Raw genomic sequence first — 144,179 nt, forward strand, 5'->3', positions numbered from 1 at the left:
AAGCCTCTTCTGACCTAAGACCTGGTAGTATATCTGAGCCTTCCTTGCTTACTACAACCATGTCTTTTGAGCCAACTCCTTGGGAATGCCTCCCTTGTTCTCCTCTGACCTTATCAACAATTTAAAATATTTTATGTATTTGACATATTTTTACAAATCTGTCTAGCAGGGAGCCCAGACCTTGTATTCACTTGAGAATATCAATATTACTTTTGATATTATCTTCAAATGACGATATGCTGTTGTTTATCCAAATAGCGTCACGAGGATACATAGAACAGACTAAAAAAAAAAAAAAAAATTATACAAATTGAATTCAGATTCCTGTTACTGGGCCACACTGCCTTTAGGGTATCACATATTAATATATATCTTGATAATAAACCTATAATTATCTTCTGATTCAATTATATTGCATTTTTTCTTAAAAGTGTTAATTTGTTAAATGTAAACATTTTAAAAACCTGTTACAATTCTTTGTAACCTTGTTTTGACATATCTTCATTATATATGAAAGCTCAAAGGAATAAAAAGTGGAAGAAAAGAGTGGGCCTGTCTTCTTTCACCCTGAGAGATACTCCCTGTAGTTAAAGCACTGGGCCCCTTAGGCTGTGACAGGGACTTTGTGAAGGAGACAGTGCACCAGCTTGTGCTGCTCAGAGGTCCTTCTGCTGAAACTAAGAGCCCTCCTGGGTGGCACGAGACCTGGTCCTATTTTTCCTTTCTACTCTGTCCTCTTGGGATTTGTGGAAAGCACAATGGTAAACATTTTCAGTAAGTAACTTAAAGAATTATGTGATATTGAGCCATTTAGCTTTTTTCTTTTTAATAGATAATCCTGTGGATTCTAAAAGCAGATGGTAGACTATTATATAGGGAATTGGCACTAAATTTCTATTAATTCATAAAAACTAAAATAGAATCCATTAAGAGTGGTAGGGCATTGGTGCAAAAGGAGATGTAAATTATCCACGCTCATGCTTGAAAAGCAGAACCTGATCATGTTTGGCATCTGGCCAGCTCCCATTAAAGTAATTATTTTTAATCATCAGCACTTGGTGACATGAATACTCATATTTGTTGATTTACTGAGAAAAGCACTTTATATAGTAAATAAAAAGGGCAGAAAAATATACATTTGAATTTCAGAACAAATAACAGTGATTATTCTTGCTCTCTGAGAGTGTTTCCTTTGACAAAGTCATTTTTTAAAAAATCAAGTCTGTTTCCATGTGGCTCAGACATGGCCCTTGAATAATTGTCAGTGGGGACGGGAGTGAACTTATTTTTATGTTCCATTTTCTAATGGGATAATCAATGCTATTCTTAGATAAAGATCGGAGAATAGAGAATTTCTGGTGATTTCTTTCATGATAACCAAAGGAGACATAGAAATTGGCTATTAAAATGTGCCCTAAGAACTGCCAAGAGCAACCTCGGAATTCTTGAGATAAATGATTATTTTTCTTCTACCTCAGTTTGCTGGTGTCTGCTGGGATTCGGGAGGTGAATCACATTCACCAGGGAGACAGAGGCTGGGGGGACATTCCAGACAAAGCAAAGACCCAAGCAAAGGAATTTAGGAAACAGCCTGTGTCAGAAGAGAGTGATGTGCCCATGGGGAAAAAGCAGTCAGTGGTTTTCAAACATAAATGCATATAGAAAAAAGTCACTCACACTTGGTTAAATATGCTAATTTCTAGGTCTTACCTCCTGCCCTGATCCCAAAGATTCAGATTCTGTTGTTTCAGGACAGGACCCAGGAATCTGCACAACCTTGCCTTACCTCCCTGACCCCTGTGCTGATGTGACAAGATGCTTCTCTCTTTGGGTGGTCCTGTTACCAGCAGCAGGGAGTGCAAAAGGTTTTGAGCAGAGCAGCAATCCCTCAGTTGGCAGTCTGGAAAATGAACTGAACTGTAAGAGGCAAGACTGAAGGGCCAGGATGAAAATTCAAAAATGACACTAGTACATGTATCTGACCCAGGCCACTGGCAGGTGAGAGGATGGTGCCTAAACCATGGCAGGAGGGAGAGAGGAGGGCTTTCTTTTGTCTTCTGAGGGAGAAGGGATTGGGAAAGGGTTTGGGGGTGGGGATGGGTGCACTTGGACAAATTATTACTTGATTCATTTGTGAGACATGTTGGTGGGAGGCAAGAGGTAGGTCTGAAGTTCAGAGAGATGGTATGACCTTGGGGAACAAAGCTGAGAAGTCATTGCTTTATAATCAACGGGTAAGAAAGAGATCACCTGGAGAAATTTATAGGGAAGGCCAGAGGGGCCTTGGTTTTCATATAATGAGAAAAGATGGCAAAAACCCACCATTCCCTCTTGCCTCGGGAAAACTACCATGCTTCAGTTTTTCTTTTCCTGTCAACTTCCCATTTGTGAGTCTCTAAACCATTCCTAAAATTAGTGATTTGAGGTGGAAGGAAAAGAAAAACAGTTTATGTTTATAGGAACGTAATCTAATAAAGAACAGTGCCATTAATTTTGCAACCCCTAAAAGTACCTGGAAACCCCCTCACAATCTCCATGTAATCCTATCTGAATTTTTTTCTTCCCATTGACATTCTTTTCCTCAGTTACTCATATTTAAGATAAATGATTCTTCAGGGTTTTGTTTGGTATGATGTGTATTTTTTCAGTAAACTTTCTTGGCTTTGTTTCTTCTCTTACATTGTTATTTTATCTCAATAATTTTTTTTAATCTCAGTAATTTCTAAAACTTTTAGCTTTATTTTTCTCTGAGCATGACAGTGATGTTACTATTTCAGATTTTTTTTTTCCAGGTAATTAGGTATGGGTTAACTTGGAAATGTATTGCCTGCAGTAAATTCTACGGAAAACCATGTTCCAAAAAATGTGTTTTCAGAATACATATAAATTGTGGCTGCCGGTATTGGGGTGTATCACCATAGACTATTTTAAAATAACATAATGTTATTGTCTGCAAATTAATAGGGTTTACTACAAGTGATTCTTTTTTAAAAAACAAAGTATTGGTTTTGAGGAAAAGCAGCTTGATTTCATAGGAATATAATGGCTCATTAGGAAAACATGTTTGGACAGAGTAACTGAGAAATACAAGCATATGATTTAACCAGAGGATGTTAAGGTTGGAAAGAAAGCTGTACCTGCATTTTACCATATGTGAAAACAGCCTGGCCAAAGTCTGGGGAACAGACCTCAGACACCAATAGGGACCCCTGTTCTCTGGCTCCCAGTAAATCCTCACAATGTTGCCCTCAAATCATTCTATTAAAAATACTGGATTCTTACTCATTAGTCCTCAGGGGAACCTCTGGGCCTGTGTTAAAGAAGAAAGGAGACTTATGCCTAGCAAAGAACATTAAGCTTACCTTTTATCCTTTCATTTTCAAGTTCTTGGGCAAGAAGCCAAAGCACTAATGTGAGTGTTCAAAAGAGAGGTTCAGGGCAGTGGGATGGGAGATGGGATTGGGGGGTGGACCTTACACAGTAAAGACTTGCCTTTGTAGAAGTCACCTCTTCCTATAATTTAGCCAACCTCCTTTGGTGAGCTAAATTTCCTTCACTTGCCTTCATACCAATATTTTCCGTGCTGTCTTTAGACCCACATGATACTGCCTGGTTCAAATGTTTTATAAGCATGGCTCTCCTTTCTGATTGGATAATAAATCTAAGGCAATATGTAGATTTTACATGCGACCTTTATACTAATTTTATTCACATTTAGAAATGTGAAAAACACAAGCCACTCCCTCTTTCCTGCTGACTGTGTCTCTAAAGAGGGTGGTGCTGGACACAGGGTAAGCCCCTGCTACCTCCAGACTTTCAGGTCTGAGGAACGGGATGGAGGAGTTCTCAATATGCCTGTTTTATTCTAAGGCAGCTGTACAGACTAGCACTAGACTTCTGGCTCAGAAAAGTTCACAGTAGAGCTCTGTCATTAACAGGTAGAGTCATCAATGTTTGTTATCTACAATGACAAACCCTTACTGTAAATGTATTTTACTTATTCTTATTTTAGAAACTTTCACAAATTTTATGGGTGGATCTTCTATTCCTCTATGACGTTGTTGGCATGGATCTGGCAGTTTCAGGCAATTAAGTACTATATTTTCTATTATGGTCAAGAAGTAATTACATTGCTTTACTAAAGAATTTTAACCAAAATCACTCTTTCTTTGGTCATATCAGTCACTTTTCTTCTTCTCTTCTCTTGCAATTTTTTTCTGTTTTCTCTCTTTCCATGCATGTGTGTATAGAAAAACAATCTGCCATAGCCTTAAGCAGTCAAGTTTATTGAGGTATGATTTATATTACAATAAAATTCATCCTTTCTAGATTATTCAGATTGTTTCATTTTGAGAAACATAAGCAGACATGTAATAATCAAGATATAGAATGCTTAACTCATGCCCCCAAATCTTCCTCATGTCCCCTGGTTGTCAATCCCCTCTCTTCAACCCAACACAAGCACCAATGATCTGATTTGCTTTTTTCCACAATGTCACATAAATGGACTCATATAGTATATGATCCCTTGAATATGACTTCTTTCACTCAACATTATGCATAAACTCACCTGTATTGTTTCACGTATCAGTTCCTTTATATTGATGAGTAAAGTTTCATTGTGTGGATATACCATCATTTGCTTATTCGTTGATGGACATTTGGGCTATTTCCAGTTTTGGGGATGTATGGATGAAGCTGCTATAAATATTTGCATTCAAATTTTTGCATGCAGGGTTTTTAAAAATATTTAATGCATTAGCCTGTGGGGACAGAGAAAAGCAAAGTGATATGGAAGGATAAAACTCTATGTTTTTTTGGAAACAAGCTGAGATTGGGATAGAAAAAAAGAATGGGGGAGAGTTTGTGCATGAGGATGTGAAAGAAGATGAATATTGTAAAGTTTGTCTATTTTAGAGCCTTTATTGCTAGGGGGAAGGTGGAAACGGAGGCAGACTGGCTGTAGTTGGTGGGACCAGTTGTCATGCTTGTCTTCTAGGGATACATAAATATTGTCGGATAAACAAAAATATAGGAGAATGAAATCCATGATCATTGATGTGGAGTTGGTTTTATTCCAAAAGACTGAATGGCAGTTTGTGATTTTCTAGGTATTCTGATTAAAGAATTTCAGACACACAGTTTCCTAGTTTTCAAAGGATCCAATAAAATAAATTGAGCATTTCTTATATGTTTTGTTAGCCATCCATCTGTTTTCTTTAAGGAAGGTTCTATTCATCTCTCTTGCCCATATATGGAATTGTTGGGTCTTTTTGTTGTTGTTGATGATGAATTTGACTTTTCTATAGATCCTGGTTATCAAGTTTTTGTCCAATTCATAACATGCAAATATCTTTTCCCATTCTGAAAGTTGTCTATTTGCTTGGATTGTTTCCTTCCCTGTACAGAAGCTTTTCAGTTTAATAAAGTCCCATTTGTTTATTTTTGTTGTTGCATCAGAGAAATGCAAATGCATTTCTACCCTGAGATATCACTTAACCCCAGTGAGAATGGCCCACTGAAATCCATCTCAAAGCTGCAGATGCTGGCATGGAAGTGGAGACAAGGGAACACTTTTAAACTGCTGGTGGGACTGCAAACTAATACAACTTTTTGGGAAGGAAGTATGGAGAATCCTCAGAGAACTCAAACCTCACCCATTTGATCCTACAATCCTATTACTAGGCAGCTACCCAGAAGAAAAAAATTCCATTCCTTTTATCATAAGGACATTTGCACTAGACTTTTTATTGCAGCTCAATTTACAATCACCAAAATAGGGAAACAGCCTAAGTCCCCACCAACCCAGGAATGGATTAACAAGCTGTGGTATATGTATACCATGGAATACTATTCAGCCACTGAAAAGGATGGAGAGTTTACATCTTTTGTATTAATCTGGATGTAGGTGGAACACATTCTTCTTAGTAAAGCATCACAAGAATGGAGAAACAATGTACTCTATTCTAATATGAAGGCAGTAGATGAGCTAATACAAGGGCAGGGCAGGGGAATGAGCAAGTGGGGAGAAGGGAGGAGAGAGGAGGATAGGGGTCACTATGTATGGCACACCTCCTAGGGGTGGGACACAATTATAAGAGTGACTTTATCTAACAAATGCACCCAATGTAATCTAATTTTTGTACCCTCAATGAATCCTAAACAATACAAAATATAAATTTTTAAAAATAAATAAAATAAATTGACCACACACATTATGTTGGAATGATTAAAATCTCCCTTTGTTGATTCTAAATTATGTGCATTAATACTCAAGGAGCCAGGGATGTAAGTGCCATCAGTGAAATGCTGTCCAGTCTTGGGGATCTCAGGATCTCTCTGCTGGTCTCTAGGCTTCCTGGGAATTTCTCCTCCTCCCTGGTGGTGCTAATTCTTTTCTCTCCCGCAGACCCAAACCCATGCCCACCCTAGGCGCTCTGCTAACCTAACTTCCTACCTCACTGTGGGACTGAGGGCACTCTGTCTCATGAGTTTTCTGACTACTCTCCTGAACCTCTCTCCACTTCATTAACTTCCTTTCTCCTTTTATTTCTGGTACTGCCGAAACACTGTGGAGTGAGAACATCATTTCTCATTCGAACCAGGGTGCTTCTGAGGGGGAAAGGAGACACAGGTATCACTGACACAAGGACACAATACACATACACCAGGAGGTCCTGAACAAGCAGGAACTGCAGTTGCCCCGGGAAGTGGAGCCTTTCTTTGCCAGGATGCTGATGTAACTGCTTTGGTTAGACTTCACATCTTTTCCAGGACTTGGCTCTGTCAGTTCATTTCCTCTTTTTTTTTTTTTTTTCAGTTTGTTCTTTCATTAGTTTATTCCCTCAATGTCCGAAGGATGCCTGCTATGACAGTGTTGCCTCTGACAGCTCATTTTTAGTGGCAGCTTAGGAGCTCTCATTTTATTCAGTATATCCTCTCTCACAGAACGTGGAGGTTTCCAAAATTCCTACCATTGCAAACTATCTCAGTCACATTCTCATCATCTCCACCATCATACATACATATCCAATCCACCCTCATTTCTTTCTTTGATTCCCTAATAGCTTTCTAACCAATTTTCCTGCTTTCTCCTCCCACCTTAAATCTACTCTCTAAATAGCAACCAAAGTAATTCTTCTAAAGTACAAATTAGATCATGTCTCTCCCTCCTTAGAAACTTTTGATGGCTTCCCATTGTAGACAGAACACAATCCAACCTCCCTGCCATGCCTGACAAAGTCCTGAGGGGCCAATGACTACTACAGTGCCCTCAACCCACCACTACCATCCCCTCCCTGCAACGTCCCATGCCTCCTGTCCCAGGGGTCACTCTTCTTTAGTTTCCTGGACTTAGGTCAGGTCTTCAAATGTGCCAAGTTCTTTTCCCACCAAAGGCATTTACCTTTGCTCTTTCCTATTTCTGGCTCTTCACAGCACCTGTTTCCTTTGCAGCCTTCATATCTTAGTTTAAATATCATCTCTTAAGAAATGTCTTCTCTGACTCATCTGACTATTGTAGCCTTCCTGTTTATTTCTTCAGATCAAGTTCAACCATTCCTACTTATTGTATTGATTTGGTTACCTATTTACTATCTGTCTTTCCTATGAAAATGGAAACTTTATGAGGACTGAGATTATAGCCTATCTTTCTATGTCTCAACTTATCTTTATAGTATGTGGCATGTGGGTACACAACAAATATCTAATAAAGAAGAATTATAAATTACTTAATTGTTAAAATTTTAGGGTGTAATTTTGATTTGTAGGAAAAAATGTTCTGAAAGTGGCATTTTGATTCAAAAGGATGATATAATTTTTTGGAGACTTTTGACAAGTACCATCCTCTAGAGAAGTTTTGGCAATTTATATCACCACCCACAATATGCAGATATTAATTTATCATTTAATGTTTATTTTGTCAGGTAAGTGAAAACTATAGCTTGCTACTGATATCATTTGCATTTCTTTGATGACTGTGAGATCAAACATAATGTGAGATATCTGTATTTTTTTCATATTTGTGTGTCAATTGCCTATCCTTACTATTCATTTTTGGGGAGAGTTTGCCATTTAAAAAATTGAATTTTTGAAACTCTCTTATTAAGGACATTAAAATTTGTGTATTATGAATGTTGCAAATATTCTTTCTAGATTATCATTTAATTTTGTCACAAAATTTTAAATGTTCATGTAGTTGAATAAATGTCTTTTCCTTTAGTGTTATTATAAGAGCACTTTCCCACCCAAAGACCATATGAATATTTCCTGTTAACATTTTGATAGTTCTATTTATACATCTCATATATTTGTCATATATATATTTAAATGCTTAAAAAATATTTTTGGCATAAGATAGATTTAAATATTTCAAATTATGAGTATCGAATAAAAATATTTCAAATCTGAAGTATAGATTAGAGTGAGGAGTAATAGGTTGGGGGAAACATTAGTAAGCTCTTTCAAGAGCTTTCACAACAATATCACTCAGCAAGACACCACCATACATTGACCTGAACACAGCTGTGAGACACTGACATACCAAGATTATGAAACCTTACCAAGTTGTTTATACAGTGCTGCCAACATAAGCACGTGCTGGCAAGTTCACAAACTTAATTGTCAGACTCTCCTTTGGCTAATCTTATAGTTTACCATATTAAACTATTTTAATTTAGGTCACATACCAAATTAAAACTTTACCATAGTTTTAATTATTATATGCTTAAAATTTTTAATGCATGGAAAGATGGTTTCCTCCTTTTTCTTTTCAATAGTTCTTTTTTGTCATTTTCAAACATTTGTTTGTCTAGGTGATCTTTAAAATCATGTTTGCCAAATTTCATAAGAATCCACTGAGCACTTTGAAAAGAATTTTGTTACATTTATAGATTAATATAAGTACAATCCACCTTTACTACGAATGAGGCTTCTCATTAAAGAATATGGTAATTCAAAAACTCATTGACATCTTCTTTATAATCTTGCTACGATTTTTTAAGGTCGTCTACATTTTTCTTATTTAGCTTACTTATAATTTTTTAATTTTCATTTGCTATTTTGAATGGAGTACTGTTTCTTTGCATTTTTTAAACTCATTATTAGTGTGTAATTTTAGTACACATATTTTTGAAACTGGCTAACTTATTTAATTTATTACTCATTAGAGACTTTTCTTTCATGTTGTTTTTCTATTTTTCCAATAGAAAAGAATAGAATCTAGAAACAGTGATAATTTTGCCTCCTCCACCTTTACTTCATCATAGTTATTCTGAAATACTTTTGCCTCAGATAGGGGAAGAACTTACCAATGTTTCTCCCAACCTGTTACTCCTCACTCTAATCTATACTTCGTGTTGCTGACGGATCTAAGCAGGATCCAAAAATATCCAGAATGTTCTCCTTTTCATTTATTCTATGATTTATCAAATCCTTATTGAGTACCCATAATGTGCTAAGCAATGCCAGTCATCAGTAAAACCCATATGGCCTCTGCCCTGTGAGCCTTCCATCTAGATGGAAGAGTGACAGATGTTAAACACACCAGAAAAGACCAGGCACTGTGAACAGAGACATCTCTAAGAGGACACAACCTTTGTACTATGACAGGCAGGATGAATAGGATTTACCCAGGGGAAAAGTAGAGGAATATTTCTAAAAGATGGAAAGTATGGGCAAAGTACCCCAGGCCAAAAAGAGTGGGGTGCTTCTTTAGAAACTGGAAAGAGGTTCCTGGAGCAGGCAGAGTCAGGAAGTGCCATGGAAGGCTGGACTGCCTAATGGAGTGTGAAGTTGGATGTATCTATCTACTGAGTGAGTGCAATGGAAAATCATCCAAGGGTTTAGGGTAGGAAGTGACCTAATAAGATTTGTTTTTATAAAAGTGTACACCTAGTGTTCATGTAGAGATACCAGATCCTATCAAGAGGAATGAAACATGGGGAGCCAGAGATGTGGTGGGGAAATGTACAGATGGGATGAGGCATGAGCCATGTTGGATCTCAGGACAGGTCTTAGGTGAGAGAGAACCAGAGGAACTCTAAAGTGAAGGAGGGAGATATAGACTGAGATACATGGTATGGTTGGTTTGGGGGTGATGGGGTTACTGGGAGTGAGGTGGGAGTGGGCTCTGGGAGAGGAGTGAGGAGGGTGAGTTCATCTGGGAACATGTTTCTTTAAGGCAAAATTGTGTAAACTTTTTCTGAAAAAAAGGACAAATAGTGGGCTGGGAGTGGTGGCTCATATTGGTAATCTTAGCACTCTAGAAGATGGAGGCAGGAGGATCCAAGAGCAAGACCAGTGTCTACTAAAAATAAAAAAGAAATTAGCCTGGCATCATGGTGGGCACCTGTACTTGGGAGGCTGAGGCAGGAGGATGGCTTGAGCCCAAGAGTTTGAAGTTGCTGTGAGCTAGGGTGATGCTACTGCACTCTAGCCTGAAGCAACAGAGGGGGACTCTGGCTCAAAAACAAGCAAACAAAAAAGCCAGATAGTAAACATTTTAGGCTTTATAGGCCACCTGTTCTCTGCCATAATTACTCAACTCTTAATGTGAGGGTAAGTGAATGGGAGAAGGGGCCAGACTGAGTCCACAAGCTTCAAGTTTGACATGCTCTCCTTTAAGATATCTGGGGGATTTCCAGATGCAGGTAACTATTAGACATTTCTAAGAAGTCTATCTGAAACTCAGGAGGGGAGCTCAGGTTTAGAGAAAAATATTCAGAAGAAGTTATTATACACAGAAGGTGCCAAAAACATGTATACAAATATATACTTTAAGAAAGGAAAAATGTATTAAAACTGTAATACTCAATACATAGCAATACAAAAGATGAATACAAGTCATGCTGAGCACCTCTTGTAATTTTAGAAGTCAAATATGACTTGAGTATTACAAATTTAGTTGTTCTTTTTCCTTTCTTAAAATATGTATACATTTTTGGCAATTTTTGTATATCATAAGGTCACCCCTGACAATTCCAAATTCTAGCTAGTAGAGGTGGAGATAAATCTAATAAATCTAAAATCACCTCTATTTGGTTCATTTGATTTATTGGTCCAGAAAAATATGTACATATATTTAAAATTAAACTTGAACGCTTTTTTAGGCAAGCAAGACAGTCCATTACCACAAGCCCCAATACTCCTCATAATACCTATCCACTGACTCAGATTTTTATGTTCCCTTTTCATTCCCTGCTTTCATTGAGTTTATGACCTGTCATATAGATAATATTTAGCTTTGTGAATAGAAACGGAGGAAGATCAAGTTCAAAACTTGAAGAATACCTGCACTTAAAAGGGAAGAAACAGAAGAACCTACAAGGAAAGAGCAAGAGTAGCAATCTTGGTTCAAAACAGAAATGAGTTAAAGTGGAAAAATCTTCCCCCTCAAATTGGTGAGCAATAACACTCTTTAAGACCCAGGTCTCACGCCCCTTTCCTGTGAAGACTTTGACAATGATCTTGAAGTTTCTATGAATGAGAACCCCAGTTTTCATTGACCACTCGTCTCTATAAAACTTAGAATTTGCCCTGGATCGTACTGCCTTCTTAGAGCCTCTCATTGTAGCTAATCCTGGGCTCCCCAGTGAGTTTATAAATCCCATGAGGTCTGGGACTTCTTGTGTCTCACACTTTAGCGTTTCCCATAAATTCTAACACAGTCATAAATACACTGCAGGCACTTACAAAGAATTGTTGATTGGATATGCCTTCTTTTCAAGATAAATAGATGACTAGCTGGTGCTTTAAGGAAATAATGATTTTTGGTTTTGTATTTAGGTTTCTGGAGCTTCAATTGTCTGGCCAGGTTCTCATCAGTAACCTGCCCACCCTCCTTCCTTCACTGTCCACCCCACAAATCTATTTTCCATTCAGCCCCTGTAACTCTAGACCTAGTCCATCCCACCACGCGCAGAGTCCTGTCAAATGTCCTACCTTCCCTTCCATGACATCTCTCATTTCCTACTTATTTATCCTAATGCATTGTCCTTTTCACCCAAAGGCTATTTAATGGTTTTTACAAAAGATGTGCATAGAAGCAACCTTGCTCCATGTAATCAAAAAAGTATTCAGAATATATATATATTTTCTAATATATATATATCTTCAAACTGCTTTGCAGGCAAGAGCTAGTTCACTGCTTTTTAAAGAATCCCTGCTAAAGAGTTAAGCGCTGACTCTGTACTAGGAAGCTGGGGAGACTGAATCCATAGGTTGAAGGGCTGGCCAGCATCCTTGTGGAAGTCATTGCTGCAGACTCTGCAGAGCTCACGCCTCGGCACCTGACTCCACGCAGACACAGACGTGCTGTCCGAACAGTCGGTGCCAAGAGGCTCTGTTAGCAAACTTTCACTGGAGCTTAATTCTCCCCATTTTCAATGGTGACTTTAACCTTTCTGGAGTATTAAGGAGGCCTAATTTGTCCTTTTAGAAGTTGTCCTATGTCTAGGGACATGAAAACTAATGAACATATCAGGGAGTTTACTTACCCTCATATAAGTTGCTGATCTTCCAATGTTCAAACTGGAGAACAGAAAGCACTAGCTGCTGCTTGACACACTCATAAAATGCCACCCCGAGTTCTGTGCCATTCAGGAGCAGAAGCATCTACTTGCACAATACAGTTTCTCACCCGTGAAACACAAAGTCATATTTTTGGAACCTAGCAATGCATAAAGTTTAGCAGAAAAAAAAAAAAACAGCTTTCCTTCTGAATAACTTGTAAATCTACAATATAATAGAAAATCCATGTATTAATAACCCTAAGACTAACCTTTCAAATGAATTGCATTTCACTGTATGCTAACAGCAGCTGGTAACCTTCTGACACTCTTATCTTCTAACTTTTTGTTTTCTATCCATCTGTTAAGTATTAGACGATGTCAATTCTGGCCTCACCACTCTAACTCTACCCCCATCGAACTAGACTAAATAGAACTAAATTCAATTACTACATTAAGATATATTCTGCCTTACTGAAAAACAAAATATCTCCTTTTTACTTTGAATCAAAAGGCATGCTTGAGCTGTGTCCTTTCTGATAACTGCAGCTCCTGAGAGGGCAGAGGGAAAGCTGGAGGTACAGCTTTTCTTCTTATGCCCTTTCTATGAAACTTGCTCTCAGGAATGTAAATCCCTCCATCCGAGATATTATCAAAGACAGCATAGAAACTCATCTCTTTTGGCCACACTTGCACCATATAAAACCTAAGACAGCAAACATGGGGTGTGCTAAGATACATTTTGAAGATCCCTAGGAGTTGGGAGATTGTTCTGTCACAAAGTTCCCATTCTATTCTACATGGCTTGCCGTGAAAACATCTAAATCCTTCCTCCCAGACAAGGCATTACTACGTCTACAGGATAGAAATCCTTAACAGGAATAAGCCACAGTTACTCGTTAGCAAACGTGATCTGCCACATCCCATTCATGCTGTCCAGTGGCCAGCCAGCTGCCCCACCCAAGCCAGACAGAAGCTGCACAGTGTAGGACTCATAGGGAAATGGGAGGTATTGATCTGGGGGCTGACGACTGCTGGGGCTGCCTGCCAGTTATGGTGGGAAGTTATAACATTTTAAGACTGTCATTCCAGAAAGATGAGAAACACTTGATTTCCATTCATGATGTGAGATAGTTTCCTTTTAAATGATTTTTTTTAAATAAAAAAGAGGATTGAGCATGGCAAAAATCATATAAATAGTACATACATGCAGAAGTTTGAGAGACCCTGGACTGTAAAGAAAAGGAAGTGCTGCACGAGGGCTGAGACTGACCTTGGATTTCCTATCAAATGACCCACTATACCTTTCCGCAGGGCCGACCCCACCCCGGGACCCACACCTGCCTGTGTCGGCAGAAGAAACCAATTTCTGTTGACCACAGGATTCTGCTGCTGCTCCCCAGATGAAGCCCAGATAAGATAGGAATCATCTGAAATGTAAACACCCGTGAGTGAGAATCCCCAGCAAGGACTCCCTTCTATGAGGGGGCTGTGAGTTTACCAGGCCCACTGGGGTGGCCCTCGGTTTGGAACCATGGACAGGGTGTGCGTGAACCCAGGCAGGCCGGGAAGGCGCCTCACCTTGCTCACAAGGCAGGCACTCTCTGGGTTTCTGAACCACCAGCCTCCTGATGGTGATCAGAGCACCAAGAAGGGACTAATTTAAAAACCAAACAATGTGGTAATTGCCCCTGGTCACCAGGCTGCCTTGCTTTTGGAGGGCTGCTGTTTTCGATTAGTGGGGCCTGGATCCGATGAGAACTAACAAAGTATAACGAATGATCAAAGCCACAGTTACAACAGCGTGAGTGCCCAGCGATTGATCTGGATGACATAATAATGATAACCAATGAGGTGAGGCAGGCGGTGGTCCCCTCAGGTAAGGATGGGGGTGGGCCCGGACAGGTCAAGACTTTCCTCTGTTTGGGGAAAAGAAGGTCAAAGGGTGGAAACACAGGTACACGGAGAGGGAAGAATAAAGCACTCTCACACACCCTGAGCCTTCTGATGGGAAGAGAATGGCTTAGCATGGCTGAGAATGAGATCTGTGTTCAGAGACGGAAGTAAAGGTTACCAGTCCTAGAATATCACTAGCCCAACTTTTGAGGTACTGTACAAGAGCATTTATCGCCAAGAAATCTCAGATGTTTGCAAATAGTTTACGTTAAAAGAGGGCTCACTTTAAAGTTATTTTTGATAGTCAATGTTTTCTGAGGACCAGAGGGACGACCTCTTTAAATACCAATAAAAATAGATTCTCAAGGAGATATTTGCACACTCAACACTCACAGCAGCACAATTCACAACAGCAGAGAGGCAAAAACATGCAAACGTCCATCCACACATGAATGGATAAACAGAATATGGTACATACAAACAATGAAATATCATTCAGCCTTAAAAATGACAAATTCCATCACACCCTGTAACACGGATAAACCTTGAGGACATTATGCTAAGTGAAATAAGCTGATCATAAGAAGACAGATACTGTATGCTTCCACTCAAACGAGGTAATAACGTAGCCAAATTCACAGAGACAGAAAGGAGACAACCTTCTTTCAAGACAAGCAAACTAATGAGCCTGGTTACCAGGATGTAAGAAGTAGGAGGAAAACGGGAGTTGTAGTATAATGGGTATAAGGTTGCAGTTTTGCAAGGTGAAAAGTTCTGGAGATTAGTGGCACAACAATGTAAATATACTTAACACTACAAGACTGCACTTATAAATGATTATGGCTAACATAAATTCCACATTATGTGTTTTTTGACACAATAAAAAACCAATAAGGATTTATTTTAATAGGTTTATTTTAATCATTGGGATAAAAATCATTTTTCCGTGACACTATGTATTTCCTGTTTTTTCAAGTAGTACACTCTTTATCTAATTTGACTTCTCTGTTGGGAGTTCATATGTTACACAGGATAGTAGACTAATGTTGACCTTAAAGCCTATGTAGGCAGAAGATGATATTTGCCCCTAGACAAAATGGTCCAGAATGACGAACTTTGTGGGTCCTAAGTCTGTGTCCTGTGGGCTTTATGCTGCTTTTGTTTCCAGACTCTTAACTCTCACTTCTGTGGATTGGTCTCTTACCTCCTCTAAATTTATGGAGGAACTGTTAGATACTTTAATTCAAATTCTGCATCAAATGAGGATAAAGATATGCAGAATCAGGGCAGAAAGCTCCAGTTAATCCCCTGAACTTCAGAGTCTGGTTCTGGGAGCTCCTGCCTCTGTGGAAGAGAGGCTGTTGTGCCAAGTGTTGCGACATCTCCTGCAGCTCCGCGTGGGCAGCATGGCCGACCCCAGGGCTGTGGATGGTGGAGAAGAAGTTTAGTATCAACTTCACTCTGGAGTCAATAGGGACAAATATTATCGATTTTCAGGGTCATCCCTGATCAAAATTAAGAGACTCTGATTAAAAATTTATTTCCTAAGGAAACGCTGATCAGCTTTCTCCAGCATAGACTCAGTGTTATGAACATTTCTTGTCTTTAATACTACTTTGTTTATTACTGAATAAGGAAAAATTGTATTCTGTCTATGAAACAAAGCTAGTATTTTTAAAGGGCACATTTTCAAGAACTGGTCTTAAGTGATAGTCATGGGAGAAAAATAAGACATCTTCTTTTTCCTGACCCAATCCACTGATGCATCTACAGGCAGAGATTTTCTGTTGAATCTGATATTTTAGAGAGTTCATTCTAAAGCCCAAATGTAGCAGCCACACATGGGGAGGCAGCATGGTGTAGGGACAGATGCCTGAGGGTGGTACCAGGGCCAGGTGTGAGTTCTCTCCCCAGCACTCAAAGCTCTGCCATGTTATGCAAGATTCTGAACCTCCTCTTCTCCATCTTTGACATGGCAATGTAATTCTGCTTCCCCTGAAAAATTGCCATAAAGATCCACTAAACCATAGCTGTGAAAACACTCTGCAAATTGTTAGGTCCCTACACAAATGTGAGGTGTTTTTGCTGATTACCATTTGGCAGATGCAAAGCCTTGTGCTGTTGACACAATTGCACTTGGCAATTTGGACATCGCTGACAAACAGGGTAAGGGTGGGAACATTTGCCTCTAACTTCAGTTTTAAAGTAAAGTTTAAAAGGCTTTTTATAAAACTTGCAAATGAGGTGGGCCCAGGTCTTGCATACTTCTGTATCCACACTGACCCTCTCCCTCAAGTGCCTTCTCAGGCTTCCCTGACTCTTGTGACCTCTTTTCCACTCCAGCCTTCTTTCAAAACAAACAAACCAATGAGTACACCCATATAATTTGTCTTTTTAATAATCCAAATGGAGTTTCCAGGAGACTGGTGTATCTTGACAAAAATGTCTTTGTGCAGGTGCGGTGTGCTCCTGGGGAATCCCCAGGCCCTGCCTGGTCAGAGGCCATAGCACTAATGCCACCCCTTAAACTAGGAGATACCAGGCTCAGCTGCATTCACATAGGTCCACAGGCTGCCTCGGATGTTGGTTCAGGCATGGCCCGAACAGGTTTTCATTGTCACACTATTTTTTGGAAGGGTCTTGGAAAATCATTAGCCATGACAAAATACTTTCCAGAGCTCCAAGATTTTTCTTCCTGGTGACTTTTTAAACCTCTCTGAGACTCCCTCTTCTGTCAGTGACTACCCCTTGGGGCTCCAAGCATATTCAACTTAATTAGTTTTAATACCTTAACCATTTAAATAGTTAACAGTGGAACTTAGACCTTGTTCTCCCCACCATACCAATTGCCTATGTGTCTAAGGTTGTCAGCCCAAGATGGAAAAATACCTCTAATTGTTTCCAGACAATACACAAAGCTCGCACTCTGGGTGAGAGTCAGTATAACTTATATGTTCACAAAGGACCTCGGGAGGCCCAGGGGAGACCCCTGCAAACCACGCTGCTCTATACATTCCAATCTGATGGAAAATAAAACCCAGTTTCAAAACTGCATCAGGAGTTTTCACTTCTTTGGACCATTTCTGGATGAGTAGTGATAGCCTATTTTATTTTTTTTTCCCAATAAACTCAATTTCTTTTCAGATCTTAATAGATTTTTATCTTGGCCTCCTATGCCAGAAAGCAAATACCTTGGCCCAGAGGAAATAACACAGTTTCATTTGAATAGAGCACTCATACTGAATTATTTTGCCGCTCATTTGGGTACAAATAACAAATAATCCCTGTGACCTTCTTTCTCTAGCAATATCTTTCTTCTCAAGAATGTTCTCTTTAGGCCTGAAATTCTCTCCTTAAGATATTCCTTTATCTGTGTGTAAAAGATTAGCTGGTTTTCATAACTTGCACAATTAGAATACAAAACCATTGTTGACAGTTAACACCTTAGCAAGGCTTTAAATTTCCAAACTGTTGGAATAAGGCTCTGGATTAGGACCTGGGGTAGGGAATGCTCAGAGGAGGGGAGGTAGGTGAAGAAGGACATGGGAAAAGGGAGCAAACCTTACCTTTACTCGCATTCACATCCCGTTACGGGCGAGACACAGCCCACTCTCCACAGCAGGCCAGTGAAGTAGATATCGCCAAGCACATTCTACACACACAGAGACTGGACTTCAGAAAGGCCGAAGAAATTGCTCAGGATCACACAGAGAGCACTTATTTCAGCAGTTCCCAAACTTTTTATACTAGAACAGTTTCACAGAAGGCTATTTTTCCCGGCCAGGGGTTGGGGGTAGGGGCTCGGGGCAGGAGGCAGACCTCAGGCAGTGGTACTGTGCTTAACAGGCCAGGATGGGTACTGGTTTACGTCAGTATAGGCGGATCTGATTCCAGCTATTTTCCAGTCAACCCATGCTTCTTGCAGTAGGTGTTAGGCATCTTTTGTTTTTCTCTGTAAAAAATACTAATAAGCTAATATACATATAATTATTAAATTGAAGAGTATTTACCTAAGTGCCACCTTATGAATTCATCTGCCACCTTATGAATTCATATTTCCTGGAAACAACCACCACAATTTAGGACACGGCTCCACAACAAACATTAACAGTGTTAGAGAATAAAAAGGGCCCAGGGCTGTGGCTGTGAGCAAGCCCCCTTGGGCAGCATGCGCTGATGGGCCCATAGCTCACCTTGCTACCTTTGGTGTCTCCTGCTGGAGCTGGGGGTGGGGGGTAGAACCTAGCTCAGGGACAAGGAGAGGCTGAGCAGGGCTGGAAGCTGTCGCTCTCCGTCTTCCCTGGTTTTCTTCTGCAGCGTTCCATGATGAAATAAGCACACATTTGTTTCTGAAGGTAGACTCAAGCCGGTGATTCTCCAAAGCACACTCATTCAGCCCTGAGGAAATAATCACTGATCTGCACTGAAAATTTCACAGGGCTTCCATCTATCTCTTTTTGGAGAAGACTGGGGTTTTGTTTGCTTGCTTTTTTTCTTTTTTCTGTAACTATGTTCCTCTTAAAGCATGTAATTGTCCTTTTATATTTTTATTTTAGAAAATAGTGGAGAATGGCTCAGTGCCTGTAGCTCAGCAGCTAGAGCACCAGCCACATCCACCGGAGCTGGCAGATTTAAACCCAGCCCGGGCCTGCCAAACAACAGTGACAACTCCAACCAAAAATAGCCAAGCTTTGGTTGTGACGGGTGCCTGTAGTTCCAGCTACTTGGGAGGCTGAGGCAAGAGAATCACTGAAGCCCAAGAGCTTGAGGTTGCTGTGAGCTGTGACACCACAGTACTCTACCTAGGGTGACACAGTGAGACTCTGTCTCAAAAAAAAAAAAGAAAAAAAAGAAAGAAAAGAAACAAGAAAATAGTGGAGAAAGTCAATGGAAATTTACTCTTTATTAAAACGCTAAGCTGGAAAAAAGGAGCAAATTATATTCATGTCCCTGTGCATATGTGAGCATACTTCTTTGGGATACCCGCACATGGGCAAAAGGAGCACGTCCACTGCAGTACGACATGTCACATAAAGCACATGACAGAATTGCACTGAGGAAGGTGTGACAGTTACAGAAGAGCGAGATAGAGCTGTGCTGACAGAGAAATATCAGCAAGGTAAAGTGGAAAGAAAAGCACCCGAGACAGAACACACATGCTGTGTGATGCCATCTACATAGACAAACCATCCGAGGTGCGCACTTTTGTATGGACCTACGTATGCGCGTGAGTGTGCACAGAAAGATCTGGAAGGAGGCACTCAAACTGGTAACAGCAGCTCCAGCTTTGGAAAACAGTGAGATTAGATGATGTCCTCACGGACTTTGCTTTACCTGTATGGCTCGACATTTCTTAATAAGGAGAAACGTATAGTTGCCAATTGGAAAATAAAAGTTTTAAAGTTCTGACTTCATGTCCGGCTCCTCTTATAATATGTATCATACTTGCTGTTCTCCACATTTAATTGTGCAAATCTATGAAAACCAAAATCTGCATGTCACTGGGCTAGAAGGGAGGCAAGGCAAAGATTCAGTGAGTGGGATAAAGTGCACAGCGGTCATCTTTAATAATGATCACCACAGTAATCATGCGTTTTAAAGGGCAATGTAAAAACTAATCCAGTATTTAGAATGCAGTAACATGACTTTTATTCATGTCATATCGACAAGTTACAATTTAATTCTTTAAAACTCAGCAGTGCAGTATTTCACATACAGTAACAGTTTGTAAATCTCATCTGTCTGTTGCTATTATTCCCCTCTTGGGCTCCCCAAAGCACCTAAGACGATTATCCTGCATTTTGCATTTGAGGAACAGAGGCGCTGCTCTTTGAAGAGGAAGGATTGCCTGTGCTGCTCCACGGCAGCCGCGTGTGCCGCTGACTTTGCAGGAACAAACTGAAGAGCAGGCTGAGCTGGGCTTTCCCCTTACCCTCCAGTCAGCCACCCAGGCCCCTACAGTGATGTCTGGCCATCAGTTCTGCCACAGGCTGAAAGGGCCCAAGTCCAATTTTTCAAGCATTTGTATCTTACATCATCGTCAGCTCCATACTCTGGACTTGGAATCAACATCAAGGTAAGCCTTGGGGAGAGATCAGATTTGTGGAACTGGAAACTTCAAGCCAATGCCACGGTGGTTCCTTGGACATTCAATCCAAAGCTTCAGGTTGGGCTGGGAGGTGGGGTGGGGAGCGAGCTGGCAGATCCATACCAGAGACCAGCCTGCCTCTGGGGCTCTTCCAGGCCCTGGTGCAGCCGACAGCCAGCGACTTGGTGCAGGACTAACACGTTCCCACTGCTGTTACCCGGAACTGAACCAGGGGCCTGAATTCTTAATGCAGGGAGGCAATCATCTCCTCCTCCTGTATCTTTTAGAGGGTGCATAATTTGGGGAATCATTTTGTTTCCTTGGACCTCAAATTCAGAGCTCCCAGAACTCTGTTAATATTGCCTCCTAGAAATAATCCAAATGCTATTCTTTTCTTGCTGTTTACTAACAAGAATAAAACTGATGTTATCTGGGTCTCCTGGTCCCATAAGGTCTGGGGAAGACCAGCTCAGATATGCATGCCAAATCTGTCCAAGTCCAAACCCGTCAGTAAGAGTTCTGTAAATTACATGTTAACAGGGATCAGGTAATAGATTCAACCCGACCTCATTGTCCACATTCAAAACCCAATCCCACCATCTCACAGCCTGGTAAGGGCTATGTTGGACACAGTTATTGGACATTTCTGTGCGATTCTTTCTTCTAGGTAATAGGCGTAGTAACAGCATCTCTTAGGGTTTCTTTAAAGATTAAAGAAGAAAATGCCTGTGGGGGACTTAGCATCCATCCAAACATCATAACCAAGATTAGCAATTTTATTGGTGTTACATGAGGTCCTTGGTGATGAAATAACTGTGACAAAGCAGTGGCATCAAAATATCCTTCTTGGTTCTCAAACTTCTGAGCAGAAAAGATAAGTGGAATGAACAGATATCAAAGCACTAAAGTTAATGGGTTAGGATTTCCTTTTGGAACTTCTAGGACAAATCAGATATCGGAGAACATGGTGGATAATTCCTGATATCACTTCTAATTTCATCCCAGCCTTTTCTCCCTCCCTTGGCCTAGCCTACCATAGTTGGTGAGCGAAACTGCAAGTCTTTCATTCAAAAGTCACTGGCTGGATATTCAGTATCTGCTGCATAGAATTTCCTCTTGTCCTGGGCAACTATATCTCCTTGATATTCACCCTTAGATCCAACGATGTTCTGTGCTTGCCCGCTCAGAATTATGGTTATGAACTTGTCACAGGGCTCCTGCAGGAGTCTTGGTTTGTGCTGGTCCAAGTTAGGCCTCATATTTATAGTAAGCATTCAAATACCATGTGAGTAGGCAAGCAACCTAAGGTAAAACGTCTAAAAGCAGCAACTCAGAACAGTCTTTCATTTTCTAAATTAGAACCACCAGTTAAACACCAATCTTCCAATTCTTACTAGCGGTGGTGGCATTTTCCTCTGCAGTCATCACAGACTCCATCCAGTCTGATCGATACTTCCCTACGTCAATGTCATTCTGTACCTTTTGGATCTTAAAACATTATACTGTAGAGTGGAAGCCATTTAAATATTCAACAAGGGAATAAACAGTCTCCAGGTAAATTTAAAATTTCATCTCTAAAATTTTGTGTGTATTCTCAGAGCATTTTATTCATGAAATACATGTATAGTAACTGATAGCAATAACACCATTAACCATGTGTCAGTGAATAGTAGTTTGCACTGAGACTATAGTAAGTTGCAATTACCATTTCTTGACTGTAGTTTGTTTAAGATAAAAGCTAAAACTAGGAAAAGAAGGGAAGATTCAGAGGATGTAAACTTGTTTTTGGAATTCTAGATGTATAAAAAAATAAAATCACAAAGACAGAAGTCAGTCTTCAGCCATGAAATATCTTTGGTAAATGGTCATCTACGCTAAGAACATCCTATAGGATAATGATCTCAAGATATTGACGTCTTATAACTCAGGCCAATGCCTCTCATTCACATGTTGACCATTACAAATTTTAACTCAATGTTAAAGAAAAGAATTCATGATGTGCATTATAAACAGATCCACCCTGATCTCTCTGTTCTAGGCCTTGGCAGGGTAGCCAGGAAGCAGCTGCTTGGAGGGGAGGTAAACAGGCTTGAACCACGGACTGTGACGCCCACACATGTGCACCCAGGTCCTTTCTGGTCGAAGGGAGGTAAGGTGGAAAGGGAGGGGAACAGGTGTGGGGAGAGGGTTATCCTCCAGCATGGGACTTCGTGAAGTTGAAAATTCCTAAGTTTAAATTGGGCCTTTCAGTTCTTCACAGAGATATATTTTTCAAGATAGAAAGACTGAGGTTTTTCCTTAGCAGTTTTTATAACTTTTAGAAATTCAGATATGTATATGGACCTCCATTTCTAATCTTGCCTCAAAATTCACACAGTTCAGGGCAGGCCTGACCATGACCTCTTGAGAGAGCATTTACAATTTATAAAACCTTTTTAAACATGGACATCAGATCTTCCTAGCCACCCCATTTATAGAAAAAAAACAAAAACAAAAACATAATTGAATCCTAAGGGGTTCAAGGTCATATTCAAAATCATATAGGCAGGAAGAATCTTGCATATGGGGTTAGAAGCAAATCAAGATCACAATGGCACCATTGTCACAGAGGGTGGAGTTTTGGCCTTTTAGAAAATTGTTACAGTACAAAGGCCTGAGAGGAGTCTCCTGCTTGCAAGATGTCCTGGTTATGGGCAGAGAAGAATAAGGGATGTGTGTAGATGTTATAGAGGCCCAGCCCCAGAAACCCTGGAGGAAACTAAACTCAGAACATCAAATCTGTGGCTTAACATCATGGTCCTGGACTTCCTGACCTTCTGTCACTTCAATACGTGGCCTAACAATGACTCAGTGGTTTGCATTCAATATATACATATTAGGTTCAACATCATTCCAGGCAGCAGCTAGATACTGGACTGATTCTCCTTATAGCCTCTTACCTTCTTTCTTGCCAGGAAAAGAACAAAAGGTACAGGTTACTCTACAGGCCACAAGCAAGTGCCCAGTCACACCTGAGAGCTGTGCCACCCTACTCATTCTCAGGACCATCGGAGCACCTGGTGGATGAGGGCCCATCAAAAGAAATTATAGGGATCGATGCTCTTTCTTATGGGCCCAGTGAGTTTGAAGAACGTAGAGAATTATTTTAAAATAAATAATTGGTTTGTAGGTATAAAGAGAAATAATGTTTCTATTTGAAATAAATCAATCGGCCCTTTAGAGATAAGAGCTTTTCTTTAGAAACTTTGCAACTTGATGTTGCTGAGCCAAGAAATGTCCTGGATTTTTAAAGATGCCCCAAGATCAGTGATATATTTTTAAATCATTTCCTTAAGCAAACCAGTCTTGTAATATGGCAGAAGGAAACCTGTGGACGTCATTCCCAAAAGTGCCATTGCAGGTCAAGGCTGATATCGTAGTGGAGAATCAAGCAAACTCTCAATTTCACCAAATTGAAATTGAGTGTCTGGAGGGTTAGGTTCTGCACTGAAGGCAGTGATGTCATTTCTGGGGTGGTTTCACTCCCACATTTACTGACTTCCAGGCTCTTGTTTAGTGTTAAAATTCATTTCTGAGCATCAAAAACCAAAGACCACTTGAGACAAGATGCTCGCAGGATGCTCACTGTGTTTTGCACAGATTGAAGTTGCTTAAATAGAAAGACCTGAGTGGGTTTCCTTGCACAATCTTGTATTTACCTTTCTTCACCATCTCAAACGCCAGGTGAGATGGTGTTTGGTTCTGTCCTCTGGCCCCTCTGCTTTCCATTTTATCCTTCTCCACTTCGGTTGACTTTGTTTTTCCAGGAACTCTCTGCCGTTTTTCTGACTGACATTTCTAGCTCTCCGTGGAATTACTGAGTGCTTCCTACCCCTGGCCTCTGTTCTTCCCTGTCTGGGGTCAGTGCAGAAAGCTTCTCTGCAGCCTATGTTTGAAGATTTTGGAATGACCATTTCTGGATACCTCCATGTTAGAGAATCCCAACCAAGAGCAATTCCTCTGAGGCTATAGCTGAGGTAGCTCAAGCCTTAGCTTGTTATAAATTGGTGTCCACCTTCCAGAATCAAAAGCTGCTCCTCTGAACTCTAAGAGCATTTATAATATTATTTGCATCATTCTTGTGACAAAATGGCTTCCCCTGTTGGCTTTAATAAGGGTCTCAAGGGCACCTGAACTTGACATACATTTTCAGACCTCTGAAATGTTCAAGAAGCTTCTAGTCGCTCCTTAGTGATGGGAAGGACCACACGCTATTTGGAAGAAAAAATTCTGAGTACTCTGAGCTTGACAGTATGGTTTCTAGGTGCTAGGATAATAATCTCAAACTAACAACAAATTCTAGAACTATGGCAAAGCTTTGGGAAGAAAAGAAGAGAAAATCAGCTCTCCTAAATGCAGGGCTGAGTTGAAACTCTTATGTCCCATCTTGAGGTACAGAGAGAAAGTTAGGGAGGAAGGTCAGGTGAAGAAGACCAGTGGCTTTGTCTCTGGCAATAAATATAGCACACATTTAAAATGCCCAAACTGCAATGGTTAGTTAATAGTAGCAAACATTTCCTGATTACCTAAATACAAATCATTTCAGACCTCAAAATGAGGTGGGTACTAATTTTTAGCCCCAGTTTTCCAGATTTAGCAACTTCAACCTCATTATTAATTTGCACAAAGTCACAGTTAGGAGGTAGTAGGAGTAAGATTTGAACCCATGAGTTCTGGCTCCAACGTCTTAGCTGTCCTCATTAACATCACTGGCTAAGGATGGCTAGAGCAGGTGCTGATCACAGCATCCTCTATTTGGGGTAAAGGGATTGACAGCAATGACAGCCCTCAGGAGACTAGCTAGAGCCCAGGAACGGTGGCTTCCTCAGCCTCAGCCACCACAGAGACTGGCTGTAGCACAACAGGAGCAGCTGGCTCCAGGGCAGAACTGGCAGTGGGGGAGGTGTGGGGTGTCTGAGGGAAGAGCCATCATGGCAGCGTTACCACCAGCGGCCGAGTCATCCAGGAAAAGACAGAAGCCACGCATGGCCCCACACAAGAGGCCAGCAGAAACTAGCTGCCTTCAGGTGGCTCATGGCATATTCAGAAGCCTTAATAACTAAACCAGACAGAGACAGGACTCTACTGTCTTTATTCTTCATCTCTGATATGGACACTGCCCATCTCTTGTCTTCTCAGCTTCACTCATAGTCAGGAGCAAGATTTTTGCTTCTGTAGCTCCCCCAAATGAAGACAACACCGATTTGTTTATTTAGAGATTCAGAATTAGCCCATATTTTGTTTTTGGTTTTTTGAAACAGAGTCTCACTCTGTCACCCGGGGTAGAGTGCTGTGGTGTCATAGCTCACAGCAACCTCAAACTCTTGGGCTCAAGTGATCCCCTTGCCTCAGCTTCCTGAGTAGCTGGGAATATAGGAACCCTCCACAGTGCCAGATTATTTATTTAGAGATGAGGTCTTGCTCTGGCTCAGGCTGGTCTCAAACTTGTGAGCTCAAGCAATCCACCGGCCTGGGCCTCCCAGAGTGCTGAGATTACAGGCCTGAGCCGCTGCACCCAGCAAGCCCATATTTTGGAAAGAACTCAGCTATCCCCTCTCATTATCTCTATCTGTTAGCAACTGGTGCTTACAAACAAACGTAATAAGTATTGTGCAAACTCCCTTGCAGTATTGTTCCAAGTGTGTGCATGTGTATATGAGGAAGGAGAAAGTTGTAGAGTTTACTGCAAGTCATACACCAGGCCAGACACACTGGACGCATTTTCTCATTTACTCTTCGAATGGCTGAACAAAATGTGGAACGTTCATAATATGCATCTTGTACAGATGCAAAAACTTAGAAGCCCAAATTTATAGTTTATGTGAGCACCTGTCATTCTGATTCTCAAACCTATCTTTCCCCCCATTTCATGGAGAGCTGTGCCTAGTAGAGAGCAGATCTTTGTGGAAGAGAAATCTTCTCGTCCCTTCAGAGCCTCTGGCCACTGGCTTTGTATCTCCAGGGTTAACTTTCCTACACTGATGCCGCAGCTGCTGTCAGTGGGACAAGGAGCAAAACAAATCCCCAGCCACCTGAGACTGACACTCTCTCTCTCTCTCTCTCACACACACACACACACACACAGAGTGAATGAAATAAGCACCCGTGGTTCAGCCCCCTAGTCATATCTGAATAGTTAACTCTCTCAGGACGTTTTAGTATACACTTTCCTGCCCAGCAATTCAGTAGATTTTAATTAAGATGCTTCAACAATTTTTTCTCCTTCATGTAAAATATGTTTGCTGACTATCCACACAGCTCCTCCCATCCTGTGTAACTTAGAGACAGCTCTGAGCACTCTCCTGAGCCTGGCCCTGCGTCACACGCCAGGATATCTTCAACATTCACAGAGAAGGAGAAAGAAACTTTCTGTCCATAAAATTACATCATGGCAATGGAGCTTTCTCTGGGGCCCTTCAGCTTTGACCCCAAGTGCTACAGTAAAAAGAGAAGAAAATTTGTGCAATAAATAAACTAAGGGAAAAAAGAACTCTCTTCCCTGCTTTCAGGAAACATTAAACCAAGTTCACTGGGCCTCTGCTTCTAATGTCTTCACCAAAGAACTCTAGTCAGTACGCCTAATGGAACTTGGATTTTATGGCCAGCTGTGTTTGAAGACAGTGATACTCTACTTAGAAAGCCCAAGGTGAGATGTTGCCAAATAGACTTTCTGTATGTGAAAAGCCAGGGGCAGAGGACTCCCCAGCAGACAGAACCTCAAGAGGTCACCCAGGCCAGCTCTGTGCTTCTAGGACCCGGCACCCATACACACCTATACACAGCCCAACTACGGCAAAGGCAGAACACTCTGCCTTTGATGTCAGCCCTGCCTTCTGAGGGCTTCTGGACAGAGATTCCGGTAAAAAAAAAAAGGAGCAGGAGATAAGGACCATGCCAGAGTGTGGAACCGAGGCTGGAGGGCCTTGGGGAGCCTTTTGGGGGCCATATCCATTTGGGGAAGAAAGGCCTTGGCTTCCCAGCCCACACCATGTTGGGGAAGTGCAAGCGGAGGGCTGGATTTATTTTGAAATCACTTCTGATTGCATGGATTGTGTTCTTTCAGCCGTAACACTTCTCCCAGACCAAACCTCATGGGGCGTGACTTCATAAGTATTACGCTGATGCTTCCAAAACCAGGTCTTGTGAGGTTATGGGCAGCACAGCAGGGCAGGGCCTGCAGAGAGCCAGAGAGCCCGAGAGCCAGAAGTGCTCCATCCCAAGGGAGTAGGTCCCCACTGCCACAGCCAGCTGAAAACACCAGGGAGCTGTTTAGCTTTCCAGTGATTTCAAGGCAACCCAATGCGTTTGCGTTTCCTTTACTTTGAGGAGTGATAAAGAGGTCGTGGGAATCTTTGAGGAGAGGCGTGAAGAAAAGAATTCCGAGAGAATGTAAAGGTGTGATTAATTAAAGCTTTTCTAACAGAACCTCTGTTTCTTTTTATTGAGACTCTCAGGTTCTAGAATTGAGACTTTAGAAATCAGTTCATCTAGGAGGCCCTTGACCCTGTAATCACCACGTACAGATAGACCAGGGGCAGGTCCCACAGCTGCCAAATGTATTTGAAAACCAGGCCCAGGGTCTGTGTATCCAGATCATAGAGAGCGCTCGGGGGTTCTATAGCCAGGCAGAAGAACACTCATCTAATATGGAAGCACATCCCAAGAGCCTTCTCAGGGAACAGTTGGTAAGCGCTAACCCTCCTACAAAGCCCCCAGAGGCTTCCATGCAGGGAGGCAGAGAAACAGGGTGCAGGAGCGGGAGGAATCCTGCTGATATGCTGCAGACTCTGCTCTGTCACCTGCTCAGACCACCTCCCTGAGTGACCTCCAGGAAGTGACACTCCCCCCACCCCAGGCCACAACTGTCCCCTCTGTAAAATGAGGGGTTAGAATGGAAGACCTTTACTGTTCTTTCCCCCTGCACATTTTACAACTCTAAGTAATGTTTCTTTTTTTCCCCTTTAATCTCATTTCCCCCCTTTCCTCAGTTCCATTTTCTACACCTCACTGAATAGGGCCCTGCATATAATATTAAAAGCCAATACCTTCCAGCTTGGCCAGTCTGGGGGCTCCAGCAAAGTTACATTAGTAGTGAATCTACCTCTCACTAGCAAAAGTCCAGTCTCTGCAGCAACCCTACCCAATTTCATTTCTGGTCTTACGGCTTCCCAAGATGCATCTCTGAAGTGCTCCTGAGCCAGTTTGCTGGTCCCACTGCCCTGTGCGTTTCTTACTGCAAGAGCTTCCTTCTTTCTGGAACTCCATTCTCACAGCGACCAAGGAAGCTTCACAGTTTGCCATGTGGCCAGCGTTAACCATGAAAGCAGCCACGTCCAGGCTGGATGCTGTTTGCTGTACAGCTCAGACTGTCCTCTGGGGGCAAGTGTGTGCAAACATGGAGCCAGGTTCCAGGAGAAGCGGCCAAAACATCTCTGGCCTCTTCTGGGTTCTCCCCTGGTCTGGTCTCTCAGACAGTATTCCTTATATCCACAGATCACCAGGCCCACCCTGGAGATAGCGCCTTCATCTTCTAACCTCCTCTTCCCCACTGAAGGTCAAAGCTAATCAGAAACGAGTGTGGGGGTGATGGCAGAGAAGCAGAGTTTCCCTCCCCTCTCTCTTTCCATATGCACCCACAGGCTGGGTTAGGGACAAGATACATCTCTGAGAATGTCTTTAGGTCATACTTGCATGTAACTCAGATCCCTGATGAGCAACGCATATACAGTAATAATAATAATAACAATACTATAATGGCTCCCATGTGGCACTAGGAATACAGGCAGCACAGTAATGATAGTAACCATACCCCGGTCTGTATAATAAGATGCAGAAACTTTTGTGGGGCTTCTTTTAATTCAACCAAACAAAACATAAAAACAAACTGATGCAAAAAGTTGAGGTAGGAGACAGAGAAATTCCAAACCAGAATGTTAAAGGTCGACACTCACCTAACATCGCATCAGTGTCTTGCTTATGGAGGGAGCATTTTCAAGACAAGAAGGTGATGATGGGGACAGTGCTGGAGAATCAGGGTTCAACTCTGTTGCCAGCAGAGGGGAGCTGACCCCTGAAGTTGGTTTCTTGAAAAAGGTGTCTAGGCACAGCCTTTTTCCTATTCTTTCTTTCTTTTTTTCTTTTTTTGTCATAAATGGTCTGCAGCCACTGATGTTCTCCCTAACTGCACAGTAAACCTTTATAAACTGCTCGATGTCAGGACCTTGCTCCCCTGGCTTAGCAGATCTGGCTTCAGTCAGACCAAAGGCTTCAGCTCATCCTTTTGTTGTAAACTTTCCGGGTTCTGGATCTTCTGGTTCTTTGTGTTCTTATGGGTCTAGCAGCAGCGTCTCTCTCCATGGGACTCTTTGCCAACATGAAGATGCTGTGCCAATGAACGTCACGTGCCACGTGGGTTTGTTTACATGCACAGAAGCAACTCGTTCCCAAATGATTCATTTAATCATTTGATTATAAATTATCCTTATGGGGAGCCTTGGGACCCTGTTGATCAGTATGAAACTCCATGCTGTCCGTAGCCCAGGGACTGCCTGTACACTGTATCTATTTGTGGGTCACTATGAAAGTTTTAAGACAGACTGAGGTATAGTCCATTATTTCACCTCCAAGAAGCACAGTCAGTTGACAGTGCCCTTTTTGATTTGCCCCTGCAGGTTTCAACTAGGTCAGCTTGCCGGTGTCACTTGGAGGGCTCCATTTGTCTTCATCTGTGAGGGTTTTTTAATTTGTGTATATCTCAAAACTTTCATGATGCCATGTGCATACACGCACAAGTGCACTAAGATTTGTACATAGTATGTAGATAGATAGATGGTGTGAAGATAAGGATAATATATAAAAACAATACATATATTTATTCATTTATAATGGAGACAGGGAGCTCCATCTCACCAGTTCCAGAAAAAGCCACTTCAACTCCCAGCCTGCTGTGGTCAGCATTCCCTGTGTCTTCCTCCATCCTTTCTAAGGAAAACAAATCTCTCATAATTTGGAAGCATAACTGTTATTTATCAAGTGTTCCTAAAAAGAATTTTTTTTTAATCTGGTAATTTTGTCTGAGGAAAATATAAATGCAGACAAAGATGGTCATCATGATGTTTTAAAAAAGAGGAGAAACTTTAATTCCAATAAGAATATCCACAAAATGGAATGTTATAAACCCCTTTATAACATTCTAGTCATTTTTAAAATAATATTTAATGAAGTAGGAAAATCTTCATAAAGTAACATGGTAAAATGCTTAAAGTATGTAATAGCATTCCAATTTAATAATTCAAAAGAAAATCATACCAAAAAGAAGACTGGAAGTAACTGTGTCAGCCTACAAATAGTGTTGGTTGTTTGTAGGTGGAAAATTAAAAGTTTTTTTTTTTTTTTTTTTTTTGGCTGGGGCTGGGTTTGAACCTGCCACTTCTGGAATATGGGGCCAGTGCCCTACTCCTTTGAGCCACAGGCACCGCCCTAAAAGTTATTCTTATTTGTGTTCTTTCTCCACTCTTACTTCTCTAAAATAAATATCTAATCATTTTATAATTAGCAAATAAAGATCACTTTTTTTCCTTTTTTAATATGTTCATCTCAGAGCTGCTAACATGTATCCCTAAAAAGAACAAAGGCATGCTGAGTAAACCAAGAGCTTTTCTTCCAGGCTCCTGGTGAAGACCACACCATGGCTCTCCCCAACCCCCTAGCAGCCATTTGTGGATAACATACAGATCAACACAATTCAGGATGACAACCCAGGTCTTACTTATATTCCTTACCTTCACCTATTTACTCTTCTCATCATGTCTGGAAGAAAAGTACCATCATTAGGATTCATCAACAGACACTGTTGGAGAGAACGTCATCATGGTTATAAGCTACAGAGCTGGGGACGGAATTTCCATATTTTTATCCCATCACTAGGCTGTTGGCCTCTTCAGAGTTCCCCCCAAGAGAAAGCAGTTTAAATTATAATCAAGAGGTGCCTCAAAGGTTAATTCCATCATCAAAGAGTAGGCAGTAGGCAGAAAAAGAACAGTGACAAGAGAAAACCCAAGTCACAAGAGAAGAAGGATGGGGCCAATTCCCTCCATGTCTCCTTCTGGATCCCACAAGGTTCATGTCATCAGGGGCAGACTCTATGTGCTGCCCTTGAGCGATGCTCTGCCTCCTTCTCTCATGACTCAAAGAAACTGGGAGAGCTGGACAATCGCGTCCAGTCCCAAATAAGCAGCAAGAACTAAAATTGGGAGTTCCTCTCCTAGAATCCTAAATTCAAAACCCCAAGCCAAATCACCCAGAGTAGAATAAGAACAAAAGGAGCCCCATTGCCATTGCCAGCTGGAGGAGGCCCCCGAGTCCAAGGAGCTCCATTTCTCTAGCTAAATTCTTCTCCAATCAAGACATCCCAGGGTTCCCTGTAGCTCACATTGACAGAAGCACAATTCTCTCCTTTCCAGACAGCCAGGGTTAATTTATTTCTCTTTCTTTCTCCCTCCGCACCCCCAAGTTTTGAAGTCTTTCCAGACTGATGGACTAAAGTGGAAATTACAATTCAATCGGCAATGTCCAAAACAGATGCCACATAATCACTATCATATTAATAAAGCTGGCAATGGTGAGTATAAAGAACTTAAGGGGGAGGGGAAACTAACCACTTCCAGAACGTGCCTAACGGATGGAGTGCTCCTGCTCAGAAACAGGTTTCCCCGAGAAATCTGAAGTTGGCTTTCCCTATCTAAACTCCAAAGAAATCCTTTTCTTTTTTTAATCTAATTTTTTTATTTTTTATTTTTTACGATTTCAATGAAGGGAGAGAAGTGGAGGAACATTTGCTCGAATGTTTTCAGTCTCCACAACACTTGAGGTCTTGTGCATGTGTGGGTTCCCAGCTGTGCATGACATAAGCCATTGAAAACTGGCACATCTTTCCATTAGCAAGTACAGCACAGCCACAAGTTTGGCAGGCAGTTCATGTTGCCAGATGCTTCACTGTTTCTTAAACTATGCATTCAAGGCACTCCACTTTTTTTTTTTTTTTTCACTTGCTGGAAATACTTTCAAAGAAGAACACAATGTTTTGGGTTGCCTGGCCAAAGTTTAGCTGTACTTTTGCATCTTTGCCAAACTTCCTGTTTTTAGCAAAACAATTTATTATCTTGCTGATTCTTTAGACCCAAAAGGATTTGCAGGCACAAATAACTACTTGGTTTCCACGTCTTTTCAGAGAAGAAACTTATTCCCTTTCTCATAATTATCCTGGAAATGCTAGAATAGAAACATATTTAACCTTTGGGAGTGCTACCAAGGTGTAGAAAAGGTTTTAATTATTCAAAACCTCTACAGTCTGAACTTTAAAGAACTGACAATTATTTCTTGTGCACAAGAAAAATAATTCTTTTCAGGTGGTTTGGCAAGATCACAGACCTGCCGCATGGGGCAGCGTAGAACGAGTTTGGAGTGAGGTTGGAGTCCAAGGTTAGACTAAAGAAATTTGGTTAATCAGCAGCAATCAAAGAAAGCATTCAACCAGACACTTCACGCATAGTTCATCTCTGATTACTAAGCCACACAGTCATCCTTTGAGTTCACCAGAAAACAAAACAAACACAAAACACCAAGAGCCTTTCCCATCTCCACCAATAAGTCACTAGCCTGTCTACCAAGCAGTAAAGAGATTAAGAAGAGATTTTAATTCTCAACTGCATTGGGTTGAGCTAGCCACACATAGTCCCAGTTTCCTTCCACCAAAATGCCCTCGCTGTAGATGGAACAGATGCTGTCTATAGCAGCTCCCTCGCGGAGACACACAGAGTCATGGAGATAAGCTTTTCTAGCAATGATCTGCTGCCAGCAGAGCAACATCGGTGATGCACATTCAGTCTTCAGCAGAATACATTTCTAGGGGGGAAAGTTCTTCCATGTAGATAGATGGACCCAACCACAATTTTTCCAGGCTTTTCAAAAATTAACTTCACACCACCTGCAAAGGCTAAGGAGCTGATCGTTTTGATTTCCTGTGTGTTCCTGCTCCAAAGATCTTAGAATTCCTTGACGGTGACTTAGAAACCACTGTAAAAATAATGACTCCTCAAAACAGAATAAGTCAAAGGGTAAGATGCTTTAGAGGAAATGGTTAATATTAATGAGAGAGTGCAGTGCAGTCTGACAATAGATCAGCATCAGCACTTTGGGAAAAATGCATCTGACTTAAGCAAGAGACGGCCGATTTCTGTCTTTCTATTAGTAAACTATTCTCTCACATGAAAGCAAAGAAAGACAGTTATCTATTACATGCCTTGGAAAGACAGTGTCCAACCAACACAGATTGTGTGATCAGTTGATAGATTATAGATAGATAGAAAGATAGGGGTGTGTGTGGACGTGTGCTGTTAGCATGTCCTAATTTCTTTGCCCCTTTTTCTTCTTCTTTTTTTAAAGATTGCTTCTCTGATGATTCTCTTGAGTAAAAACTGGCCAAGAAAAGAAGCAATTCGACAGGCCAGACAGCATGTGTAGAGGAGAGAATTAAAAGAGAAAGCTTTCATAAAGAGTTACCCCACTCAATTCATGCTTTCTTGGGCAGTGCAGCTAAGTATATGGCTGCAGAAGGTGGCCCGAGATTCCTTGTAAACTCTTCAAATAGGTGAGACCGTGCCTTTATAATTAACTTTAGGGCGTGTTGCTTTAAAAAGTTATTTTTAACATTTAAACATAAACAATGTCAGATCTAAATATAGGATCAAAGAAACAGTGTTTCCATGTGGAGTTGCCAAAGCACAGAAGCATGACTGGAAAGTGCAAGTTCCCTTTGAAGGGGATGCGGCTATCAATATTGCTAGCCTACTCTGCAGTCTGTTAATATCAAAATAAAGTGCATGTACACACATATATTCATTGTATCCTGCCTGGTGTGAAAAGGTTTCACTCTTCCAGTTTTTAAAAACAAAACCCCAAATCCCAAAATAAGGCCCTAAGGGTTCCTTCACTAGGTTTTTTCAAAATGAGCACATTTAAAGTAATGCTTGAAGCCTGTGCTATCAGAATTTATTTCTACAAAGTTAACTCTATTTAATATCCTTGGCTCTAAGCTTAATTTGCTAAATCGTGCTGTTTTTGAAATTTATGGCAAAATTATTGTTCTCTGGGGAAATAATTACCATTCCTCTTACTTCCATGGCGTTGCTTTCCTCTGTGTGTGGATTGAAGTAAAGAGATTTAAAAAGCAGGTCTGTGTTTTGAGTAGGTATCAATCAAGACAGGGTGATTCTGATATTATATTTGAATTTAAGAGAATATATTCTGTTCAGTCGAATATCCAATTTTTCTGAATGAGAACAATAGGACATGAAATTAGAAAGAATCCTAAGAAAGCATTAAATGCATCTATTTACTTACTCCCTTGTTGGAAAAAAAAAAAAAGGATTCTAGGCAGCTTAGGAAGATATATAAAATGTGGCTACACGGGGGGCAGCACCTGTGGCTCAGTGGGTAGGGCGCCGCCCCATATACCAAGGGTGGTGGGTTCAAACCTGGCCCCGGCCAAACTGCAACAAAAAAAATAGCCGGGAGTTGTGGCGGGCGCCTGTAGTCCCAGTTACTCAGGAGGCTGAGGCAAAAGAATCACCCAAGCTCAAGAGCTGGAGGTTGCTGTGAGCTGTGATGCCATGGCACTCTACCGAGGGCAAAAAAGTGAGACTCTGTCTCTAAAAAATAAAAAAAATAAAAAATGTGGCTACACTACATAAATTAAGAGTGGACATACAGCAAAAAAGAAAACACTGGAGTAAGAAACATAAAACGGAACCAGGAATGACATTAATGTAGGCTTGTACGCAGACATCTATAAATGAAGCACACATTTGACTCTCAGACTTCCTAGTTTCAAGGTAAAAACAAAAAATTTCTCAAGACTATATGACTCATAAATAATAGAGGTGCTCAGAAGTTTACAACAGAAGTTCAGAACATTTTACAAATGATTTGCTGTGAAGTAGATAATGATTTCTGGTTTTCTCCGCTGAATGTTATTGTCATGGGGAGGCAGAGGTTGGCCACGCTGCATCTATCTTCCAGTAGGGAAGGCATCCTGGCTTCCTTTGGGGGAGCTGCCTTTCCCCTGTTTTATGTGAAGGTGCTCTGTCCCTATATACTCCATACTCCCAACTGGCCCAATCTGTCTTTGTTCCTCTAGGATACAGATCCTGCAGTAATAGGGTAAATGTGCAGTAACAGGATGAGTGCCTGTGGCTGATTCCTTCCCAGTGGCTATAGCTACCAAGAAAGTGACTGGTTTGTGCTAACTCTTTGGTTTCAGTCCTTCTCACAGCATAGTTCTCTTATCTTTTCATAAGATTTTTTTTTTAAGCCATCTAGTAGGTTTCTTTTTTGCTTAAGTTAGGTTCTGTTGCTGACAACCACACAGTCCTAAATGAAACATATGTGGTCCAGGCTACTTACATGCAGATGGATTAAATGATGTGTCTGGAGACTTCAGGGAATTTTAGGTAAAGGAAAGGATGGAACCCTGAGATTTTAATCCCCAGTTTTCAGCCATTTTAGTTGTATTCATTGCAAAATTGATATAATGTAGACATAGTTATTGGTGAAGAGCATTTTTGTCCACAGCAATAATCTCTGCCAAATGATACGCATCTTCTGTCTTTATTAAAATTTTTAGTATCTGCTTCTCTTTTCTGTGTAGGACATGGATGCAATTTAGGAAAATGTTTTGGGAAGTTACCAGCATACACCCACTATTGGTGTTAGACATAAACATGGCTATTAAATATTGCAAAATCTTCTATTTGCCCTAATATATAATGCCTAACATTGCTAATACCCAACATAAGAATAATATTTTATATGTTATAGTTTTGTGGTGCTGATGGGAATTGTTTCTCCCTTTTAAAGTTCTGGACTGAGAAGAGAGTAGAACAAGAACTACCAGTCTCCAGGGCAGTCCAGAAGGTCCATGAGGCCATGGGGGACGTGCCCAGTGGCATCTTAGTAAATACTTCAGAAGTGATTCTCCAAAGGAGAGAATTGTTTGCTCTAATTGTTGGTGTTTGCCAATTTCTGTGATATGCATATTCCTGTCAGTGCCAATGTCAAGGTACTAACACGGTGTCTCTGAACACAGAATTGAAAAGCAGTGGACAGAAAGGGCTCTCACAAGCTGGTTTGCACTAACTCCAGCCCCTCCCTGGAAGTGTCCCTCCTGACCTTCCTCCTCTAGCTGAACCCAAGGTAAAAGCAATATGGTCCTCTGGTGGCTTATGTTCTTAGTTTAGAAGGAGCATTTGAAACCTCCAAGGGGAGGTTGGTCCCTGCAAATCCATCAGCTAACATGGATAATAGAAGTGTCACTTTCCTCCCATCGCAGAATCTTCCTCTGGAACATCAGAGGTAAAGAAACGATTCACCAGGGATAGACTTGCTATAGGAAAAGCATCCTTTAGTTTCCAGTCAAGATACAGCATCTGCATTTAAAGACAAAATGACCTGCTTTATCTTTAAAAAAACAAATGAATTGGATCACAAAGTATGCTAAAGTATAGACACTGAGCTGTCAGGGGAGATACCGGGATCACAAAGCACACTAAAGTATAGGAGGACGCAGGGAACATGATGGTGCAGTCATGGCCCTAACTCCAGCAATCTGGATTTGACGCTGATTCGGCTTCTTACCAGGCGCATCTGCCCTCAGGCAAGTAACTTGAGGTTACCTTTTTGCTTCTCTAAACAATGAAAATGGCAAAGAGGGTTCTGTGAGAACTTAGATAACATGCTGTGAGTACAGGACTTGGAGCAGAGTCTGCATGTGGTGAGCTGCCCCTGCCATTGCCCTTTGATTGTCCAGTCTGCCCTTGAGAGGATGCGGTGTGTTTGGGTTTCCTTTTCTAAGATGCAGCGGCTGCCAGTACAGTGCATTCACCCCAGAATAAGGGGCTGGGAAACGGATTCTTCGCATAAAGGCAGGCCTTGCAGGGTGCTTCTGAAGGGTAAGGGGACACAATGACAGGTGCCGACGAGGCATTCCTCCACACCTCGTGGGAAAGGCCACAAGCCCAGAACAGGTGCAGTCACGGGAGCCCCAGTTGGGGACAGCCAAGAGGATGAAACTTCCATTATCAGTGTTTGGCCGAAAACCATCCAATGCAACTTGTAACTGCTTACTCATTGCAAATAACTTAAAGCTTGTCATCACCATTCCCGGCCACAGGAATGAATCCTGCCACAGAGAGCAGATCTGTTTTCTTCCTTAAAGCCCTCAGAGTGTTCTGCTTCAATTCCCTGTATGGGATGTAGAGATATTAAATACAAAAAATGACCATAAAGTGAACATTAAGGTTGAGAAATGAGGTCCAAGGATGCCAGGAAATTTGAAAGTAAGTGTTCCCCCAGCACCTCTAATTCAGCCATCTTTGAGTAATGCATCCTTTCCGATTTCTGAATCCTCAGTGGAATTCCCATTTCATACAGACTCTGGATCCTTCAACTAAGCCAGGCGAAGGTTGTTTGTGGTCCCTCCCCCTCCTTCTTACTTCCCCAGGTCATGGGAAAGTCCTGTCTAGGACCCTTCCACCAAACCCTTGACTGAGGCCAGGCATGGCAAAGCACTCTCAAGAGCCCAAGGGAGCAACTCGACCCCAGGAAGCTGGACCAGTTCCCTTCCCGGTCCTTCCCTGAGAGCCCCTGAGCAGCGAATGTCTCCATGTGCATATCCAGGATGCATTAGTGGTCCGACACAACTGGTGTGCTCAGGCACCTCTGGGGTACATTAGTTGAAGTGGCTACAGCAGCTGGTGGCTCCTCTTCAGGCATAATTTATCTATTGCTCTTTACTTAATGTGCAAAATTAAATTTATGCTGAATCCATGTGTATTATCCACTGTGCATGAATGGCATGAAATATACCATAAAGCAAATCAGCACAGAGCCATGCTCTTAATTGCTAATGGCTTTTAACACACTTCATTGTGGTCTAACCCAGCTTGGAATCCATTCCACACTGAGAATTGTGCTCATATCAAAGTGGAAAGTGCTTCTCCCCAGGACCTGCTGGAGAACTTGAGGACAAAATGAGCCAAGCTTTTAAGTCAATCATTCCAGAACATATGTTCTTTAGATAACATATTCTGAACTTTTCACTATTGTGAATCAATACAATTTCTACAAAGGGCATGAGTTTCCTGAAAAATAAGAAAATCATTGTGTAGAATATAGGAAGTAACCCAAATTTTGGTCCTAATTCTACCACTGCCAGTCTATGGGACCAGCTCTGGGTATTTGGTTCCATAAATGAAAACATAGGAACTAAAATAATGGATTCTGCCCCTAACTAGAAAAAAAATTGTATGCAACCAAGTAATGTTGACTTTACAAATACAAATCTCTCGATGGAAGCTTTAAAAAAAAAAAATCTGTGCACCCACACACTCTCACATGTCCAAATTTGCACAAGGCAGAAATTAATTCATGTTTGAAACCTGGTTTCAAAAAGTAATTCAGCTGAGGAATTAGAAAGGTAGAGGAATACTGGCAATGGAGAAACTTAAACGTGGTTATGTCTCCACCAACAATAATTAGAAAGAGTTTTCCTTGTTTCTTATAACTTTACAGTATGCTTTGTACAACCACAGAGACCATTTCTCATGAAGAGAAAAAATTATTTGCTTTGCAATTTACATTTGTACTGGGAAGTATCCATCTGTGGAAATGTCATATTTCTCCTTTGAAAATGATTTGTAATTTGTAACTTTTCTCACCTAGAAGACAGAGGAAAACTAAGAAAACCAGTGACTAGATTACTTTGTAGATATCCTATTTACATATTTTTACATAGGTGGCTGTCAGTATAAAAATTTAGAGAATGTGTTCTTTTTGAAGCACAGAATTTTTATAAAAATAAGAAAAAATTGTTAGGAATAGGCAGAGTGATGATTTTACTTATTCTATTTCTCCTTGTTTTACTTTCCATATGAACATCAGGACACTATTCACTAAGGATTATTAATCTAACATTGTAAATATTTTGTTCCGTTCTAGTGGCTCTTGATTTTATGTGGTTTGTGGTTGAAAAACGAAAATGCCGACATGAAATGTTGGCACTCAAATGTGATTGTATGTACATACATGTGTGCACATATGTATTCTTTCAGTCACAGTCTTAGAATGATTTGAATAAATATGCATGTAGAAATGGGTTTTTTAATACTTTTAAGTTTGGATGTATGAGTTATGTTGTTTTTCTATTTAGTGCTAATGAATGTACTTCCAGAAGTCAGATGCACTAGTAGCATCTGGATCATTTTCTTTTTGGGGAAAAGATATGTTAAATCAACTTCTACTCAGTGGAAAAATTAGTCAAGCAACTACTAAATATAAAGCTCAGATGAAAAACAGTTGGTGCCCTGGTCTGTAGGAGCACGCAATGAAGCGACATAGATGGACATCGCCACCAATTACTCTCGTATAGGTAAATAGCAAGTAATGAGTCTTAGGAGAGGGTTAAGAGGGGAGGAGGTGGCATGCTGGGGCTCTGGGAGGTCTGGAGGTCTGAATGAGAGCTGAGTCTTGGAAATTGAGCAAAACACTGGTTGGAAGACAAATGAGGGAGAGAGAATTGAAGAATGTAGAAGGTGGAGGTAACTGCTTAAAGAACAAGCTGGAGAAATGAAAGGAAAAGTGCAAGACATGATTGCAAGAGGGACTTTACCTAACAATTGCAATCAGTGTAACCTGGCTTATTGTATCCTCAATGAATCCCCAACAATAAAATAAATAAATAAATAAATAAATAAATAAATAAATAAAAAGAAAAAAAAAAAAGAAAAGTGCCAAACTGTGAAGTCCCTTAACTATGCCCCCCAGCTGCCCTGGAAGGCTTAGAATGCGATTTTCAAATAAACAGGCAAAGCAGCTACATCTTTTTCTAGCTACAAAGACTTATTGATATCTTTATGGTCATAAGTTTGCTCTGCTGTCACTGTTACACACAAAAAATGTTTTTCTTTCTACATCCACCAAGGTGATACACTTTATGTCCTTATCCTCATACCTTGGCAAAACAATGAAGTTTTTTCCTTTTTTGCCTAATTTACCTTTGTAAATTAAGATAGTTTAACTGCAAAGGTAACAAGGGATGGGGCATTGTCCACCTCATTTTAAAATTCCAGCTGTGATACTTTACTAGATATCTTTTGGAGACACTTTTTTTTTTTAATTTGTTTTATTTTTGCTGGGTTAACCCTTTACTATCCGAAAACAGAAATTCCTTTTCTCCCCCCAACCAACCATAACGCAGCCTCTCTCCCTCTCTCTGCCCTCCACCTTTTAGTGTCAAGAAGCATGAATTTGAACCACAAAATAAAGTTAAAAGATACTTTCTTTTGAGTATTTTCATGATATGGATTTTAAAAATCAAACAGGCTTATGAAAGCTTTCATGAAATGCTCCCACTTTCCTCTTCCCTGGGACAGAATGCTTATTTCCTGTGTTGCCCCAGGCCTGTTCTTCCCATCTCCTTCAACACCAAGGTTTTGTCAAAAGAGAGGTCAGTAGCCTCTTGCAATCTTGGGAGATAGACAGAGTCTGGCAATCATTTCCCACAATGGGGTTATCTGCTATCTGCCAGGGTTGTTTTCCTGGATGGTATCTGATCAAACTACCCTGCAGTCTCTGCAAGCATTTAGGGCTCTCTTCACTAACTTCTTTCTCTGCTTTCTATCAATCAGCCCAAACCAAGATACTATGTGATCTAAATATTTTTTAAGTGTCAACAGGGGCCATGATGATTGAGTCTACATGGAGATAAAATCTCATTTATATTCTCTAATCTAGCTCATTATCCGAGATGGTTCCACTGATTTCTGCTGTGCTGTCCCTAAGGTCAGGATCCAACAGGAACTCTAGCAAATTTGCATTCTTTCCTTCCTCTTGTTTTGGCCAAGGCACAGTGTTCACTGAAATTCAAGTGATAAGTAAAGGAAATAAACTACCTTGGAATTTGGCTGTTTCTCTGAATCTCTGAACCAGCACAGGGAGCTTGAAATCTCTGATCTACAAAATGCAAAGTGGCTTTAAAAACTGGAAGCAATGAAATCCCCCTAACTTTGCAAGAGACGATAAAGGACCTTTGCATATTAAAATTAAAATCCTTTAAAAAAGGATGTCCACAAAGAGCATTATTCTCAAACTTTCCACCCAGATTTTGGCACTGTCCTTTTTATAAAATTAAGGGTTGTATTTTATTTCTTTTCCTTTTAGAAGCATGATCCTGGCATGCCCAAATGCTGGTGTCTAAATTGAAATTATCCAGGATCTACATGACTAAAATCAATCTACCAAATTCCTTCTCTTACTAGACAATGAGGAAGGTTCAGCAGGGGTAGAAGACCCTGTTCTTCTAAATCTGACTCGAAATAGATTTCTCCAGGCATCAATCACCTTCCTAGATGATTCAGGATCGCCACCAGCCTTGAAGCAAAACCTCTGGCTTTTCCACACAGGACCTTTCCCAAGATCCACAAGCACATTCCTGTCTCAACCCTTTAGGACAAATCTCCACAGCCCCTTTCATCAAGTTAATTATAGAACCCAGGGACTGGAAGGGGAGCTCAAGACATCCTCTGGTCCATCCCCCCAGCTTTCTGGCACAGCCACATTTAAATCATCTCAGACAGATGGAAATCTATCCTGTTTTAAAAGACCTCCAGAGGGGGACATTCCACAAGTCCGGTCAGTCACCCACGCTGCTGTTTAACAACCCCTGTCAAGAACCCCCTTTTATCTCTCTTTTAAATCTCACATACTGCACTTTAAGTCCATTTCTTCTTGTTCTGTAAGTCAACCTTCACATACCTGAAGATCATTATTAAGGCGTCTCTCCAACTTCTCTTCTCTAGGCTGGTCAATCCTAATTCCTTCCACTTCTCCTCATAAATCTAACTTTCTAACTTTAAATCTTCTCCGTGACTTTTCAGTGAACTTTGGTATACTCAAAGATTAATAGAACATATAGGTAGCCCTTCATGTCTTGGAGGCAGTAGCTCTCCAACTCTTTGCTCTTGGGACCATTTTACAATGTAAAACAATCGAGGACCTCAAAGAGCTTTTGTTGTGTGGACTATATCTGTTAATATTTTCTATGTTAGAAATTAAGACTGAGAAATCTTTAAGATGCAAAATACACAAGTAACAAGTCCATTACCCATCTATGCAATGATGTTATCGCATGATGTAGCTTTAGGAAGACGCCACTGTATACTTTTTTTTTTTTTCTGTTGCATATACTTTTGCATAAATAACTTTATTGTTTGCTAATGAAAATTAAACTTTTCTGGGATTTTCCGACCAGGTTTCTAAAAATCTTAAAACGCCTTCTCTTCAGTGGAGCCATCTTTGGAGTTAGTCTTTGCTCTCACTTTACCTTTTGTTTTCACTCCTACTTGATATTCCTCTTCTTTTGGTCCAGACCCTCAGATTTCAAAAGTAGCTTCAAGTTAAGGAAGGGTCACTTTTCTATGGTTTATTTCTCTGACAAACTTCTATCTCCCACTGAAAGTCACAGTCCAGGAATGGAGCAGTTACATGCTAGAACTTCAGGGCCAAATGCAAAGTCATTATGAACAGTTCTTGCATTGGCTGATCTTACTTAACCATAAGCTTGAGAATGCATAGTCCTGAACATGGTGGCCTCTCTGTGCACACATGTAATTTTTAAAAAGGAGCAGGCAATATGAAGGGGACTGAGGCTTGATCACCAAAAATCAGCACAACAAAACAAACGGTAATGAATAATGAGCACTAGAATTCAGATTACCAGACGCTTTAAAGAGATGGGGTGCCAGTTTTCAATTCTGTTTTGAGTATCATATTACAAAAGAACTATTTTTAAAAATAAAAAAGGATTGAGGGAAAAGAAAAAAAAAATGAAAGAATATCTAAACTGTTGAATGACCCCCAGTTCGTTCCTGACAAACTTCAATCACATCTTTCTCCTCCTTTCCCAGTTCTTCGGGAGTATGATCGTCAGCCATTCTCTGACCTTCAAAGAGAAACCTGAGTGAACTCATTGGAACTCCCTGTCTTTGACAGTGTGATTGTTTGAGTTTCTTGAGATGTGTTGTTGTTTTCACTTTGAAGTGCATCTCACTGCTCTGCTGTCCAGTGACTTTGAGTTTAATGTACTCTCCTCCTTCTTATCCCCCAAGACTTCGATTGAAGGTTTTGCCTCCTGGTCAGACACAGTGATGGTGGCTTTACCTGGGAGTCTCTGCACAGCAGCAGCCTCAGGTGGGCAGAACCTTGCTCCTGGGTTTACATATCTATCTCCCTTCCCCACAGCACCTTCACTGTATACTTGTGAAAGAATGAAACCCAGAAGGCAAATAACATACCAGTTTTATTATAAAATAGCATACTGTGAAGACCTTCTGAAGAGTCTCAGGAGGAGACTCTTGGTCCCTCTCATAAAAGTTAGATTTATGAGGCCCAGGAGCACACATTGAGATCTGCTGCTGTATGGGAAGCATGACACAGAGGGTGCCAGAAATATGTACACACATTTTAAGGAAGAAGAAGACTGTATTCAAGTTGCAATGCTCAAGTCACATTTGACTTCTGCAATTACGAGAGGTGCTCAAACGTGACTTGTATTCATCTTTTGTTATTATTGGTATATATTGAGTATTATAATTTCAGTACAGTTTTTTTCCTTTCTTAAAATGTGCATACATTTTTTTGGCACCCTGTGTATTCTCACAGTAGATCTGGAAGCCCAGGCAGTTAGCGAGGAGTCTAGTCTAAAGACAGTCAAAACAAATAGTACAACGTATACTGAATCAAAGCACTTAACTGTGAAAACATTCATTCTCTCAATCTTAGAAAAATAAGAGAGACTTATTAAGTTTCTTTAGTATCAAAAGAAGAAGAAACTGATTTTTCTGGTTTTTTTTTTTTTTTTTTTGTAGAGACAAAGTCTCACTTTATGGCCCTCGGTAGAGTGCCATGGCATCACACAGCTCACAGCAACCTCCAACTCCTGGGCTTAAGCGATTCTCTTGCCTCAGCCTCCCAAGTAGCTGGGACTACAGGCGCCCACCACAATGCCCGGCTATTTTTTGGTTGCAGTTTGGCAGGGGCCGGGTTTGAACCCGCCACCCTTGGTATATGGGGCCGGCGCCTTACGGACTGAGCCACAGGCACCGCCCTCTGGTGTTTTCTTATAGGAAAACATGGCAGTCTCAGAACCAGCAGAAAGGCAGAGGAGGATGGTGCCATAACAGCATGAGTAGATCTAACCTGCAGTCGTCCTACACACAGAGCTGCTCTGCTTCTATATTGTTGATTTGGACATAAATAAATAGTTTGCTGTAAAACAACAAAGCTACTTAAATCCACTGTTTTAGCCTTGCTGTCACAACTGAAACCAGCCTGTCGACTCGATCCTACCTAAGTCTGATACCCATTCTCAAGGACTCTGTAGTAATGATGGGACACCGGGAAGGGCAAGGGTCTGTGCAGAGTCTTTTTTCCTTTTTCTGTTCAGTCCTAAACTAAGTTAGAGGCTCAGATGCCTTCCTTTGTCTTTATACCGTCTTCCCCAATGTTGTGCTGTTTTCTTTTGTACCTGAGAAACTACTTTTTCCCTCCACTAATTCATATATTTAAATCCTTAGATTAAGTCTTGTTTAACTTACTGATAAAGCATTATAGATTTGTCAAACAAGTAACAAGTGTTTATTATCTACTTTGTATTTGAGGTCCTGCGGGGCACAGTAGGGACATACCATAGAGACCAAGTCTTATTTTCCTTCTCTAAGGACTTACAGTCTAGTTGGAAACAAAGTAAAATAAAGCTCATATAAAACAAAACACCCCTGAATGTGACAGAATGTAATTAACTTCTAACCTGCACAGTACAAACTAAAGTACTGTAGGAATTGTCAGAAGGAGAATCTCTGTTAAATTGTCAAGTGCACTGTACACATTTTAAGACATGGAATATTTCAGTTGTGGCATAGGTGAATTTTGAGTTGGAGCTTGAAATGTTCTTCTGATAACTTTCAGGGTTCTTCTTGCCAGCAGGCCTGGGCCAGGGCTAGGGTATAAATTATTCCCATCTCCTGCCTGCCACCCCAGACTGAAGACTGCCGCCTTCTCTTTCCCTCACTGGCTCTCTTCTGGACAGGAAAATCCTCATGTGCAGGAATGGGAACCCTATCGTATAATGCAAACTAAGTCCACAGCCACATCTCACAAAATTGCCACTTTTAATATTTCTGGGCCATGGCCAGGAGCGGTGACTCACACCTGTAATCCAAGCACTCTGGGAAGCCAAGGCGGGTGGCTAGCTTGAAATTAGGAGTTCGAGAGCAGCCTGAGCAAGAGCAAGACCTGGTCTCTACTAAAAGTAGAAGAAAATAACTAGCCAGGCATTGTGCTGGGCACCTGTAGTCCAAGCCACTCTGGACACTGAGGCAAGAGGATTGCTGAAGCCCAAGAGTTTGAGGTTGCTGTGAGCTACGACAACGCCACGCCACCCTTCCCAGGGTGACAAAGTGAGACTCGGTCTTCAAAAAAAAAAATTTTGTTTTTCTTAGACCTAGCAATGAGCCCACTGGAAGCCTGATCAGCTTTTGGAGGAGATTAAAGAGGAAGAAGCCCTGAACACAGGCTTAACACCTCCAGGCAGAGAATTCCAGGTTCCTGGGACGGAAGATGAACCTGAAGGGAGTGATGTAGGACAAGCTCCAGGTGGACATTCCTCTTGCCTCCTTAGAATCTTCCTGAAGGGAGGAAAGCACCTGGACTTGTCTGAAGCAGGGTCTCTAATGTGTGGGACCCAAATCAGGGACCCCAGATGCCCAGGCAGCTTCAAAATAAAGGAATTCCAGTACAAATATTTCTTTCAAAATAAATACTACTCATGTTAGGGTTCTTTCAATGCTCTTTCCACATCTTAAGTTTCAAATTTTCTTCTCTATTAAAAGAAATTTGTGCTGTATTAGATTTTCAAATCAAGACTACTATAAAATTTGTTTTACACAGATGACGTTAATTCACTTTTTTTTTTTGTATTTACACAGACACAAAATTTTCAGTGCACTTTCCGAGGAATTTTCAGGTGTACCTTGATTTAAGAAAAAGATGCAGACGTGGAAAAGTAAAACTTTGCAAGTCAAGTAGTAATTTGAACACACACTGAAGCTGAAGGAAATATTCCTTTTTAAAATAAATTCTCAATTCTCATTCTAATTTTTAATGACAGTTAATCTCTAAATCACCCATTACATTGTGTTTAATATTTATACATCAAATTTTCTGGATTTCTTGACAGGAACCAAACTTCTAATCTACCTGCGTTTCATTAAAACATCTTTTTGGGTTCATTTTTCTTTGAGACATCCTGGCTCTACTCCCTGTCTTCCCTTCATCACACTGAATGAGTGAGATCTTCCTGTCCCAGGTAGAAAACAAAAACAGAAACATTCCTAGAACATAGTCATACAATATGAAACCAAACAAAGGTATATTAGAGGAAAATGACAGGATTTTCTTTTTCATAGAGTTGACTTATGGCCCATCCCAGCACAACCACCATTCACCAAAGTTGGAAATCAATTTGATATACTACTATAACTTCTCATGATTATACCATAGTCACAAGATAGAAAAAAACTTCAAAAGCCTACTTTCTATTTGAAAATGGGCAAATGACTTGGACAGACACCTCACTAAAGAGGATATATGGATGGCAAATAATGCGTGAAAAAATGTTTGACATCATCAGCCAGTAGAGAAATGCAGATTGTCATAACCAGGACATACACCACTACGTGACTGTTAAAATGGCTGAAATAAAAATACTGATAATATCAAATGCTGGCCTAGATGCTGAACAACAAGATCTTTCCTACATTACTGGTAGGAGTATAAGATAGCACTGTTACTCTGGAAAACAGTTTCTTACACAGCTAAACATACATTTACCATCTAAACCTGCAACCACACGTTTGCATATTTCTCTATACTCAAATGCTCACAGCAACTTTATTTGTAGTAGCCAAAACAAGAACAACCCAAAGGCCCTCTAATGCAGCATATTCGCAGAATGGAACGCTCCTCGGCAATAAAAGGAACAAGCTACTGATACAGGCAACAATACAGGTGGACCTCGAGGGCAGGGGGCCAAATGGAAAACCAATCTCAAAGGGTGATAGACTGATTTTATTTATGTTCTCAAAGTGAAAAAATTATAATGATGGATCGGGTTGGGTGGGATGGAGAGTACAATTTTTAAGGAGTATCAGAGGGAGAGTTTTTGCAGTGCCGGAGCTGTTCTAAAACCTGATTGTAGTAGCTGACAAGACTGTAAAATCTATAGCCAAAAATACAGGCATCAAACATTGTTCCACGCAAGCCTTTTCCAAGGGCAGTCATTGCTTGGTGACTTCCGCTTTTACCAAGCAATCTGCCTTCCTGCAGTCCATTCATGGCACTCTGATTCTCAGTGCAGAGCTCTGGGGTGGGAAGGCCATGCCAGGACCACTCACTCACTCAGAATGTTTACCCATCACCTGGGCAGTTGTGGCAATGAGCAGACAGAGAACTCCCAGGCTCCCAGATGGTCAGTCTGTTGCTTTTCTAACCATATCTCCTCTCAACCAGACCCCAAGCAGGGAAGTGGGAGCACAGGGTAAATCTGGCTCAGAACTATCACTGGGGAGTGAAGATAATGGTCCTGAGATCCCTAGAATTAGCTTTTCCAGCTGGGTCCTTACATGGTGGCCAGAGGGTGCCATACACTGGGAAGAAACTCATGGGTTCGATTTCTCATCTTCTCATCATAAATATATTCGGACTGCCTTTACATTTACAAAACTTGTGACTCCTTTCTCAAGGGTAAGGACATAAACCCTTGCTGACTGTAACACACATTATATTTTATCTTGATAGCTTCCATTCTTCTGGCGTTTTTTTTCCTCCATTCCTGCCGCATCTGCCAAACAAAAACCTATCAACAGACCTGGGCGGCCTCTAATAAAGGGTGCTTTCTTTTAGTCTATTTTTTAGTCTATTTAAAGTGCCCTTGTTGTTTAAAAAAAAAAAATTACATTCTATTAATAACAGATGCCTGGAACCTTACTTCTGTAATATGCTGTAATTAACAATGCAAATGTGAAATAAAAATCTCATTATTTATCAGATAGACAGGAGCAGGTGATTATGTACTGAGAGGTATAAAATGCATAATGAAAATGCAGTGATAATCGTTCCAAAAGGGCTCTACTTCTGAACCACAAATAGAGTTTTTAAAGTTAAATGGGGAGACTGGCTGCTTCTCTACTTTTATTTTCAGTCTAGCCTTGTGCATAATAGTGTTTCTTCTCAATCCATCCAAGCTCAGCTTAAATAATTTAAATTTGATAGCAACTTGTTTAAACTCAAGGCCAACTGAGAAAAAGTGTTAGAAAGCCTACACAAATGATACACTTCTGTTTTTCCAAAATATTCGTATAACTCAGGAAAATTAGACAAATTTTATTAACCATTTTTAAAAATTCTATTTGAAAGGAAAGTACTCCTGGATGGAGAGCTTGTAAATCATATTTCAGACCTAAGTAAACTATTACAGCTGAGCTGTAAAAATAGTCATTTATTATATACACACTGTCAAATTTTTAACTATAACCCTGCCAATGGGCAACTATAATAATCCAACAATAATTATTGTGATTATAATAAATCACCCAAAAGAGAGGCTGCTACCCTCTCCAGCTGAGCAAAAGCACTCCCCTCAAACAGGTGTGTTCCAATGTAGAGAACCTGGACTGAGAAACAGCCAAGTACCCTTCCTGCCCAGCACTCTGATGCAAACTTTGGGAATAAATTAGTCAGGGAGACTACCTTGCCCACATCCAGTGTCTGTTGTTTTTTTTTGAGACAGAATCTCAATCTGTTGCTCAGGCCAGAGTACTTGGCTTCAGCCTAGCTCACAGCAACCTCAAACTCTTAGGTTCAGGTGATCCTCCTGCCTCAGCCTCTCGAGTAGCTGGGACGACAGGAACCCGTCTTAACACCCAGCTAATTTTTTCTATTTTTAGTAAACACAGGCTGGTCTCGACTCCTTACTCAAGTGATCCTCCTTCCCCAGCCTCCCAAAGTGCTAGGATTACAGGCATGACCCACTGCACCCAACCCAAATATCCTTTTTGCATCCTAAAAATGCAGTTGATCAAAGGTGATTGTGTTACTCCATAATGGAATTATCTTCTTCTTAATTCCATAACACTATAAAGCTTTAACCCTGAAATAAGAAATTCAGTTCAGTTTTAATGTTTGCAAATGCCTTGTGGAAAGGAAGGAACTCTCTCAGACCCAGATCAGCTGAAATCACAACTAAACTCCACACCTGGGCACTGTTGGGTTTTAGGTTCTCCTGAAAGGATTCCTGCATGAGCCAGCTTTAGAGGGCCAGCATCTCAAGACAGCATCTCAGGCTGGCTCGCAGAATTTTCTGCTCCCAAGCTTCTCACTGTCTGCACCAAATTAATGGTTTTGTAATGAAGGAATGGAATGGAGACCAGCCCCTTTGGGGGACAGGCAGGCCAGTAACAAAAACTACACAAGTCCTAGGGTAGACGCATTTCTCTTCCTAGAGAGAGAATTCTGCCACCAACCCAAAATTGTTCAGTGGTAAAGCAAACCTAATTCAGGCAAATGGTGAGGCATAGGCAAATCCTTGGTGAGTTTAGTGCCATTGTATTCTTGAGTTAGAGGTTATTTTTAAGAACTGTCAGTCTCTAATTCCAAGAATGTAACAACCTTGAACAAGTCAACTACAGGCTAGATGTGTAGATGTTCTAATGGAAATTTTTAGAAACAAGAAATGTGATTAATATTAGTATACTCATTGCCTTTTATGTGGTTAAATTAACTTTAAAAATTTTTTAAGTAAGTTTCTTCTCTCTTTAAATGAATGAAAAAATTGTTAAGCTAGTAAATGTTCTTTAAAAAATTTATTTTTGGCCTTCAAAAAATATTTAATGATTACAGTGTGAATCTGTGATGTTTACTTTTTGATATCATCACGTTAAACTCAAAAGAAATAATGATTTTCTTACATTTATTGTTGGAAGAATGCTTACTCCTTATTCCTCACGTAAAGGAATTTTCATGATTAGAGTTTTTTTTAAGTCTATGTCTGTCTCAGACCCGTGAATTAGAGACAAGTTACTGAATAAGAACTGCCCAGCCCTTGCTGGTGATCTCCTAGGGACTAACTACATGCCAAGGTGCCCACCCTTGACTTCTTCCTGCCGCGGGGGAATCCTCCCAGCACATGGGGAGCCTGTGACCTCGCGAGGATGACGCTGATACAGAAGTAACATGTTAGCAACCACAATTGCTCAAGGGTTTGTGCCTCCCTCTGCAAAGCTGATGTTTTGATTTCCATCTGTCTGACTTCCAAATAGTTATGCACCAAACTGGAATGGGAACAAAAAGGGGAAATCATTTTTTACCTCTTTTGATGCACAAATTGTGGACTGGGGGGACCCTACTCTGTGTCGATTTTCCAGGTAAAAACCTTTAAAGAGAGGTTTTGTGATATTTGAAGTCCTACCTCCTTTACAGCAAGAAATAAATCAAAACTCTCTGGCAATTTACAAATCCAGGCATTTTGTAGACTGAGGAAAGTGATCAAGAGCTAATAGGATTGAGGGTTTGACAGATTTGACGGCATCCTTCCTATAGAATCCCCGTAGGTGGCCCTGCTCACCACTCCTGCCTCTCCTTGCCCACCATGTGCACTTCCCACCAGGTCACACTAAACCAGGCCCCTCACCAGCTGTTTTTCTGAGGCTGAAGTCCATTTTTGTCAGAATACTAAGATGTACAGGTTTTGTTGCTAACTTCTTAAAAAGGGGTGCTATTCCATCCTTGGATATTTTCAAAAGTAACCAAAATCACAGGCTTATCCCCAAAGAGCCTGTCTGCAGGGCTGGTTACCGAACTTGTGGGGCCCAGTGCAAAATGAAAATGCAGGGAATAATTTAAAGATTAAGAATGCCAAGCCGGTGACAGAAGTGCATTAGAAGCGTAGGGCCTGCGCAACTTCATATGTCAGATGCCTTTGAGACTAGCCCAAGCCTCTGGAGATCTTTGGTGGGATGAGCCACCTATTAAGTGGGTACAGTATTATTTTTAAGGATTTGTAAAATGTTGGAAAATCAGAATTCACAACCATCTATCACCCTTTCCTTTCAACACTCTTGGCACCTATCTATTTAGAAGCAGGCTTTGTCTTTAGACTCTCACACATGGTTAAGCTAAAGCACAAGTAACCTCCCAATGCTATATCCTTCAACTACAGGTGGGGAAACCCAGAAGTAGGCATCACAACTACCAGTTGCCACCAAAACTTCCTGTATAGCTCTGTGGCTCTATTTAGTAAACCCTGGCACTTACGGTGCATAAATAAATTTTCTCAGTGCCAAGTCAGTCCTGCTTCATCTTTGGCACCATAATCACATGGTGGTAATATTAAGGGTAATCAAGATACACAGCTTAACACAATGGGATTTACCAATGACCCTGTCAAATACTCTGCTATACCTTGGACAACAATGGCATTAATATTGATATGAAGTAAAGCCTCAAATCAGCAAGGAAAAAGAATAACCCCATTAAAAAGTGGACAAAAGACAAGAACAGATTTTTTTTAAAGAAGATAAACAAATGGCAAAAAAACATATAAATAAAATTCTCAACATCCTTAATCAGCAGGGAAGTGCAAATTAAAACCACAATGAGACACCACCTCACCCTTGCCAGAATGTCCATTATTAAAAAGTCAAAACAAGACATGCTGGTATAAGCATGGTGAAAAGAGAACATTTATACATTGTTGGTAGGAATGTAAATTAGAACCACTTCCATGGACAACAATATGGAGATTCCTCAGAGGATTAAAAGTAGACCTACCATTCTATCTGCAATCTCATTACTGGGTACCTGCCCAAAGGAAAAGAAATCATTATATTAAAAACACACTTGCACCTGAGTGTTTATCACAGCATAATTCACAACTACAAAGATACGGAATTAGCTTAAGTGCCCATCAACTGAGGAGTAGATAAAGAATGTGTGGTATATATACACCATGGAATAGTAGTCATCCATGAAAAAGAATAAAATAATGTCTTTGCAGCAACTTAGATGAAACTGGAGACTAGTATCCTAAGTGAAGTGTTTCATGGAAGGAAAAATAGATACCACATGTTCTCACTTATAAGTGCGAAGTAAAGTATAAATGGCTATACAAAGTGGTATTAAGGACACTGGAAATCATTTACAAATGTACTTGGTGAGAGCCTTACCTAGGGATTTCATTTGCAATTTCACTTTTCTTGAGGTATTTCAGTTTCTCTGACTTAGTTCTTCTTTCCATTTCTGCACATACACACACATACTCACACATTCTGGCCTCTCTTAAAGTGAGCAGCTAAGCAGAAAACATTATTCTGTATTTAGCTGATGGTTTTCCTGTTTGCATCTAGTTGTCAACTAACATGTTTAAACTACCTACAGCCTTAAATTAAGAATGAGGAAAGCAGTAATTTGAAGGTAAGTCATTCTAACCTTGTTCTGTTTGAATCTCTCTTTCCATGGTAGTAAATACAGTTTTCCCAATTCAAAAGCAATTATGAAGTTTTCCATGGGTGCAGGTGTATGAGGTTTAGGTGCACAAATGCACAGGTGCAAACCAAAGATTGCCACAGAGCAAGGACACTCACACTCATGTTCCTGGCAGCCATTTCCACAGATGTGTATTTTAAGGCGTACCACTGCTCATGGATGAAGATGGGGATGGGTACATGGAGATTCCTTATCTTACCTCTCTATTTTTGTATATGTTTGAAATTTTCCATGATAACAATCACATTTTTTTAAAGAAGGATAAAGCTGACAAAATAAAGTGCTTCGATGCTGCCTTTGATTCCCACATAGCAGTATCTCAGCAAGAAAACAGGATGGCAGAATAAAGCCTGCGGCCCAGCAGGTAGCTCCCAACTCTTGCGCCTGTCATTGCTTCCCCGTGAACACATGGTGCTCCGCTGCAGATGCAAGTGACCCCTCTGCAAGTGACCAGAATCTGCATGGCAAGAAGAATTACACTTCTTTATCCCTTATTGGCAAAATGCTGCCCTAAGACTATCTGCCAACTTTTGGTCTAAATAAAATTAAAAAAAAAAAATGACAGATGGGAGAAAAAGAGAAACTATTATTTGTTGAACTTCACAGCTAGCCACGCCCCAGGTGAGGTCACTAGGCCATAACGTTGTTGATCACATTCGCATCTTGCCCTGAAATGGATGTTTAAGCTATATACGGCATCCTCAGGGACAGCCACGTGTCTTGAGTCTGTAGCTGGGCAGTGAGAAGGAGATTGGGAATGAACCATTTGTCCCAGGGCTCACATTCCCCAAAGCCTGCAATTTGGACTTTTGATCTTCTCTTTAAATGAACTTAAACATATGGTCATTGTATTTCTGTGTCTTTTACAATTATTAGTTGTGTTAAATGTAAACATTTGAAATATACCAGTTTTTTTTAACCCAGGTTTTGATCATGTTTGCATATACCAAGAGTCTCAAAAGAAAAATGGAACAAATAAACAAAACAACAACAAAAGTGGGCCTTCCTCTGCCTCTGAGGGGCCCTGCTCAGAGAAAATGGAGCTGATTTTCTCCATAAATAGAAATCACTCACATTTTCTTCCTTTTTCTTCTACAGCTTCCTCACACTGTCATTTTCCTATTTTCTTAGGACTGCAGAACTCTTTCAAAATAAGTAACAGGGAAATATATGAAATGACCAATGAGAACCAAGTTATAGCATTAATTTTTAAAAAAGAAGAAACAGGGCAGTGCCTGTGGCTCAAGGAGTTGGGCACCAGCCCCATATACCAGAGGTGGCAGGTTCAAACCCGGCCCCAGCCAAAAACAGCAAAAAAAAAAAAAAAAAAAAGAAGAAGAAGAAGAAGAAGAAACAGAATCATATTAATGTACACAGCCATGATTTAATAAAAATTAAAAAAGGAAAAAAAGAAAAATGAGGCAATGGTAAAAAAAATACTTTCCAAAATTCCAGACAAGAGCAAATAAGAGTTTAATACCTGTAATACTTCCCAAATGTGACCCAAAAAAGAGCCTTGAGGAGGACGCCTCCTATGCTGAGACATCTGTGACATGCTTACCAGATGCCCTGAGCCCTGTTCTGCAGGTGGCTCTTGTGTGCTGGCCACCTGTATCCTTACAGACCTTCCCCTGCATCCTTGATTTTCCCACAGAAGGCTTGCTTTGCTTTCTAAGTCTTTGTAGTCTTTCTAGCAGCATCAGAGAGTAAAATTATTCATAAAAAATCCACTTTCTAATTGGGCTAAGAAAGAGTTAAAAAGCCATACAGGACTGAATGAGTCACATTGCAGTTTTGTCTAATTGTTTATGTCTTCCCTTTATTTCAAGACCTGTAGTCTCAGTTGATCAATAGTCAGTGTTGTTGGGAAAAATGGTCAGAGGGGCCTCATTAGTTCCAAAGCTCTAATTACACAGCTATGGAAACCCCTGAAAGGGATACAAATAGTTTAACAGGAATCTCATGGGTCCTATTTCTGGAACGGCACCCTGGAATGTTCTCAAATGAAGGCGTCAATAAGCTGGGGTGTGACCTGGGAAGAGAAGGCAGCCAGGGGAGTTGATCACCTTCCCCATGCAGAGTCGTGAGCTGTGAGGTCAGCGGTCACACCAGAGGACGCCGAAACCCAGCCTCTGGCATGGAGAGCATAATCCTCCACTTCCAGCAGAGCCTCGAGATCAAGGCAAGACTTGGAAATTCAAAGCAACTCCAAGCACCTGACCTGGGCTTCTCCAGTATTACATATAGTAACAAACTTTCATACAGATCAATTCAAGGACATATATGGGGTGCCTATGTCACTATCATTGATTTAAGAAAACACTGAAATTCAATTGTCAGTTTATTTGGAATAAAGCAGAATACACATGTCAGCCCCAAGCCCCTTAAAATCTTGACCAAAGCTAACGTCAAGGATGAATTTGGATAATTGACCCTGAATTAAAAATAATAATATTATGGTAATAATGATAATCACCCTCCTCCACTGCTGAGTCCTGGTTCTCACTTAGACGAGTAGTTTAGGGAGTCGATGTGGAAATGTTCCTTATTATCACAGTTTTACTGCCTACCTCAGTACATCTGTTCCAAAATTCATATAGAAATGGCCAGACATTTCAATAAACCAGTGTGTCTTGGAATTTTCATATAGTTCCCAATGCACTAAAATCTGGTTGGAAAGCTGGTACTTTTAAAATTTACAATCGCACAGACTGAGCAACATCTGGATAGCTTTGCTCTATTGCTTTCCCTGTTCCTTTAGATTTAGACTCAAGTTATGATGTGCATAAAAGGCCAACAAACCTTGTGTGTGGCAGGTGTGAGTTGAGGCTGACAAAGACCTTGTACTATATTCAATTCACTTCAATACAGCTTTTCACAGAACACATGGTACACTGCTTACACACCAGGGAAGACTCTGGAGCAAGGGGATAGGAATTTTTTAGGGAGATAAAGACAGAATGTGTTACCTAACCTAGGATCCTTGAATTAATTATCTCTGATCACATCCCTTGTTAGTTTGCACAGGACTGTGTGTGTTCGTGTGTTTACATAAGATCAATGTCTAACACATGGATAGAAATGTGTAGAGTTCCCAACTAAATGATCTGCTTTCCAAGCCCATGGGTGTCCACCTTGAATTGTAGAATTTATTTTTCAGCTGTGTTAATGAGAGACAAAAGAATAGGAAAGGGGAGAAAGGAAAAACAGAAGACAAGAAGGGGAAAAGTGGCTTTTGGAATGATGTGTATGGGCAAAAGTAACTGTGACTAAATGCTTAACTACTGACAAAATACTTAAGTAGCGACAACTTTGTAGTTCCTGTGAATCTTTATAACACTTCCTGCAAAAGCTGCTGACCTCTCTTTCTTCACAGAGCATCATAAAAAGTCATAGTGGAATAGCCTTGCATTGGTGCTTGGCTTTAGGTTGAAGGTAGCCAACGTGCTACTTTGCCAGAATAGGTTAGATCAATCTGAATTTTCGACCTGACCTTCCCCTCACCCCTAATAACTTCCTGGTTCCTTGGTCACAGAGTGATTTATGAGCAAGAACAAAGAATGATGTGTCTATCCCAGCAGCAAGGGAAACTAGAAAACTTATTAACGGGGGAAAATGCAGAAGGAAAGAAAAGGGAAGAAGCCAGAAAGAAAACCCTAGTCTCAGAATGAAGTGCCTCAGATTCCAGGCTGCTGTAATTACCTAGTCACTGAAGAAATAAAATGTGGAAATCCATTTTATAAAAAAATCAATGTTTTAAACAATTTGAAGCGCTCTCATAATTTTAAATCTTGCTACAATGTCTATGTTCAGCGCTCTGACCACCTATAAAGAGGAGGGCTCCAATAATTTTCAATTGTTCTCCACTGGGAAGGCTCCAAAGCCCCATTCCCTTCCAAATGGAAGCAATCTTAAAACTCCGAAGCACACCAATAATTTTAAATAGCTCTCTCCTCCCCATCCCTTGTCTCTTTATGACCCTTCTTTATCTTTTCTCAACTTTTTAGACAATGACTTTTCCAATTTTACATCTAAAAAATTTTTAAATTCACTATTGCAAATTAACCCACAATAATAATGGATTCTTTGTGCTTTTTAAAAAAGTAAGTGAACATAACTTTTCTCAGGTTAATGATAACAAAGGTACAGGATTTTATTTAGGAAACCCTCCTGAGTGTGTTTTTATTTAGAACTTGTAAAAAAAATAATGTAAAATTAATGAATAAGGATTTGATTACTTCTAACCTCTAATTCCATAAGGAGTACGATTTTATATATTGAATTCTAGGCTCATTTACAAAGAACTTTCATAATTAAAATGCCTCAATCTTCTTCAAATTAGAAAAGCAAATTGTTACATATCATAAGTAGGCGCTTTTCTGTTTAATGACAGTCACTTCGGATGATTTATGACACACATTATTTTATATCAAAGTACAATGAAATAGGCATTACCAAAGGTAATCTCCATAATGTCTGGAAAGGGATCAGAAACCTCAGTGCAACAATGAACGCAGTATTTAAAATGCAAAACCCAAAGACATTATTATGGTTTTGATTTCTTATGGCACAGCCTCGCCTGATCAGTTATATTACCAGCGCAGCACAAAGGGTGTTTGCGTATGAATGCTGCTAAGATAACAGACGGGAAAAATGAAATATAAAGTCAATTTTCATACAGAAATTGTTATCAAAGGGATGATAAAGTAAAACTGTATAATCACAAGAAAAAACAATTGATGGAGAACAATCTAAAATAGACCAAGCTGACTATGTCTGATTCTGGTGTTTAAACCCTTGTCCTATTAAAATATGTAACAAAGTGTTAAGATAATGTATAAACATATCCAACTAGAGCACTATGTTGATTATTATTTAGACACTGCCACCCCAGATCTCTCTTTGCAAATGAAATTGAGCAGCAGCTTAAGTGTGCACGTCATGAATGGGGATGCATTTGCATTGAGCTCAGATTCCTAACTTAAACAAAAAAGAAACAATTGTGAGTTTTAAAACTCACAGTTGTTTTAGCATAGAATGAAATCCTCAGGCATCAAGGGGAGAAGACGCACACACCTGCAAATTCTTTTAACATGCATAAGTGAAAAGTCCTGATGTTAGGGAGAAAGTGACTCCCTAAACTTTATCTTTCTGGAATAAGGTGTAAATAATGAGCAAGCACATCCTGCATCAAAGGGTTCCCCATGAGAATAAAGGCTTCTCCCCACTGGGATGCTACCACCTTGCAGTTTGCAAGCAGAAAGGTGGCTTTTTTAAATTCTTTTTAAGACATTTTTGCTTGGGGCCTCAGAAATAAAACAGATAACAGCAGGGAAGGGGGTTACTGTTTAATGCTCTTGGTTGTAATTTTTTAATTAGCCATTAGGAAGATGAAGGCAGGTTCAGACAGGGATGAAAAGAAAGACTTGGAAGAAATACGGCTTTCTGCAGAGAGCCTGTGGAGATTACAGGAAAGGCCCGGGTCTCCAGAGAGGTTCCCAGCACAGAAGGAACTAGCAGGCCACTTCCTCATGTCCCTTGGGCAAATCTAAACCTAGTTGTTTGGAAGCCTGGGGTTTAAGTGGATTTCCTAAAAGATGTCATGTCTCAGGCTCAGATTCTTACAATTAAAAAAAAGGAAATGACTGGGGGAAAAAAAAAGACAAAAATGCTGAAAGCACAGATGTGGCTGATGTTGGGGTCTCAGAGCCTCTGGGTGTGTTTACACACGCCTCTACTCTTACGGGAGGATTCAAGGGATGAGATGACTCTGTACTTTGGTAACAAAGAGCCTTTGGCCTGTTGCTTATTCTCTAATGACAAGACTTGGTAGGGTAGTGGGGAAAGGCAGAGAGCAAAATGCAAAAGACAAGGAGACACCAGAAGCGAGAGGGTACATGCCCTTGTAAATAGTGAATCAAGCCACATAAATTCAAAGGCAGGCCTGCTGGAAACCCTGAATAAAGACACAGTCCTAGAAGATGGAGCGGGGGAAATGTATCATTGGCATTCACTTCAAGCCTCAAGGTGATTTTAAAGCTGTAAGAAATGTGGCAAAAACGTTGAAATGATATTAACAAAGGAGACTTCCATATTTTTAATACTTGCAAAAAAACCAAAGCAGCATCCTGTAGTTTTCATTATTCATCTGTGTTCCTCTTAGATTTTCCATCTCAGGAACAGCACCCTGTGCTCAGTTATGAAGCATCATCTCCATTCTCATCTTCACCATTTAATCAGATGTGAGGTCTTGTGTATGGAAGCCCAGCATTCATGTAGCACCAGCCTCCCCTCCCCCTCCACTGCCAGCCTCCAACTTCTCATTGTATCTTTCCTGGACAATTGTCCTGGCTCTCCAGGTAGGCCCCCTGCCTCCAGTCTGTCCCCACACCACCCCTCAAGCCAACATCCATGTAGTGAGCAGAAAGAAGTTTTCTAAAATCCCATCCTTTTATCTAGAGATTCTGATTCAGTAGTTCTGGGATGAGACCCAGGAAATATACGTTTTTAAAACTTCTTACTGTGAAAATTTCTGAATAGACTCAAAATGTGGAAATAGAAGAAGCCAATCCCCTTACTCTTATCATCCAACTTCAAGAGCCTCCAACATTTCCCTATAGCCACCCACTTCTACTTTTTCAATGCGGGATTCCCCACTATTGCCTTTGTTTTCTGCTGGAGTGTTTCAAGGCAAATCCTAGACTTTGTATCCTTTGATCCCCATAAATGTAACGAGAGTTCCTTAATGTAATTAACACCCAATCTTGACATTTTTCTTAATTGTATAAAAATAGTTTTGTTTGTGGTTTGAGATAAGTCTGCGTTTAAAATTCTTTCCACGTTTTCTGAAAACTAGCCAGGTCTGAGTTCCAGTGCCCTGTAAGAGAAAGTTGAAACTCCCTGCAAGGCACCAAGAGCCCTGTGTGATGAGAAGCCCCCTCTCCCTGCAGCCCCTTTTCTTTTTTTTTTTAATTCTTTTTATATTAAATCATAGCTGTGTACATTGATATGATCATGGGGCATCATTCACTAGCTTCACAGACCGTTTACCAAGTTTCACATATACCTTTGTAAGATGCACCGCTGGTGTAATCCCACCAATCCCCTTCCCTCTACCCACGTCCCCCTCCCTCCCCTCCCTTCCCATTTCCCCCTATTCTTAGGTTGTAACTGGGTTATAGCTTTCATGTGAAAACCCTAAATTAGTCTCATAGTAGGGCTGAGTACATTGGGTACTTTCTCTTCCATTCTTGAGATACTTTACTAAGAAGAATATGTTCCAGCTCCATCCATGTAAACATGAAAGAGGTAAAGTCTCCACCTTTCTTTAAGGCTGCATAATATTCCATGGTGTACATATACCACAATTTATTAATCCATTCGTGGATCGATGGGCACCTGGGCTTCTTCCATGACTTAGCAATTATGAATTGGGCTGCAATAAACATTCTGGTACAAATATCTTTGTTATGATGTGCTTTTTGGTCTTCTGGGTATATGCCCAGTAGAGGGATTACAGGATTGAATGGCATATCTATTTTTAGATCTCTAAGTGTTCTCCATATCTCTTTCCAAAAGGAATGTATTAATTTGCATTCCCACCAGCAGTGCAAAAGTGTTCCCTTTTCTCCACATCCGCGCCAACATCTTTGGTCTTGGGATTTTGTGATACAGGCTAGTCTCAATGGAGTTAGATGGTATCTCAAAGTAGTTTTGATTTGCATTTCTCTGATGATTAAAGATGATGAGCATTTTTTCATATGTCTGAAGGCCGCACGCTTGTCTTCTTCAGAGAAGTTTCTCTTCAAGTCCCTTGCCCAGCCTGCGATGGGATCCCTTGTTCTATTCTTGCTAATGCGTTTGAGTTCTCTGTGGATTCTGGTTATTAAACCTTTGTCGGAGACATAACCTGCAAATATCTTCTCCCATTCTGAGGGCTGTCTGCTTGCTTTACTTACTGTGTTCTTGGCTGTGCAGAAGCTTTTTACTTTGATCAAGTCCCAGTAGTGTATTTTTGAAGCTGCTTCAATTGCCCGGGGGGTCCTCCTCATAAAATACTCACCCATCCCGATTTCTTCAAGGGTTTTCCCTGCACTCTCCTCTAGTATTTTTATAGTTTCATGTCTTAAGTTTAAATCTTTGATCCAGTGAGAGTCTATCTTAGTTAATGGTGAAAGGTGTGGGTCCAGTTTCAGTCTTCCACAGGTTGCCAGCCAGTTCACCCAGCACCATTTGTTAAATAGGGAATCTTTTCCCCACTGAATGTTTTTAATTGGCTTGTCAAAGATTAAATAACGGTAAGAAGCTGGATTCATCTCTTGATTCTCTATTCTATTCCAGACATCTACCTCTCTGTTTTTGTGCCAATACCATGCTGTTTTGATCACTATTGATTTGTAGTATAGTCTGAGGTCTGGTAGCGTAATTCCTCCTGCTTTGTTTTTAATTCTGAGTAATGTCTTGGCTATTCAAGGTTTTTTCTGATTCCATATAAAACGAAGTATTGTTTTTTCCAGATCTTTAAAGTAAGACAGTGGAGCTTTAATAGGGAATGCATTGAAATTATATATTGCTTTGGGTAGTATAGACATTTTAACTATGTTGATTCTTCCCAGCCATGAGCATGGTATGTTTTTCCATTTGTTAATATTTTCAGCTATTTCTTTTCTTAGAGTTTCATAGTTCTCTTTATAGAGATCTTTCATGTCCTTTGTTAGATAAATTCCCAAATATTTCATCTTCTTTGGCACTACTGTGAATGGGACAGAGTCCTTAACTGTTTTTTCAACTTGACTATTGTTGGTATATATAAAGGCCACCGATTTATGAATGTTGATTTTGTAACCTGAGACGCTGCTGTATTCCTTGATCACTTCTAAGAGTTTTGTAGTAGAGTCCTTAGTGTTTTCCAGATATACTATCATATCATCTGCAAAGAGTGAAAGTTTGATCTCTTCTGACACTATATGGATACACTTGATTGCCTTTTCTTCCCTAATTGCAGTGGCTAAAACTTCCATTACAATGTTAAAAAGCAATGGAGACAATGGGCAGCCTTGTCTGGTTCCTGATCTAAGTGGAAATGATTCCAATTTAACTCCATTCAATATGATATTGGCTGTGTGTTTGCTGTAGATGGCCTCTATCAGTTTAAGAAATGTCCCTTCTATACCGATTTTCTTAAGTGTTCTGATCATGAAGGGATGCTGGATATTATCAAAAGCTTTTTCTGCATCGATTGAGAGAATCATATGGTCTTTGTTTTTTAATTTGTTTATGTGCTGGATTACATTTATAGATTTACGTATATTGAAACAGCCTTGAGATCCTGGGATAAAACCAACTTGGTCATGATGTATAATTTGTTTGATGTGTTGCTGGATTCTGTTTGTTAGGATCTTGTTGAATATTTTTGCATCTATATTCATTAGTGATATCGGTCTATAATTTTCTTTTCTTGTTGGGTCTTTTCCTGGTTTGGGGATCAGGGTGATGTTTGCTTCATAGAACGTGTTGGGTAGTCTTCCTTCTTTTTCTACCTTTTGGAACAGGTTAAGTAATATACGTACTAATTCCTCTTTAAAGGTTTGGTAGAATTCAGATGTGAAACCATCTGGATCCGGGCTTTTCTTTTTAGGGAGGTTTTGTATGGTTAATGCTATTTCCGAACTTCATATGGGCCTGTTCAACATTTCCACTTGATTCTGGCTAAGTCTTGGAAGGTGACGTGCTTCCAAGTATTGGTCAATTTCCTTCAGATTTTCATATTTCTGAGAATAAAGTTTCTTGTAATATTCATTAAGGATTTTTTGGATTTCTGAGGAGTCTGTTGTTATTTCATTTTTGTTGTTTCTGATTGATGAGATTAGAGATTTTACTCTTTTTTTCCTGATTAGGTTGGCCAAAGGTTTATCTATTTTATTGACCTTTTCAAAAAACCAGCTTTTTGATTTATTGATCTGTTGTATTATTCTTTTGTTTTCAATTTCATTTAATTCTGCTCTAATTTTGGTTATTTCTTTTCTTCTACTGGGTTTGGGGTTGGAATATTCTTCCTTTTCCAGTTGCTTGCGATGGTCCCATTAAGTTGTTAACTTCCTCTCTTTCTGTTCTCTTGAGGAAGGCTTGCAGTGCTATAAATTTCCCTGTTAGAACTGCCTTTGCGGTGTCCCAGAGGTTCTGATAGTTCGTGTCTTCATTGTTTGTTTTGTTCCAAAAAATTGGCGATTTCTTTCTTAATCTCATCTCTGACCCAGCTATCATTCAGCATAAGGTTATTTAACTTCCATGTTTTTGTATGAGTATGCAGATTCCTGTTGTTACTCAGCTCAAGTTTTATTCCATGGTGGTCCGAGAAGATGCATGGAATAATTTCTATTCCTTTAAATTTACTGAGGTTAGACTTGTGACCTAAGATGTGATCGATTCTGGAGTAAGTTCCATGGGCTGATGAGAAGTATGTGTATTCCGTTTTTTGGGGATGAAATGTTCTGTAGATGTCTGCTAAATCTAAATATTGGATGGTTAGGTTTAAATCTAAGATTTCTTTGCTCAGCTTCTTGTTGGAGGATCGATCCAACACTGCCAAAGGAGTGTTGAAATCTCCGACGATTATGGAGCTGGAGGAAATCAAGTTACTCATGTCTGTTAGAGTTTCTCTTATAAATTGAGGTGCATTCTGGTTGGGTGCATAGATATTAATAATTGAGATCTCATCATAATGAGTATTACCCTTAACAAATATGAAGTGACCATTCTTGTCCTTCCTTACTTTTGTTGGTTTAAAGCCTATTGTATCTGCAAATAAAATGGCAACACCTGCTTTTTTCTGATTACCATTTGCCTGAAATATGGACGACCATCCTTTCACCCTGAGTCTGTATTTGTCTTTTAGGTTAAGATGTGACTCTTGTATGCAACAGATATCTGACCTGGGTTTTTGTATCCAGTCAGCTAACCTATGCCTCTTTAGAGGACAGTTGAAACCATTCACATTAATGTAGAATATTGATAAGTCTGGTGAAGTTTTGGGTATCGAGTTTTTCAAAAGTACAGTGGCCATTTTTAATTCTTTCACCAGTGTGGAAATTGGAGTTTGATCCGTAGTTTCTGAGTGAGTTTACTTTTGTGGTATAGGATTGGGTTGGTCATTATGGAGGATAGGTCTGAGAATATCCTGAAGAGCAGGTTTGGTTATGGCAAATTTTTTCAACATATGAATGTCATTAAAGTATTTAATTTCTCCATCATAAATGAAACTCAGTTTAGCTCGATACACCATCTGGGGTTGAAAGTTATTTTGCTTTAGGAGATTAAAAGTTGGTGACCACCCTCTTCTGGCTTGAAAAGTTTTAGCAGAGAGATCTGCAGTCATTCTAATATTCTTCCCTTTGAAGGTAATGGTTTTCTTTCTCCTGGCAGCTTTGAGGATTTTCTCCTTCATATTAACTTTAGTGAAGTTAATTATGATATGCCTTCGGGATTTCTTATTGGGGTTGAGTCATGCTGGGTTTCTGAAGCTGTCCACTATCTGAATTTCAGAATCTCTAGGCATGTCTGGAAAATTCTCTTTCATAATTTCATGCAGAAGGGCCTCTGTGCCCAGTGAGGCCACTTCATCTGTTTCTGGAACTCCTATGATTCGGATATTCACCTTCTTCGAATTATCCCAGAGCTCTCTGAGTGAGTGATCCATTTTTGCTCTCCATTTCTCTTCCTCTTTGAGAGTTCGGGAGCGTTCAAAGGCTTTACCTTCGATGTCAGAAATCCTTTCTTCTGCTTGCTCCATTCTGTTACTGAGGGATTCTACTGCATTTTTCATATCTTTGAGGTCTGCAAATTCTTGCTTCAGTGTGTCTAAGTCTTTGGTGGTTTTATCTTTAAATTCGTTAAATTCTTGAGACAACTTTTGAATTTCTCCTCGAATTCCTAATTCTACTTTGTTAATCTTGTCTGCAATCCAAATTCTGAATTCGATTTCTGACATCTCAGCCAGTTTTTTATGAATGGGATCTTCAATTGCATCTGCCATATCTTTCCTTGGGGGGGTTGATCTATTCTGGTTATTCATGTTACCAGAGTTTTTCCGCTGATTCCGCCTCATGGTTGTTTTACTCCCTCTGATTTTTTCCCCTGGGGCTTTGTTGAGGACCCGTACAGTGTTGTGGCCTGAGAAACTGGGGCCCTGTCTTGTGTGGCGGGGGTAAAAGGTGCAGCCCCTTTTCTTAATGGCTCATCCTCCTTTGTTTCTGCACTTCAGCCCTTTTCCTGCCTTTCACTTTCCCAAACATTTCAGTGCTACTCCTCACTCTGAGCCTTTGCTTTCCTGTGCTCTGCCTGCAACACCTTTCCTTTTCCTATCAAAACATTTTCTTCGTGAAGGCTCTTTGCCCCTCAGTCCAAACACAGTTGACTGTCCCTTTCCTTGTGCTCCACTCAACTTTGTTTTTCAAACAAAGTTTGAAAAACAACTGCCTTCTCATTGGCTAGCGGCCCCAGGAAAATGTCACTTTTGAACAGACTGTCCACTCATGTAGCTGCAAATCCTAGGCTCTCAATAGAAAGTGGTCGACTGTGATTTGATGATGCAATAGTTGGTATTTTGGCTGAAAAGCTAAACTTAGAATGCAATAATCTTTAGTTAGGATGACCATATAATTTATTATCCTACTTGATAGTTAAAAGGAAAGGGTACTATTCATAAATGGGTCAAGACATAAGTGCCTCGGATTATCTCAGGGGAACAGGATCACATCTGTTTTAAAAGGATGAGTGGACTCTTTATAGCTGGACAATTTCCTGTCTCAAGGTTTGACCATCCTCAGCAAGGACCAGACCTCAGGTAACTGGTTCCATAGAGAACCAACTCAATGCCTGTTTCTCTAGGACAGCCTGAGGCAATCAGATGTGGAAGCCTAGTGTCCTACCTACTAAAACCTGCCACCAGATTGACAGGAAGGATTTAGTATCCTGGGGCCCTGCAGCTGTTTTAAGCATCCACCCCCTTCTCTGAATGAACAGAACCTGTAAACCCTAGCTCCCCTCTTTTGGGAGCCATCTCACCCTGTCTTCCTATTGCATGACCAGGGGATCAGAAACGACATACGTCTTTCCTGCCTTCCACAGTGAGTTCTCATCTTTGGGTCAAGTCCTGGTCCCGGACCCACCTCTATGGCCATGTTGCTCCTCTGAGTAAGTTGCCTGTTGCAGTAGCTCCTGTGCCACCTGAGCACTTCTGGCGCCTCCTTAGCCTCCTTGGGCTCATCTTGGGAAGAGAAAAGGACCAGGTCTGTGATGCTGGACTGGAGGTGGCAACATGAGGAAGAAGAGATGTGGGGGGCAAAAGAGTAAGGCCTGTGGCTTCCCTCTCTCCCTGCCACCTCCTCTCTCCTATCCTGTCTCCTCCCCGGCTCCTGACCCTCCGTTCCATGGGTGAAGAGCTCTCAAGCAGTATACCCAAGTATGCCCAAGTTTTCTGGAGCAGAAAACTTATAATAATCTTGTGGCATTGATACTGAGACAACCTAATTAGATTGATGTTCTTTGCTAGCCATTTTAATAATTTTTGTTTGTTTGAGAATTTACTTTTAATGACATCTCAAATGAGCCCTTATTTCTGGGTCCCAAGGATAATCTCCATGGTATTATATAAAATACCCCACTTTTTTTTTTTAGAAAAATAAATACTTTTTGGTGTAAAATTTCAAACATGAATAAAATAAACCCTGTATTCTAATGAACCTCCATGTGCCCACCCTAGTGTCAACAGTTATCAAAATTGTGACGTTTTTCCATCTTTACTGATTCCTCATTCCCAGGCAATGATTATTATTATTTTACAATTTTTAGGTAAAATTATGTACATTGGAATACACAGATTTTAACAGTACAATTTTTACAAATGGATACATCCATACGCTCTTTTTTTTTAATTGTAAAAGTCAAGAAGTAAAAGTTCTTCTACCCTTGATCTCACTGTTTATTGTTTCTTGTGTGTTTTTTCCCAATACTTCCTCTTTGATAGAGTTATACCAACATAGGTTCATGTATGGAAAAATTCATACATGTATATACATTTTTAATGAGATTGCATCAATGGATGCTTCTTTTTAGGCCAGTGCATATTACTTTTCCTCCTTTTAATAGCTATAATACATAGTGTTACCTTTTATGGGACAACAATATTGATAAATCACTCCTCCCTTGTATAATTAGATTGTTTTCTGCTTTTTACAATCGTAAACAATGGCATGCTGAATGTGGCGTATGTATATCCTATGTACACATTATTATTACTATACAGTTGAGTCTTAGAAATGATTCTATGCCATTTTAAAAATATAAACTATTTTTTTCTCAAACTAGAATGCTGGAGACTCCCCTCTATGAGAGTCTGCTGGGAGTAGAAGTTTTGTGCCACAAGATAAAAATTCTAGGACTCCATTCGTCATGCTTAGTACATCACTACGTAAATGCACATTATGTATAATCACCAGCTCTGATTATAAGGAATGATACAATGAAATAAAATACAGTCCAGGGGTGGCAAAGAAGTTTTCCCTTTTGAGCCAATTTTGAACAATTGCTTGTTTACACTGCTGCATTGAGAAGAATTAAAAGGACACAACCAGGCTCAGATAGAAAGTTGTGTTTGATGAGTGATAACCGTCCTGGGTTTATGTGGGAAGAGTTTGGGCATTTATTAACCATCCTTGGTGTAGAAAATTAGCCTTTAAACAGAAGAACACTTAAGTTACATAAACAACTTTAATTATGAGAGTGTATCAATAATCCCAGTCCATGGACTATTTGAGAGTTTAGTCAGTGACGTGTTTGGGGGTAGAACTATCCTGTTCCTAAAGAGAACATATATGGATTAATGGACATGGTTCATACACAGGTGAGTCCTACCCCTCTTTCTACTTCTGAATTTTATTCTTCTTTTAATTAAAAATAAATCCACACTGTTTGAAGATTCTTGTCCAATTAGTGCTGTCAGGAATAGAGTCTGAAATTGATCAATTCTGAGGTACTTAAGTGTTAAAAGTTGAAGAAACCAGTGGCCTCCAGAGCAGCAGGTAACCTAAGCCTCCATGGTTTCACATGTTTTGCAGTCCAAGCAAACACTAGCAAAACTATACAGTGTTACTTAAAAAGCCTGAAAGGCTGCTGTGGGAAAAGAAGAGCAGGGATTTAAGAAGTATTCTGAGATCTCAGAAAAAGGCTCTTTCCTGTTAAGACAAATGTCGAACTCTAATAGTCCTGTATTTCATTCTAAGAAAAGAGATGAAGAGACGAAAATACTTGGAAATCCGAAGAAGTCAGCACCAAACAGAAAAGGCCCAAGCCAAAAATTGCTGCTTCTGCAAAGGGGTACATGGTAACACGCCTTCTGCTACCAACCAAATGTGATTGCCGTGTGACATTTTGATAGAGGTATCTATCGCCTTTAATAGCACAATTTTGGCTTTCTGCTTGGGAAATGTTTTGCTACTAAATATAAAAGGAAGGGCAGCCAAAGACTTGGTCTAAAGGAATGAGGTTCTTTTATTTTTGACAAACACTTTCTTTGATGCTCTGGCCAGGCATCAGAGCGCCGCCTCCATGAAGGTTGACCAAAGCCAGCGTTCTGTGGGTGAGAGGTAAGGAAATGGAAAATACAAAAAGGAAAAAATATGTCTGCTCCCTCTCAAAGTCAGTTTGGGAGTGTACGTATTAAGGCATGGAGGTCCTGCAAGAGAGCTTGAATTCACTACTGCTCCCCAAGGGGCCCTGACTCCGTGCTCCTACAGATTTATCATCTTCTAACTCGGGCCAGCACACTGTGACCAGTTGGTCTAAATCAGATCTTCTGCCTGTACTGGTGTAGCCAGTACACTCAGAGTGAGTTTTGCATTTTTAAATAATTTTAAAAGGCAAATCAAAAGAAGAATATTATGGTAAAATTCTATGAAATGCAAATTTCAGTGCCCATTGATAAAAACACCACCACACTCATTTATTTACAAATTGCCTGTGGTTGCTTTTGCTATCGTAGCAGACTTGAGTAGTTGCCACAGAGGCCAAATGGTCCTCAAAGCCAAAAAGCATTCAGAGAAAAAGTTTGTCTCTTCCTATTCCCACGCGTCTGGTCCACGAGCACAGCCCTGATTGTCAGGTAAGGCAAGGTTAGGGTTGAGGATTCCTTACTCAGCCTCCAGTTGCCTTCCTGAGGGCTTATAAACGTTAAACCCTTTCTTTTGTTTCTCCCCTACTGGATGATTCTGGAAATGCACTGATCTGCATTCTTATTCTAACATAACCTTAAAATGCCTTTATATTATGAACTGTGTATTTTATGAAATCCGAATGGTATTAGAGTCATTTACGTACTAGATTTTAATATAACAATACGAAAAGTGCACATGTAATTTTACTTTTGTATCACATTAATACTAAGCTGCATGATGGCCGTGTTAAGCTAATGTGACAAGATGATGCCAGTGTAAGATGTAAAACTGCTAATATCACAGCAAGTTATAAATGTTCTGTAACGGACTCTGAAGAACAGCGTGATTAAACTTTCTCAATCTTTTTCGGCCTCAGTTGGAACCCCAGTGACACAAGAGGACAAACTACTCTGGAAAATATTCCTGCCAGGCTAATACCAAGTTTGGCTTTCTAGTTACAGAGCTAGATGTCTTCAGAGAAGCCAGAGGCGTTCCAGGAAAGGAAAATCTAATAACTGAATTAGGGGGACCTGCCTTTGGTCTTGCTTTTAGCAACAGCTAGCTATTTCATTTCTGAAGTCTTAAACTCTGGTATCCCACATACTGACAACAAACTCCCATCTTCCTGTGGTCACTTCTTTCTTCTCAAATATTCCCATTTTTCACCACTCCACCCCCCCCCACCACACACACACACACATCCCCAGCAAAGCTTCCAGCCCAAACCTCTCTCCTTTTTCTCCCAAGCTGCGACTTCCCTCTTGACTCCTTTCTGCCTCTTTGGAACACGAATCCAACCTTCTTTCTCTTACCACCACTCTGGCTCCGTGGCCCTCTCGCTTTCCACCCTGCACCCTCCAGTCTTTGGTTCCTCTCCTCCTCCACCTGGGATGTGGAGGGAGAAATCAAACCGCCTCGTGGATTGCTGAGTCCTCATCTATAAACCTCACCTTTCCTGGCCTCCAGCCTTTCCTCCTTCCCTGCTGTTTCCACAGAAGAATTGTCCCTCATCTTCTCCAAAGCTAGTCATGGGACATACTGTCCTGCCCTTTGTCAGGCACCTTGCCCCGTCAGGCCTCCTTTCTCCTACGTTTCTCTTTCCTGAGTTCATCAACACGCCCCTTTGCAGCTCACAGTGCCAAAGCCACTCTGTATTAAACAAACAAGCGCACACATACTCTTTACTTAGTCCCATATTTTCTTCACCTTTCATTCTTTTATAACTGGAATACACTTACTTTCTTCTTTGCTTTCTCTCCCCATCCTATTTTAACCAATTGTCACCTCACTTTGCCTTCACTCTTTCAGCTTAGGTCTCTAATAACCTCCCTCCTGCTAAAGTTAATGAGTGGGTTTGTGTCCTTAGCTTATGTAACATGAACTTTCTTCTGCCCCTGGCATTACTAGTCCTGCTCTTCACCTTGGCCTTTCTCCCCGGCTTGGCCTCCAAGTCCATCCCACTAGTGTACTCTCTACACTTCTGTCCCTTCTTTCTTGGGCTCTTGCAGAGGCCCCTCTCTGCTTGCCCCTTACATGCTGGTATCCACAAACTACAACGTGGCAGTCTCTTCTCACCATGCACACTGACCCTGAAAGACACCAGACGAACCCTGAAGCTCGCTGACCACTTTGACCCTGTGGGCTCCTAAACCTGTCATCCCGGATTCTTTGCTGAGCTCCACGGCTACATATCTGAACGCAATAGTAAATCTTTCCTTGGATTTCTAGCAAATGCCTCACACTCAGTAGGCACAGACAAACCTCTCAGTTTCTACCCCTAAAACTACATTTCCTAGTTCATCTATCCAAACATTCAAGTCAGAAATCTTGCCTCAATGCTAGCTGCTCCCTCGTGACCCACAGCAAGTCACCAGGCTCGTCTTATCCTCCATATCCACCATTTCTTTCCGTTTCTACCACAATTGCCTCAGTTCAGGTTGGGACCAGTGTTAGCCCAGATTATGGCCAAAGTTGTTGCATTTTTTTTGTTTTTTTATTTGTTTGTTTGTTTGTTTTTTGAGACAGTCTCAAGCTGTTGCCCTTGGTAGAGTGCCATGGTGTCATAGCTCACAGCAACCTCCAACTCTCGGGCTCAAGAGAGCCTCTTGTCTCAGTTTTTCTATTTTTAGCAGAGAAGAGTGTCTTGCTTTTGCTCAGCTGGTCTCAAACTCATGAGCTCAAGCAATCCACCCACCTCAGCCTCCCACGGTGGTAAGGTTACAGGCAAGAGCCACCTTGCCCGGAGCCAAAGTCTTTTGATTCATCTTCCCTCTCCAATCTGTTGTGCTGGTCATGTTTCTCTCAGCAGGGCTGCTTGGGGGATCTCACAAGATCAATGGCATCTGAGAAGACCCGACTCTCCTATTGAAACCCTCCAGTTGCCTCCAGTGGCTTTTAGAAGGATTAAATCCACTTTGGCCTTGCAGGCCTCTCATGATTACCTCTGACTATGTCCCAGTGTCATCTCTTTCCTTCCCCCTCAGACACATGCTATCTGCCATAGAGAATTGTCTGTTAGTATTTGGTAGTTTCTTGGGATTGCCAGGTCCTGAAACTCTAGTTACTTTCAAGAAAAGCGGGGTTAGTGAGAGTTGTTTATCCATGGAATTTGTTTAGATGTGGAAAGTTGTTAGAACTGAGGTTTCATGTGTGTGTGTTGAGGAGAGCAGCAGGTGTACTTACACACACACTATTCGTCTCTCTCAACGAGTTGGCTTCCTCAAAACTGCATAACTTCGTTTTTCCATTGAGCCCTATTACCTGTGCTACTCCTGAGTCTTTGCAATTATCTTTCCTCTCAGGCTCTTAGCTAACTGGCCTAGGTCTTTGGTTGCCCATTTCATAAATCCTGATGGTCCTACTCTGATGCCTCAATTTATCACTTTAAGTCTAGACTCTACAAATTACAGGACATTGAATGCTTGCCAACTGTCTCACCTGGTTCACCTAGGTGAACTTCCCACCCCCTGTCTGATCAGCTATAGTTAGGAGACCGAATTCATGTAGAAGAGTTCATTGCCCTTCAGTATTAATAATAATAATATTTATATAACTTTTATGTACTAGGCATTGTTTGTAAACACTTCAGATGCATGAATATACATGTGATTTTCAAAAAAAAAAAAACCCTAAATAATAGATTCTACTAGTACCACCATCATTTTGCGGTTGAGGAAAATAAATCAGAGAGAGAGAAGCGAATTGCCTAAGATCCTACAGCTATCCCAAGGCACAGCCACGATTCAGGCCCTGGGGGTCTGTGCTCTCACCTGCCGCCTTCTTGGCTGTGGTGTAGATTCCCCTAGAAGTGGAATGAGGGTGGATGACCAGACAGTGACTGGCCTGGCGGCTCTTGGTCCCCCAGGCATGATGCCATTTCTGCCTTTGTTCCTTTATGTATGGATGGCCTCTCTGCTTGACATTTCTTTCTTTCTTTCTCTCTCTCTCTGAGGATAAATATTTGGGAATGAATGAACACATACACTAGCTGCATAGCCTTGAGCTCCTCATTTCACCTCTCTGGGTCTCAGGTTCCTCATCTGTAAAACGAGGGAGTTGAACTGGATTCTTCAAATTCTGCAATGATGCAATTTTAAGAAAAGAACAAAGGCAACTCAGAAATCAAAGGAGACAATGGTGCCATTTCGATATTCCTGCCGCCTTGCAGCACAGTCTCTGTTGTCATGCTTAAAGGGAATGTGGACCTTTTTGGTGAATCCATGAATGTTTAATGACATGGATAGCTCCTTCAGTACAACACCCTAGCAAGTGGCAACCACTCGTTCAAATGATGGCACACTGAGTGGGTGCTGATACTCTTTCCACAGTAGATTTCGGCTTATCTCTGAGCCTGAAGCATCTCCTTTTAACTCAGTAACTTTAGAATTCTGATGAGGCCAAATAGCAACTCTATTCAATCAAGACATGTATTTTCCTTGTTGAATCAGATCACTCCAGGCTGCCAACAATCATCTATTGTGGTGTATGAAAAGACGATGTTTATATGAAATTAAATGAAAGCTTACAGGGGCGAAGGCCTTAACTGGAGACTCTTCTGTGGCTTTTCTTTTAGTGCATTATTTGTCAGATTTTTATAAGAACATTATTGCTTTAAGAAAAAAAATTAAACCCCGAGAAATTACTCTCAGTCTAACGAGTTCTTTTCACTGACTTCAGACATCATTAGGGAAGGCTATAGCCTAGGGCTGTGCATGAACTTTTTCTTCTAACTGTACACTTTATGTATAATTTAGCTTTCTTGCCTAAATTATTCAAGCAAATAGTGAGTGAAAATAATGGAGTTCACTGAAACCTTCCAGAGTATTAAAATAAAACAGTTTTTTATGTTGGTTTGAATTTTTAAGCTTTTTAATCACGGATTTCAAATGGAATACACATGCCTGGCTTTTCTTCACTTGTCTCCTGCATCTAATTCAGAAGGAGAGAACGAAGGAAACGAACTTTAGTAAATAATCTATTAATTAATCACGGGTGCTGATAATGGTTCCAAGTTGAAGTAACAGTATTTGGAAACGGCATATCAAGTGGCCAAGGACAGGGTTGGCACATATTATAAAAGGCAGATACTGCCTTTCCCCATTTCTTGTGACTAGGGCAGGGCTGAAATTGAGCGTCATATTTGAAAAGGAGAGCGAATCCGCTTAAATAGGAAAGCACAGCAGGGTTCTCAAATCACCCCACATGTATTACTTTAAAAAACTACACAAATGTTCCAAAGAATAATGTTTCATTTTTGATGTGCATGGTATGGAAACCTCCTTTTTTGTTTTTTTATCCTAGATAATCCTGAAGGAAATTTGGAAGTCATTAGAAGAATGTGATTTTCTGGCATACTTAATACCGTTTCCCAGTCTGAGCATGTGCTCCATAATTATAAATCTGGTCAGGAGATTTTGGTGTGCCCAAAGAGCATCTTTGGCCAACGAAATAGGAAGCACCTATTTCCACTGAATATAAGGAAATAGTTGTCATGGCACAACGTCTTCGGAAACAACCAAGGCAATCACAGCAACCAGGGGTATGGAAGGGAAATCACCAGAGTGCAGCAAAATCTTCAGTGTTAGTCTTTGAATAGTCAGAGGGAAGCACGGAAGTAATATATGGGAAAGGGCAATGGCTGAAGCTCTTTGTAGGGGAAAAAGAATGACCTCGAATAGCAGCCCCATAAGTTTAATTTATTGAGCTGATTAGACACAGGAAAGAATTATCACAAAATCAATATTTCAACACATACACTAGAATAGGGTATTAGGCAGTAAGCGCTATGATATTAGAAAGACTATTAAAGTTTCTTCCAAGCCCCCAATCTATTCCAATGATGGCAAAAAAATTCAGTAAGCTGCGGGAAATTGAGAGATACAACCTATATTGGTTTTCATAGTATGTTTGAATATTTTCAATATGACATTTTGAACAATTATCTGGAAAAGTTATATTTAAGAATCCAGTTAGTTTAAGTATTGATCAAATAGTCATGAGACATAGATTCAAATCTTAGTTCTATCACTGAGGAATCGTAGGCAAGTGATTTTACCTTTCTCGGTACTGAATACCTGATCTGTAATATGAAAGAGTTGAACATCATTATCTCTAAGATCTGAGATTATTTCGTTATTCACCTTGAAATGTCATTTACTGCATGTGTTTGCATAAGGAGCAAAAATAATATTGTGACCAGTCCTTCCATTCCAATCCCCCTGAGGATGGATGTGAAGAGGTCTCATCCAACTAAGTAAGTTCTCAGACAGGGGTGGGTGGAGTGAAGCGAGAAGTGACTTTTATTTCCCTTGTTTGACCCTCTCCCTGCTCCCTCCGTTCCTCCTCTCCCCAAACTCTCACTTCTCTTTCTAGCCCTTTACCTCCTTCTTTACTCCCAAGAACAAGGGGTAAAGAAGGAAGCAACCTGGAACAAGGTTATTTCCTGAGACTCCCAGCTACAGACTTGTCCTCTAAGCTCTTTCCCTGTATCTTCACCTCACGCTGACCCCTGATCGCACCATTCCTCAGCAAATCTTTCCAGTGAATAAAGCCATTTCCCCCTCTTATTCAGGCCCAGAAACTGAGCACAGGGGCTGGGATACACTCAGCTTTCCATGGCCACTGTAAGACCCTTTGGTCCTTTACTATTCCTCCACAAACCTTCCTCGAGAAAGTCCATGTGACCTATCTATAATTCCTCTCCAATCATACAAAACAGGAGGGGGAGAGGGAGGGTGACCATTTGACTATGTAGAACATCGTTTATAAATGCTAGGTGAGAGGGGACAAATATTTCATGGTTATTGATACATATGGAAAAATATCCTCCATAATGCCAATAAACAGTAAGAATAATTGTCAACACTGTTATCTTTCTTTTTTTGGTTAATTCCCAAATTGATTTACCAAAAGCAATATATTTGATAGGGTATTTTTAAAATAATAGCATCATTGAAATGAAATTCACATACCAAAAAATGTACCCTTTTAAAGTGTGCGATTAATTAGTTTTGGGCGGTGCCTGTGGCTCAGCAGAGTAGGGCGCTGGCCTCATATGCCAGAGGTGGCAGGTTCAAACCCAGCCCTGGCCAAAAACTGCAAAAAAAAAAAAAATAATAAAAAAAATAAAGTGTGCAATTAATTAGTTTTAATATAGTCACAGAGTTGTGCAACCATCACTGGTGTCTAATTTCAGAACATTTTCATCACCACCAAAAACAAACCTTGCATCCATTAACAGTTGTTCTCTTCCCCTCTTTTCCTCACTTCGTGGCAACACTGAACTATTTTCTCTCTGTGCAGATTCGCCTACTTGGGACATGCCATGGAAGTGGAACATACTATTTGTCCTTTCGTGTCTGGCCTCTTTCCTGAGTATAATGCTTTCCAGGCTTATCTGTGATGTGTCAGTACTTCATTCCTTTTTACAGCTGAATAACATTCCACTGTGTGGACATACCACATCTTGCATCTCCATTCATTACTGAATGAACATTAGGGTTGTTTCCACTTTGGGCTATTTGGCTATTAAGAATAAGGCCATCATGAACATTCTTGTACATGATTTTGTACGGGCATGTTTTCAATTCTCTTGTGGGTATATACATATATATACACACACACGTACATATAGATATTCAGGAGTGGAATTTCTGGGGTATATGGTAGTCTACGTTTAACTTTTCTTCTGCAGAATGTTAGGGGGTACACGTTTTGCTTACATACTTTGTTTTTGTACAGATGGAGTCAAAGTTATAGGTGTAAATGTGCCCTTTTTTTTAAGGAAATGCCAAGTTGTTTTCCAAAGTAACAACACCATTTTATGTTTTCACTAACAACGTTCCAATTTCCTCATATCTTCATCAATACTTATAATTATTTATCTTTATAGAGTGTTATGTTTTTAATATAATACCCATCCTAGTGGGTGTGGAGTGGTAGAGCATGATAATTTTGATTTTCATTTTCCTAATGACTTACCTTGTTGAATATCTTTTATGTGTTTAAGGGGCATTTGTATATGTATTTTGAAGAAGTTCTATTTAAACCTCATTTTAAAACTGGATTGTTTGTCTTTTTATTGTTGAATGGAATGCATTATTTATATAACTTAATACAAGGCTCTTATCAGATATAACATTTGCAAATATGTCTTCCCCCCTGTGTCTTTATATGATGTCTTATAAAACACAAAAATTTTAAGGTTTGCTGAAATCTGTTTTATCTACATTTGTTTCCTTTTTCCTTATTCTTCGGGCACCGTATCAATGGAACTTGCCTAATCCAACATTATGAAGATTTATGTTTATGTTTTCTTCTAAGGATTTTATAATTTGTATCTCTAACATTTACATCTGTGATACAAATTAAATTATCATTTTGGGGGGGAAATATTTTTTCAAATCATTTATCCACTGACTGAGAGCTATTTTGTGAAAAAGGTTTTTCTTTCCCAACTCATTTGAAATGTTACCTTTTCTCAAGTATGATCCTTGAATACTTTATTTCATTCAGACATATATTTTTCAACTAATGCAGTGGTACAAAATCATGTTCTTATTTTAGAATTAAGATATCTTAATATTTTGTAACACAAGCACTCTGTTCTATTACTTTTTCCCCAAAATTTCTTAAGGATTTTTATTCACTTACTCTTTCAGGTAAATTTTAGATTCTTTTTGTCAAGTCTTGCCTCCAAAATGAAATAAGGATTATAATTTTATTATTTCTATAATTATGTTATGTTTATGTGACAATTTAAGGAAACTAAAATGTTATAACTCAACAAATACATACAGCATGTTATTCCATATATTCGTATGCCTTGTATGACTCTCAGTGAAGTTTTGTAGGGTTTTTTTTTCAAATAGATCCAAAGTATCCTGTAACTTTATTTCTAGGTAATTTATGTTTTGCTATTATTATTGTTGATCTAATCATTTTCTCTAAGTACTTTTTCTAAGTATTTTTCTATTATAGATGCAATGTAAGCAGTTTTCATTTAATGTAATTAGAAATATACTTTTACTTAATATATATTTGGAACTTGCTTATATGTTTTTATAGATATTTCTATAATCCACAAATAGTGATATCTCTTATACTCCTTTCCAAAAAGAATACTAATTTTTGATAAGCAATTTTACTTGCCAGAATTTCCAGAGCAATATTCAACATCAATGGTGACAGGAGGCATCCTTTTTATTCCTGACTGTAACAATTTCTTTTTCATTTTACTCACAAGTGGCATTATCTCTTGGTTTGTCTTAGATTTTACATGTAACCTTAAGGAAAATTCTTTCTAGTCACAGACGTTTAGGAATCTATGATTTTTCTTTCTTTCTTTCTTTCTTTTTTTTTTTTGAGACAGAGTCTCACTTTGTCACCCTGGGTAGAGTGCCACGGCATTATCACAGCTCATAGAAACTTCAAACTCGTAGGCTCAAGTGATTCTCTTGCCTCAGCCTCCCGAGTAGCTGGGACTACAGGCGCCCGCCACAACGCCCAGCTATTTTTGTTTTGTTTTGAGTTGAGATGGGGTCTCATTCTTTCTCAGGCTGGTCTTGTACTCCTGAGCTCAAGAAATCCACCCATCTCAGCCTCCCAGAGTATGAGGATTATAAGTGTGAGCCACTGCACTGGCCAGAATCCATGACTTCTAAAAATCACTAAAGAAAATTAAATTTTAGCAAAGGGTTTTCAGGATCTGTCGGGATTGTCACCTTACATTTTTTACCTCTGAACCATTACCTTAGTAGATTTCCTATAATGAAACTTTTAATTTGTTTCAAAAGCTTATTTGTTCATGTGAATCATTCTTTAATATACTACCAGATGCAATTCGTCATTATTTGTGAGTGAGATTGATTTGTGGTCTTCTTTTTATGTTGTTTTTGTCAGGTTTTGATATCAGAAATGTGCTAGCCTTAAAAAATCATTTGCAATGACTTTTGTTCCTTTAGTACAGTTTACATGTAATGAGAATTTTCATTAAAACTTTGGAAAAAATCACTTGGGATAATAATTTAGGTGAAAAGGCTCTTTCAAAGGTAATGCTTTGATAGCATTTTATTTATAAATCCATCTCAGTTTACTACTATTCTGAGCCAATTTTGACTATTGTTGTACTCTAAGAATCAGAGTCATCATAGGATAATCTAACTCCAGAAATTATAACAGTTTATCTGCAAAATTCTTTCTGTTACAGTCCAAACCAACATAAATCAATGGAAATCCTTAGTCAATGTAAATATAATCATCTTGACTTCAGTGTTGATTGGGATGACAAATTGCTACATGACCATGCAATTTCCACCGTCCTGAGTCTCTACGTTCCCCATGGTGGCTGGGTAAACAAATATGATTGTAGAGTATTGAACTAAACAACTAACTATCTCACACTAAATAATGCACGTAACAGAGAATGCAGTACGTTTTTTATCCAGAAGAAATTATTGAGCTGACAAACCATCATATATGTGAAATGTGAGGCAAAGAAGGTGGAACTCGGGCAGTGAACACTTGGCCAGGTTCACTCGCATCGTCTTTATCACACTCTCGCCATGTCCCAGTCTTCATAGGGTTTCACCCAAAGGAAATACTGAAAGTTCTATTGAATTTTGGACACGTACAAACTCTCCATGCCAAAGTATGGCTTTAGGCAATAGGGAAAAAAGAACGACAGTAAACTGTGTTTTCCCACAGACCTAGTATGTTCGTTGACAAGGAAGGAAGAAATACTCCTGCTGCTGCTCTAGTGGAATGGAAATGCCCTTCCCTGTCAGAACACTCACTTATCTGGCCATTTGTTTTGCTCAGAACTTTGTCTTTTCTTTCCACTTTACACCTCAGCCTTAGAAGGTACGGGCCCTTTGCCTCCTCTGTTTCCATCAAGAATTCAAGCTCTATTGTCTCTCTGTGCTGCTTGCTTTGTAAATGAAGGGGACAGAATGTGGGATTGTAGACAACAGAGTGAGCCAGGATTTGAGAGATGGATGTTCTAATGTGGGTCCATAGTAACCAGCTAGGACCAGTTTCCATGTGTAGTTTAAACTCCATGAGCTTCAGTTTCCACATTCAAAGGGATTGTACTTCAAAAGGCAGAGTTTGAAGTCCTTCTCAAGTTGACAGCTGTTGTCTCAAAAAGGTGCTTTTGTAGAGTTTCAGTCTAGAGTTCCAGCCACGCACCAGGTTCTACCACCCAGACTGCTAGTCTAACCACCTGATGGAACAATAGTCTTGAGTTCTGCCTAACCTTCTCTTGGGGTTAAATTGACTGTAAAAGTAACCTGCCTGAGTTCACCAACAAGTGCAAACTTGTAAGTTTCACATTGAAGTATTGCAATAAACTGCCTGGAAGCCTGTCTTCCTCCTTAAGAGGCTTGTTTGCTGTGAAAGGTTCAAAAGTTAATGAAAGGTGAGTGAACGTTTGATATAGGTGGGCTTGTAGGCAGCCTCCTGAAGGGACAGGTGGAAGATATGGAGGGTGGGAGAGAAAACAATGCCTGCTTCTCATCCCCCTCCCAGTGCCCCGGGATGGAGTTCATTTTGGGGGGTCAGGGGATCCTTTTCCAAATCTCCCTGTCTTGCAGTCAATCAGGGAGAAAAAGCATGTGTGTTCTTCCCAGGCTTTAGCACTGCAAAAAGAGGAGCACGCACACAGGCCATCCCTCTTCCAGCACTCCCTCCAGGACGATGCTATGCCACAAACCATTTTTTCAGAATTTTATTTTCTGCAGTTGAAATCAATCATCTCTTCCACAGGGAACTCAACAGTTAAAAACTCATCACTGGGCATGAGAGACTATTTGGATCAAATTCTCCACAGGTAGGCAAGATTTCTGCCTTCAAGCATTTGGTCAAGTATTTATAGAAGGGCTAGTGCAGGGATGGGGAAACTGTGGCCCTCTTGGTCCTTAAGTGCAGCCTTTCGAATGAATCCAAATTTTACAGAACGAATCCTTTTATTTTTCTTAATACAATTTATATTTTTATTTTATTTTAAAAATGAATGTATTTAAAATACCTAAGAATAAAATAAGTTTCAATGAGGTAATCCTCCCAGATTAAATGGCACAGTTAGAATCTTAGTGAGACACGAGAGCTAAATTGACAACTACTACACTCATGATTTAATTCTAACTTTCCCCACCTGACTATTGGCCTGGTGCCAGTACTGCATGAGGTTAGTGAGTGAGAGTTTATAGGGGCCACGTACACCAATCTGTTAGCTTTTTACAAAGGTATACCATGTTTGTGTTTGAAGTGAAATTTCTGAATAGTTACACAGCTCAACAGTGAGGGTATTTTTAAATTCTGTCTGCTAATAATCCATTGTGTCAAAGAAGACCAAGGTCATACTGAATGAAAAAAAGAGATTTTTTTTAATGAAGATATGAAATACTATCTTATTTTTGCTCTGCATAAGATGATTTGCTTGCTTTGTGATGCTGCAATGTCAAAATTAAAGAGAAGCAAGGCTCATCAGAATTATAATGACCACAAATATTTTATATCAGAGGAAGAGGTAGGAAAGGTTGTATTGCAAAAAATAAAAGTTGAAAAGCAAAAGCAAAGAAAATTATTCTACGTAGTAATAAGACCTGGAAATAATGCCCCTGCGGCAATTTATAAAGTAGTTTACATACTTGGCGAAAAGTGAGACGCCATTCAGTGATGTAGAAATTATGAAAGAATGTATTGTCCAAGTTGTGGACAATGTTTGGACCCCAACAATGTTTCAAAGCACAAACAAATGCCTCATTTAAGAAGAGCCATAATTGATCAGCAGCATGAATTAGCCTTCAATTTAACAGAAGAACTTCATGCAATACTTCAAAAGGATATATTGTATTCAATCAGAAGATTTCTTGCTTTGGGCACTCTTGTGAACGGAATATAGGGAATAGATATCTTCAACAACTTTCAAGATAAATGTTGTAAAGTTGAACTGAATGGTGCACTTTCCATGACAGGAAGACACGAAGGGTTTATTGCACAGAGAAAAAAAGTATTAACATATTCAGATGCTTTCTTTTTTTTCATTGTATCTTCCATCAACAAAATATCTATGCTAAAACTACTATTTTAAGTGACATTTTGCAACAAGTTGTAAACATTGTTAGCTATGTTCATGCAAATGTAACACAACATTGTCACTTTCATAACATGCCAAAGTTGAATGATGAGGGATTCAGCATGGATTTGCCATATCATTCTAAAGAGCATTCATTGGCTATTGCAGCACAGACAAGTGTTAGCCAAAATTTTATCTCTGTGAGAACAGACAGTTAAATTTTATGAAGAACAGAATCAGCAATGTAAGTTATCGTAAAAAGGTTTCTATGGGAATGCAGCATTTCTGTGTGATATCATGTAAATCAAAACAACTTGAATGTTATTTTGCCAGGTAAAACTAAGTCTATATATGATATATCGCAAAACATCCAAACATTTCCAAAAAAGCTATCTTTTCTCAAAATGCTTCTTTAAAGGAAAATTTCAGATGAACATTTTTCCCAGTTAGAAAAAGTCAGTGAAGAGCAGGGTGATAGATGCCAATCACCTGAAGACTGTGCAGCTGCCACAGACCTATTAATCAGAGGAGACAATGGACGGTTCACTGACTTGGAGAATCCCGAGATCACACTGAAATTAGCATTTCGGCCTCACCTAGTTGATACCCCCAAGGCACCTGGAGAACCACAGAGGGAAATGATTGAGCTCTCAGCAGATGCCATTTTAAAGGCATTGTTTGATGCTAAGATTCAACTAAAATAAGAAAAATGCAGCAGAATACCCACATCTTCAACAGCACACTCCCAAAATATTTTCTTGCTTGCCAATCATTTATTGCTGAGAATCTACACTTTCTTATTTTTCAACCATTTATTGCTGCGAATCTGTATTCTCCTACCAATCCAAATCCAGACACCCATAAGGTCACACATGATTGATACCCGTGTAGTGGGTCAACTGAACCTTCCACCTCCATGTTGCAACCAAATATTCAAATGCTCCCAACAAAAAGCAGACACAACAAAGTCATTAAAATACTAGTTACCTTTAAAATTAACAAATAGTTTTCATATTTTGAAATTATCAAGTGCATAGTAGTTAGATTTTTTACAAAATACTGTACATTTTAAGTAATTTGATTGAAGTTTCTTAAAGGTGGCCTTATTTTATTACAGCTAATCAAATAAAGTAATGCAGCCTTCCACCACAAAAAGGTTCCCCAACTCTGGGCTTTTGTTTCCCCGGCACTGTTCTAGGTTGGGGGAACACAGAGAGAACACAGAGGACAGTCAAGATCCCTGCATGAGGGTGTCTATAGAACATCAAAGTATGCAAGCAAAAATGATTTCAGATCTTCTTACATGCTGCCTAAGAAACAAAACCAACCAGGTCGTATGGTAGCAAGTACAGTGGACTCAGAGAAGAGACAAATTGAATGGAGTGATTGCTCAGAGAAGGCTCCTTTTAATAACTATAGTTACCATTTTTTGAACACTCATTGCATGTCAATCAGGTCGCATTTGTGATTTTACTTTCTCTTTGCAACAGCCTACTGAAGCAAGGGCTGTGATCTACTTTTACAGATTAAGAAAGCGAGGTTCGAGGCCCACAGCTAGTAGGCAGCAGAGCCAGGATCCAAAGTCATACGCGTCTAATTGCGAAGACCTATGCTCCTGACCACCTGGCTCATGGAAGCTGCCTGTCACACTAGAACAGTGGTCCTCAGTCTGCACATGGATTAAAAGATACTATGCCTGGACCTAAGCCCCAGCAATTCTTATGTAATTGGTCTGAGTATAGTCCCAGAGGTCCTCAAACTTTTTAAACAGGGGGCCAGTTCACCATCCCTCAGACCGCTGGAGGGCCGGACTATAATTTAAAGAAAAAACTATGAACAAATTCCTATGCACACTGCACATATCTTATTTTGAAGTAAAAAAACAAAACAGGAACAAATACAATCACACCACCTCATGTAGCCCACAGGTATTTAAAGGTGGCCCAAAGGATCTAAGTTGAGACCAGAGCCCTGGAGATGTGGAATCGTCCTGTATACTGGTCCTCCCGGGCTCCAGCCGGCTCATCACATTATTCTAAGGAGGCACCCCATCTTCCCCTTCTTGTCATCCTTCAGGACTGCTGGGTCCGACCCACAGGCTTGAGGGAGTTCCTACAATGCCTCAGTTGGAGGGTGAACATCCCCTCATAGCTAGGCACGGATGCTTGCCTCATTGTACAGATGAGAAAACCAAGGCACAGACAGCCCAGTCTCTGTCAAGGTCACTCCACTCCACTAGTACATAGCAGGACTGGAATACAAACCAGATCCACCTTCTTATGCTCCTGACCAGCAGCCTCACCTTTGGATCACCTTTGCCTTAGATGAACCCCCTGGTTTAAACGCAGAAGTTGAGATCCAAAGAGAAGCCAGTGCCAACATAACCCAAGGACTTATCTGCATGAAGATGCCCACAAAATAGGCCACTTGACATTTCTGGGGCCCCTACATTCACCTTTTCCCAGAGGAGAATCTCAACCTTCAACTTTCCCCAAAGCACCCTGTTCCATCATAGGGAGTCCTCTTTCTGCCTTCAGATTTTATAAGACAGTTTTCTTTCAACTTTTCTCAAAAATCACTTCTCTTTCCAAACCACATTGCACATAAACAATAATCATTAGGAACCTGTAATTCTTCTTCACTTCTACTCACTCAGATGACAAACTTCAATTTCTCTAAAAGATGAAACTCCTAGCTCCCACTGCAGGTGGCATGGAACTTTACAGTTTGTGGAGAGATTCCCTTTGATGCATTGCCTCGTTTGAGGACCCCCAAACAATGAGGGTGAAGAGAGTTGATGTCATGATCCCTGTTTTATAGACAAAGAAACTGAGGTTTATAAAGGCCAAGTAACTGGCAAAGTCGAGATTCAAACTGGAGTTCTCAAGACCAGATCAGTTTTCCCAATGTGAAAAGCATAAGCAATATTTTATTTTTAAAGAGATTTCACAAATACCTTCATTATTTCACTTTATCCTCATGGAGAGACCAAGAGCCAGGCTGAGGGATTGTCTGCATTTTGCAATGGGAAGCCTGAGGCTCAGGGCGGTTAACACATTTGTCCCAAATTTTACCCTCTCAGTGGTCTTCTGTCTCCAACACCTCTGCTACTCCACTAAACTAAAGATTCACAATCTGAATTATTTAAGGTAATAAATTATTCCTATGCCCATATACAGGTTAACTGAAATAATATACGTAAATGAGTTTTAATGCCTTGACTGATGCATAAAATAAATGTGTCACTCCAGTAGCTTATTTTACTGCCCAGCAAATGTTTACTCCCTCCTGCCCCTTCCACGCCGTGCCCCGCCCTGTTGGCCTCTTAATGGGTAGAGTCACTTAACTTTGGGCTCGACAATGTTGCTTCCTTGGCCAATGGGATGTTAACAGACGTGACTCTGAGCACAGACACAAAATATGCTTGCACAGTAGCACTTGCTCTGTGTGTGCCTTGGGCAACCACTGGACCAGGGAGATCAGAAAGATCAGAGTCACATGGAGCAGACCTTGACCCAATCAGCAGAGTGCAGCCACACTCAGCTAAAGCCAGCATAACTGACCTCAAAGGGTGCTCAGCCACAGATGCCCAGTAAGAGTAAAAGTTAATCATTAGATGTCTCTGACTGCTATGGTTACTTTGACTGAATATGTTTGTTGATGTCTTTTTTTTTTTTTTTTTTTTTACTGAGAACTATTTCATCACAGTGCTAAAAACCTGGTAAATATTGATATAAAGTAGTTTTCACAGTGATAGAGCCCATGGCCCTATCTTCTTCTGGGGACCCTCAGCCCTATCTTCTGAAGATAGAAGATTCTCTTTCAACAGGTAACATTGTTACACAAACTTTACACCTTCCTAGCCACAAAGCCAAGGCCTAAATGCTCCTTCAGATAAACAGGAATCAGGAAAGAATAATCCAACTTCAAATTTATCCAGCTTAAGAGACAAACTAACCCTGGGCTCTAAAAGGAACCAGATGGGATTTGGGGGCTGTGGGAGCTGTTTGACATCTTCTGCCCTGTGGCATGGGTCTAGAAGTCTTGGCCCAACTTTATTTCGTGTCATCACTTCCTGAACACACTACAAATGTCTAAACTATGTAAAGCCTAAGTAATCAGGGTCCGTGAGAGGCACATCACATGCCTTCACTCCTAGCGTTGTCCTGTTCACATCTTTGGCACTGGTCTTGTTTGTTAAGCTTTTGTGCAAAAGAGAAAACTTGTATATGGCCATAACACAAGACTCTACTAGGCTGTACTGAGTTGAAAAGAATTTTTTGGCCTCATAAATCCCACAGAGAAAGATCCAAACAACATGGCCATCGTCCACATGGAGAGGAGAGGATTCTTATGGTTATATAGGTGTCACTCTACCACGCCCAGCCATTCAAACTTCATCCAAATGACCTCTAGATCTTGGCCTTCTATTTTTCTCCACAGGTGGGCACGCCTATAAAGGAATACAGTCAGAAACACAGGCTACATTGCAGCTTTAAGTTTGAATTATTCAAGAAGGGAGGTGACCCAATAATACCTTGATGGCTGTCCCCTTTTGTTTTGCAAAGTACTAAAGAGAGGCAAAAAGCCACCTTCTTCCCTGGAAGCCTAAGGCAACAGCTTGGGTAAGGAGGCGCATACTCAATGCAAAAACTAAAAGAAAAAAAAAAAAAGGATTGAGTTGGATTATTAAAATAATTATGAAAAAAATAATTATGTATAATTATCAATATCTTAAATTCAGTAAGGAATTATATTAAATTTTATGACACACTGAAAACTCACCAGAAGGGTAGAAGCATACGGTTTGTAGGAGACTGAACACCGTGCTTACAGGAGCGGTCACCCTCCTGGAGGGAGGCTCTGGGAACGGGACAATCTCCTGGCGGCAGCCTGGAGACAAGCCCTCAAGCAACTAAGCGCTTCAACAAAATAAGATCAGTCGCTGGTTAGCAAGCAGGTGTTGGACTTTAAACATTTGTGGTGCATCAGGGTGGGAGTGGGGGTGGGGGGACACGTAGGGATCATTAAGCACATAGTCCTTGCACGTGGGCCCCCCCTGCACCTGTTGTATATTATTTCAATAAAAGGCCTCAGCAGAGGTCACTGGAGGCTCTCCTGCACCTATGGGGAGTTCACTTTTTGCAAGCTTGTACTTTCAATCCATGTACCAGCTGTTTCCTGCCCACGGTGTCGGTGTGACTTAGCGGCACCAACATGGTACTCTCCTCTCAAGGATAAAAAGGGAAAATTCAACTCACTGGAAAGCATCCCATCAGTGAGAGATAGCTTTTCTTATTATTCCCCAGAATATTGGCAGTTTGGTTAGACCTCCCTTTTCCTAATAATAACCGATGTATCCGAAGCCCTCTCTGTCAGGCTATACTAAATGCTCTCTGATCATAAAACCTTCAGGGTAACCCTGTGAGGTAGGTCTTATTATCCTTCTATCCAATTTTGCGGAAGATAACACTGAGGGCTACAGAAATTAAGTCATTTCTCTGAGGTCAGACAGTAACTAAAACAGTGACTCCAAACCATCTGTTTGTGGCTTTACTGCCACACAGGACTCTGCAGGGAGGAGGGGTGGCAGGAGAAGTGGCGAGAGGCTGAACAAAGCAAGAGGAAGCAGAGGGACCAGTTCTGGGGATTGAAGACTGTCCCACTGGCATGGGGGCAGGGATGGGATTTGCACTCTGTTCTCTCTGAGCCCTTGTCCTTCCCCCATGCCAGTGTGACAGTCTTGTCTTGATTGGGCGCCCTACTTGACTGAGTAAAACGCACCCTCATTCCTGCAGGAAAGGCAGAATGGCAATTGTGAGGTGTCCTCCATGGCCAGCTGCCCACCCCATTCATTTTCATTCCAGTCCTGCAGAGTCTGTGTAATTACTCCCGCTTTTCAGGTGAAGCTAAGGCACAAAGGTTGAAATGCCTGGTCTGGGGTGGTGTGGGAGGAGACGGCAGGGATGGGATTTGCACTCTGTTCTCTCTGAGCCCTTGTCCTTCCCCCACGCCAGTGTGACTCTGGGAGGCAAAAGCACGTTCCTGGGGTTACCATGCTTTGCAGATGGTATTAAGGAGGGCAAGTTTCCATCAAAGAGAAAAAAATGATGACTTATGATTTATGATTTCCAAGTTTTTTAACGTTGAAAACTGTACCCTATATTTGACCTCAAAACAACACCGCTGAGAAAACTGATTTCCATTTGTCTCTCCCTGGGATGGGCGTGGGGTAGGGAGTGCCGGGGAGCAGTGGAGCTGCCCCTGCATGTGGTGCAGAGGGACAGCCACGCACACAAGAAGCCCAGTGAGCTCCAGGCCAGGGGCAGGGGTCGGGCAGTTCACAATGGTGGGGGACACAGGCAGGGTCCTCCCAGCAGGTCAGAGCCCTCCCTGGCTTGGAGGAACTACTCCCAGCTCCAATGAATGTGCTGCAAGAATAATCCACGGGGCACAGAAGGGAATGGAACCCCTTCCCCACAGGTGGGAAAGTATCAGGAAGGCACCCAGGCAGGAAAACGCGCGGAACAAGTAAATGACAAATCACAACAGGAGGCGTAGACTGAGCCTGGAGGTAGAAAGAAGACTGTTTTTAAGCAAGGAATGGTCAGCTGTGTGCCTGGGAAGCTCCCCACTGAAGGAGGATGTTGTTCAGAAGGGACAGTCAGGGAGGCCGGGGAAGCTGGGAGGAGGGGGCAGGCTCCACCCTGGAGATGGGAGGATGGAAGCCCGGCCCTCTGCACGTTTCTCTATTGGCTGTGTGTCTGACTCCCGGCAGAGGCTCAACCAAAGACAGACAGAGGCCTGGCCTCACCCCAGACATGCTCAATCATAATCCCTGGGGGCGGGGGGGGGGGTATGTCTCAGAAGTGCTGAGGTGGTTTTAATTTATCCAGTGCCTGCAAAGAGGAAGAGAGGACCTGATGCAGTGAAGGAGAGGACCAGGGCTCTAGAAGGGCAGGGGACGGCAGGAGGGAGACCAGGACAGGCGTGAGCCTCTTGCGTGAAGACCTAGGACGTCAGGGGAGCTAGAACCTGCCACAGGATAAGAAAGGACAAGTTCAGCAGTGAGCATGAAATCCACTCTCCCTGTGCCCCAGACACAGGCATGCTCAGTCCCCAGGAGTTACACGTGGAGTCAGAGCTGGAACCACAAGTGTGACTGAAACACAGGGCGTTGGGAAAGTGACAGCAGAGTGCCCCAGAGCCAGAGGCCCTGGCAACCCAAGATTCACCAGGTGGGAAAAGAAGGGAGAGAGTCGGAGAGGACCCAACTAGCAGTGTGGCAGAAGCCAGCAGGGAGAGGGTTTGAGCAGGGTGCTGTCTATAGAGTGTAGAGCTTCAGAGAGGACCAGGTTGAGGACCAAGCAGATGCTTTAGATTGTCAGCTACAGAGCGTCGCTGGAGTAATTATGTGTCACTGGATTATGGAGGGAAGGGGAGGGAAGGTGGGAGAGAGGGAAGGCTTTTACTTGCCGTGTCAAGTCCCACAGTTGACACCAAGTGTTTCAGAGCTGCTGAAAAAACAGAAACAAAAACAGGAAGAATGCGTGTGAAATCTGAAATATGCAATCTTGCCATCAGTCAATGTTTGTACCAAAGGGCTGCCTTGATGTCTTGTGACATCTTCAGAGCTGATTTAGCCACGTATCTAAGACGTGATGGGGATTGCAGGAGAGGAAAGAGAAGACAGGCACAGCAGCAGACTGTCAGGACAAAAGTCTCCAACTGTTTTTATTGTTTTATTATCAGGAAAGCCAATCATGGAATCAGCAGATTATCTAGAACCCACCTGTATGTAGAAATATTAAGATTTACAAAGTCGTCAGAATGGTTCTCCTAGGGGCCTGTGATAGACGCCACCATCGTGTGTGCACCATCACCTTTAAACACGTTCCGTGTTTTCCGACACGTGTTTGAAGCAGCTTGTGTCTCTGAGGAAGACGAACTGCCCCTTTTGGGGCTAACTGCGTAGCCCATGCCGCCTAATGAAGAGGGTGCTTCTAGGGAATAAGAAGAGGGGCTTAATGAATCACAAAGGTACATAATTTATCAAATAAAAAGAGTATGACATTTCAGAGTAAATTCCATGGAAAATGAGTGCACTGTGTTTCGATGAATCAGGCGCTGAGAATATTTCCTTAGAAACCAAGTCCATATTTTCATTAAGAGAGAGAGTGTGTGTGAGTGAAAGTGGGAGAAAGCGAGAGAAGCTATGGGATTCAAGTGTACCAGTGAATTAACATCTTGTGGTAAAAATGCTGCCTGAGAAATTAAAATGATATTTGAAACATAAATCCCGCGTGCTAACAACTCTCGTTATAAGCACCCGCCAGAGTCAACAGGCAGAGTTTGTTTGCTAGGAGGTTGTTTCTGGAGGCCAATTCTTGAGTTCTCAAAAAACATCTGTGCAAATGCAGGGGGGAAAGCCACAGCACTAGCAGCCATCAGTGGTTAGGTGTGTTATAAATACATTATTACTTCATTGTAATGGCACACGGGCCTTGGCGAGACTGCGGAATGACCTCACCAGCTGTCAGCCCTTGAGTTACTCTCCCTGAATGAGCATTCAAGATACAGCAGTGACTCGAGTCCGAGTTGGTACAGTGTAAACACAGAGGTCATCGTGAGAAAGGAACCAGGCACGGATTCATTGGCATCCCACAGAGAAGCAGGGAGCCTCGGCCAAGCCCAGAAAGACTGAGGGATTCTTCTGTCACACAGAAACACCGTTCAAGCCAGCCCTGAAGAAGCTTTTTCATGGATTCTCCAAGCCAGCAGTCCCCTGGGCTTTCTCTCTCTGTCTTCCCTCTCAGAAAGGAGGCCCAGTGGCCCAAAAGAAGCAAGTCTCCTTCCAAGGAATCTTTCCCGTAGTGGAAATTCAGAAACGCAGGCTGAGGCGGGTGGCGAGGGTCCGAAAGCAGCTGGGCTCCTGGCAAATGTTCCCTGCACACCCAGAAAACCAAGACCGTTATTCAGGGCTAGGCTTCCCTCTGTGAGGGAAGGAGAGCACTTTGAAGACAAGAAGACTGCCTGCAGCTAAATGGAAAGCGAGGGTGGCCCAGGAGTGTCAGGAGCTGTGGAAAAAAAAATGGGGAAAGAAGCAGAGACATGGAGGGGGCTGTCCTCACTTAGCTCAAGTTTCCAAGGGGCTCTGGGCAGCCTCGAGATGCAGCTGGGGTGTTTAGAGTGTGGCCAGCACCCGGCTCCCCGTGAGCAGGCACGGTCCCGGGAGCCGGCATGTCTGATGTGGGTTTGGGGTCCTTCCACAGCAGTTTCAGTGTGACCTGGCTGTTCCTGACTGGCACTGAGTGACTATTGGAGGAGTCCCGTGGATGGGAGCTACTGAGACACGTCTAAAGTCAGAGGATGGGGTGGGGGGTGGGGAAGTGCCTTTTATGTTTTTTCTAACGCAAAAGGCAAAAGAATCTTCAGCCTCATGCTTTGACTGACGCAAGTCTATGTTTGGCTCTTGCCACAGAAACCCAAAAATTTCATCCTGTTTTGTATCCGAACTTCTGAAGAAAACAACCAGACTATAGGCCCTATGGGGAGAGAGACTGCATGGGGGGATTTGATCACCAGCATCTTCCTGGTGCCTAGTGGAGGCCTCTGCACACACAGGGCACTCACATAGTATCATTGAAGGAATGAATGAAGTGAATGAGTGAATGAGTGATCACGGCAGCCATGAGCGTACCACACCTAGTTAAAGGCACAACCATGCTGCCCAGCCACTCCCAGCGGGTCCTGTTGTCGAGCCTTTGGCTAGAAAGCCTTATGGAAAGCTGAGGCATGATTTTACAAAGATGAATGTGTTTGCATTGTAATTACTTTGGAAAAAATAAAAACAAGAGTTTCATTCAATGAAAACATTTTCCTAATAATTGAGGAAAATATACATTAAAAAATTTCCCTTTAAGGCGGGGCACATTGGCTCACGCCTGTAATCCTAGCACTTGGGAGGCTGAGGTGGGTGTATTGCCTGAGCTCACAGGTTCAAGACCAGCCTGAACCAGAGCAAAACCCCATCTCTAATCAAGCAAGCAAACAAACAAACAAAAAAAAATAGCAGGTGCCTGTAGTCCCAGCTACCTGGGAGGCTGAGGCAAGAGAATCTCTTAAGCCCAAGTTGGCTAGAACACCACAGCACTCTACCAAGGGTGACAAATGAGTCTCTGTTCCAAAAAAAAATTTTTTTTTGGTTTAATAATGATTTTATTCATTTATTCACTTATCCACTCATTAAAAACATACTGTATACAGTGGAAAAGATTAAAAACCAGAAAAAGTTCCTGTATTCATGGATCTTACATTTCAATGGGAGAGATGGATAATGAAAACAAACATACATACATGTGTTATTTTTACATGTATAAAATGTATATTTAAACATAGTTAATATAGCAAGAAATGCATCTTATGAGGTAAAAATGACGTTTATGAAGAAAAATTAAGCAGGGTAAGTGGACAGATAGTTTTTTTTTTTTTTTTTTTTTGCAGTTTTTGGCTGGGGCTGGGTTTGAACCCACCACCTCTGGCATATGGGGCCGGCTCCCTACCCCTTTGAGCCATAGGCACCACCTGGTAAGTGGATAGATAGTGACAGAGTGTGCTACTTAGTGCAAGATAATCAGGAGAGTCCTTTATAAGGAGAAGACATGTGATCTAAGACATGAAGGAAATGAGAGGAACTCTGCAGAGATCTTAGGGAAGAGAATTCCGGAAGGCAAGGGTACCAAAGCCCTGAGGTGAGTATCAGGTCACCAGGGCTCAGAGGGGACAGTTCATACTTTGTCTCTATCTTTCTCCCCAAACTCCACAACCCAGCCCAGGTTTCAAGTGACAAAAGCCACACTTCCTTTGGATTTCTTTCATTTCTCTTCCTTCTCTGTCACCTCGCCTCCTCACTGCGCCACCCCCTACACACACACACAGGACGCCTTAAGTGAAGACCAAAATCACTCAAGAATATCATGTCACGTAATATAGGAGCTGGAGTGTTTAAGGGCGTGGATCACAAGAATCCCAGCTCTGGCCATGAAGAGACACCTACGTCCAGAAGGAAAGCATCTGGGCACAGTGGAGAAGCCCCCCCCAATGTCAGCCGACTTCCTCCTGTTCCTTTCCGTAGAGCTCCAGAAGTATTGCTAGTAAGTGCAACCCTTCCATCCACGAAACCGCTTTGTTCTCGTCAAATACTTTCATGTCGTGGTTTCATCTCTTCATTACAAGCACCCTGTGAGGTGCAGAGGGTAGAGATTTTTACCCCCATTTCACAGAAGGTAAACTGAGGCAGAAAGCTGTTACAGTCCTATGACACCTCAGTATCCAGGTTGAAACTGACGGGTGAATGTCCTGACTCCTGGCCCAGGTTTCTCCCTGTGCACAAACTAGCTAAGAAGTTCCTCCCAGAATTGTTTCCTGTGATATCTTAGAGAGATCACTGGATGGCTTACAATGCTTAATCTGAGAAGCTTTTTAAAATTCAAGGCACTGTGTGGAAGCCTGACCATAGTGATTATGATTTGGGATTTAATTAAGAAATTAGTTTCCATAAACACGACCATGTTTGTCATTGCTACCAGCAGTCTCAGAAGTGGTGAAGGTTTAATGCTAAGTACTGGAGACATGGCAGATCTGGGCTGATGGACTGTGATACAGTTGGTGCCACAGGGGCTGAGGTTGCTCACATCCTTTTTGGCTAGCAAATTTCAACATGGAGAAGCCAAAAGCAAATTGTTCCCTTGTCGTCCACAACTATACACAGCAGGGGAAGTACAAGGAAGAGTATGGTCTATAATAGCCACAGAAGCAAATGGCAGCAGGACCCCAAGGCACCTGAGACTTAGTGTCCCGTGAAGCCCAACAGTAAAGACACACCTCGCTGGGCCTCGCTTCTGCCGTGCTGCTGTGCTGCGCTCGTTGCTGGTCCTGAATCCCAAAAGACTGGAATCCACACCTGCATGGCATAGCCACGAAGAAAGGCCCCTTCAACAAAAGAGTATTCACCTTGTCTTGACAGTTTTTAAAACCTCCAAAGACCTTCAAAGGTAATGATCAAGACTTTTGCCTTTAAAAATCACAGTTGATTTTGAAACTTATCATGTGAAAGGAACAACAAGGCACAGAAAATTTAAAGAAAGAATGGTTTCCCTCACTTCCTAGAACAGCCAACCACTGTCAATACGTTTTCAGGAGTTTGCTCTCCCTCATGCTTAGAGCATACAATTTCTTGACATGAAAGTCTGTTATCTAATGTGAAAGCTTATAGAAAACTTGATGGAAATAGGAAGGTAGATTTTATTATCTCCCTGGGATGGATGAATGGACTGAGACAGTTGACAAGAGCTACAACCAGAAACGGACATGTGACCCCCCATTCAGTTAGACCTTCCTCCTTTGTGATGGACAAAAGGAGCTTGGGCAGAGACAAAATTCTCATGATAGAAGTCCAGCACTGTGCTGTCCACAATGGCCACCAAGGGGCCGCATGTAGATACTGAGCCCTTGAAATGTGGCTGGTCCACATTGAGATACTTTGTAAATGTAAAATACATACCAGCTTTCCCAGACTTAGTATGAAGAAAAGATGTAAAATATCTCATTACTAATTTTATGTTGATTACATATTGAAATGATAATGTCTTAGCTACATACATAGGTAAGGTTGAATAAAATATAGTAGAACCTCCATAGACCTCACGACTTTGACCGTCTCCTGAAGTTGACCTGATTTTCATTGACTGGACACCTACCACATGTACGGGTCAGTACCGTCGTCCTAGTTCCTTGTGTTGACCACCACCGTCTGTAGACCATTTTGTTACAGTCCCTTGAGTGGTCAACTTATAGAGGTTCTACTATAAATTAAAATTAATGTCACTTGTTTCTTTTTACTTTATTGACTGTGGCTATATAAAATTTGAAGTTGCATATGCGGCTTATACTATATTTCCTTGGGGTTGTGCTCAATCTAGACCAGGCGTCCTCAAACTGCGGCCCGCGGGCCACATGAAGTGGTGTGAATTGTATTTGTTCCCATTTTGCTTTTTACTTCAAAATAAGATATGTGCAGTGTGCATAGGGATTTGTTCATAGTTTTCTGTTTTAAGCTATAGTCCAGCCCTCCAACAGTCTGAGTGAATTGGCCCCCTGTTTAAAAAGTTTGAGGATGCCTGGTACAGACGAAGTACTCTGATATTTCTCTGCAGGAATTATCTAGTATACAACCATCCACTTTCTATTGCAGTGAGACTTCCCAGCAATTGTGCACCTTCCTCTTAAGCACTTTTTCTGTTCTGACACAACCAGAAGTAGGAAGATGATAACACTAACATGCATTTTCACACATTCCTGTGACACTGTCTATTGAAAGAAGATAGCAGGCAGGGAGATGTGACTACTTTTTATTTGAATAAATTGGGTAAAAATTATAGAAGCAACAGCTCCATTTTACCTCTCTTTCCTTTGGTGTCTAAACTTTATCAAGGGATTCTTGTTTCCACTTATTACCAGATTCTTCTAGGATGTTCTTCCAGTTAACTTATTTTTTTCTCCTAAACAAGCATATGAATCTCTACTGCCTGCCTCTTGGCCATCCTTGACCCTCCCAAGGCAATGTCTTGCAAAGCACCCATTGCAGAAGCACCCAGAATCGAGGGCAGGGAGGAGCGCAGATGGATGTTTGGAGGCTAACGTCTGACTCCCAGCCCTGGCTTGTAACGGGCAGTGGTCTAATGTGGTATTTACAGCTCAAGAAAGAAAAAATGTTAAAAAAGCAGATTGCTTCCAGAAGCTGTGCATCTGCTGCCCGGTAAGCCTGCTGGTTTGACGCGCTCAGCAAAGTGCATGAAGAACTCTTGAACGTCACAGTGATTTGGTTAATTGGGTAAAGATAAGGGTTTCTGAATAGCAGAGTCAGTTTGCCATATTGGCCTGGCACCCAGGGACGTGTGATGAAAAAACCTCTGCTGTCTGGATGCATCTGAACGCTCAGTTATTTCATAAAGCCTGCACTGTGTATTTGGAATGCACATTTGCTCTTATGAATAACAGTAATTGTTTGGTTTGGCCTGCCTTTGTGTGACCGCCAGCTGGCAATGACTGGAACCGTGACACATGACACTCCAGCTGTGTCCACATGTTTCTGCCTCGCAGTATCCACTTATATAATTTGCTTTTTTGATCAACAGTTGAGCCATTTAAGGGAATTTATCATATTACACATGCCAGCTACTTCTCTGCAAATACTTCTATTGCAATTTCAAGAAAAGATTTTTATTATTCCTTGCTTATTATGGTGATGTTGCGACTTCATTAAACATAGTGCAGTAAAAGATACATTCCTAATTGAACTTGAGTATTTTTCCCTTGAATACACATAATTACAAGACAATAGCTTAGCATTTAATCAAATGAACCATTAAAATACTAGCTAATGATGGTCTTACTATGACTGACAGACCTGACCCAACTATCTTTAACTTCCCTCCCTTCTTATTTTATTAGCTTGCTATATTAGACATTGTAATCAGGTTTGCATTGGGGAACTGATAACTACCTAGGTTGTGACAAAGAATTTTATCTGCTTGGGTGTTAAAGTTTTTGTTGTGTTACAATCTATTTTCTTCACAGAGATTTGGAAGAAGCAAGCAGAAATTGAACTTGACCCAAAATATACTTGTATTTTTATTACCTTTTCCTGTGAAACTGAAAACATTCACTTAATCCCTCCTTCCTGATACTGAAGAGTCAGGAACACACGCAGTCCTTTCAGCTCTTGGGAAAATTCTGAATTATGCAACTTTGGTAACTAATGGCCCATGCAGGGCAACTAGGCCCTTGTTGTTGCCTCAAACTCCTCTTTGACTTCTTCCCTTAGTAGAGCTTGGGTTTCATAGAATCACCATTCATTAAATGTGATAAAACATCAGAATAACTGACCAGGGCATGGTCTTTACAGCCCAGAAAGACAGGTACTGTGCAAAACTGACTCATGCTGGCTACTGAAGACTTTTTACTCGAAGGAAGGGAGAATTTATTTCATCTATTTCTTTCATACTCAGACTGTCCTGGCTCATGGAAGCCAGCAGAGTCTTAGCAACACTGGAGGAATTAAACACAGTCACTGAAAAAAGCTTAGTGTAATGGAGAGAACATGGAAAAGGCAAGGGTCTGTTAAATCAGTTGTCAGGAGTTTTGAGTTGCAGTTCAGGACCTGCCACCAACTAGTTGTGTTGCCTTGGAGACACAAAAAAACAAAAACAAAAAAAACTCTTACTCTTTAATGCATCAAATGCCTGATTCTTTAACATAACAGTAGTTCTCAACCTGTGGTTCGTGACCCCTTTTTAACAATGAAAATACATTGTGGCATTAGGAAGGTTGAGAACCAGTGCTTTTTTAGAAGGAGAAAAAGAAGAGGAAGGAAAAAAGGAAGAGGGGTGATAGAAAGCCTTCCAAACACACAGGATCGTGTAAAGACCCAGTAGGGTAACAATCACAAAAGGACTTGAACAAATATTAAAAGGTTGTAAATTCAAAGAACTATTAATGTTTAAAGTGTCAAGGACTTGCAAATCAAAATTAAGAGATGTGTAAGTCTTACTTGGGCATACACTTCATCCAAAGCTGGAGAAAGGTGAGTCACGTTAGCCGAGTAAATATGGTTTTCTTATGAGCATTTCAGAGAGAAATCAAGTTCAGAATTGCTTGAAAAAAATTATTCTCATCCAACTGAATGTCAACAAAGGTGTGAACTGGAGTCAATGCTCTTTGTTTTACTGACAAAGAAACAGGGTGTTAGCAAATGTGAGGAATTCAAGTGACTTGCCCAAGGCCGCACAGTTAGCCAGATGCTGGACATTCTAATGCACCCAGACCTTGCTGTTGGACCTTAGGAGAAAGCACTTCATCAGACGATATGCAACAAAAATTAGAAGAGTTCCTATGGAAAATCATGTTTCTGTGGGAAAATAAGAAGAGGTAAATGGATAAAGTGCTAGACGTTGGCACATGAGATCACAGGACAATAAAAAGCAAGATTAACAACCAGGAACCAAAGCTTGTCACATCTCAGGAGGTCTTTGATGAGAGGCATACAGGGGCTTAGCAACCAGCTGTTAGAAAGAAGTGGGAAAAGACAGTGCTGGTGTCCTCAGGGCTTTAAAACAGATCTGAAGGGGTGGCCTGGGGGGGGGGGGGTACATGAGAGTATAGCGACAGTCCTCCCACCAGACACTTGCTAACATTCCCAGGGATTTGGACCTGGAGGGCGCAGCAGGGCACAGCATCTAGACAGTGATGATGCCTGAGCTCAGCAAGCTGCCAGTGACACGGTGCTGGGTGGTCCATCTGCTTTGCACCTGGAATAAGGCCCCACCCAGCAGCTGAGGTTACCAGAGACAGGGTTCAGCTCTTAGGGGTTGAAGCTGTCCTTGGTATACACGGGGCACAGTAGTGAAGAACAAGGAAAGATACCTGTCTGTGGGTCAGGGGAGTGAGGATTCAGGGCGGATTCTGAGCTCCCCAGAATGGCTGGGGTACAGGCGCCAGGAACTGGGCCAGCCCATTTTAAAGGGAAGGCGGCCCAGGAGGGCTTGGATTATCCCAAACCCAACTGGAACTTCCAGGTCTAAGACTGGAAATGAGTTTCGCTATTGTGATTTGAGCCTCCTGAAACACTTGTGTCCTTGGACAGTGTGAGTGACAGAAAACTACAGCCTGAGAGTCTGTAGAGATTGCTGCTGAAATGGGAGGAATTCAGGGCCTAATATAGCTGGAGATATTTTCTTAGTTAGGCAAGAACCTATTCTTAGACGATTGTTTAGGCTTTAATTACTATGAAGGCTGAGATTATGTCTATTTGTTTGCTTATAGGCCAGGCATGTGATAGCCATTCAATACATACTTGTGGAAGAAATGAATAATTATCTAGACTACTCCCTTCCTCTATTGGTCATTCCAACATTATTTCTCTGATATCAAGACCTTTCACTGCTTTTATAGAGTTGTCCAGGTCTGACTTACAGCCACAGCAGACTCAAAACTGTGGTTGCTGTAGAGAATCTTAACAAAAGTAAACACGTGAGTGGGAGGGGAGGCTGCGGGTCTTTCCTTCACTACCTGTTTGTCGCTTATTCAGAGGGTTCACAGAGTTTAAAAGAACTCCAGGAGAAGAATAAAAAGGTCATAGAGCAGAACAACAAACACTTGAACAACTGCACATTTTCTCTTTAGTATTATCGAGAGAGAGGTATCAGGAGGTATCCAAGAGGGAGTTCCAGGTATTGCTTGGAATATAGGAAAGATAACGGCTCAGATTCAAAATCCATCTAAAATGTCAGTGCCTTGTTTAACGTGGCCACGTTGTTTAGGTAGTAAAACTCATTTGTTTATGTGCTCACTTATTAATTCTTCTCTATTAAAACTTCTCAGTTTCTCCATTATAAGATCAGGATAAAAATAATACCTAGCTCCTAGATTTGTGGTGATGATTAAAAGAGCTGATAGATATAAAAGGTTAAGAAAAGGTCCTGGCACATAGTCAACATTCAATAAGGTCAGCTCTGACCGCCATCATCATCATCATTGCCATTATCACTACCATCACCTTCACAGGAAAATCACTTGTTCGGTCTGCAGGCTATGAGTCCCCTGAGGACGCGTATGATACAGTTACAACTCTTTGGCAATTGGGATAGAGCTTGGTGCAGAGTGGGTGCTCCACGAGTGTTTGTTAACTAAAACAGTGAATGCATGCATCAAAGTCCAGCTGAGACACAACAGATAAATAAAATAGCAGAAAGGCCATCATGGTGGTGTAGAGAGGCGTTCTTAATGAACAAAAATCAGAGTTAGAAAAGACGTAAGGTGGGCAGGCTTTCAGGAGATCATTCTGTACATTGCTGAAGACTCTTGTGGGAGACTCAGACCAGAGACCTTGAGTGTGGTTAATACCAGGAGGAGAGCTTTGAAAGCCCGGCTAAGATGGTGGGACTTTGTGAATCAGAGTGCTCACAATTCTCTCCCATACCATAAAGACAGTAAAAAAACTTAACAAATTAGGACCAACCTATCTCTAAGAAATTGTTCAAGAGTCACAATTTACATGAACTACAGTTACTAATTTTGTCATAGGATAGTCCATTCACTTTAAAAAATGTTGTTTAGAGTTAAAAATTTTATTACTATTATTTATTAGAAAAATGGTGTGTAAATATCTTAAAGTTTATCCAAGGAGGACTTCCAGGTTTGCTTGGAATATAGGAAAGATCACTGTTCCTTCAATAAAAGCAAGGAAGAAAGGAATAATCTACAAAATCATGACTTTTATTGACCTATGAGAAATCTGAGGTTGCAGAACAAAGACCTAAGGCCAGGTGCTTCCAAAAAGATCTGAGCATCAAATGCCCAAATCTCTCTCCCCTGTGAAATGAAGACTTAAACTTTCCCAGGACCTAAGAAAGAAACTTTAATCTACCAAAAAAATTTTTTTTTCAAAAATAATACAGCATGATGGAAATGGTAAAAATAATCATACAATTCATTTTTTCTAAGCATTAAGTGCTCTAAAATTAATTAAATGTCTAAAGCAAAAATAGTAACAATGTACAAAAGTATATAATAGTAGCAATTTAATCAAGACAGTGTTGTATTGGAGAAGTACAGACACATCTATCAACAGAACAGGAATAAATCCAGAAATAAATTCTCATGTAGATGGGCAACCAATTTTTGGATAGATACAGAGGCAATTTGATGATAATACAAACCCATGCCAAATTCTCACATAGGATTATTATAACACCATACCTAAGTTTATCTTAGTTAAAACACTAAAAACCAAAGTCAAAAAAGGAAATCTTAAGAGTAGGTGGAGGGGGGAAAAAGACATACTACCTTCAAAGTACAGTTTAAAATATAAATATAGTAAACAGAAGATAATGAAATACCTTCAAAGTTCTCAAAAAAAAAAAACCTGAATATCTAGAATTATATATACCCATATAAATTATTTTTCAAAAATAAATAAATATCAGGCTGGGTACGGTGGCTCACACCTGTAATCCTAACACTCTGGGAAGCTGAGACTGATGGATCTACTTGAGCTCCAGAGTTGACACCAGCCTGAGCAAGAGTGAGATCCCATCTCTACTAAAAGTAGAAAAAAAATAGCTAAACTGGGGGTGGGCACCGACAGTCCCAGGTACTTGGGAGGCTAAGGCAGAAGAATAGCTGGAACTCAGGAGTTTGAGGTTGCTGGGAGCTATGATGCCACTGCATTCTGCCCAGGGCAATAGAGTAAGACTCTGTCTCAAAAAAAAAAAAAAAAGAAAAGATAAAGATAAAGAAAAATTAACTGGGCATGGTGCCCCATGCCTGTAGTCTCAGCTACTCAGGAGGCTGAGGCAATAGCATCACTTGAGCCCAGAATTTTGAGGTTGCTGTGAGCTGTGTAAACCAATACACTCTGCTCAGGGTGACAGAATGAGATTCTGTCTCGTACATAAGTAAATAAATAAATAAATACCAGATACTTTTTATTTTGGTTAGGATCTAGAAGGACACAAAAGATCACTGTTCCCAAGGTAACAATAAGAATAATCTAAACAAAATAAAATCATATTTTTATTTTTCTAACCAGCTGGGAAAGAACATAATAAGCAAGAAATCTGTGATAAACTGAGTTCCAGCAAGAAATGATTCCTTTATAAGTGAGCAGAGAGCCATGGCAGCTTTTATACCTAATGGTTAACAATTTGGGTACTAGTGATTAAAAGACCCACCTTCCCATAGTCAGAGAGACTCCATACCGATGAGGAGCAATCAGACAAGCCCTACAACACCATGTAAGCTGTTAGGACAAGTGAAAATCTGGATAAACTCTGAATGTAAAAACAAATTCGATAGATCTGAAAAATATTTCCCCTTAGCATGTCCCTGAATTTTTTTCCAAGAAAGCAATAGTGGAGAGGGTCTAGAAGTCTAAAATTGCTGAATTTTCACAGTAATTATATTCTTGGACACTATTGAATTAAATCCAGCCATATATATTTTCAACTTCAGCACAAGTTCCTCTTAATTTCAAAAGTAGAAAGATTAAAAAGATAGCTAAAGTAGAAGTGAAGGGTTGACCTATACACGGGTGAACTCAATGTAGTTAAAACTACAATTCAATTCGATTGTACAAGGAATATAAATGATCAATGCTTAACCCTAAGCCAAATAAAGGAAAAGGATTTCAGTCTCTGGTAAATAAGCAAAACAGACAATATTATACTTTAGTCTCCACTATTCTTTTGTTCACAATATCTGGAATAAAATTTTAGAAATACAAAGCTTGCAGACAAACAGGAAAATGTAACTACAATTAAAGCAAAACACAGTCAAAAAAAGCAGAACCATAGATGACACAGTTCTTGAAATTAATGAACAATAACTTTAAAAACACATAAATATGTTAAGGAACTTATAGGAAAACATGAAGAAAACAGGTGAAAGAGTATTAAAAGGGAAAATTTTATAAAACTGGAAATATGATTTCTGGAATAAAAAATTCATTGAATAAGCTTAGTAGATTGGATACTGCCAAATATAGATTAGGTGAGCTTAAAGTCAGCTCAGTGGAAATTAATCAAATTAAGAAGACTGATAAGAAGGATTCGAAAGAGAATGAGGCTATCTGTAATCTTTGAGATAATACCAAGTACTCTAACATAGGTATATTAGGAGTCTTAGGAGAATAGAAGAAAAGAAATAGAAAAGAAAAATATATTTGAAGAAATAATTGCCAAAATTTCCCCAAGTTTAATGAGAAACTTTCCTCTGAAATCCAAGAATTTTAATGACCCCCAAGCAGGATAATAAAAACAAGTACCTTGAAAAATTATACCTCAGGACATCCTTAATAAATTGCTGAAAACCAAAGAGAGAAAGAAGCAAATCATAAAGTCAGGCAGAGTAAAAGAATATGCATTATGTGCTGAAAAACATTGAGTTCATTCTATGGAGAGCAAAATGGTAACCTTGCATGTAGATGGGTCATGCTGCTGACTTTTTAGGACTATGCATGTTCTCTCAAGCATTTCTCTCCTGTGTGAGGTGTGAAGAAGAACAGAAGTCCCTATGGGTCTTTTTTGAGGGAATGAAGATAGCGGATCTAAGTAGAAACATGTGCTCATGCTACAAAGAGAACACCTTGCTGATCAGAGATTCCCTGGGACCTGGTTTACTACAGAATAGAGTACAGCAAAATAATTTCTATTGTATTCAAAGAAAATCTCTACACAGCTTCACATAGGTCTTGAGCAGGAAGCTTATTAGCTAGGTGTGAACATCGTCGCACTGAAGGACAAAGCCCTGTAGCTGTAATCAAAAGGCTTGAGTCTCATAGGTCGTTATCATTTACGGATGACCTTGTTCAGGTCATTTAACCTTCGTGGGGTCATGGAAGCACAGTGTGGAGAATACTGGGCTACAGTGGCATCCGAGAGCAGCAAGTTCAGTTCTGGGCACCACACCAAAGAGAGATATTGACAAACTAGGACAACTCCAAAGTAGCCTGACTAGGAAAGCAATGAGGTTAAAAATTAAGTTGTTAGAGGAATGACTGGGGGAACAGGCATGAGTTCTTAACCAGGCGTACACAGATCCAAAATGAGATATATACAGGGTGGACATAAAGTTCATGTGCAATTTAAAGTATTTTATTACTAGTTAGGTGCATGTGTGTGTTCTTCTGATTCTCCCCACTCCCCCACACACAAAGTGTCCCAAACAAGAGGGTACTCTACCTGACTTGAGGCAGACATGTTGGCAGGATTTACTCATAGTTTTCTTTTTGTTGTCGTTGTTTTATTTTATTAACATTTCAAATTGACAAATAATAATTATACACATTTAGTTTGGGGTCGGTGGTCCCGGTTCCCTAAACCCAGTTGACCTGGTTTATTTACTCAGCTGAGTAGAAAGTTCCACCAAGGCCTGGCAAGAAAGTAAAAGTGAATGGAAACTGAAAATGAAACTGGAGAGGCACAGGCAGTACGGATAGAAAATATAAGTAACCTACAAAAGTTTCAGGGTAACAAAGAGATATTTTATTCAGGAAAAACAAAGGGAAAGTTTAGAGCACTTCCCAGGTGGGGGGAAGCGGGTCCCTCTCTGAAGGAGAACAGGTGTGAGAGCCAGAGACAAAGGCCTCCACTAGTATAAATATTGTTTGAAATTAGCTGCAAGTCTTTCGTTGGCCCCAGGCAGTATTGCCCTTTTCTATTGGTAATTGATTATCTCTTTTTATTGGTATTCTATTGGTTACCTGGATTACCTCATACCCACATTTTTATGGGCCTTCAAGCCTTCCTGGTTCAGAAAGCCAGGTTTTCTTCTCAGCCCCCCTTGAAGCCCCTTTCTTCGTGTCCCTTCTCACATTTATGGCATATAATGGACTGTTTTGATACATGTATACACTGGGGAATGATCCCAACCTCTGCTACCACGTAGGGGAGCAACATTGGATAAAAGGAATAGACTTAACATGGGCAATGTATTCTGGCAGGGCAAGGCAGATCTGGGTCCAAATTTTGGCTTTGCCACTAAACTAATCATGTGTCCTCATACTTAATGTCTTTAGTCATCTGTTTCCTTATTCTAAAAACTGGAAGACAATATTCATCTCGAGAGGAGTCATAAGGTTTGGAGATAATGTATGCAATATTGGGCCTGTAATAGATACTTCATATGGGGCAGGTAGTTTCATTACCTTCTATAACTCTCATCTGAGTTAAGACTAATGAGTAAAAAGCCACGAAGGGATAAATCTGAGCTCAAAGTTAAAAAAAAAAATCTAAGAAAAACTACTTTTTATTTATTTTATTTTTTAAGTTCAATATTTATTTTTTTATTAAGTCAAATACACATAGATGATGAATACATTTATGCATATGTGGGGTACAATGTGTTTTTTTTATACAATCTGACATGGTTACATCAAACCAATCAGCATAGCTTTTGCCTCATTTACTTGATTATTGTGTTAAGACATTTATGTTCTACACTTGTACGGACTTGACTTGTACCCTTGCAATATGGTCCATAGGTGTGGTCCTGCCTTTTACCCTCCCTCTATCAAACCTCCTCCTTCCCCTTCCTTCCCTCTCCATTTCTCTCCTTCATCCTGGGCTATAGTTGTGTTCTATCTTTCATAACAAAGTGTGAGTAAATATAAGTAGATTTCATAGAAGTACTGAGTACATTGGATACTTTTTCCTCCATCCTTGAGATACTTAGGAGAATATGAGTAAGTTCTAGGTCCCTCCATGTAAACATAAAAGAGGTAAAGGCTCCATCCTTTTTTAAGGCTGCATAGTATTCCATGGCATACATATACCACAATTTATTAATCCATTCATGGATCGATGGGCATTTGGGCTTCTTCCATGACTTGGCTATGACAAATTGAGCTGCAATGAATAATCTGGTACAAATATCTTTTTTGCAAAGTGATTTTTGGTCTTTTGGATATACTCCTAGGATGAACTTCCCTATGAGATTCCAAATAACCACCTCCAACACACACACGTACAGACTCATTCCAAATAACCACCTCCAACACACACACGTACAGACTCATTATCTGTAGCTCTCAGAGATACTAAAAAGCAATTACTATTATGGTTGGGAGTAGGGGAGGCTTAACTAAACAACTTCTGAGGTTTTCTCCAAAAGTAAAAAGTGTGTAATTTTAGGCCTCAGCCTCTGGACATATCCTTCTTGTATCACTGATAAATGTTTCTTGCACTCGTTGTGTCATTTATATTCCTAGAAATAACCTCACACTATTCTGATGACTAAAAAATACATGTATGTGAAAATGTTTTCTAAATCATAAAGCACTGTCTACACAGGAGAGATGGTTTTCTGAATTTAAACTCAGTGGTCCATATAATCTCTTACAGTTGCTCTTTGTTGCCTCCTGAAGATCCGTATCCCCTCTTTTCAGTGAGAGAGAGAATTGGGAGCCTTCCAAACACAGATTATCTCAACAGGGCTTGTTTTGCATATTTAAAGGGTTCAACTCTACCAAGTGAAGACTTGAAATCATGATTGCTATTTCTGATTCATCCAGAGACTTTTTTTTTTTTGCATCATTTGAATGAAGAATCTTTACAGTCCAATTGCATCAGGTGATGCCAAGTCACTCTTTCATGCCTCAGATGCTGGTCCTACTCACAAAATGGCTCTGAATGCATAATTTAGATTCCATCATAAAGAGGGAAAAGTAGTCCAAATGAGAATAACCAGCAGAGAATAAATTAGGGAAGTATGAGAGATCAAGCCTGAGTGAGCAGCCACTGATTCTTACTGGATAATTTAGCAGACCACTCACCTAGGAAAACACTTTGTAACTATTTGTGTAACTGATATGTAAGCCAATGGTCTGTGCCATGGCTGAATGGTGTCAGGAACCTCAGTGGCCGAGCTGCAGCTGCTCAGCTCTGAATGTGGCTCAGCAACTGTGTAATCTCTGCTTCCCCAAATTCTGTGCTCCTCAGGGTCTTCTGCTGAAAAATAAAGATTGGAAGTGATGAATTAAAGACACCTCCAATCTTCAACAAATTCTGTCTCCTGATAATACACATGCTTTTTTTAAACTCAAATTCATGGATTTGACCTGAGCTATCCATACTTGCTAATCTCATCCTTTCATGATACATAATCATAGAATATGGGCAAATGCCTCAGGCCCCAAGCATTGGAAAGTCCCTTATAAGGCAATGGCTTTAAATCAACAATAACAAACCACTAACCAAAGAAAAACAGTCCTTAGCAACAACAAGGGCTATCTATGTGCTGACGCTTGAAGCCCAGAGTCACTTTCTTCTGGTCCTAAAGGCCAAGCGGATGGACCAGGCCTGCTCTTCTAATCACGCGCACCTCATCCTGCATGTAATCTTTATATGCTGTGTTTTTGCTCACAAATCTGTCTTTGATTTATAAAAATTCTGCTTAGTGGTAGGTGTTGAAATAAGTGATAGCTAATCTGATCTGTTTGGGCTCTGCATGCTTGAAGACAGCTCCAAGTACCCACTTCTTAGGGTCGGTCAATCTTAAAAATAGTTCTCACTTTTTTTATATCACTTTTTATGTCCTAACATTATATTTCTGTTTGCCTATTGTCTATCTCCCCCCCTAAAATATACACTCCTTAAGGTTATATCTTTTATCTCTTATTCACCAATACATATTCAGAGCCTAAAAATTATACATAAAATTGTTGCCGATTATACGATCAAGAGTCCTCTATCCTCCAAGAAGTTCACAGTACTGCTCACAGATGCTATCTTTTTCTCCCACTGAGGAGAAAACAGTGAGGGAGAAATATTCAGTGTTTGTCTGAACACCATCCACAAAACCAGATAGTGTCAAAGGTCTGGGGTTCGGTGCCTGAATACTACACGTGCTGCCAAATCACCTTCATTAGTAGATAAATACATTCTTCAGAAATGCTTCCCATGAACTTGTCCATCAGAGTATTGGTTTCTTTTTAACATTTTTGTGACTGGTGCCCAGTCTGGAGTTCCAAATGTCTGTCATTTTCCAGCCTTATCCAAAGACCTGAGGCCAGACGCCATTTCTGTTTTTCCACCCAGAGCCATTTATTTTCTCTGGGAGTTGGAAGCCAACAGCTCCATGGCTGCCCTCCTCCAGCCTGGGGCTGCTCCAGAAAATTCCAGCCCTCCCCCATTGCTTCAAGCTCTCTTTGGGCCACAGGGGACAGAGGGATGACAAGACAGAGCCTGTGGCACCCCTGCTGATGAAGCAATCTCCCAGATTGCAAGGCCAGCTGTTAACATACACTGCCATCGACCAGGGGGAATCACAGAAACAGATGCCTCAAGCCTCCCAGTTATGGAGATTTTGAAGGAGGCTCCAGCGAGGCCACAATTTGTCCATTGCTTTGCTGAGGAAGCCTACAGCTTGGACAGCACATGGAGAATGAAAGAATGGAAATCATCACATCAGAAAAGTACCAAAGACCCCAAAAGATACAAAAATGGCCCTCAACTGGAAGGAAGAGAAAAGGGGTAAAAAAAAAAAAAAAAAAAAATCACTGTTTCCTACCAGGCAAGCTGCTTTCTATTTAAAATATGAAAGTTGAGAAACGTGGGCATGACAACAATGACTGTTGTGACTGTTTTAATTAAAGAAAAATCGATAATATGTTATGGATGAAAGATGGGTTGGCCGTGTTTATGTCCACCGTCTGTGACTCGTACGCGTGCAGACCCAGCCCCGTCGGCTCATCCTGTCCAGGCAGCAAGTCATTTCTCAGTCGGCCAGGGAGGAAGAAGGATGGGGACTGGCTCTGGGGAGGGTGGGAAGAAACAGTTCCCAGAGGAGTGGGGGAGAAGTGAAATGCCTTTCCTGCCTCCCACCGGGAACCCTCTTTTCATTCCCTCAGTCCCACTTTAAGGAGGTAACATGAAAAAGAGAACAAGTGGGGGTAGGGGAGGAAATGCCAAAGGAAAGAGAAAATTTGGGGACAGAAAAGAACAAGAACAAAAGAGGAACAAAAACAACACAAACTCCCAGGCCAGGCAACTGCCATGGGACTGGGCGACAGAATAATTTGCTACTGTCAAGACATCTTGGAGCTCAAAGCAAGTACACCTTGGTCAGAGATAATCTGGGTTATGTACAGAGGGTGATTTTATGGCTGATTTTTACTTCCATCCTTACACTTTTTTGCACTTTTCAATTTTTCTACAATAACCAAGTATTAGTTCTGTACAAAAAACATGAATCTGCCATTTGTTAGCTGTGCTTCCTTGGGCAATTCTCTTAACTTCTCTGGGCCATAGTGGCTTATCTGTAAAATGTGGATCAATAAACCCTCCTAGGTTTTGAGTGGTTATAATGGACTATGCATATAGTAAAGCATTTAGTTAGGCAGATAGTAAATATTTAACAAATGACCATTGGTATATTAACTTAAAAGATATTTTATTTTTCAAGAAGTGAAGGAGAAAAAAATGAATTCAGTAAAAGACAAAGCTTACACTCAGAAAGGCCCTTCTCATCAAGTTTGTCTTCCACTCAAATTTTGCTGCATTATTAAACTTTATTTCTTATGTAGCTGTTCTGAAAAGACTCAAGAGCCGCACACCCGTTCATGCCTCACTCAGCACCTCTGAGCTTGGAACCTGGTTTCCCATCCTCCGATGTCACTGGCCCTGTGCTCACAGGTGGGCAGCTCCACTTCCACCACGCACAGCTTTTCTCAGGCAAACCTCTACTAAGTTTTAAATTAGTCATCTCACTGCATGGAGCTATCTCCAGGCATACGAGTTCTTGGGTGCCCCTCTGCATTTCTATCTTTCTTTTTGTTCTCTTTCTTGCTGAACACCAGATATGTTAGCCAGATTACAGCAGTTGTAGAAAACATGAAATACTCCAATTCTCCAGGCCCCATTTCCTCCAGTGAAACCAGGGATTAGATGATGTGATTTTCTTTATCTTAGAATTTTCTATGTGGTGGTCTTCCTGATTCTGTTTTCCCTTAATATATTCCCTGGTATATTAATTCTCCTAGAGACTCTTTTAAACCTGATTTTTTATTTATTTTTTTCTTTTTTTTCCAAAGGAGGCTTTACTCTTAATGAGTAATTTTAGTCACCATCAATTTATGAAAGATAAAACGTTGGGCCTTTCTGGTGGAAGAAAGCTCCAACTCTGGCAACACAAATGTCCTGATGGAATCACAGCAAGATTCCCTGCAAGTCTGTCCATGCCGAGTCAGGTTACCAGCTGCCTGTCACTGTCCACGGAGATGCAGAGACGGGGATGGGTTCACCAAACGTTGTCAGAAGGCCAGTGATTCCGAAGAACAGTGAGAGAAGCTTCTCCAAGACTGTTCTGTCCTTCCACTTCCAAAATCACAGTTTGATACATCAAAGTTCAACGACCACATTAACCCTTATTGTAAGTAATAGTCGGCATAACTCAGTGACTTACTACAAGATTTCCAATTCAAAAGTTAATGTCCTAACTCAATCCACCTAAACTACTCAGGGTGGGAGCTAAGTTTATAAAACATTAAGAATGGGAGACAAGAGGTGAAGATCCCTTAGGACCCAAACCAAGCAGATCAGCTGTGTCCTATGGGCCCCAGCCTGAGTGACTGTGGAGAGCAGGAACAGAGGGGCCCGGGTGAGTCACATTTGTGGCAGGATTTGATATGATGTATGCAACCTTCTATGAAACCCATCACAGACTCCAAGATATACCCAATGTGTCTAACCACGAGGAGGGCAGATAGTAGCATTACAGTATAGGTTGAGCACCCCTAATCTGAAAATCAAAAACTAAAAACACGGCAAAATCAGAAACTTTTTGAGTGCTGACAGGATGCCACAGTGGAAAATTCCACACCTGATCTCATGTGGCAGGCCACAGTTCACTTTGCTTCAGGCACAAAAATATCGTATAAAACTACATTCAAGCTATGTGTGAAGGTGTGTACAGAACATAAATGAATTTTGTGTTTAGGCTTGAGTTCCATTTCCAATATATCTCAATATGTGTATGCAATTATTCCAAAATCCTGAAGAATCTAAAATTAGAAACAATTCTTGTCTCAACCATTTTGGATAAGGGATATTCAGCCTGTAGAAATACTACAACCCAGTTCATTCTCCAAATAGCCATTCTCAGGCTCCTAGAGACAAAGACCAGTAATGTTTCTTCAAAGATATTCAGAGAAGTCACCTGAACATGGTGTTAGAAAAGAATTCAGACATGTATTTTTATTTTGGGGGGGAGTGGGAGGGGGGTGGGCGTACCATGTGCTGGTTTAATATACAATTTGAAATATTTTCATCAAACTGGTTAACATAGCCTTCACAGCATTTTCTTAGTTATTGTGTTAAGACATTTATATTCTACATTTGGTAAATTTCACAAGTACCCTTGTAAGATACACCATAGGTGTGGCCTCACCAATTACCCTCCCTCCTCTTCCCTCCCTCTCCCTTTTCCTCATTTTCTTGGGCTATAATTGGGTTATAGCTTTCATATGAAAACTATAACTTGGTTTCATAGTAGGGCTGAGTACATTGGATACTTTTTCTCCCATTCCTGAGATACTTTGCTAAGAAGAAAATGCTCCAGCTCCATCCATGTAAACATGAAAGAGGTAAAGTCTCCAACTTTCTTTAAGGCATAATATTCCATGGTGTACGTGTACCACGATTTATTAATCCATTCATGGGTCCATGGGTACATGGGTTTCTTCCATGACTTAGCAATTATGAATTGGGCTGCAATAAACATTCTGGCACAAATATCTTTGTTATAAAGTGATTTTTGGTCTTCTGGATATATACCTAGTAGAAGAATTGTAGGATCCAATGGTAGGTCTATTTTTAGATCTCTAAGTGTTCTCCAAACATCTTTCCAAAAGGAACGTATTAGTTTGCATTCCCATCAGCAGTGTAGAAGTGTTCCCTTTTCTCTACATCGACGCCAACATCTCTGGTTTGGGACTTTGTGATGTGGGCTAATCTTATTGGAGTTAGATGATATCTTAAAGTAGTTTTAATTTGCATTTCTCTGATGATTAAGGATGATGAGCATTTTTTCATATGTCTGAGGCCATGCACCTGTCTTCTTCAGAGAAGTTTCTCTTCAAGTTCCTTGCCAACCCTGAGATGGGATCACTTGTTTTTTTCTTGCTAGTACATTTGAGTTCTCTGTGGATTCTAGTTATTAAACCTGTGTCGGAGACATAACCTACAAATATCTTCTCCCATTCTGAGGGCTATCTGCTTGCTTTACTTACTGTGTTCCTGGCTGTGCAGAAGCTTTTTAGTTTGATCAGGTCTCAGTAGTGTATTTTTGAAGCAGCTTCAATTGCCCGGGGAGTCCTCCTCATAAAATACTCCCCCAGACTGATTTCTTCAAGGGTTTTCCCTGCACTCTCTTCTAATATTTTTATAGTTTCATGTCTTCAGTGAGAGTCTATCTTAGTTAATGGTGAAGTGTGGCTCCAGTTTCAGTCTTCTACAGGTTGCCAGCCAGTTCACCCAGCACCATTTGTTAAATAGGGAATCTTTTCCCACTGAATGTATTTAATTGGCTTGTCAAAGATCAAATAACACTAAGTAGGTGGGTACATCTCTTGGTTCTCTATTCTGTTCCATACATCTACCTCTCTGTTTTTGTGCCAGTACCATGCTGTTTTGATCACTATCGATTTATAGTATAGTCTGTGGTCTAGTAGTGTGATTCCTCCTGCTGTGTATTTATTTCTGAGTAATGTCTTGGCTGTTGAAGGTTTTTTCTGATTCCATATAAAACGAAGTATTATTTTATTGAGATCTTTAAAGTATGACAGCAGAGCTTTAACAAGGATTGTATTTGATGAAAATATTTCAAATTGTATATAAAACCAGTGCATGGTGTCCCATGATTGCATTAATATACACTGCTATGATTTAATTAAAAAAATTGTATATTGCTTTGGGTAGTATGGACATTTTAACAATGTTGATTCTTCTCAGCCATGAGCATGGTATGTTTTTTCATTTGTTAACATCTTCAGCTATTTCTATTCTTAGAGTTTCATAGTTCTCTTTATAGAGATCTTTCACGTCCTTCGTTAGGTAAACTTCCAAATATTTCATCTTGTTTGGCACTACTATGAATGGATTAGAGTCCTTGACTGTTTTTCCAGCATGACTATTGTTGGTATATATAAAGGCTACCGATTTATGAGTGTTGATTTTGTAACCTGAGATGCTGCTGTATTCCTTCATCACTTCTAAGAGTTTTGTAGGAGAATCCCTAGTGTTTTCCAGATATACAATCACACCATCTGTGAAGAGTGAAAGTTTGATCTCTTCTGACCCTATGTGGATACCCTTGATTGCCTTTTCTTGCCTAATTGTGATGGCTAAGACTTCTATTACAATGTTAAAAAGCACTGGAGACAATGGGCAAGCATGCCTGGTTCCTGATCTGAGTGAAACTGATTTCAATTTAACTCCATTCAATACGATGTTGGCTGTGGGATTGCTGTAGATGGCCTCTATCAGTTTAAGAAATGTCCCTTCTGGGAGGCGGAGCAAGATGGCAGCCGAGTAACAGCTTCCTTGCATCTGGGCACCGTGAGTCTGGGGAGATAGGACTCCAGGCATCTCTGGCTGGTGGGAACTGCCTATCATCACTCCTATGAAAATACAGGGAGTCAGCGAGAGACTTCTGGACCCCAAGAGGAGGACTAAAACAGTGGAAAGCCGGCAAGTGGTCGCGTGTGTTCAATCCGTCTAAACCCGCCCACAACTGTAAGTTCAGTAGCAGCGAGACTGCAAACCAGAAAGGCCTTACCTGTGAACTGTTTTGATGTCCTTGGACTTGGCACTGAGTTGAACTGCCTTGGGGAAGGCCTGAGCGGGAGTGCGGAGAACTTTGGCCGTTGTCTAGGGCCCCAGTCTGAGCCGCTGAGCCAGACGGAGCTGATAGTGTTTGGTGGTGGGTCACACGGATCCATTGTCAGTGATCTGCCCCGGCAAGCTCTGCCCTCAGGGTCGCAGAGCTAGAAACGGGTGGGAGCTGGTAACCCAGCAACCAAGTAGCCTAAGGGTGGGGTCTGAGCCGCCTTGCAGCCCTAACCCTCAGGGGCAGAGTGAGATCGGTTTTGGCACACTGAGTAAGTGCATAGCCACTTCAGCAGCGATTCCAGCGAGAAAGCTGGGAAAGCTTCTGCTCAGCAAGTTTACAAGTTCAAAGTGCCTTTTAAGTAGGCTGAAGAGAGATTTAGGGTGTCTACCTGCTGGGGTTTGAGAAATCAGCAGCCTCCAGTGGTATCAGAACTGTGACTAACATCTCATACCCCAGAAGACCACGTGTTGCCCAGACAATATTCAATAACATATACAAACTGCTTTGTTTTTGGTTGTGTATTTTTTTCTTCTTTTTTTTTTTTTGGTTTGGTTGTTTTTTTTGTTTGTTTATTTTGACGTTGCTGATGTTCTTTTGTTTTTTTAATTTCAATCTTTTCCACACAGATCCCTTTTTCTTTCTCAATTTTCCTAGTTTAATTATAATTTCCCATTGCTGCCTTTTTTAATAACTTCAACTTCATTTTTGCTAGTGTTTCTACCGATATAATTTGGTTTTTCACCCAATTTTATCCCCGTAAAGTTTTCTGTTTGCTTCTTTTGGTTTGATTTATAGCATTTTTGTCTTTCCTCTCTACTTGGTGGAGGTGGGGTACTGTGTCTGATCAGGTTAGCAAAGAGCTGCTGACCTCAAGGGAACCACGCAACTGGGCACCCCCAGAAGGTGGGGTTTTTTTAAGGTTGTGTCAAAGTACCCTACTGTACACCTATATTGCCCTGTCTCCCTCTTTCTGTGCCTCTCTTCTTTTTGTCAATATTCCTTATACCCACCCCCTCTCCTTTCTCTATCTTTCTTTTTTTCTTATCACTCGGTCCTCCTTTCTTTCATCCCCTTTTTTTGCTCTTCAACCTTCTCACCCTTCTGGTCCTATAACCCTTAGTCCACAGGCATAAGAACTTAAAGAGCAAGAGGAAGTGAAAGGAAAATTAGGGCAAGGAAACAGATAAAAGAAATCACTCATGAGGAAGAATCAGCAGAAAACTCCAGGCAACATGAAGAACCAGTCTAGAACAACCCCACCAAGGGACCATGAGGTAGCTACTGCAGATGATTCCACCAGTATAGAAATGTTAGGAATGACAGAAAGGGAATTTAGAATACACATGTTGAAAACAATGAAAGAAATGATGGAAACAATGAAGGAAATTGCTAATAAAGTGGAAAATAACCAAAAGGAAATCCAAAAACAGAATCAAATAAGAGATGAACGATATGAAGAATATAAAAAGGATATAGTAGACCTGAAGGAACTGAAACAGTCAATTAGGGAACTTAAAGATACAATGGAAAGTATCAGCAACAGGTTAGACCATGCAGAAGAAAGAATTTCAGAGGTAGAAGACAAAGTTCTTGAGATAACTCAGACAGTAAAAGAGGCAGAAAAGAAGAGAGAGAAAGCAGAACGTTCACTGTCAGAATTATGGGACTTTATGAAGCGTTCCAACATACGAGTTATAGGAATTCCAGAAGGGGAAGAAGAATGCCCCAGAGGAATGGAAGCCATACTAGAGAATATTATAAAAGAAAATTTCCCAAACATCACCAAAGATTCTGACACACTGCTTTCAGAGGGATATCGGACCCCAGGTCGCCTCAACTCTAACCGAGCTTCTCCAAGACACATTGTGATGAACCTGTCCAAAGTCAAGACAAAAGAAAAGATTCTGCAAGCTGCCAGGAGTAAGCGCCAGTTGACCTACAGGGGCAAATCCATCAGAGTTACCGCAGACTTCTCTAATGAAACTTTCCAAGCAAGAAGACAATGGTCATCTACCTTTAATCTACTTAAACAGAACAATTTTCAGCCCAGAATTCTGTACCCTGCTAAGCTAAGCTTCAGAATTGACGGAGAAATCAAATCATTTACGGATATACAAACATTGAGGAAATTCGCCACAACAAGACCAGCTCTACAGGAAATACTTCAACCTGTTCTGCACACTGACCACCACAATGGATCAGCAGCAAAGTAAGAACTCAGAAATCAAAGGACAAAACCTAACCTCCACACTGATGCAAAAGATAAAATTAAGCAATGGACTCTCACCAAATAAGATGAATAGAATACTACCACACTTATCAATTATCTCAATAAATGTTAATGGCTTGAATTCCCCACTGAAGAGACATAGATTGGCTGACTGGATTAAAAAACACAAGCCATCCATTTGCTGTCTGCAAGAAACACACCTGGCCTCAAAAGACAAATTAAAGCTCCGAGTCAAGGGTTGGAAGACAATTTTTCAGGCAAACGGAATTCAGAAGAAAAGAGGAGTTGCAATCTTATTTTCAGATACATGTGGATTTAAAGCAACTAAAGTCAAAAAAGACAAAGATGGTCACTTTATATTGGTCAAGGGAAAACTACGACAAGAAGACATTTCAATTCTAAATATTTATGCACCCAATTTAAATGCTCCCAGATTCCTGAAGCAGACCTTACTCAGTCTGAGCAATATGATATCTGATAATACCATCATAACAGGGGACTTTAACACACCTCTTACAGAGCTGGACAGATCCTCTAAACAGAAATTAAACAAAGATGTAAGAGATTTAAATGAGACCCTAGAACAACTATGCTTGATAGATGCAAATAGAACACTCCACCCCAAAGATAAAGAATATACATTCTTCTCATCACCCCATGGAACATTCTCCAAAATTGATCATATCCTGGGACACAAAACAAATATCAACAGAATCAGAAGAATTGAAATTTTACCTTGTATCTTTTCAGACCATAAGGCACTAAAGGTGGAACTCAACTCTAACAAAAATGCTCAAGCCCACCCAAAGGCATGGAAATTAAACAATCTTCTGTTGAATAACAGATGGGTGAAGGAAGAAATAAAACAGGAAATCATTAACTTCCTTGAGCATAACAACAATGAAGACACAAGCTACCAAAACCTGTGGGATACTGCAAAAGCAGTTTTGAGAGGAAAATTCATCGCTTTAGATGCCTACATTCGAAAAACAGAAAGAGAGCACATCAACAATCTCACAAGAGATCTTATGGAATTGGAAAAAGAAGAACAATCTAAGCCTAAACTCAGTAGAAGAAAAGAAATATCCAAAATCAAATCAGAGATCAATGAAATTGAAAACAAAAGAATCATTCAGAAAATTAATGAAACAAGGAGTTGGTTTTTTGAAAAAATAAATAAAATAGATAAACCATTAGCCAGACTAACTAGAAATAGAAAAGTAAAATCTCTAATAACCTCAATCAGAAACGATAAAGGGGAAATAACAACTGATCCCACAGAGATACAAGAGATCATCTCTGAATACTACCAGAAACTCTATGCCCAGAAATTTGACAATGTGAAGGAAATGGATCAATATCTGGAATCACACCCTCTCCCTAGACTTAGCCAGGAAGAAATAGACCTCCTGAACAGACCAATTTCAAGCACTGAGATCAAAGAAACAATAAAAAAGCTTCCAACTAAAAAATGCCCTGGTCCAGATGGCTTCACTCCAGAATTCTATCAAACCTTCAAGGAAGAGCTTATTCCTGTACTGCAGAAATTATTCCAAAAAACTGAGGAAGAAGGAATCTTCCCCAACACATTCTATGAAGCAAACATCACCCTGATACCAAAACCAGGAAAAGACCCAAACAAAAAGGAGAATTTCAGACCAATCTCACTCATGAACATAGACGCAAAAATTCTCAACAAAATCCTAGCCAATAGATTACAGCTTATCATCAAAAAAGTCATTCATCATGATCAAGTAGGCTTCATCCCAGGGATGCAAGGCTGGTTTAACATACGCAAGTCTATAAACGTTATCCACCATATTAACAGAGGCAAAAATAAGGATCACATGATCCTCTCAATAGATGCAGAAAAAGCATTTGATAAAATCCAGCATCCTTTTCTAATTAGAACTCTGAAGAGTATAGGCATAGGTGGCACATTTCTAAAACTGATTGAAGCTATCTATGACAAACCCACAGCCAATATTTTACTGAATGGAGCAAAACTGAAAGCTTTTCCTCTTAGAACTGGAACCAGACAAGGTTGTCCTCTGTCACCTTTACTATTCAACGTAGTGCTGGAAGTTCTAGCCAATACAATTAGGCAAGACAAGGAAATAAAGGGAATCCAAATGGGAGCAGAGGAGGTCAAACTCTCCCTCTTTGCTGACGACATGATCTTATACTTAGAGAACCCCAAAGACTCAACCACAAGACTCCTAGAAGTCATCAAAAAATACAGTAATGTTTCAGGATATAAAATCAATGTCCACAAGTCAGTAGCCTTTGTATACACCAATAACAGTCAAGATGAGAAGCTAATTAAGGACACAACTCCCTTCACCATAGTTTCAAAGAAAATGAAATACCTAGGAATATACCTAACGAAGGAGGTGAAGGACCTCTATAAAGAAAACTATGAAATCCTCAGAAAGGAACTAGCAGAGGATATTAACAAATGGAAGAACATACCATGCTCATGGATGGGAAGAATCAACATTGTTAAAATGTCTATACTTCCCAAAGCTATCTACCTATTCAATGCCATTCCTATCAAAGTACCTACATCGTACTTTCAAGATTTGGAAAAAATGATTCTGCGTTTTGTATGGAACCGGAAAAAACCCAGTATAGCTAAGGTAGTTCTTAGTAACAAAAATAAAGCTGGGGGCGTCAGCATACCAGATTTTAGTCTGTACTACAAAGCCATAGTGCTCAAGACAGCATGGTACTGGCACAAAAACAGAGACATAGACACTTGGAATCGAATTGAACACCAAGAAATGAAACTAACATCTTACAACCACCTAATCTTTGATAAACCAAACAAGAACTTACCTTGGGGGAAAGAGTCCCTATTCAATAAATGGTGTTGGGAGAACTGGATGTCTACATGTAAAAGACTGAAACTGGACCCACACCTTTCCCCACTCACAAAAATTGATTCAAGATGGATAAAGGACTTAAATTTAAGGCATGAAACAATAAAAATCCTCAAAGAAAGCATAGGAAAAACACTGGAAGATATTGGCCTGGGGGAAGACTTCATGAAGAAGACTGCCATGGCAATTGCAACAACATCAAAAATAAACAAATGGGACTTCATTAAACTGAAAAGCTTCTGTACAGCTAAGGAGACAATAACCAAAGCAAAGAGACAACCTACACAATGGGAAAGGATATTTGCATATTTTCAATCAGACAAAAGCTTGATAACCAGGATCTATAGAGAACTCAAATTAATCCACATGAAAAAAGCCAACAATCCCTTATATCAATGGGCAAGAGACATGAATAGAACTTTCTCTAAAGATGACAGACGAATGGCTAACAAACATATGAAAAAATGTTCATCATCTCTATATATTAGAGAAATGCAAATCAAAACAACCCTGAGATATCATCTAACCCCAGTGAGAATGGCCCACATCAAAAAATCTCAAAACTGCAGATGCTGGCGTGGATGTGGAGAGAAGGGAACACTTTTACACTGCTGGTGGGACTGCAAACTAGTACAACCTTTCTGGAAGGAAGTATGGAGAAACCTCAAAGCACTCAACCTAGACCTCCCATTCGATCCTGCAATCCCATTACTGGGCATCTACCCAGAAGGAAAGAAATCCTTTTATCATAAGGACACTTGTACTAGACTGTTTATGGCAGCTCAATTTACCATTGCCAAAATGTGGAAACAGCCTAAATGCCCACCAACCCAGGAATGGATTAACAAGCTGTGGTATATGTATACCATGGAATACTATTCAGCTATTAAAAAAAATGGAGACTTTACATCCTTCGTATTAACCTGGATGGAAGTGGAAGACATTATTCTTAGTAAAGCATCACAAGAATGGAGAAGCATGAATCCTATGTACTCAATCTTGATATGAGGACAATTAATGACAATTAAGTTTATGGGGGGGGGAGCAGAAAGAGGGATGGAGGGAGGAGGGTGGGGCCTTAGTGTGTGTCACACTTTATGGGGGCAAGACATGATTGCAAGAGGGACTTTACCTAACAATTGCAATCAGTGTAACTGACTTATTGTACCCTCAATGAATCCCCAACAATAAAAAAAAAAAAAAAAGAAATGTCCCTTCTATATCAATTTTCTTAAGTGTTCTGATCACGAAAGGATGCTGAATATTATCAAAAGCTTTTTCTGCATTAATTGAAAGAATCATATGGTCTTTGTTTTTTAGTTTGTTTATGTGCTGAATTATATTTATAGATTTACATATATTGAACCAGCCTTGAGACCCTGGGATAAAATCCACTCGGTCATGGTATATAATTTGTTTGAATGTTTCTGGATTCTCTTTGCTAGGGTCTTGTTGAATATTTTTGCATCTATATTCATTAGTGATATTGGTCTATAATTTTTTTTCTTGTTTGTTCTTTTCCTTGTTTGAGGATCAGGTGATGTTTGCTTGTTTGAGGATCAGGTGATGTTTGCTTCATAGAATGTGTTGGGTAGTATTCCTTTGTTTTCTATATTTTGAAAAATTTGAGTAATATAGGTACTAGTTCCTTTTTAAAGGTTTGGTAGAATTCTGATGTGAAGCCATCTTGTCCTGGGCTTTTCTTTTTAGGGAGATTTTGTATAGTGGATGCTATTTCAGAACTTGATATAGGCCTGTTCAACATTTTCACTTCATTCTGGCTAAGTCTAGGAAGGTGGCGTGCTTCCAAGTATCGGTCTATTTCCTTCAGATTTTTGTATTTCTGAGAATAGAGTTTCTTGTAATATTCATTAAGGATTTTTTGAATTTCTGAGGAGTCGTTATTTCATCTTTACCATTTCTTATTGATGAAATTGGAGATTTTACTCTTTGTTTCCTGGTTAGATTAGCCAAAGGTTTATCTATTTTGTTGACCTTTTCAAAAAGCCAACTTTTTGATTTATTGATCTGTTATATAATCCTTTTGTTTTCAATTTCATTTAATTCTGCTTTAATTTTGATTGTTTTTTTTCTTCTGCTGGGTTTGGAATTGGAATGTTCTTCCTTTTCCAGTTGCTTGAGATGTCCCATTTAGTCGTTAACTTCCTCTCTTTCCATTCTCTTGAGGAATGCTTGCAGTGAAATAAATTTCCCTCTTAGGAATGCCTTTGCAGTATCCCAGAGGTTCTGACAATTCATGTCCTCATTGCATTTTGTTCCAAAAATTTGGTAATTTTCTTCTTAATCTCGTCTATGACCCAGCTATCATTCAGCATAAGGTTATTTAGTTTCCATGTTTTTGTATTAGTATGCAAATTCCTATTTTTATTGAGTTCAACTGTTATTCCTTTATGGTCTGAGAAGATGCAAGCAATAATTTCTATTCTTTTAAATTTTCTGAGGTTAGATTTGTGACCTAAGATGTGATTAATTTTGGAGGATGTTTCATGGGCTTATGAGAAGAATGTGTATTCAGTTTTGTTAGGATGAAATGTTCCGTAGGTGTCTGTTAAATCCAATTTTTGAATGGTTAAGTTTGAGTCTGAAATTTCTTTTCTTAGCTTCTTTTTTGGAGGATCTGTCCAACACTTCCAAAGGAGTGTTAAAATCTCTGACTATTATGGTGCTGGAGGAAATCAACTTGCTCATGTCTGTTAGAGTCTCTCTTATAAATTGAGGTGAATTCTGGTTGGGTGCATGGTGTCCCATGATTGCATTAATATATACTGCTATGATTTAATTAAAAAAAATGTATATTGCTTTGGGTAGTATGGATATTTTAACAATGTTGATTCTGTGCCGCTGCCCAGAGCTGGTGTGTCTGTTGGGGCAGATGCAGTTAGAGCTCACACTTAGCTCTCAGATGCAGTTAGAGCTCACACTTAGCTCTCAGCCTTTGTCTCAGCTATTATCCCCTGAAGGCCGGCTGCTTCTTAGCCCCACTAAAGCAGTCCTTCTGGCTTAGCCCTGCCCTGGGTGTATGCCGTCTCTGCACACGTCCCCGCAGCGCTCCGCCCAGGCAGGTAACACCTCAGGCATATCATTTACTCACGAGGCCTGTGTTTCTGTCCCAGATATATTATGCCAGTGGCTACCACCAGAGAAGATGCCCAGCTTCCTCTGGTTGCCCAGAGAGGCAGGGAGTTTCTCTGCAAAATATCCCCAGGTGTGTGAGCCCTATTGTTCCCCATGCTGATGTTGATCTGTGCCACTGGGCACCACCTCTCCCTCTCCCCTATGGTTCTCTCAGTTCACTGTCTTCTGTCACAGAATCAGCACAGCCCAGCAACAGCCCACACCCTGTCCACACCTCTCGAGAAAATGCCCAAGAATCTGGACTCCACGGGGGACAGGCCTCCAGACCTCAGGGTGAGAGAGGAGGGGAGTGCTGGGAGTTCAGAATTGCAGGTAGGGAATATATACAGTTTAATACAGTGTTATGCCTGGTGGGAGAGTGCCATGGCACATTCATAAGTCCAGTTTTTAGAGGATCTCTCCCATGGGATAAAATAGGAGGGGATCTGAACTCTGCTCACTTGTTTGTATAGAGTGTACTGCAAGCCATTCTCATGGGGGAGGAGACTTCTGTCCACTTGGCTATGGATTTTGTACCTATTGTTTGTTTCCTTAGGGTCGCAGATCACCTCAGCAGGGTTGATGTGCATTCTTCAACCTTCTCTCTTGGCTCAGCTCCAAACCATCAGCTTACTTGCTAAACTTCTGTCCTTTAACTCTCCTTCTGGACAGGAGCCTCTGTGGAGAGTTGGCTCCAGTCGGCCATCTTTCCCCCGCCTCTCCAGATATATATTTTTCAAATAAGAGAAAGTCAGGTGCTCTTAAAGCTACTCCTTGTCTTATAATCACTTGAAAATTAAAAGATCACAAAATACGTCTCTAATGAAAAAGTATAGGTTGATTATAAAACTTTAAAGGGGCAAGAAAACGTTTTTAATGACATACTATCGATGATATGTTTGGAGATGAATTCAGATTTTAGGTCTAGAGTCTACTGGGAAGTGGAGGATGAGTGAAAGATCTGCCATTGAATCATAGCTCATCATAATAGGTTCGTCAAGACAGGTGGTACAAGTTGGAGTACCCATAGTTCCTAATTTTAAAGCTGTACTGTAAAGCTAGAATTATTTTTTTTTAATGATTACTGACATAAAAATGAACATATAGGCCAGAACTGAAAGTCTATACATCTGTGGCCAATTGATTTTCCCCAAGGGTATCAAACCATTTATGAGGAGATCATAGAATTATCAACAAAAAGTGCCAAGTCAGCTGAATATCTACATGCAATAAAATAAAGTTGGACTCCTACCGTACTCCATATAAAAAACTTAACTCTTGCCCATTGATATAAGGGATTGTTGGCTTTTTTCATGTGGATTAATTTGAGTTCTCTATAGATCCTGGTTATCAAGCTTTTGTCTGATTGAAAATATGCAAATATCCTTTCCCATTGTGTAGGTTGTCTCTTTGCTTTGGTTATTGTGTCCTTAGCTGTACAGAAGCTTTTCAGTTTAATGAAGTCCCATTTGTTTATTTTTGTGGAGGGTGGGGCCTTAGTGTGTGTCACACTTTATGGGGGCAAGACATGATTGCAAGAGGGACTTTACCTAACAATTGCAATCAGTGTAACTGGCTTATTGTACCCTCAATGAATCCCCAACAATAAAAAAAAAAAAAAAAAAAAACTTAACTCATAATGAATCAAAGACCTAATTACAAGAGCCAAATTATCAAACTCTTAGAAGATAACATGGGGATAAACTTTCATGACCTTGGATTGGGCAATGTCTTCTCAGATATGACACCTCCAAAGCAGGAATAAAAGAAGAAAAATTGGACTTCATAAAATTTTTAAAATTTTGTGCATCAAAGGACATTATCCAGAAAGTATATATAAAAAAAGACAAGCCACAGCATGGAAGAAAATATTTATAAATTATGTATCTGATAAGGATCTAGTATCCAGAATATGTGAAGAAATCTTACAACTCAACAGCAAAAAGATAATTCAAAAATGGGCAAAAGACTTGAGTAGACATTTCTGCAAAGACTATACATAAATGGGCAAGAAGCACATGTAAAGATGGTAAACATCGTTAGTCATCAGGGAGATGCAATTCTAAAACACACTAAGATGCCACTTCACCACCCATTAGGATTGCTATAATAGTAATACATTTTTTTTTCTTTTTTTGTTTTCGGCCAGGGCTGGGTTTGAACTCGCCACCTCCAGCATATGGGACCGGCACCCTACTCCTTGAGCCACAGGTGCCGCCCCCAATAGTAATAAATTTTTAAAGATAGAAAATAACAAGTATTGCTGAAAATATGAAAATATTGGAAGTTTTTGTGCATTGCTAATGGGAAGGTAAAATGGTTTAGTCACTGTGTAAAACAGCATTCCCTTAAACAATGTGAAACAAAGTTACCATATACCTGGCCATTCTCCTCCTACATATATCCCCAAGATAATTGAAAACAGGTACTTGAATACTTATACAGAAATGTTCATAGCAACCGTAGCCAACTCAAATGTCCATCAGTGGATAGGTGGATAAACAAGTTATAGTATATACATATGAGGGAATATTACTCATCCATAAAAAGGAAGTATTAACACATGCTATGATAGAAATAAACTTCACAACATGATGCTAAGAGAGAGACATAAAGAGTTACATACTGTATGATTCCATTTACATGAAATATCAAAATAGGTAAATCCACAGAAACAGAAAGTGGATGGTGATTGCCAGGGGCTTGGAGGAGGAAGAAATGGGGTTTAACTGTTCAACAGGTACAAGATTCTGGATTTTGAAGTGAAGAAACGTTTGAACCTAGACAGAGAATTGTTCCATGTTACACAATTTTTTTCAGTAAAAAGTAATTAATAAAAAAATCAATTTTGTTAAGCAAATTAACTAAAACGAGAGCGTGCGCACGAGAGAGAGAGATGGAGGGAGAGAGGAAGAGGGTGCACGGGTGTGCTGGTATGTGGCTGAGACAAAGTTCCGTGGGTCACTTCACATGGGTGGCACTGTGCCTCTCTTGTCTTTCTCTTGAGATGCCCGTTATGCCAGGGACAGTCCCCACATGGCCTCCTGTCCAAAACAGCCTCCCAGGCAGCAACTTTAAAGCATCTCCGCACCCCCCTTGCCCTTTGACTGTAAAAGCACATATGCAACCTTGCGGAAGGAGGGGTGAGGTGGATCATTTTCTCATAATAGACCAAACCACTCAGGCCAGTGAGACTGAAGGAAAAAACACTAAGGTTATAGGTTAAGGAACTGAGAGCTAGATGTTTTTGTAATTGCAGTGATTATAGGACTGTCATTTTAAAACAATTATTACTTCTTTCTTTCTTTCTTTCTTTTTTTTCAAGAAGCAAACCCACACACCTAACACTCATTTTCAGTTCTGTATAGAACCTTCTCTCTCCTGGCTGGGTTACTTCTGATTAAGCTTCTGGAAATAGCTCTGCTTGATAACACACAAAACACACAGGTGTCCGTGGCTCAGGAGGCTGATTCACCAAGGTTTCTGTGGCCCCTTCTCACTGCACAGTGCGTTTAATAATATCAGCTAGCTGACCTTCCTACTGCTCAGAAAATTTCACTCCTGTGGCTTCTTGGCTAGTTTCGAGGAATCGCTATATGAGGTGAGTGAACTCGTCAGCGTGTTGGTATTTAAACTGTGGTCAGACAGTTAAAAAAATGAAGAGAAGGGTTAGTTCATAAAAAACATTCATGAATGATACTCTTTTTTCCTTGTCGTCCCTTGCAGAGTCTAAAACGGATCTGTTAACGTCCAGAATAAAAATGGAAGTGCCGAGAATTATTGTTTTTAAGTGTCTTGCCTTAGGAAAAAATTAATTGATGCATTAAATAAAAAAGTGCTTAAGACAATGTGGCGATTTTGTTCCAGAGAAACATTTGGGCCCTTTTCCTGGGAAAGGGGGTTAAAAGGTTGTCAGTGCTTTCTCCGGGGGCTCCGTCTGACAGTGAACATGTGTTTCCTCCCTTTAATCGACTCGCCAGTAGCCAGAAAGCTGCTTGTTTTCTGCAGAGGTTGTCAAAAATGATTTCAGTCTGCAGACGATGAATGATAAAAGAGGTTTTCAAACACGGTTTTGCACTGTAGCGTTTGCAGCCCCAGAGAGGAAAGATTGTATTACAATCATGGTGCAAAGGGCTGTGTTCCCTTGGCAAGAAAGCAGAATCTCCCTCGACCTGTTGGATGCTTCCTGGTGTGTTAGGGAGCTGGACAGTACAGGACAGGACTTAATTAAGTGGACTCTCCAGAAAAGTGGAGCTCTCGAAGCAGCACCATGTGGAGGAGAAAACCCCAAAGCCTCTCCAGGAGCTCTTTTCTTCCTACGGTCCACGTGTGTCTGGTTCTGTTTGAGAGCTGCTCTTAGGACCAAAGCGCAGGGCAGACTTCAGAGATCCCAGCAGCGGGAGGAACAGCGGGCCCTGCAGAGTCTGAGCAGCTGGCTCTGCCCTGCTCTGCTCTGCTGGGACTGCTGCCTGTCCGCAGGCAGGGCAGGATGTTTGGGTGCCCTCCGCATTTCCTCCTTTGGATTTATGGGCATCATAAGCCATTTCTGATGGGGTGTGTGTTTAGAAAATGCGAGAAGTTAGTTCTGCCTTCCCAAAACACATGACGTAATCTAGGCATGCAAAGAAAAATGAGGCTCTCTGTTCTCTGACGGTTCCATTTTCTCAAGAGGAGAAAAAAGTAAAAGCTGCCATTGTTTCAGTTTAGCAGTTCTCTTTTTAAATTTACCCCCACCCTCGTTCCTGTTTTATTCTTCCAATAGATCCCACTTTTGGAAAGCCCAGAACGGTAAACGTGGAACATACCGGATGGATGATAAACTCAGCAGCTATTTGCATTTCAAGCATAAAATTACGTCCTTCGCTTTACATCCACGTAAGGATTCATTGCAGTTACTCTGGCCAAAAGAAGCTCCCTGGAGCATATCTGAGATTGTTTACAGAAACAAAATTTGATTTATCTACGGCTTTTCCAGAACACATCAATGATATAAATCAAGATGTTGGGTATAGCCACTCTTAAGATCGTCCCATTAAACTCTCAAGCTGAAAAAGAAAAGCCTAGACAAAAGTTTCCTAGAACCTAAGGCTGAAAACATGTTTCACACACAAGGTTTTTATTATTATCTTCTTAATGATATACATGGATACAATTTAAATCTTTTTCCTCTGCTTGCATAGCCGGATTCCATAACATCTCACTATCGGTAATTTGTATTCCTTTCTTTATTATTTCTGACAATATTAAAAATATTATTAGCTCACCAGTGGCAAATATTTCCAGCACTGTAGAAAGTTCAGACTGATAGGCAGGAACTGCACCCAGCAGCCCAGGAACCAAACAAAGGCGACTTGGGAAAGCCGGGCCCTGAACTGGCTTCTACATCTGATTCTAATTTCTCCTCCAGCTACACAATGTCGTCACCACACAACTCACTCTCTGCCCATCATCAGGAGAGCAGTGTGGACGGGGAAGGTCAGAGGCACCACGCAACAGGTGCAGAGAAAGACTTGGGTAACGTGTGTCAGTCATCCCAGGCTCTGGTTGTAAATATATCTCTGCTTCCAGCTTTTGCTATCTAAGCTAATGATATATGCCATGAGTGGACAAACACATGAGTGGACAAACACAACAGTCCCAGGGAAGGCCAACTTTTCAACTAGTAACAACCTCTGTGAAGTCTGAGGTGATGATCTTTTTGGTGCCAACCTATTTGGCCAATGTCAGAGCGATCTGGCTAAGTGAGCTCAGTCAACGGTTTTCAGTCTATTATAGTTCATAATCCCTATTCAGGGTAGAGTGTGCTGCAGCCTAATGAATGTGGTAATGGAATCCTTGTGTATGCTTTTCCACAGCAGGGCGCAGATTAGCATAAGTGTCATATTCTGCAGGCTTGCTCACGTAGTTCTCAGGCATTGCGTATGCTGTGGATTTTTCAACTGGATAATAATAAGATGAATATGGCCTACATATGCAGAGAAAACACACCATTTTTAGAAGGCGGTCGGTAATAAATCTCACCTGGTGGTGCACTATGATAGATTAACTTTGCACTTTTGCTTTAAAATGTAATATTCTACACCAAGGATCCTGTAATCTGAGCAAGGAAGAATTAGATTGAATTTCAGGCAGAGTTTTAAAGAATGTTGTCATTGGTGACCATGAGGTTAAGGAATTCTTTATAGTTCTCCCAGTTTGCCATACTTGTGGTGAGTTCAAAGCTTTATTTGCATGTCATGATTACTCAGAGCTGATGTTTTGTTCTCAGAGATGCCAAAAGGGAGGGAAAGATACTCTTGATAGGAAAATTTCATGGAAAGAAATAGTCTAGGGCCATGGGGAGGTTGGAAAAGTAAGCTGACTCTCCTGTTCTGCTTTAAGGGTCCTTGTTTGGAAGCCAAATAGAAAGGCAAGCTACAAGGATATTTTTCAAAAGGCATTTTCTTCCTATTGTCCTTAGAAAGGTACACTTCTGCTAAATATCAACCAGATCATTTAGAAGTTTTCTTACAGTAGGAATTACACCTCACAGTGCTCACACTATTTTGCGTTTCTAGAAAACTTGTCAAACTTCTTTCTGACGCTAAAGAATTTCACAATAGCCAAGATATGGAATCAACTTACGTGTCCATCAGCAGTGAATGGGCAAAGGCAATGTGGCATTATACACAATGGAATATTATTTGGTCATAAAAAGGAGGAGATTCTGTCATTTGTGAGAACAAAGGTGACCCTGGATGACATTATGTCCAGTGAAATAAGCCAGGCACAGAAAGATGAACACCACACAATCTCACATATATGTGAGATCTAAAAAAGTTAAACTGATAGGAGTAGAGAGTAGAACAGAGGCTACCAGGGGCTATTGTGGGGAATGGTTGAGAGAGCCGTTAGTAAAAAGTACAGAATTGTAGTTTGACAGGAGGAAAAACTCCAAGAGAGCTATTGTACAACATGGGGGACTGTAGTTCATAGTTATCTTTGTAAATTGCTGGGAGAATAGATTTTAAGTATTCTCACCACAAAAAGGACAATTATGTGAAGTACTATGTATGTTAATTAGTTCAGTTTAGCCATCCCACAATGTAGGAAGCCTGACAATTAAGTTTGCAAACGTGCCACCACATGCTTATGCTGGCAGCATTGCCAGCAGGGCAAGGGTTCGTAACCTTGGTGTATCAGCGTCTCAGAACTGTGTTCATGCTGATGTGTGGTAGTGTCGTGCTGAGAGGTGTTCACTATTGTTCTGGCGTGTTTGTTGTGTGCTGTCAGAGCTTGAATTAGAGCAACAAACAAACCTTAAATTTCTCATCAAACTTGGCAAGAGTGGAAGTAAAACCAAGGACATATTACTTGAAGTTTATGAGGATGATGCCATGAAGAAAACCACAGTGAACAAATGGATTAAATGTTTTTCTGAGGGGACAGAAAGCATCCCTGATGAAGAGGGGTCAGGGTGGCCAACAATAAACAGAAGTGACAAAAGCATTGCAAAAATTCATTGAGTTGTGAGTGAAAATTGTTGGCTGACTGTAAGTGGCATCGCAGACCAAGTAAATATTAATAAAGAAACAGGAACATCATGACTGAAAATCTTAGCCAACAATTCATGGCTCTTGTATCATGACAATGTACCTGCTTACACAGCACTGTCTTTGAAGGAGTTTTTAGTGAGCAAACATATAACTGTATTGGAACAACCTCCCTAGTCATCTGACCTGGCCCGCAGTGACTTTTTTCTTTATTTGAAGATAAAGGTAATATTGAAAGGAAGTCATGTTGATGATATTCAGGACATCAAGGACAATGACAGCTTTCATGGCTATTCCAGAAAAGGAGTTGCAAAATTGCTTTGGAGGATGGACTAGGCACTGGCATCAGTGCGTAGCTTCCTAAATGGACTACCTCAAAGGGGACCATAGTGATATTCAGCAATGAAATGTGTAGCACTTTTCCTGGGGTAAGTTCGTGAACTTGTCAATCCTTCATATGTAAATTTGAAAACATCATGTTGCACATGGTATTATACATGCAATATTATTGGTCACTATCAATCATCCCAGTGTCTATGACTCTAGTAAAACTTAAGGCAAAGATTGGAGGCCCCTCCCCACCTCCCAACTCTCTTTCTGGTACCCATGCACAGATAGTTTATTTAGTTTCAATTATTGGCCTCATTAAGTCATATAAATGAAACTTCATTGTTTTTTTCCCCCCAATTCCTCCGTGTTTTGGCCTCTACAGCGTTTCTGCTAAAAAAGAGAGCAGTGGGTTAAGGGTGAGAGAACTCTCAATGAACCCGAGGAGTGCTCCACTGCTCCTTGGGGAGGAGGTGCTGCTTGGAGAGTCCCCGGATTTATGACTTGATTAAGGAGAGTGTAGGTCTATGGCATGTTCACCACTTAAGTAGTGGTTTAGTGTGACTAATCAATGTGGGTTTTCCCGGCACCCAGTAAGGATCCATATATATAGGAAAGGCTTGTCTGTTGCTTTTAAGCATGGTGGCAGTGGATTGGCCTGAGCCTATTAATCAGTCTAAGGTAAGTGCTGCCTTTATCTCGTATTTTAATCTCCTCCTTTCTGCCGCGTTAGAGAAATTATATCTGTGGCTGAAATAACATTTAGAAATGAAATTGTTTGCCAAGTGAATGAGACAATCAAACCAGTCATTTAGAGTTGGGGATTAAATATGAATCTCATTTACCTTTATTATCTGTACGTTTCTCCCTAATCATCATAACTCAGACTATTTAAACTTCATTGAAAATGTAGCCAGTAATGGAGTGTCATTAATATTTGTTTGTAATGGTTTCAGCCCTGGCTGAGCAAACTTTAAGAAAGCCAGCCCCTCTCCTTCCATGGTGGGGGTTGGGGGACAGGGCCCATTGGAGGATCTAGGCTGCCTTGCTTCAGCACCTTCCTGGACAACCAAATACCAGGTGCCAGCTTCCTTCCCAAGCATCTCTTCCTCCAAAAATGGTTTCAGCCTATTAAGACTTTCCAGAAGAGAAATGCTCCAGCCTCTGCCTCCATGTCAACCTGTCTTTCCAAGTCAGCTCTTCAGCGACAAATGCCACCTAGCTTTTAACTGACAGCACCGACTGCAAAAGGAAATCATGTTGGAAATTGCACTGTGGCTGTTCTGCTCCTCCCTCCACCCCCAGCCCCTTTTAATCTCATCACCCATTCCCCGCAATGAGGCAAAAGGAGACTGGGTGGCAAGGGCATTTAAGACTCTGAGGAAAGGGCTGTTAAGTCGACCTTGGTAACTTAACTGAAATAGTATATGTGTAAATCCATTGAAAAATCCCTGGCCTTTTACAACTTCTATCCCAATGGAAATCAGATCACAGGACTGTTTACAAGAGACCACGATTCATGTGGATAAAGACCCATGACAGCATAGCCCAGGATTATTTGAAATTTTAGTAACCTAAGCTTTAAAAAATTCTAAAAGCAAAATAATGAGGGGCAGGTAATTGCCACAAGCTAATTACTTATGATATTTCATATATATAATAGACGAAAGATCTCTGTAAATGTCAGCTCGTGGCACTTTGGCAATCACTTGTAATTTTTATTGTTTAAAGAAACGTCAACATTTCCATTTTCCCTAACTTTAGTTAACCTAGGCCCTCCACGTGGCTGTGGGCCACCAGAAAAGCACTCTGCACTGTCCTTTTGTCCAGTTTTACAGTTTTGTTACTGAGCAAGGCCTCAGTTGAACAACAACTTTGCTGCCTAACAAACAAGAGCATAAAGTGTATATGAAAGAATTTAAATGTTAAAATGAAAATTGATGCATGTGCTCATGACTTTCTGAAAAGTAGGTTTTTAATTTGTGTTTTAGTCTTTTTATAAGCTTGGATGAAAAATGTAGGAGATTTGGAACTGGGTTTGTTGTTCTGTTCCTTTTTCTCTTCCTTCCCAATCACTTAGAAATATTGACTGTGAGCAAATGAACTCCACTGTAAGAATCCTTAACAATTCAGAAAGAGGCAAGGAAGGCAGAAGATCACTGTCAGGGTGAACAACCCCAAAGGCCGGTGATGGAAACCCATGGTAGCAGCCGAGTAGGGTTAGGCTGCTCAAGTGCTTCTCTGGGCCTTTGCGTCCAGCACAAGGGACCCAGAGGCTTCTGAGGGAGTCTCCAAATCCCACTGATGTACATATCAGTGGGAGTCAACTAGCTTGCTTGACTAAATAAAACCAAAACAGAAATATACTGAAGGTGAAAGGGGAGTTAAATTGAAATGTGTAGACTCTAAGAATAATTTGGTACCATATTTAGACTACTGTATTTTTTGCATTCTGAATTTAAAGTAGTGATCTGTAAAATCTTATATACTTCTAAAGGGAATTATACATTTCTTTGAAAGTTGCAAATAAAATCCTTAGTCATATTTTCTCTTTACAAAATGGGATCCCCTCCTCCCCTTCAGAGCTATGTATTGTATTTAGAAAAGCACAGATTTGGGTGATTTTATTGGGTGTGAAAGACTAGAGGCAGCATGCAAAAGGAAAACCTCCTCAGGTCCTGGTCTGGAATGAGTACCATCAAATGAAAATTCTCTGAAAGGGCCTCATTACATCTCTACTTAGCACTCTTCTTCCACAGCCTGCATGATGGAATGAGTCAGAGAAAGGAGATAATTTTAAATAAATGCTAGAAAGAACCAAAATTGCTAGTAAAGAAATCTGCAGTAATTAAGGAGCAATTGAATTCACAGAAACATTAAGCCATGAACCAGTGGTCTGTGGGTTGTTTCTTTCTTTTTTTTTTCTTTTTGCAGTTTTTGGCCGGGGCTGGGTTTGAACCCGCCACCTCTGGCATATGGGGCCAGTGCCCTACTCCTTTGAGCCACAGGCATTGCCCAAATTTTTTTGGCCGGGGCTGGGTTTGAACCCGCCACCTCCGGCATATGGGACCTGCGCCCTACTCCTTGAGCCACAGGCGCCGCCCTGTGGGTTGTTTCTTAAACTCTTATTTATTTTTGGAAAGTATGACACTTGGATCCTGAATTTGGCTAGCACAAAGGTTTAAAACAAACGTATTTTTCATTTTAGACTGACACATTTCAAAATTTTTTCCTTTAGTAATACATGGCATGTCTTCCGTATCCTGTCTTCTTATATCAGTATCTTTGGTCTTAAAATAGCTTTAATAGTTTTTGGACTACAACTAAAACATAATTACTAAGATTTACCCAATCTGTGAAAGACCATGTTAGTGAAATTCAAGAACTGGGAAATATTTATGTTACAGCATTAAAAATGTTCACAGATTCATTTGTAATTTTCTGGAACATCTTCTCAGATTTTTTAGTTGACCAAGCATAGAATATAAATGGCAGATTGGTAAATTTACATATTGATTTAAAAGCTTTTATTTTTTCATCAAGACACGACACTTTTGGTGCATTTTGACCCTTTTTGAACACCATGATGATATATTTATCTTTTTATACCTTTCATCGTAGAATGTTAGCCTATTTCATCATCCTGTTACTGTCATCATTAGAAAGTGGCATAAGTCCCCAGGTGTCCTCTGATTGTTTGATGTGTGGCTTCGGTCAGGATAAGACACGTAAAGCTAATGTAACAAAAGACTGTCAATCTCAATGGTGTGACACATGTTTATTTTTTGCCCTTACTGCATTTCCTGTGTAGGTTGATGGGAACATTTTCTCATTTTCATCACCCAGAAACCCAGTCTGATAGAGATTCCATCTCAGCACCTGTTATGGGGCACCTTACACACTGGGTGCTGAAAGCTTTTCCCAGGAAGCTTTCCACATGCATTTCGATGTGAAAAGTTCATGGGCAAAAGCAAGTCACATGAACAGCTTACTTCAAAGGGGCAGAGAAGTGAAATCCTTCCTTGTACCTAAAAGGAAAACTAGATAATTTGTGTGAACAGTTTTAATGTAGATCCTTCTTCTTATCTTCCCAGTAAATTAGACTTTTCTGAAGGCCAGACAGTCCTATTTCACCTGAAATTTGTGAAGCACAAATTATTAATTTAACTATTTATTGAATTATGAATGAAAAGCAAAAAGAATGGTCATTTTGTAGATGAAAGCACTGCAGCCTTCATAGAGACCATGAACGTATTTATCAAGTACCCATAGTAGGTGGTGACCTACTATGTATAGCGATGGCTATGACCTACCAAGCGCCTACTAGGCAGCAGCTACTACGCGGTCTGCTTCACATATATTTTCTCTAATTTCTCTAACTTGAAAAGGAATTCTTCTTCCTCCAATTTAAGGCCTTGTATCATTGGGAGATTAACTAACTTGCTCAAGAACGCACTCAGGTGGAGGACTGAGGGAGGGTGCGGGTACATCTGTGGCACTGTGTGCTGCAGGGCAGAGCTCCCACAGTGGAACACCAGCCTTCTGCTGCTTCTCAAACATCTCAATACTCTGCTGCCTCAGGGTCTATGCATTTTCTGAGACAGTTACTTGGAACCATAGTCTCCCATAATGGCCTAGTCCCTGGCCACCTTCAAGTCTTTGCTCAAAGACCAGGCCTTGTCTGATGACCCCATCTGGACTTTCAAAGCCACCCTCTCCCCTAAACCCAGTGCTTCCTACCCACATCTCCTGATTTATTCTGCCCCCAAGCTTTGTCACATAGTCTCTCCCCCTAACCAGAGGGTAACAAGAATGAGCATTTTGGTCTGTTTTATTCACTGCTGTATCCCCTGTGCCTAGAACAACACCCTAGGCAGACTAGCTATTTATCAAACATTTATCATGGAGGAATAAATGAATGATGCCGTAACATCAAGTACTACACAAATCGTTTTAGATTAAACATATGCATTCATCATTTGTGATTATTTATTTTATCTATTAGAAAAAAGTTTTGCTTGCACATGTAATCATCTTTTTGAAGTTATTATTAATAGTGATATTATGCTTCCTTTTGAAAACAAATTATCGCAATGTCTCTATCTTGGTCTGGATAGTTATATGTAATACAGAGATGAAACCTCATTGAGCAGTACACTTGAAATCAGTTCATTTTATTTGATGTAATGCCCCCATTTAAAAATAGAAAGTTTTAAAATCTATAGTAAAGAAAGCTAATACAAGTGAAAATACTAAGTGTTCAATACTTTGGGCAATAATAGTTGGGTATAGCAAGAATCAGGAATGAGGGCAAGTTGTTAGCCAGGCTGCTCGAACCTTACTGTGTCTGAGAGCCTAAGCCTAGTGTTGAAGGGTGGGGGAGATGGAAACACGCACAACAACATATCACCGTGGGAGACATTTGTCATCTGAGTGATTCAGACAATTAGTGGCACGTGATTTCAGAGGAGGGCAAGAAACCGGGAAAGCACAGAATCAGGGGTGGGGGTGGGAGAGTTGTCCTGGAAGGATGGGCAGGGTGCAGAGAAGCAGGAGTTGCAGGGTCTGCTCTGCCTCCAGCCCCTCTGGTCAGGAGCTGGCTGAGGTGGGTATGGGAAGTCAGCTGCAGAGCCCAACTTTTGCATTCAACAATTTGCTGAGTGTTGCACCTCGTGGGTTCCGAGAAGAAAAGCAAACACCAGCTTCTTTCTGCTGTTGCTGAATATCTGAAATCAGGCTGTGATTCCCCGGGGAGGGCAGGTATCCCTTTGGAGTCTGAGGTTGCGGAGCTTTTATCTGCCTGTGAACTGCATACACATTGCCTGCTTCAGGGAGGGCTCCCAGAGACAAAAACTCAGGTTGCCCACATCATTTCTGACCTTCAGCTATTACAGAGAAAGTCATAAGACGGTTGAGGCATGGAGGCAGAGTAGCCACTGCCCCATAATGGGGAGGCAGAGTGAGGTCCCTTCCTTTGATGGCTTCTCTTCCAGTGAGCAGCATTTCCTGGGTCACTGACTGCAGGGCGGCAGACAGTGGGGCTGCAGTAATTGGAAGGGTGATCGTGAAAGACGCGTTCTTTGCCATACAAAGCCATTCACCAGGGAGTTAGCTACAGCATGACACCCCCTTTTACACAGACTTGTCAAAGGCTCCAAGTCAGTGTCCTTTTATTTAATTGGCATGACACTGGCAAGTTATTGACAAAAAACAATAATCAAGTATTTCCCTTGAGAGTGTCTTCGTTTGTGTTCAATTAAAACCAGATTCTCAGATTTGGCACCTGGCTCCAGCCGCCAAATGGCTTTTGTGCATCTTGGCAGCGCTCACACCAGAGGAGGAAACCACTGGCAGGGAAGCGGAGGCAGCCTGAGTCGCCCTCCCCTGGATGCCCTTTGTGGCCAGCTCCCTCCGTCACCTCCCCAGATGCACCTTTTGCCACACTGGTCTCCTTTCATCTTGGTTCAAGTCCGAAAGAAAAGAAAACGTAACTTCCAAAATATTTGTGAAGAAAACGCAAGCTTATGACAAAAAAGAAAAGAGAGCGAGGGGAACACTGGTTACACTTAGGGCCACCTGATTGCTCCAAGTTATTCAGGCTTAATTGTTTGGAGAGGGGAAAAAAAGCATTTTAGAGGAAAAAAAGAAACAGGACAAGGCATACATTTTGCCATCTGTTTTAGCAAGAAATTCCTTTAGTCTGATGCAACCAATTACACTTGGATTGGACTTTTTAAAATTATGGATACATTAAGCTCTCTGGCCATGATTTTCGACCTTGTCTGTCTTTCTGTTTACACACATCCAAGGAAACCCTATCACAACTGACTTGAAAGCACCAAGTTTACTAGAACGTGTGTCTTTCAAGAGAGTTTTGTTACTCTAGGCACCCGAAAATGTTGGTTATCACACCTCTTCATTGAAGCCTGGGCCAGAGGCAGAACAGCAGGACAAATAGCTAATTCTCTCACAATTTGTTCCTATTTATTTATCTCCCACCCTCCCCCCCCCACAACTTAAACCTCCTTGAAGACAAGGACAGAACCACTTTGCCATCAAGGGCTTACCATCAGACAGGGCCACATCATGCCTCTGTGGGAGTATTTTGTTTCCTTGTTTATTCAGAGTCTCACTTTGTTGCCCAGGCTAGAGTGCTAGAGTGCTAGAGTGCCATGATGTCAGCCGAGCTCATGGCAACCTCAAACTCCTGGGTGCAAATGATCTTCCCGCCTCAGCCTCCTCTCTGCTGGAGCTTTAACTAAGCTTTTCCATGCAAGCCTCTTGTTGGACCAATCCTCGTATAAGGCTCCATTTTAACAGAAACCCATAAATGCCAAGTCCATCAATGACGTCAGATCTTAAAACACAGCCCACCAAACTCACCACAGACCTGCTGAGAGTTGTACGCATATACAAGTTGGCCATGAAATTCCCTCTGCCTCTCTATTCACCATCACGCACCAAAATGAATTTCAAGAAATTTCTAAAATCCCATTTTCCCTTAAGAACTCATCCTCGTTAACCTCATCTCCTTTCTCTTAACTCTTTTCTCTAAGCCCCAAGTTATTTTGCATATTTTGGCATTATTCTTTGTAATCGTTCTCTAGTCATCTCAAGATATGGAGACGATCCCTATGGAAATACTAAGAGTAAACCACAATGCATTCTTTACAGGCGTGTTACTTTTTTCACCATCCATTAACATTAAAACAGTGCCCTGCCTAGGGTGGGATTATCACAAATAATCCCATACTAACTAGCGAGCCATGGAAAGCAGGGACAAGCTGACCTACCCATGACACAGGGCTGGAGCAGTCCCGCCTCGGGGCCGAGTTGTGATGTGGTTAGGAAAGAACTGACTGGAGTCAGCCAACCTGGGCACCGATTCCAGAACTACCCATTTCTACCTGTGAATTCAGACCAGTTAGCTAACATTTCTAAGCCTCAGTTTTCTCATCTATAAAATAGGGATAGGAACAATGGGCCATCCCAATACCTCACGGGCCATTGTGGAGATTTAATGCAACAAGAACTGCCACGTGGGAATTTCATGGAGAACAAATAAGCTAACCTGTGTAAAGCACTCAGAGAAGATCTGGTAGATGGGGGCACTCCCAAGTGGAATCGCCCCTATGCCTGTTAGAATTAGGGACAAATATGGCAAGCTTCATGGGTCCCAACACCTGTTCTGCATATGTTCTTGTCACCAGCCACCTTTACCAGAGGCTAAGGAAAATTACAAATATGCCTGTGTCCCTTGAGAAAAGGGGGAAACAGCCCCCCTGTATGCACATCTAAAGCAAGTAAGTCTCTCTTGTTTCTTTTTCAACCTGGTATCCAGAACTCTGTCCTGACCATGGCAAAATGAAACATTCTCTGCAGGTATAGAAAGAAGAAAGGTCAGAATACATACATTAAAATACAAATGGTGAGTATCTCTGAGTAAAAGAATTAAAGAGGTGTTCTCTGTGTTCTGAGCTGCATGCACCAGAAACCATCTCGGCCTGATTTATCAAATGGATATTGGGGAGCCCACAGGCGCATTGACTGGGAAAGTGGAAGGACAGATCTGGGGAATGGGCAGACACAGGGGAGCTACTTGGCTGCCAGACCACAGTCAAAATCACACCACAGGGGCTCTGGGGTGAGAATCCTGCTGCCTCTGCCACCTGACCCTGGATGTCCTCACTTGCACCATGGCCACTGCCAACCCTGGACTGGAGACCACAGCCCATCACTGTGGGCCCTGGAGACACAGCTGCTTCTATCACTGAGCTTTGTGATATTTCTGCTTCTGTGTCACTCTGCCCACATTCAACCCCCTGACCAGGAGCCTGCGTCTGCTGGCCTCACAGGGACATGCCGCACCCTCCCTTCAAAAGCTAAGCAGACAAAAGAATGGCAAATATGTCTACAATATTTGCAGTTCTTTTACTATCTATTTTCTATAACGTATGTGCATATATATATATATATATACTCACACACATTTTATTTTGAAATCACATGAAATAATAAATTTACTTTGTTTTTAAAGGCACAACTTTTATTTTAAAGGCATTTTTAAGTCTTTCCATACATCATTCAAAATCCATGGCGTTTTCATAAAGGACAAACAGTGAAAGGAAAAGCCGAGAGACCAGTGGGGCACTGAAGCGGTGTGTATATTTGAATTTTAAGATGTAGCAAGAATGAAATGATCAAGAGACCAAATTGAAAAACTGTGTTTGACACCTTTTTTCCTTCCCTTACCCTGAAAGCAGGGGATATCTAATTGCTTCTGTTTCCTCCAATAATAATCCCATAAATAACAAAAAGGCCTAGTGTGGCTATATCCCCTCAGTATCAGATAACTATCTCCACTGTTTATGCAGTCGACGCATTAATTTTAGTGTGGGTTGACTTTTTATTTCTTTGAACGAAGCCTTGGACAAATCCTCTTTGAGCTTTGCATTGAGCTCGGCTTTGCAGCCAAAATAAATTAGTAAAGTCTAGAACTTTGTTTTCAGAGTTTGTCGAGTTCTTTCCAGTGAAATCTTTCCTCCTGTTCCAGATGTTGTGGTTTTCTTGACTTCAGCTTCTATTTTTCCTTCCACGTGAAAATGCCAACATCTCATCTGGGAGATGGCGTGGGGAGCCAGAGGAGGGTGGACACAGCTCATCCGCCTGAAGGCCATGCTGAGGTGCGATTTAATAGAGGTTCTGCTTTGGCCCTTCAGGTGCAATCATGACACAGAAGCATTAACTCTGCAAAACCATTCCTTCTGAGAATGACTCTTAAGTAAACTTGGTTTATTGTATGTTCTGCTTGGACAGATTCAAGTGAAAAGAGGAGTAAATTGGGAATTATTTAATTGCCATCAAAATATCCAGATTATTGGGCAAATGTTAATTTAAGACTTCAGCTATTCAGGGAATGGTCTTAATTTTCCACTCTGGTCAAAAGCACCAGCACAGGCAGCGAGACGGGGATGGTCTCAGTCCACCCAGAGTGATAAGTTTCAGCTACGAGTTGGCTTGTGGGGTTTTAATAAGAGACACGATCTTACTGCATCAAAATATGACCACTATGTTTTTATGACCAGTTAACCAAGGAGTCTATAAATAAATTTGGGTTTCTCTGTGCTCCCTTAAAAACTTCAGAGGCAATATTGTCTTCCACTGGGACACACACAAAATGTATCTCGAGAAGGAGTAAATTATTGAAAGAGCATTGCCGGATTTACTCAGAGTCAATTCTCTGAAGTCTGACTTTTTCCAGTTTTATATTCTGCACCTTCTGACTGTGGTTTATTGTATATGTATTTTATAAATGTCTATAAAATACATACATACATCTCTCTCTGCCTCTGACTTTCAGAGATATTTTTTATGAACTTTCCCCCACTTAAATCACTTAAATATTCTGGATGTACTTATCTCAGCCTGACTTTCATCATCAAGCGAGAATATGTGAGTTTTATCCTCTTCCGGGGTACGTTTTTGAAGATCAGCACCTGCAAGCTTTTTAGGAGGTGCCATCAGTACTCTCTCTGACATTTTAATAAATAGGAAAATAAATGCTGCCCACCAAATTGCCTGATGTCAACACTGACCTCATCCAAATGAGTGAGTCAGTTTTTATAGATCTCACAGCATGGGCCGAGCACCTACATTTTTCTCAATGTTTTTTTCTTTCTAGGCTTTAGTCTTAGGAACTATGACTCGCTTTGCTTCTTTGTGCCTCAGTTTCCTTATCTGTAACATGAGGAGGGTGGGCTTAATGATTGCTAATTTATCTTTTCATTACAAGTTTCTACAATTTGAGCATTCCTCTGAGTTTTGTTTCTTCATCTGTAAAAGAAAGAAGTTGAACTATATGGGCTTATTTTTTTTTCTTGGTTTCCTAAAAGGAATAGCACATTATTTATTTCTATGAAATAAAATGGTATAGTTTCTCCCCTTTTCTCTCATTTTATTCACCTCCCCAACCACTATTCAAATTATTTTATCATTACAAACATTAATGGGCTTCTTCAAACTTTTTTTTCCTTTATTTTGCAGTTTTTGGCCAAGGCTGGGTTTGAACCCGCCACTTCTGGCATATGGGGCTGGCGCCCTACTCCTTTGAGCCACAGGTACCGCCCATTCAAACATTTTCTATTATATTATGCTTTAAAATTATGCTTTTAGAATCAAATGAAATTATATAGCATATTTCTCTGATTTCTTTTTTTTTTGAGACAGAGCCTCAAGCTGTCTGATTTCTTTTTTAAATGACATAATGAACACCCTGCCATGACAATGGATACACTTCCCTTTTAACAGCTATATAGTATTCCACTGAGGGGCTGTGCTTAATTTTTTTTAAATCATCTTCTATTGAAAACTTTTAAATTGTTTACTTTTCACTTTTAAATAGGTGATTCATAAAGTTTGTTCAGCATTCATATTCTACAATCACAAGACTATTGATTATTTCTGTGCATTTTCTGCTTTAATTCAATAAATAAATATGGAAAGATATTATGTGACAGGAATTCTTTTTTTACAATCGCAAATGAATTATGAACAACCAATTTGAACACACTGTATTTTGTGCATCTCCCATGTGCGTGCAAACCCAAGTTCCAGAGGACACCTTCTTAGCAGGACAGTGGACAAGGAAATAGGCAGAAGTTACAAATGCCTTGATCTACCTAGGATAGACAGACATTTAGTTTTCTTAAAGAAATGTGCAGAGGACCTTCTGCAGATCTTCCGTTTAGTATCTCAGTGTCTCAACTTTCTCCACCAAAATACCTCCAAATCTTAATGTGCCACTGTGTCTTCTTGACGAAAAGTAAATTCTAAAGGGAATGCTATGAGCATTCTAATGGCAGGTCTTATAGATTATTGATTTTATTCTTCATGACACCTCAGTATAAGGTGATACTGCCTTTGAAATATCACTATCCTTATTATCATACCATTTTTTAAAATAAGTCTAACAGCTATTACAGAGTGGTTGTTGGCCACGTGGCAGTGTTAAACGCTTTGCATTCATTCTCTCTCATCCTTACAACTCTTTTGCAAGATAGATATCAATGCTTCTCTTGTGCAGAGTAGCAGACAGTAGGGAAGCAAAGATTCCTCCAAATTCTTCCTCACGAAGTTGCTCCAGGGCCACTTTGAGCATGAGAAACAAGGTGTCTGTAAGGGCATACCTGGCAATAAGAAAGGGGAGCCAGAAGGACTTATGGTAAAGGAGAAAACCAAAAAAGATCCACGCTTGGATTAGTATTTAATATACTTTGAAAACTATTAAACCACTAAACACTCCTTCCCCTTTGTAACACCCTTGGTTGAGATATCCCAGTTGCATCAGCATGCAATTTGAAATCCTGGTTTTTAGGCTACTGGTTTTCAGTTTAGTTTTCTTTTGCAGTTGTTGAGCAACTCTTTGCTTGAAGAAGTGAATATTTTCCTTCTCCCAACTGAATTTCACAACCACACTGTCCTCTGCCATAAATACATTTCTCTAAGTGCCAGTTAATATTCAATTATCCACACGAGGATTATCCATGTCAGAACTATCTCCTGCTAATTTTTAATCCCCAAATGAATTTCCCCTGATGCCCAGGGTGGCCTTTTCTGCCAGTCATGAATATCTGTTCAGAAAGTCAAGCTAATATTAACAATAATGTGCATAGGATCTAATTAAAAGACAAATCTGTTGCCAAAATATATGTATAAGATACCTCCTGAGGCCAAACAACAATGATTTGGGGATTATCTGTTGCTTTGAGTTTTCTTCACTGCCACTCCCTCCCACTGGCATGTAGAATGGGGAACTGGCTGCCCAATGTGTTTTAAATCACTGTTTTAGGAGTGAAGCTGTTGATTAGCAGAAGACTGTTGTCATACACCATGTCAAACTTGGTAATTATCATATTTTCTCACAACAAATTCTATAGCTGCAACTCTACGGCTCATTTGTCCTGAAAATTTGAGAAATAATTGCTTTTAGAAAGAACTTTATAAGAGCAAAACTAACTGTTAGAGTCCAAATGATTAGATACTATGCATTTTCCAGAAGATGATCAAATTGTCACCTGAAGGGAATGTTAGGTCTTCGGAAGCCATACCCACCTACTCTTTTAGGAGCATGTTATGTAACTAATGGAACCAGAACCTTCCATGCTAAATTTTCTCAATCCATCCACAAGAGAATGTTCTAGTAAATAAATAGAAATTATCAGGAAGGGGAGGCGGAGCAAGATGGCAGCCGAGTAACAGCTTCCTTGCATCTGGGCACCGTGAGTCGGGGGAGATAGGACTCCAGGCATCTCTGGCTGGTGGGAACTGCCTATCATCACTCCTATGAGGCTACAGGGAGTCAGCGAGAGACTTCTGGACCCCAAGAGGAGGACTAAAACAGTGGAAAACCGGCAAGTGGTCGCGTGTGTTCAATCCGTCTAAACCCGCCCACAACTTCCACAGGCACAAGATCTTAAAGAGCAAGAGGAAGTGAAAGGAAAATTAGGGCAAGGAAACAGATAAAAGAAATCACTCATGAGGAAGAATCAGCAGAAAACTCCAGGCAACATGAAGAACCAGTCCAGAACAACCCCGCCAAGGGACCATGAGGTAGCTACTGCAGAGGATTCCACCTATACAGAAATGTTAGGAATGACAGAAAGGGAATTTAGAATACACATGTTGAAAACAATGAAAGAAATGATGGAAACAATGAAGGAAACTGCTAATAAAGTGGAAAATAACCAAAAGGAAATCCAAAAACAGAATCAAATCAGAGATGAACGATATGAAGAATATAAAAAGGATATAGCAGAGCTGAAGGAAATGAAACAGTCAATCAGGGAACTTAAAGATGCAATGGAAAGTATCAGCAACAGGTTAGACCATGCAGAAGAAAGAATTTCAGAGGTAGAAGACAAAGTTCTTGAGATAACTCAGATAGTAAAAGAGGCAGAAAAGAAGAGAGAGAAAGCAGAACGTTCACTGTCAGAATTATGGGACTTTATGAAGCGTTCCAACATACGAGTTATAGGAATTCCAGAAGGGGAAGAAGAATGCCCCAGAGGAATGGAAGCCATACTAGAGAATATTATAAAAGAAAATTTCCCAAACATCACCAAAGATTCTGACACACTGCTTTCAGAGGGATATCGGACCCCAGGTCGCCTCAACTCTAACCGAGCTTCTCCAAGACACATTGTGATGAACCTGTCCAAAGTCAAGACAAAAGAAAAGATTCTGCAAGCTGCCAGGAGTAAGCGCCAGTTGACCTACAGGGGCAAATCCATCAGAGTGACCGCAGACTTCTCTAATGAAACTTTCCAAGCAAGAAGACAATGGTCATCTACCTTTAATCTACTTAAACAGAACAATTTTCAGCCCAGAATTCTGTACCCTGCTAAGCTAAGCTTCAAAATTGATGGAGAAATCAAATCATTTATGGATATACAAACATTGAGGAAATTCGCCACAACAAGACCAGCTCTACGGGAAATACTTCAACCTGTTCTGCACACTGACCACCACAATGGATCAGCAGCAAAGTAAGAACTCAGAAATCAAAGGACAGAGCCTAACCTCCACACTGATGCAAAAGATAAAACTAAGCAA

This window comes from Nycticebus coucang, chromosome 4, assembly GCF_027406575.1.
Source record: "Nycticebus coucang isolate mNycCou1 chromosome 4, mNycCou1.pri, whole genome shotgun sequence".
In the NCBI taxonomy this organism is placed as follows: Eukaryota; Metazoa; Chordata; class Mammalia; order Primates; family Lorisidae; genus Nycticebus; species Nycticebus coucang.